This window comes from Bufo bufo, chromosome 4 (genome assembly GCF_905171765.1).
Source record: "Bufo bufo chromosome 4, aBufBuf1.1, whole genome shotgun sequence".
In the NCBI taxonomy this organism is placed as follows: Eukaryota; Metazoa; Chordata; class Amphibia; order Anura; family Bufonidae; genus Bufo; species Bufo bufo.
In genome coordinates, this window is record NC_053392.1 from 293,883,742 (window position 1) to 294,027,920 (window position 144,179).

Below are 144,179 nucleotides of genomic sequence, written 5' to 3' on the forward strand. Positions count from 1 at the left end.
TCTGTGATTACACGTGCATAAGTCACTGTCACATTTAGGACAGAAATACAGCATTTTGGTTAGGGTGAAAAAACCCTCTAATATACTGCACATCTGGGATTACACGTTAATAAGTCACTGTCACATTTAGAACAGAAATACAGCTTTTTGGTTAGGGTGAAAAAACCCTCTAATATACTGCACATCTGGAATTACACGTGCATAAGTCACTGTCACATTTAGGACAGAAATACAGTTTTTTGGTTACTGGGGTGAAAAAACCCTCTAATATACTGCACATCTGGGATTACACGTGCATAAGTCACTGTCACATTTAGGACAGAAATACAGCTTTTTGGTTAGGGTAAAAAAAAAGCCTCTAATATACTGCACATCTGGGATTACACGTGCATAAGTCACTGTCACATTTAGGACAGAAATACAGCTTTTTGGTTACTGGGGTGAAAAAACCCTCTAATATACTGCACATCTGTGATTACACGTGCATAGGTCACTGTCACATTTAGGACAGAAAGACAGCATTTTGGTTAGGGTGAAAAAACCCTCTAATATACTGCACATCTGATATTACACGTGCATAAGTCACTGTCACATTTAGGACAGAAATACGGTTTTTTCGTTAGGGTGAAAAAAGCCTCTAATATACTGCACATCTGTGATTACACGTGCATAAGTCACTGTCTCATTTAGGACAGAAATGCAGCTTTTTGGTTAGAGTGAAAAAAGCCTCTAATATACTGCACATCTGTGATTACACGTGCATAAGTCACTGTTACATTTAGGCCACAAATACGGCTTTGGCATACTGGGGTCAAAAAACCCTCTAATATACTGCATATCTGTGATTACACGTGCATAAGTCACTGTCACATTTAGGCCATAAATACAGCTTTGGCATACTGGGGTGAAAAAAGCCTCTAATATACTGCACATCTGTGATTACACGTACATAAGTCACTGTTACATTTAGGCCACAAATACGGCTTTGGCATACTGGGGTCAAAAAACCCTCTAATATACTGCATATCTGTGATTACACGTGCATAAGTCACTGTCACATTTAGGCCATAAATACAGCTTTGGCATACTGGGGTGAAAAAAGCCTCTAATATACTGCACATCTGTGATTACACGTACATAAGTCACTGTCACATTAAGGACAGAAATACAGCTTTTTGGTTAGAGTGAAAAAAAACCTTTAATATACTGCACATCTGTGATTAAACGTGCATAAGTCACTGTCACATTTAGGACAGAAATACAGCTTTTTGGTTAGGGTGAAAAAAGCCTCTAATATACTGCACATCTTGGATTACTCGTGCATAAGTCACTGTCACATTTAGGACAGAAATACAGCTTTTTGGTTACTGGGGTGAAAAAACCCTCTAATATACTGCACATCTGTGATTACACGTGCATAAGTCACTGTCACATTTAGGACAGAAATACAGCATTTTGGTTAGGGTGAAAAAACCCTCTAATATACTGCACATCTGTTATTACACATGCATAAGTCACTGTCACATTTAGGACAGAAATACAGTTTTTTGGTTACTGGGGTGAAAAAACCCTCAAATATACTGCACATCTGTGATTACACGTGCATAAGTCACTGTCACATTTAGGACAGAAATACAGCTTTTTGGTTAGGGTGAAAAAACCCTCTAATATAATGCACATCTAGGATTACACGTGCATAAGTCACTGTCACATTTAGGACAGAAATACAGCTTTTTGGTTAGGGTGAAAAAACCCTCTAATATACTGCACATCTGGGATTACACGTGCATAAGTCACTGTCACATTTAGGAAAGAAATACAGCTTTTTGGTTATGGTAAAAAAAAGCCTCTAATATACTGCACATCTGTGATTACACGTGCATAAGTCACTGTCACATTTAGGCCACAAATACGGCTTTGGCATACTGGGGTGAAAAAACCCTCTAATATACTGCATATCTGTGATTACACGTGCATAAGTCACTGTCACATTTAGGCCATAAATACAGCTTTGGCATACTGGGGTGAAAAAAGCCTCTAATATACTGCACATCTGTGATTAAACGTGCATAAGTCACTGTCACATTTAGGACAGAAATATAGCTTTTTGGTTAGGGTGAAAAAACCCTCTAATATACTGCACATCTGGGATTACACGTGCATAAGTCACTGTCACATTTAGGACAGAAATACAGCTTTTTGGTTACTGGGGTGAAAAAACCCTCTAATATACTGCACATCTGTGATTACACGTGCATAAGTCACTGTCACATTTAGGACAGAAATACAGCATTTTGGTTAGGGTGAAAAAAACCTCTAATATACTGCACATCTGTTATTACACATGCATAAGTCACTGTCACATTTAGGACAGAAATACAGTTTTTTGGTTACTGGGGTGAAAAAACCCTCAAATATACTGCACATCTGTGATTACACGTGCATAAGTCACTGTCACATTTAGGACAGAAATACAGCATTTTATTTAGGGTGAAAAAACTCTCTAATATACTGCACATCTGTTATTACACGTGCATAAGTCACTGTCACATTTAGGACAGAAATACAGTTTTTTGGTTACTGGGGTGAAAAAAAACTCAAATATACTGCACATCTGTGATTACACGTGCATAAGTCACTGTCACATTTAGGACAAAAATGCAGCTTTATGGTTCGGGTGAAAAAACCCTCTAAAATAGTGCACATCTGTGATTACACGTGCATAAGTCACTGTCACATTTTGGACAGAAATACAGCTTTTTGGTTGCTGAGGTGAAAAAACCCTCTAATATACTGCACATCTGTGATTAAACGTGCATAAGTCACTGTCACATTTAGGACAGAAATACGGCTTTTTGGTTAGGGTGAAAAAACCCTCTAATATACTGCACATGTGGGATAATACATGCATAAGTGAGTGTCACATTTAGGACAGAAATACTGCTGTCATATAGAAAAAGTAACATATACTAATATACAATTGTATTAAGACGTACTATAATAAAAAACTGGAGATATTTAAAATACTAAAAATGCTAAAAAATCTAACAATACATAATTAATATATTCCCAATATCACATATAACAATATAAATATTCTGAGGTATAATAAAATAAGGCTCCGTATGTACCATCCGTTTGAGTGCTACGTTGTAACTTATTAGTATCCTCTGTGGATCCTATACATCGCAGAGTTCGCGTCTCCTCTGAATTACAGTGGTAATACAGTCTTATATAATAAGTCCCAGTGAATGTTTAAGCGGCGTCCCGCTATACTCACTGTTCAGCGGCGTCTCACTGAGTTCTTTCGATCGACAGCTTTCCTCTGCTGGTGTTGCGGTTCAATGTACTGCTGTAGCAAAAACTTTGGTAGATGCCTCTGCCGTCACCCTCGGTCGCTCTAGATGCCGCTCCGTTATCACTAGGAACCGGTGTCTTACGAGCCTCTATTCACCTTCTCCCACGCCAGTGTGAGTTTGCATGTGTAAGATCTCTTGTATCCTCGTGCTGTGCTTTTGGTAATCAGCGTGTCAGGTCTTCGATTTTTGGGGTTTAAATCGGCATCAAATACTTTCAGCAGATATTCATTCAGTCCATCCAGGGAGTCTTGAGCCAAACGCGTTTCGGGGCTTACTGTCGCCCCTTCCTCAGTGGTAATCAATCCCCCAAAGATCTCCCTTTATATAGCAGTTACAAATTTGAATTCTTAGATCCGGATATTATATTGTTATATGTGATATTGGGAATATATTAATTATGTATTACGTTCGATTTTTTTGAATTTTTAGTATTTTAAATATCTCCAGTTTTTGATTATAGTACGTCTTAATACAATTGTATATTAGTATATGTTACTGTTTTTATGTCAATAAATCATATGGTTTCACATAAAGTGAGAGTGCCCAGTACAGACTGTTAACCATTTAGAGGAAGGGCGAATCTTCTTTACTGTGAGCACCTCCACCTGGATTTTATCACTCCTGTGCGTCATATACTACTTTATATTGCTGTCATATAGAGTTAAAAAAAAAAAAATAGAGTGCAATACCCTACATCAGGGTTTATATTGGCGGTTAATTATTTTTAACAAACTTAACCACTTTTTACTTTGCTTTGTGAACGCTAACTATGAGGCAAACATCTAATAAGGGACGCGGTCATGGTCGTGGTGGTGGTGTTGGTGGAGCCTCTGGTGCAGGGAGAGGACGTGGTCGTTCTGCCACAGCTACACGTCCTACTGAACCTACTACCTCAGATCCCAGTAGCCGCCAGAATCTACAGTGATATTTGGTCGGGCCTTATGCCGTTCTAAGGATGGTAATGCCTGAGCAAGTACAGGCGCTAGTCAATTGGGTGGCCGACAGTGGATCTAGCACGTTCACATTATCTCTCACCCAGTCTTCTTCAGAAAGCCCACAGGACGCCTGAAACCCATGCCCATCAGTCTGTCACATCACCCCCATGCATATTGGGGAACTTGTCTGAGCCTCAAGTCATGCAGAAGTCTCTTATGTTGTTTGAAAAGTCTGCTGGCAGGGTTTCCCAAGGGCATCCACCTAGCCCTTCCCCAGGGGTGGAAGACATATAATGCACTGACGCACAACCACTTATGTTTCCTGATGAGGACATGGGAATACCACCTCAGCACGTCTCTGATGATGACGAAACACAGGTGCCAACTGCTGCGTCTTTATGCAGTGTGCAGACCGAAAAGGAGGTCAGGGAGGAAGACTGGGTGGAAGACGATGCAGGGGATGATGAGGTCCTAGACCCCACATGGAATGAAGGTCGTGCCACTGACTTTCAGAGTTCGGAGGAAGAGGCAGTGGTGAGACCGAGCCAACAGCGTAGCAAAAGCGGGAGCAGGATGCAAAAGCAGAGCAGCTGTCGCCAAAACAGTTCACCTGCTACTGGCCACCGTCAACAGGGACCGAGCACACCAAAGGCAGCTTCAAGGAGTTCCCTGGCATGGCATTTCTTCACACAATGTGCTGACGACAAGACGCGAGTGGTTTGCACGCTGTGCCATCAGAGCCTGAAGTGAGGCAATAACGTTCTGAACCTTAGCACAACCTGCATGACCAGGCATCTACATGCGAGACACAGGCTGCAGTGGAGTAAGCACCTTCAAAACCAAGAAAGGGCTCAGGCCCCTCCTGCTCCCTCTTCTGCTGCTGCCTCGGCCTCTTCCTCAGCCTCTGGAGGAACGTTGGCACCTGCCGCCCAGCAAACAGAGGATGTGCCACCAACACCACCTCCGTCACCAAGCATCTCCACCATGTCACACGGAAGCGTTCAGCTCTCCATCTCACAAACCTTTGAGAGAAAGCGTAAATTCCCACCTAGCCACCCTCGATCCCTTGCCCTGAATGCCAGCATTTCAAAAATGCTGGCCTTTGAAATGCTGTCATTCAGGCTGGTGGAGACGGACAGCTTCAAACAGCTCATGTCGCTTGCACGTCATTCCCAGCCAAGTATCTGATAAAATCAAGTGTGCACTGCGCAACGCCATCTGTGGCAGGGTCCACCTAACCACAGATACCTGGACCAGTAAGCACGGACAGGGACGCTATATCTCCCTATCTGCACACTGGGTAAATGTAGTGGCGGCTGGGCCCCAGGCGGAGAGCTGTTTGGCGCACGTCCTTCCATCTCCAAGGATCGCAGGGCATCATTCTTTGCCTCCTGTTGCCTCCTCTTCCTACTCGGCTTCCTCCTGCCTGGTGGTGTGCGATAATGGGCGAAATCTCGTTGCAGCTCTGGGACTAGCCGGTTTGATGCACATCCCTTGCCTGGCGTATGTTCTGAATTTGGTGGTGTAGAAATTCATTCACAACTACCCGGACATGTCTGAGCTGCTGCATAAGGTGCGGGCCGTCTGTGAGCGCTTCCGGCGTTCTCATCCTGCCGCCGCTCGGCTGTCTGCTCTACAGCGTAACTTCGGCCTTCCCGCTCACCGCCTCATATGCGACGTGCCCACCAGGTGGAATTCCACCTTGCACATGCTGGAGAGACTGTGCGAGCAGCAGCAGGCCATAGTGGAGTTTCAGCTGCAGCACGCACAGGTGAGTTGCACTGCGAAACAGCACCACTTCACCACCAATGACTGGGCTTGCATGCGAGACCTGTGTGCTCTGTTGCGCTGTTTCGAGTACTCCACCAACATGGCCAGTGGCGATGACGCCGTTATCAGCGTTACAATACCACTTCTATGTCTCCTTGAGAAAACACTTAGGGCGATGATGGAAGAGGAAGTGGCCCAGGACGAGGAGGAGGAAGAGGGGTCATCTCTAACACTTTCAGGCCAGTCTTTTAGAAGTGGCTCAGAAAGAGGATTTTTGCAACAGCAGAGGCCAGGTACAAACTTGGCCAGCCAGGGCCGACTACTGGAGGACGAGGAGGAGGAGGATGAAGAGTAGGAGGAGGATGGAGATGAAGCATGTTCACAGCGGGGTGGAATCCAATGCAGCTCGGGCCCATCACTGGTGCGTGGCTGGGGGGATATGGAGGATGCAAACGATACGCCTCCCACAGAGGACAGCTTGTCCTTACCTCTGGGCAGCCTGGCACACATGAGCGACTACATGCTGCAGTGCCTGCGCAACGACTGCAGAGTTGCCCACATTTTAACGTGTGCTGACTACTGGGTGGCCACCCTGCTGGATCCACGTTACAAAGACAATGTGCCGTCCTTAATTCCCTCACTGGAGCGTGATCGGAAGATGCGCGACTACAGGCACACGCTGGTAGACGCACTCCTGAGAGCATTCCCGACTGACGCCGGGGGACAAGTGGGAGCACAAGGCGATGGCAGGGGAAGAGGAAGAGGTCGCCAACGCAGCTGTGTCAGCGCCAGCACCTCAGAAGGCAGGGTTAGCATGGCCGACATGTGGAAAAGCTTTGTCACCTCGCCGCAACAACCGGCCCCAACTGCTGATATGGAGCGTGTTAGCAGGAGGCAGCATTTGAACAACATGGTGGAACAGTATCTGTGCACACGACTACACGTACTGACTGATGGTTTTGCCCCATTCAACTACTGGGTCTCCAAATTGTCCACATGGCCAGAGCTTGCTCTGTATGCCTTGGAGGTGCTGGCCTGCCCTGCAGCCAGTGTACTCTCTGAACGTGTATTTAGCACGGCAGGAGGCGTCATTACAGACAGACGCAGCCGCCTGTCCACAGCCAACGTGGACAAGCTCACGTTCATTAAAATGAACCAGGCTTGGATCCCACAAGACTTGTCTGTACCTTGTGCAGAATAGACATTTATACCACCATCAAACATACATTCTTGTACTCAAGTCAAGTGCAATGATTCTTTGTTTTCTTTTTTTTTTTATTTGTCCCAATATTTTGGGGGCTACCTACCCCAATAAAAAATAAAAAAAAACATTGTTGGCTACCTGTTCCTCCTCCATTGCTGCCTCCACCTACAACACCACATTCACCGCCTCCGCAACCTCCAACTCCATATCCACCTCCTTCTCTGAATTGCAGGTTAATAATTTGTAATTTTTAGTTATTTTATTTCATTTTAAGTTATTTCCCTATCCACATTTGTTTGCAGAGCAGTTGCCATGCTCTTAAGCACATTTTACTGCCTTTTACATACCTCTAGCCTTTTCAAGGACTATTTTAGAGCCTTTTTAATTCAATAAAGTGCCAATTTTAGTGCCCTAAATTGAAAAAAATCTTATTTTCAATTGTCGGGTGACATTTTACCATTTTTGGTGTATACAAACCCCTGCTGTGCCTGGGTAACAGGGGCCTAAATCTCTCAAAATCCTCTGTTGTATTGCTGGGTGACATGAACCCCCTTTTGCCGTGAATGAACCCCTGCTCTGCATTGCTTACAGAGGCCTAAATCTCTCAAAATCCTCTGTTCTATTGCTGGGTGACATGAACCCCCTATTGCCGTGAATGAACCCCTGCTCTGCATTGCTGACAGGAGCCTAAATTTCTCAAAATCCTCTGTTATATTGCTGGCTGACATGAACCCCATTTTGCCGTGAATGAACCCCTGCTCTGCATTGCTGACAGGGCCTAAATCTCTCAAAATCCTCTGTTGTATTGCTGGCTGACATGAACCCCCTTTTGCCGTGAATGAACCCCTGCTGTGCCTGGGTGACTGGGGCCTAAATCTCTCAAAATCCTCTGTTGTATTGCTGGGTGACATGAACCCCCTTTTGCCGTGAATAAACCCCTGCTCTGCATTGCTGACTGGGGCCTAAATCTCTCAAAATACTCTGTTCTATTGCTGGGTGACATGAACCTCTTTTTGCCATGAATGAACCCCTGCTGTGCCTGGGTGACTGGGGCCTAAATCTCTCAAAATCCTCTGTTGTATTGCTGGGTGACATGATCCCCTTTTTGCCGTGAATGAACCGCTGCTCTGCATTGCTGACAGGGGCCTAAATCTCTCAAAATCCTCTGTTCTATTGCTGGGTGACATGAACCCCCTTTTGCCGTGAATGAACCCCTGCTCTGCATTGCTGACAGGGGCCTAAATCTCTCAAAATCCTCTGTTCTATTGCTGGGTGACATGAACCCCCTTTTGCCGTGAATGAACCCCTGCTCTGCATTGCTGACAGGGAACTAAATTTAGTGAAAACATCTGTTACTGATCGGAAGATGCGCGACCACAAGCGCACACTGCTGATGGCATTCCCACCTGACAGCGGGGGCACAGTGGAAGCACAAGGCGAAGGCAGAGGAGGGGGAAGAGGTCACCAACGCAGCTGGGGCACCGCCAGCACCTGAGAAGGCAGGGTATCATGGCCAAAATATGGAAAAGCTTTGTCAACCTTAGAGGTGCTGACCTGCCCTGCAGCCAGTGTATAGTGTGAACGTGTGTTTTGTACGGCAGAGAGCATTATCACAGGCCGCAGCCAATGTGGACAAGCTTACGTTTATTAAAATGAACCAGGCATGGATCCCACAGGACTTGTCCATACCATGTGCAGAATAGACATTTATACCAGCCTCATTCATCCATTCTTGTACTCAAGTGCACTTATTCTTAGTGTAATGACCGGCGTCACGCACAGGGAGGGAAAAAGGAAAGCCCTGCCCAAGGGAGAGGGTAAGGTGGTGACCCCTGACTCACCTTGCAGCTGGCACCTGACTGCCCTGACGTCCCTAGACGGGTTCCTCACCCGTGCGGCGATCACGTGCCTAAACCCTGGCTTTCCCTGAAATGAGCCCTAGATAGTGAACGGGCCGGTGGGATCGCTAATCCGCACCACTGAACTAAGAGGGAAACACCAGGGAGAGGACAGACAATACAAACAAACACATACACCCAGGTGGGCGACCACAGCAGTCCACAAAGGTCCAACAGGGATCCGGAGGGTAGCGTTCTGGATCAACAACCAGAGAACGCAGTAACACAGCTCCAGAGTTTCAGAATCGATGTCCAGGCAGGAAGCTCTATATCTGGCAACCAGAGAAGTGTGAGAGGGGAATATAAGGAGGTTTGGGAGTGCTGGACAAGGAACAGCTGAGGAGAAGGAGCTACGGATCCCTGAGTGAGCCAAAAGGGTTTGCAAAGCAAACCCAGAAAGCTACAATAAGGAAACAGCCCTATCTTACATAGAGCGCGCAGCCAACCGCTGCGACCTCCTGACCCCGGGTACAACGGAGTCAGGCGTGGCTCTTGACACCCTCGTGACAGTACCCCCCTCTCTACGAGGGGCCTCCGGACACTCAGGACCAGGTCTCTCAGGATGAGAGGTATAAAAAACCCGAACTAGCCTGTCGGCGTTTACCTCAGACACAGGAACCCACATTCTTTCCTCGGGACCGTAACCTCTCCAATGCACCAGATATTGAAGAGAGCGGCGGACCCGACGAGAATTAATAATTTTGGATATCTGAAATTCTAGATTACCATCCACGACAACAGGAGGGGGTGGCAGCGGTGACGGTTCTAGAGGTGGAACATATTTTTTGAGTAACGACTTATGAAAGACATTATGGATTTTAAAAGTCTGAGGTAACTCCAGGCGAAAAGCCACGGGGTTGATGATGGCTACAATTTTGTAAGGACCAATAAACCTAGGACCCAGTTTCCAAGAGGGAACCTTCAATTTGATATTCCTAGTAGACAACCACACATAGTCATTCACTCCTAGGTCCGGACCTGGCGACCGTATCTTATCAGCCATGCATTTGTATTTACCTCCCATATTTTTCAAGTTAGCTTGCACCTTCTGCCATACCGATGAAAGAGATGACGAAAACCGTTCCTCTTCGGGAACCCCAGAAGACCCCCCCTCTTTGAAAGTACAGAATTAGGGATGAAAACCATATGCACCAAGAAATGGTGACTTGCCAGTGGATTCCTTACGACGATTATTTATGGCAAACTCAGCTAACGGTAAATATGATGACCACAACTCTTGGTTTTCAGACACAAAACATCTTAGATATGTCTCCAGGTTTTGGTTGGTACGCTCATTCTGTCCATTCGACTGAGGATGGAAAGCTGAGGAAAAGGACAAGTGTACCCCCAAACGGGAACAAAAAGCTTTCCAAAATTTAGAAATAAACTGGGTTCCCCGATCCGAAACAACATCGGAGGGGACCCCGTGAAGCTTCACGATCTCCCTGACGAATACCTGAGCAAGAGTTTTAGCATTAGGTAGTGCGGGTAACGCAATGAAGTGTACCATTTTGCTAAACCTGTCCACTACTACCAAAATAACTGTTTTACCCGCAGACAAAGGTAAGTCAGTGATAAAATCCATTGACAGATGTGTCCATGGTCTATTGGGAATGACGAGTGGTAATAGAGACCCTGCAGGACGTGTATGTGAAACTTTTGCGCGCGCACAGGTAGAACAAGAAGACACAAAATCCAATACATCCTGACGCAACCTTGGCCACCAAAAACGACGAGACAATAGCTCCAAGGTTGCTTTACTACCTGGGTGCCCAGCAAGTGCCGAATTATGATGTTCCTTTAATAATTCAAAACGTAGGTTCAACGGTACAAACAATTTCTCTGAGGGGCAAGAGACTGGGGCGTCCCCCTGGGCCTCTAACACCTTCCCCTCCAGAACAGAGTGTACCGCAGAAACAACCACTCCTCTTTGAAGAATGGGCACCGGATCACTCACATTACCCCCTCCAGGGAAACAACGAGATAGTGCATCAGCCTTGGTATTCTTTGCCCCAGGATGATAGGTAATCACAAAGTTACACCTGGTAAAAAATAGCGACCACCTAGCCTGTCTAGGGGTGAGATGCTTAGCTGATTCGAGGTACAGAAGATTTTTGTGGTCCGTAATCACAGTGACGGGGTGGACTGCCCCCTCTAAAAAGTGACGCCACTCCTCAAACGCAAGTTTAATAGCTAACAGTTCCCTATTGCCAATATCGTAGTTCTTTTCTGCTGCAGATAGTTTTTTAGAAAAGAAAGCACAAGGACGCCATTTGCCAGGAGACGGACCCTGAGACAGTACAGCCCCCACTCCCACCTCTGATGCATCGACTTCAACAATAAAAGGCTGAGAGACATCAGGTTGGACTAGTACAGGTGCTGAGGTAAACCTCTCTTTTAGAGAGGAAAAAGCAACTTTAGCGGCGTCAGACCATTTAGAAAAATCAGTCCTCTTCCTAGTCATGTCAGTAAGGGGTTTTACAATAAGTGAATAATTTTTAATGAATTTCCTATAGAAATTTGCAAAGCCCAAGAACCGTTGTAGTGCTTTGAGGTTCTCAGGAAGATCCTAATCCAAAACTGCCTGGACCTTCCTAGGATCCATACGGAAACCTGAAGCAGATAAAAAATAACCTAGGAATTGTATCTCCTGAACGGCGAAGACACATTTTTCAATTTTAGCATATAATTTATTCGTCCGTAGGACCTGCAGTACTTGTCTGACATGCACCTCATGTGTTCTCAGATCAGACGAATAAATTAAAATATCATCTAGGTATATTACCACAAACCTGCCGATTAGATGACTAAAAATGTCATTAACGAAATGTTGAAAGACGGCAGGAGCATTGGTCAGACCGAAAGGCATAACTAGATTTTCATAATGCCCCTCAGGGGTGTTAAACGCTGTCTTCCACTCATCCCCCTCCTTAATACGAATCAGATTGTAGGCCCCCCTAAGATCAAGTTTGGAGAACCACCTAGCACCCGCAATCTGGTTAAACAGGTCAGGAATAAGAGGAAGAGGGTATGGGTCTCGGATGGTTATCCGATTTAATTTGCGAAAATCTAGGCAAGGACGCAGGTCCCCATCTTTCTTTTTAACGAAGAAAAACCCTGCAGCCACGGGTGAAGAAGAGGGTCTGATGTGTCCCTTAGCCAAACTCTCGGAGATATAATCTTTCATGGCTTGTCTCTCTGGACCTGAAAGATTATATAACCTGGTCTTGGGTAATTTTGCGCTGGGAATAAGGTTAACCGGGCAATCATAAGGACGATGAGGTGGTAACTTCTGACAACCCTTTTCAGAAAAAACGTCCTCAAAATCCGAAATAAATGTAGGTAGGGTAGTTATGGAGGCGACTAAGCAATTGCTATTTAAGCAATTTTCTCTGCACTGCTCACTCCACTCCAATATCTCCCTGGCCTGCCAATCCACCACTGGATTGTGCGTTACCAACCACGGAAGACCCAGCACTACCGGAGTGAGGAGCCCCTCCAGAACATAACATGAAAGCATCTCGTTATGGTGGTCCCCTACCCGAAGGTGTAAATTATGAACAATATGGGTGAGGTTTCTCTGAGACAGAGGAGCAGAATCAATAGCAAATATGGGAATAGGTCTCTGTAGCGTACAGAGAGACAAACCCATAGTGCGGGCAAAATGGGCATCTATCAAATTTACCCCTGCTCCACTGTCTAGAAAGAAAGAAATAGTCTCTGTCTTATCACCAAAAACAATAACCGCTGGCAACACAAATTGCGATGTACGTATGGAGGAAACGTATACCCCCCGGCTGACATCCTCCACACAGCCTGGGGTTAGTAGTTTTCCGACGGTCTTTTGTTTCTGAGGAAAGAAGGACAGACATTAATGAAATGACCCCTCTCCCCACAAAAAAAAAAAAAAAACACGCCTACGGCGAGCCACAGGAGGACGGACCTGACGAGTAGTTCCTCCTAGCTGCATAGGCTCGTCTAAGTCCGTACAGACTAACTTCTGCTTGGGAGGGGTTACCAATGGCTCCGGTTTTTTCAACCTGTCCCTAAGGCGTTTATCTATTCGGATAGAAAGGGACATAACCGCATCAAGGGAAAAGGGGGTCTCATATAATGCAAGCGCATCCTTAACCCTTTCGGATAACCCAGAGCAGAACTGACTCCTGAGAGCCGGGTCGTTCCATTGGGTATCTGTAGCCCACCTACGGAAGTCAGAGCAATATTCTTCTACCAGCCGCTCTCCTTGTAGGAGTCTCATTAATCTTGATTCAGCCAGTGCGACTCGGTCAGGGTCATCATATATGAGACTCAAGGCCCCGAAAAACTCATCCACTGACCGAAGAGCCTGGGAATCAGTAGGTAAAGAGAACGCCCAGGACTGCGGGTCCCCCTGCAGCAGGGAAATAACAACCCCCACCCGCTGTTCTTCATTACCAGAGGAGTAAGGGCTCAGTTTAAAGTATAATTTACAGGCCTCACGGAATGTCAAAAACTTGTCCCTTCCCCCAGAAAATCTGTCTGTTGTAATTGCTGCTGTTGCTGGAGGACCGACGCCTTCAATCCTGCCACCTCCAAAGACAGGCCATGAAATTGTTTGGACAGAGCAGCAATTTGATCCATACTGGATTCTAAGTAGGTAAAAAATATATATATTTTTTTTACCTACACAAAAATAAGGGCCAGATATAATGTAATGACCGGCGTCACGCACAGGGAGGGAAAAGGGAAAGCCCTGCCCAAGGGAGAGGGTAAGGTGGTGACCCCTGACTCACCTAGCAGCTGGCACCTGACTGCCCTGACGTCCCTAGACGGGTTCCTCACCCGTGCGGCGATCACGTGCCTAAACCCTGGCTTTCCCTGAAATGAGCCCTAGATAGTGAACGGGCCGGTGGGATCGCTAGTCCGCACCACTGAACTAAGAGGGAAACACCAGGGAGAGGACAGACAATACAAACAAACACATAAACCCAGGTGGGCGACCACAGCAGTCCACAAAGGTCCAACAGGGATCCGGAGGGTAGCGTTCTGGATCAACAACCAGAGAACGCAGTAACACAGCTCCAGAGGGTCAGAATAGATGTCCAGGCAGGAAGCTCTATATCTGGCAACCAGAGAAGTGTGAGAGGGGAATATAAGGAGGTTTGGGAGTGCTGGACAAGGAACAGCTGAGGAGAAGGAGCTACGGATCCCTGAGTGAGCCAAAAGGGTTTGCAAAGCAAACCCAGAAAGCTACAATAAGGAAACAGCCCTATCTTACATAGAGCGCGCAGCCAACCGCTGCGACCTCCTGACCCCGGGTACAACGGAGTCAGGTGTGGCTCTTGACACCCTCGTGACACTTAGTTATATTTTGTTATATGTCCCAATTTAAAAATAATAAATAACACAAATCAGTTTTGGCTACCTATTCCTCCTTCTCCGCCGCTTCCACCTACACCGCCAAGTCAACCTACACCACCACATACACCCATCCACCGCCTCCTTAACCTCCTACTCCTAGATCCAGATTGTTATTTTTAATTTTTCTGTATTTTCTGTTATTTTAAGTCATTTCCCTATCCACATTTGTTTGCAGAACAGTTGTCATGATCTTAAGCACATTTTGATGCCTTTTGCATCCCTCTAGCCCTTTCCAGGACTATTTTAGAGCTATTTTAGTGCCCAAAAGTTCGGGTCCCCATTGACTTCAATGGGGTTCGGGTTCGGGGTCAAGTTCGGGTCCCGAACCCAAACTTTTTTTTCAAGTTCGGCCGAACCTGCCAAACCCGAACATCCCGGTGTCCGCTCAACTCTAATTCTGAGGGCAGAGCTGTGTCTTAGCATCTACATAACATTTACACTATGTACTGTAGCTTCACCACACTGAGATCTGAGACTAAAAATTATATGCAGGTGCAGCTCAGTCCCATTTAAGTGAATAGGGCTGAGTTGTGACACTAAGCACTATCAAATGGATGGCGCTGTCAAATGGACAGCTGTGCTCACAAGAGTGCTACAGCTTCCTCAAACAGCTGATCTGCAGAAGCAGTTGATTTCCCTGAAATATTAGTTATTGAAAACAAAATTTATGACAGATATGGCTTTGAAGTATTATGTTTTGATTTTACAGATAACTCCATCAATTTACACAATTATCGGATGGGCTGGAGACACACAATCTAGCATCAGGGGCATTCACTTTGTTAAAAGGCCCTTTATATGGATTGAGAATCCCGCTGATAATCACTAATGAGCATTCATAAAAACGCTCATTAGCGATTATTAGGCGGTGTAGATGTACCGTCGATTACCCGATGAACAAACAAAATGCTCATTCATCGGGTAATAAATCATTTGTGCAGTCACAAAAATTATTGTTTGCCAGCAGCAGAGCGTGCTGTGTAAACAGCATCTGCTGCCGGCAGACAACTAGTCATTGTAACAGACCGTTTCAGCAGACAAGAGGTTAAAATCCGTTTAGGTGATATGCCCCTTTCTGAGAGACAGGCACAGCTACTGCAGGATACACCAAACTCCCGAACTGGATACAAAGTAGCACTCCAAACTGGAACCTCACAAATAGCTGCTAGCAGACGAACAGGAATCAGCTTACACTCCTGGCAATCAGCCTCTAACAGCATACAGCGGATCCCCCCAATAACGAGACAAGGCTCCGTGTTGAGGGTCAAGCAGTGGTCTGACTGTACTTCACGTACAGCCTCTTTTATTCACAAACCACAAACATAGTACTGCCCACAGGGGTTTGAAATACAACCAATTAGTAATTTGCAACACATACAATGTAACTACAGCAACCAATCGTTCACACCCCCAGAGGACCAGAATAAAGACTGTGACATAGGACAAGATATGCAGCACTGTAGGATACACAGAGACAATACATCCCCACAATGCATCATGGTTCCCTCCTCTCTGTCCCGGAGACAACCGAGGCGTAATCCAATTATCTCTCAAGACAAAGAGAAGTCACCAATACACATGCGCAGACAACAGGACAGACATCACCCTTTTAAACACACAATGGGACAATGGCACAATAGAGACACACCCAGCATTTCCTCCCAAGTTGACAAGTTACACTTATTATAAATTATTACAACTTTGTGAGTTTACATTGGCCATACATATAACTAACATCAATTTAAACAGTATAACTTGGGGACAAACCTATCCAAAATTTACTTGAATAGGTTCAGGGGTTTAAAAGTTAGTATATGGCCCATAATCCAGGGGCAAGAGGCCAGCAGCCAGTCCTCTCCAAAACCCAGTGGCGAGGTTGGTTTCGCCACACATCTCCCCCCCCCCCAGGGAAGACTAACCAGGTACCTGACCTCACGCCGGTCGGTACCTGAGTTAGTCTGGCAGCCCACCCACAACCCAATACTGGACCTGTTGCATTGGGTAGTCTGTCTCTGTCCAGTGAGTCCACCAAGGTTATGCTGGAAGCTGGCACTCCCGGTCTCTGTGTTGCTCCCTGGCTTAGAGTCTGGCTGTTGGAGGGGGAGACCGACTGTCTCTACCCCCTGTGCTGTAAGTGCAGAGACCACGGTCCCATCTGCACTGTTGTGGGGCTTACTGTCTCCCCCTGGTGCGTTAAGCTGCCGCTGGGGAGAGGGGGTAACGAGCTCCTCTCCCATACATACTTCCAGCCGCTGGGAGGGCGACCGACCGTCTCCGCTCCCAATACAGTGTCCTGCTGCTGGGGAAAGGAGACTGGGCTCTCTATTCCCTGCTGGACACTCTGCCGCTGGGGAATGGAGACTGGGCTCCCAATTCCCAAAAAATCACTCTGCTGCTGGGGGGCAGGAACAACTACCTCTGCCCCCTGTAACTCAGCCTGCCGCTGGGGAGGGAGGACGCTGCTCTCCTCTCCCTGCATTTCACACTGCCTTCCCGGCATATCACTCTGCTGCTGGGGGGCAGGAACAACTACCTCTGCCCCCTGTAACTCAGCCTGCCGCTGGGGAGGGAGGACGCTGCTCTCCTCTCCCTGCATTTCACACTGCCTTCCCGGCATATCACTCTGCTGCTGGGGGGCAGGAACAACTACCTCTGCCCCCTGTAACTCAGCCTGCCGCTGGGGAGGGAGGGCGCTTCTCTCCTCTCCCTGCACTTCACACTGCCGCTGGGGAATGGAGACTGGGCTCCCAATTCCCTGCAGGACCGGTGGAGAGACCTCGGTCCCATCTCTACCGGCCACCTGGGGTCCTTCCCAGTAACACTGTACAATATCTGCCCAGCTGAATGGGTCTGGATCTGGGTCTGTCACCTTACCGTCCTGCTGAGCCTTCTCAATGGAGTGGAAGAGATCTCGGTAGTCCTGCTCCAGTTCCCACTCCAGGGTTGCTAGGTGAGCCAGGTCTTGCTCTACCTCATGGGGGTCATCCCACTCATGCCTAGCCTCCCTCTCATAGAAAATGTCCTGAAGTCTGGACTGTACAGGGCTCCCGAAGTCAGGCTCTGCAAAGGACTCCCATAACAAGCCAGGACCATAAAACTCCTCTCCCTCTGGCTTGTCATGTTCGGCTGTCCAGGGTATATACTGTGCCATATACCACCAAAGCGCCTGGTAGGCATCCTCCAGCCATAGCTCCTGCCATACCCGGTGCTCTAGTTCCTTCACCCATTCCTCCAGGGGCTGCTCTCCCAGGAAGGGCATCCGCAGGGCCACTTGCTTCTGCAACCGCTGATCTTCACTGGGGAGACTCTCACCCCGCTGGTATTGTAGATTATCCAGGGCCTGGTACCAGATGCCTTTCCTTAATGCATCCCGGCCATCCAGGTCCTCCTCCTCGTATAACACTGCTGGTTCCATCCTGCTGCTGTCAGGGACGCTGTACTGGGACATGCGTTGTCCTTAAATTGTAGAATCCACAGAAATGGTGTCTCCTGTAGCTGTCCTTCTGGCTGTAGGAACGATCCCGCTGCTTGCCACCAATGTAACGGACCGTTTCAGCAGACAAGGGGTTAAAATCCGTTTAGGCGATAAGCCCCTTTCTGAGAGACAGGCACAGCTACTGCAGGATACACCAAACTCCCGAACTGGATACAAAGTAGCACTCCAAACTGGAACCTCATGAATAGCTGCTAGCAGACGAACAGGAATCAGCTTACACTCCTGGCAATCAGCCTCTAACAGCATACAGCGGATCCCCCCAATAACGAGACAAGGCTCCGTGTTGAGGGTCAAGCAGTGGTCTGACTGTACTTCACGTACAGCCTCTTTTATTCACAAACCACAAACATAGTACTGCCCACAGGGGTTTGAAATACAACCAATCAGTAATTTGCAACACATACAATGTAACTACAGCAACCAATCGTTCACACCCCCAGAGGACCAGAATGAAGACTGTGACATAGGACAAGATATGCAGCACTGTAGGATACACAGAGACAATACATCCCCACAATGCATCATGGTTCCCTCCTCTCTGTCCCGGAGACAACCGAGGTGTAATCCAATTATCTCTCAAGACAAAGAGAAGTCACCAATACACATGCACAGACAACAGGACAGACATCACCCTTTTAAACACACAATGGGACAATGGCACAATAGAAACACACCCAGCATTTCCTCCCAAGCTGACAAGTTACACTTATTATAAATTGTTACAACTTTGTGAGTTTACATTGGCCATACATATAACTAACATCAATTTAAACAGTATAACTTGGGGACAAACCTATCCAAAATTAACTTGAATAGGTTCAGGGGTTTAAAAGTTAGTATATGGCCCATAATCCAGGGGCAAGAGGCCAGCAGCCAGTCCTCTCCAAAACCCAGTGGCGAGGTTGGTTTCGCCACAGTCATCATGGGGACGAACAATGGCATTAGCGATCACCCATACTGTGGAGGAGATTGCTGCATGTAAATGTAGCGGTCTCCTCCGCGGACGAGCAGGCGATTGTTGGGAAAGAACTCTTCCCTCCCGACAATCTGCTGCTGTGTCGTCCCATGTAATGGGACCTTAACACCTCTGTATAAAATGGAAAGCACAGAGAGAGCTCCTATATGTTTTTTGTTTTTTGTATTGTCTGCACTCTAATTTAATTATTGCTCTGAGAGGGGACATCTGTCCAGGGATGTTTGATATGGGCTTGACTCGCATGATTCATTTTAGGCATATCTCATAACAGGAGGTATGGTTTATGTCAATTAAATATTGTGTCCAGAAAGAAATTGATGATCCCTGTTGGGACCTGTTCTTTATGTATGTTCTAGGAAATGTCCCTAGAGCTATTACAGTGAATGACTCTGCATATATGATACTAGATTAAAAAAAAATCCACACCTGCTTTACTTGGCTTTTAGCACTGAAGACAAGTGAAAAAGTGTGAGCAATGGGGCTTTTATTTTTTATTTTTTGAAGATGATTCGCTAGCCATTCATCTGTCTCAACCAGAAATTTGCAACAGATATTTTTGTATCCTGTAAAGGGGTTAAAAAGTTTAAGACAGGCTGTGTTGACTAATATGTGAAAGCCTTATGAGGTATCACGTACACTACTCTGGAAGGAGTTAATCAGATTTCTACACTCACTCTTACCCAAACCTTTCAATTAGACTCAAAATGAGTTACACACAGTAATGGACTTTACCACCACCTAAATCAAGCAAATGGTTGGAGCCCCTGTTTCTCCCAAATGATTGGACGATAAGAAAAACAGAATCAAGAGGTGGATAAAACACCTGTTCAGACAGTTCAGCTGCACAGGGGTCCAGAGATAAGGAGCACCTTCCCAACTGTACTGCAGCAGCAGAAATGCCCAGGCTGTAATGACAAGCTGAAAGTGGAACCAATAGGGTCACAGTTTAGGTTGTGGATGTGCAGAGCTTAGCAGGCCAACAAGGGCAGAGTTTAGCTGCGTGATGGGGGCTCCCCATCTTTGTTTGGGGCTTCAGAAATACCAAAAATGCCCCTGGGGCTCCAGAAATGTCACAATTTTAGAAACATAGAAACATAGAATGTGTCGGCAGATACAGTGGGGGAAATAATTATTTGACCCCTCACTGATTTTGTAAGTTTGTCCAATGACAAAGAAATGAAAAGTCTCAGAACAGTATCATTTCAATGGTAGGTTTATTGTAACAGTGGCAGATAGCACATCAAAAGGAAAATCGAAAAAATAACTTTAAATAAAAGATAGCAACTGATTTGCATTTCATTGAGTGAAATAAGTATTTGAACCCTCTAACAAAAAAAGACTTAATACTTGGTGGAAAAACCCTTGTTTGCAAGCACAGAGGTCAAACGTTTCTTGTAATTGATGACCAAGTTTGCGCACATTTTAGGAGGAATGTTGGTCCACTCCTCTTTGCAGATCATCTCTAAATCCCTAAGGTTTCGAGGCTGTCTCTGTGCAACTCTGAGCTTGAGCTCCCTCCATAGGTTTTCGATTGGATTAAGGTCCGGAGACTGACTAGGCCACTCCATGACCTTAATGTGCTTCTTCTTGAGCCACTCCTTTGTTGCCTTTGCTGTATGTTTTGGGTCATTGTCGTGCTGGAACACCCATCCACGACCCATTTTCAGTTTCCTGGCAGAGGGAAGGAGGTTGTCGCTCAGGATTTCACGATACATGGCTCCGTCCATTTTCCCGTTTATGCGAATAAGTTGTCCTGTGCCCTTAGCAGAAAAACACCCCCAAAGCAAAATGTTTCCACCCCCATGCTTGACGGTGGGGACGGTGTTTTTGGGGGTCATAGGCAGCATTTTTCTTCCTCCAAACACAGCGAGTTGAGTTAATGCCAAAGAGCTCTATTTTGGTCTCATCAGACCACAGCACCTTCTCCCAGTCACTCTCTGAATCATTCAGGTGTTCATTGGCAAACTTCAGACGGGCCTGCACATGTGCCTTCCTGAGCAGGGGGACCTTGCGAGCCCTGCAGGATTTTAATCCATTGCGGTGTAATGTGTTTCCAATGGTTTTCTTGGTGACTGTGGTCCCTGCTAATTTGAGGTCATTAACTAACTCCTCCCGTGTAGTTCTAGGATGCTTTTTCACCTTTCTCAGAACCATTGACACCCCACGAGGTGAGATCTTGCGTGGAGCCCCAGAGCGAGGTCGATTGATGGTCATTTTGTGCTCCTTCCATTTTCGAACAATCGCACCAACAGTTGTCACCTTCTCTCCCAGCTTCTTGCTAATGGTTTTGTAGCCCATTCCAGCCTTGTGCAGGTCTACAATTTTGTCTCTGACATCCTTGGACAGCTCTTTGGTCTTTCCCATGTTGGAGAGTTTGGAGTCTGCTTGATTGATTGATTCTGTGGACAGGTGTCTTTTATACAGGTGACTAGTTAAGACAGGTGTCCTTAATGAGGGTGACTAATTGAGTAGAAGTGTCTAACCACTCTGTGGGAGCCAGAACTCTTAATGGTTGGTAGGGGTTCAAATACTTATTTCACTCAATGAAATGCAAATCAGTTGCTATCTTTTATTTAAAGTTATTTTTCGATTTTCCTTTTGATGTGCTATCTGCCACTGTTACAATAAACCTACCATTGAAATGATACTGTTCTGAGACTTTTCATTTCTTTGTCATTGGACAAACTTACAAAATCAGTGAGGGGTCAAATAATTATTTCCCCCACTGTACATTCTTATATGAAGGATGGCCTTATGCCCATCCCATGCATGCTTAAACTCCTTCACTGTATTTGAAGCTACCACTTCTGCAGGAAGGCTATTCCATGCATCCACTACTCTCTCAGTAAAGTAATACTTCCTGATATTACGTTTAAACCTTTGCCCCTCTAATTTAAAACTATGTCCTCTTGTAGCAGTTTTTCTTCTTTTTAATATTCTCTCCTCTTTTACCTTGTTGATTCCCTTTATGTATTTAAAAGTTTCTATCATATCCCCTCTGTCTCGTCTTTCTTCCAAGCTATACATGTTAAGGTCCTTTAATCTTTCCTGGTAAGTTTTATCCTCTTCTCTGAACTCTCTCCAAAGTATCAATATCCTTCTGGAGATATGGTCTCCAGTACAATACTCCAAATGAGGTCTCACTAGTGCTCTGTACAGCGTCATGAGCACCTACCTCTTTCTACTGGTAATACCTCTCCCTATACACCCAAGCATTCTGCTAGCATTTACTGCTGCTCTATGACATTGTCTGCCTACCTTTAAGTCTTTTGAAATAATGACCCCTAAATCCCTTTCCTCAGATACTGAGGTTAGGACTGTATCACTGATTTTATATTCTGCTCTTGGGTTTTTACATAAAATTTTAGTTGCCAAATTTTTGACCATTCCTCTAGTTTTCTTAAATCCTTTTCCATTTGGTGTATCCCTCCAGGAACATCAACCCTGTTACAAATCTTTGTGTCATCAGCAAAAAGACACACCTTACAATCGAGGCCTTCTGCAATTTCGCTGATAAAGATATTAAACAATATGGGTCCCAGAACAGATCCCTGAGGTACCCCACTGGTCTGAATATACTCCATTGACTACAACCCTCTGTTGTCTGTCCCTCAGCCACTGCCTAATCCAGTGGTGGGCAAACTTTTTTGTCAACTGAGCCAAATATCGCCAAAACCACAATTTAAATTTCTTTCGAGAGCCACATTTTTAAAACCTAAAATATTGCGCCAATAGTACCAGTGAGGACTATTAGGGCTCATGCACACGACCGTGTGCCCACCATTGCCATATTGCAGGCCGCATGCGGCGGGTCGGCAATACACGGGCACTGGCTGTGTGCAGCCCGCATCAAGGACCCATTCACTTCAATGGGTCCAGGATCCGGGATATGAGTGCTACAGAGTGCTTCCGTGGTGCTTCTGGCTGTGCCTCCGCACCGCAAAAAAGTAGCGCATGCCGTGTGCAGCCCGCATCATGGACCCATTCACTTCAGCATGCACTACTTTTTTGCGGTGCGGGCAGTCGGATGCGGATCGCGAACCCCATTCAAGTGAATGGGTCCGCGATCCTCATGCAGCTGCCCCATGGTCTGTGTCCGTGCATTGCGGACCGCTATTTGCGGTCCGCAGCACAGGCACGGCGCCCTTACATTCACGGGCATGAGCCCAGAATGTGTTTTTACATACTTTTATATGTACTTTCTTTTATTTGGATCTTGATTATTATTTCATTTCATCTTTATCATTTTTTACTTTTATTAAACTTGTCTGCAGATGTGGATGTAATGTGGATGACGCACTTATGGGGGATATCTGTGGATGACGCACTTATGGGGGATATCTGTGGATGACGCACTTATGGGGATATCTGTGGATGACACACTTATGGGGGATATCTGTGGATGACGCACTTATGGGGGATATCTGTGGATGATGCACTTATGGGGGATATCTGTGGATGACGCACTTATGGGGGATATCTGTGGATGACACATATATAGCTTAAGATGCTATATATGTGTCATCCACAGATATCCCCCATAAGTGCCCTCCACAGATATCCCCCATAAGTGCCCTCCACAGCTATCCCCCATAAGTGCCCTCCACAGATATCCCCCATAAGTGCCCTCCACAGATATCCCCCATAAGTGCCCTCCACAGATATCCCCCATAAGTGCCCTCCACAGATATCCCCCATAAGTGCCTTCTAGTAAGTAAAGTAATGTATTAGTGGGGGGAAGGAAGGAGGCAGGGACACTTGCGGCGGGGCCGGTGCAGTGCCCAGCGCTGTGCACACATCGGGGGCAGCTCCTACCTTTCTGCTGCAGGACATTTCGCTCCTCCTGAGCGGCGGCCTCTTCACCACTCGTCACATGGCCGGCAGTGGGCACCTGAACTACAGGGAGTGCAGAATTATTAGGCAAGTTGTATTTTTGAGGATTAATTTTATTATTGAACAACAACCATGTTCTCAATGAACCCAAAAAACTCATTAATATCAAAGCTGAATATTTTTGGAAGTAGTTTTTAGTTTGTTTTTAGTTTTAGCTATTTTAGGGGATATCTGTGTGTGCAGGTGACTATTACTGTGCATAATTATTAGGCAACTTAACAAAAAACAAATATATACCCATTTCAATTATTTTTACCAGTGAAACCAATATAACATCTCAACATTCACAAATATACATTTCTGACATTCAAAAACAAAACAAAAACAAATCAGTGACCAATATAGCCACCTTTCTTTGCAAGGACACTCAAAAGCCTGCCATCCATGGATTCTGTCAGTGTTTTGATCTGTTCACCATCAACATTGCGTGCAGCAGCAACCACAGCCTCCCAGACACTGTTCAGAGAGGTGTACTGTTTTCCCTCCTTGTAAATCTCACATTTGATGATGGACCACAGGTTCTCAATGGGGTTCAGATCAGGTGAACAAGGAGGCCATGTCATTAGATTTTCTTCTTTTATACCCTTTCTTGCCAGCCACGCTGTGGAGTACTTGGACGCGTGTGATGGAGCATTGTCCTGCATGAAAATCATGTTTTTCTTGAAGGATGCAGACTTCTTCCTGTACCACTGCTTGAAGAAGGTGTCTTCCAGAAACTGGCAGTAGGACTGGGAGTTGAGCTTGACTCCATCCTCAACCCGAAAAGGCCCCACAAGCTCATCTTTGATGATACCAGCCCAAACCAGTACTCCACCTCCACCTTGCTGGCGTCTGAGTCGGACTGGAGCTCTCTGCCCTTTACCAATCAAGCCATGGGCCCATCCATCTGGCCCATCAAGACTCACTCTCATTTCATCAGTCCATAAAACCTTAGAAAAATCAGTCTTGAGATATTTCTTGGCCCAGTCTTGACGTTTCAGCTTGTGTGTCTTGTTCAGTGGTGGTCGTCTTTCAGCCTTTCTTACCTTGGCCATGTCTCACCTTGTGCTTTTGGGCACTCCAGTGATGTTGCAGCTCTGAAATATGGCCAAACTGGTGGCAAGTGGCATCTTAGCAGCTGCACGCTTGACTTTTCTCAGTTCATGGGCAGTTATTTTGCGCCTTGGTTTTTCCACATGCTTCTTGCGACCCTGTTGACTATTTTGAATGAAACGCTTGATTGTTCGATGATCACGCTTCAGAAGCTTTGCAATTTTAAGAGTGCTGCATCCCTCTGCAAGATATCTCACTATTTTTGACTTTTCTGAGCCTGTCAAGTCCTTCTTTTGACCCATTTTGCCAAAGGAAAGGAAGTTGCCTAATAATTATGCACACCTAATATAGGGTGTTGATGTCATTAGACCACACCCCTTCTCATTACAGAGATGCACATCACCTAATATGCTTAATTGGTAGTAGGCTTTCGAGCCTATACAGCTTGGAGTAAGACAACATGCAGGATGATGTGGTCAAAATACTCATTTGCCTAATAATTCTGCACTCCCTGTAGAGCGCCGCTGCCCGCCCTTCTGCTGCTGTGCGCAGCGTAACATCTCTCCCTCCGTCATGCGCCTCCTGCCCCGCCTGCCTGCTTCATTCATAAAGTGGAAGGAGCAGACAGACGGGGCAAGAGGCGCATGACGGACATTTTGCAAGCAGCTTGAGAGGCGCAATATGGCCGCCCACCCGCCAGCCCACACTAAAGAGCCGCATTGAAGGATCTAAAGAGCCGCTTGTGGCTCGCTAGCCGCACTTTGCCGACCACTGGCCTAATCCATTCAACAATATGGGAGTCCAAGCCCAAAGACTGCAATTTATTGATAAGAGTTCTATGTGGGACAGTATCAAAAGCCTTACTAAAGTCTAGATAAGCGATGTCTACTGCACCTCCGCCATCTATTATTTTAGTCACCCAATCAAAAAAATCAATAAGATTAGTTTGACATGATCTCCCTGAAGTAAACCCATGCTGTTTTTCACCTTTCAATCCATGGGATTTTAGATGTTCCACAATCCTCTCCTTAAGTATGGTTTCCATTAATTTCCCCACTATTGATGTCAGGCTTACTGGCCTATAGTTGCCCAATTCCTCCCTACTACCTTTCTTTTGAATAGGCACAACATTTGCTAATTTCCAATCTTCTGGGATGACTCCTGTTACCAGTGATTGGTTAAATAAATCTGTTAATAGTTTTGCTAGTTCATCGCTAAGCACTTTTAATAGCTTTGGGTGTATCCCATCAGGCCCCTGTGACTTATTTGTATTAATTTTAGACAGCTGACCTCTTCCTCTGTAAAGACACATGCATCAAAAGATTCATTAGTCTTCCTTCCTAACTGAGGTCCTTTTCCTTAATTTTCCTTTGTAAAAACTGAACAGAAGTATTCATTGAGGCAGTCAGCTAGTTCTTTATCTTCTTCCATATACCTTCCTTCTTTTGTTTTTAATTTGTTAATTCCTTGTTTTAGTTTCCTTTTTTCATTTATGTATCTAAAAAATGTCTTATCGCCGTTTTTCACTGACTGAGCTAATTTCTATTCTGCCTGTGCTTTAGAAGCTCTTATAACTTGTTTGGCCTCTCTCTGCCTAATCTTATAAATTTGCCTGTCATCCTCGTTTTTTTTAATTTTTTTATAATTACTAAATGCTATCTTTTTGTTTTTAATGATTTTGGCCACTTCTGCTGAGTACCACAGTGGTCTCTTCCTTTTTTTGCTTTTACTGACAAGCCTAATGCAATTATCTGTTGCCTTCAATAGTGCCACTTTTAAGTAGTCCCATTTCTCCTGGACTCCATTGAAACTGTTCCATAGCCTGGCTAAGAGCTGAGCGCTGCGATTGGCCAGCGCTACAGCATAGGAGAAAGAGACGCCGGCAGGCTCAAGTGGGTGGAGCCTAACTATGACTATACCGGAGGCTATAACCGGAGAATGGAGCGGCGCCCCGGGGATAACAGTAAGTGCAGGGGGATCCCTGGGCGCCGCTCTACACGTCTGTATATTCAGTTTACATACTTGATTATGATGAAAGGCCCTTTTTAAATTATTCTAGTTAGCAGTTGTAAATAAAATGATGGTATATGATTGATGCACAATAGTTTATCCTTATTATTGCCAGTACAATGGTAGTACTAATTATACTGTAATGGTATTGTGACGAGACCAATCTCGCCAGATTGCATTGGAGAAGCCTGGTTGCCCGCCTGCTTCCTTTAGACTATGGCCCCATGTTGAAACGCTTGATATTCCCCTGCAAAGATTATGTGAAAGAATTTGGCTCCATGGCAAATGAACTGTATTCGTGTACTGAGTGCCATTCACTTAATAATATGCACTCAGACCAGAGCTATCTGGGGATATGTTAAATGTCTATGTTTTATGCAATAGCTGCACAGTTAAATATTCTTATGTCTATTATTGTCTTTTGCTACCATGTGGCTAATGGAGTTTTGCCTCTGCCCTTGGAGATAAATTGGATTACTTCCCAATTGTCTCCAGGACAGAAGACATTGTGTAAAACTGTGTATTCTCCTGCCTGTGATAATTACATTAACCCATACCTTTCGAAAGTATGCAGACCGACCTGTGGAGGACAATGAGGTCCTCGACCCCACATGGAATCAAGATCATGCGAGTGACCTGTGTAGTTCAGAGGAAGAGGCGGTGGTCGCACAGAGCCATCAGCACAGCAGACGAGGGAGCAGGGTGCAAAAGCGGAGCTATTGCTACTGCCCACCGCAGCAAGGGACCGAGCACACCAAAGCCAGCTCCAAGGAGTTCCCTTGCGTGGCAGTTCTTCAGACAATGTGCTGACGACAAGACACGAGTGGTTTGCACGCTGTGCAATCAGAGCCTGAAGCGAGGCATAAACGTTCTCAACCTGAGCACAACCTTCATGACCAGGCATCTAAGTTCAAAGCATGAGCTGCAGTGGAGTAGACACCTCAAAAACCAAGAAAGGTCTCTGGCTCCTCCTGCTTCCTCTTCTGCTGCAGTCTCGGCCTCTTCATCCACCTCTGGAGTGACAGTGCCACCTGCCACCGTGAAAACAGAGGATCTGCCAGCAACACCTCCACCTGGGTCACCAAGCATCAACACAATGTCCCACGGAAGCGTTCAGCTCTCCATCTCCCAAACACTGGAGCAGAAGAGGAAGTACCCCCCTACCCAGGGCTGGCTCTACTATAAGGCAGATCAAGCGGCTGCCTTAGGGCGTGCCCTGCGCAGGGCGGAAGAATGAATTACCTTTTTTTTTTTATCACTTACTACTTGCGGCGATTGAATTTGTGCTGCAGCGCCGCCGTCCGCCCGCCCCCAGCCTGCGTGTGCCGGCCGCTCTCAGTCCTCACTCATGACAACAAGGTCACATGGGCTCAGGCCACGGGGGCGTGACTGGTGACAGTGAGCGGTGCCACGGGAGCAGGAACTTGAGGCGAGACGAGCTGACTGTGTCTGTGTTGTGTCTCGTCTGACTAACAGACACAGCCGTCAGCCAGATTGAAGACGCAGCCAGCAGCAGGAGTCAGACAGTCACAGCCCCACTCAGGTGTTAACTTAGTATAGGTGAACCGTGATTCATTGGTAATATGGTGATGTCTAATGACAAAAATGATGAGATGAGCGCTAGGCTAGCGCACTGACTAGCGCCACAGCAGAGGCTGAGCCTGAGCGCACGGCATTCAATGATGTTTTTAAAAAAAGTAATTACTCAACTACATTTATTAATATTTGGGGGGTGGGGGTGGTGTGACGTGACCGTGACATGGAGGAAGGGTGGACAATGTAAATGTCTGTACAGAGTTGTACTCTGAGTATGTGACATGGGAATGGGGCCAGGCCGCCGGGTGGGATGATGGGGGGGGGAGAAATGTGACACAAATTTTTTTTTTTTGCCTTCCTCTGGATCAACTTGCAGGATGACAGGTCGAACTGGATGGACAAATGTCTTTTTTCGGCCTTATGTACTATGTTACTATGTTAATAGGGGGTAATGATGTGATCATGGATGGGGCCAGAGCCGTCCCGGAGGGGGGGATGATGTGCCATGGGGGGGGGGATAAATGTGACACAATAGGGGGTAATGATGTGATCATGATGTGACATAAAGGGGGTGATGTAAACTAAAAAGGAGGGGTGATGTGACATGGTTTGGAGGGGGAGAAAGGTGACATGGCGGGGGAGAAAGGTAACATGGAGGGGGAGAAATGTGACATGGCGGGGGAGAAATGTGACATGGAGGGGGAGAAATGTGACATGGAGGGAGAGAAATGTGACATGGAGGGAGAGAAATGTGACATGGAGGCCTTGAGGGGGAGAAATGTGACATGGAGGGCTGATGTGACATAGGTGATTTGACATGGAGGGGGAGAAATGTGACATGGAGGGAGAGAAATGTGACATGGAGGGGGAGAAATGTGACATGGAGGGGGAGAAATGTGACATGGAGGCCTTGAGGGGGAGAAATGTGACATGGAGGGCTGATGTGACATAGGTGATTTGACATGGAGGGGGAGAAATGTGACATGGAGGGAGAGAAATGTGACATGGAGGGGGAGAAATGTGACATGGAGGCCTTGAGGGGGAGAAATGTGACATGGGGGGCTGATGGCTTACATGGAGGGCTGATGGCTGACATGGGGGGCTGATCTGAGGCATTGGAGGTCTGATCTGAGGTCTGATTAACATTGGGGGTCTGATTGCTGGTCTGACCTGAGGTGTAATGGAATATATTGTTTTCTTATTATCCTCCTCTAAAACCTAGGTGCGTCTTATATGACGAACAATACGGTCCTCAAACCAGCGATTGTCTGAAGCAGAGAGACGATACCAGGACCACACAGAGGAGAAGCCATGCAGACGGGTCCAGGGCCAGGTGAGGTGTGGGGGGGGGGGGGCACCAAAATGTAGCTTCGCTTGTGTTGGCAAAAATCCTTGCACTGGCCCTGCCCCTACCCACCCACGATCCCTGGCCCTAAATGCCAGCATTTCAAAATTATTTGCCTTTGAAATGCTGTCATTCCGTCTGGTGGAGAGAGAGTTTTAAAAGGCTTATGGCGGTGGCTGTCCCACAGTACACCGTGCCCAGCCGCCACTACTTTTCCAGGCGTGCCATTACTTCCCTGCACATAAGTGGGGGACAAAATCAGGTGTGCACTGTGCAAAGCCATCTGTGGCAAGGTCCACCTAACTACGGATACGTGGACCAGTAAGCACGGTCAGGGACGTTATATCTCCATAACAGCACACTGGGTAAATGCAGTGGCGGCTGGGCCTGTGGCGGATAGCAGTTTGGTGCATGTCCTTCCACCACTGAGGATAACAGGGCGCTTCTCTTTGCCTCCTGTTGCTTCCTCCTCCTACTCCGCTTTCTCATCCTCTACCGACTCTTCATCCGGACAGTGTAACACCTTCACCACCAACTTCAGCACAGCTAGGAGTAAACGACAGTAGGCAGTTATTAAAACGTATCTGTTTGGGGGACAAGCCCCACACCGCCCAGGAGCTGGGGAAGGGCCTTGAACAACAGACCGATGAGTGGTTGGTGCCAGAGAGCCTCAAGCCCGGTCTGGTGTTGTGCGATAATGGGCGAAATCTCGTAGCAGCTCTGGGACTAACCGGTTTGACGCACATCCCTTGCCTGGCGCATGTGCTGAATTTGGTGGTACAGAGGTTTCTTAAAAATGACCCCGATATGTTAGAGCTGCTGCATAAAGTGCGGGTCGTCTGTGCACGCTTTCGGAGTTCTCACCCTGCTGCTGCTCACCTGTCAGCACTGCAGTGTAACTTTGGCTTTCCCGCTCACTGCCTCATATGCGACGTGCCCACAAGGTGGAACTCCACCTTGCACATGCTGGCCAGACTGTGCGAGCAGCAGCAGGCGATAGTGGAGTTTCAGCTGCAGCACGCACGGGTGAGTCACTCTGCGGAACAGCACCACTTCACCACCAATGACTGGGCCTCCATGTGAGACCTGTGTTCCTTGTTACGCTGTTTCGAGTACTCCACCAACATGGCCAGTGCCGATAACGCCGTTCTCAGCGTTACTATCCCACTTCTATGCCTCCTTGAAAAAACACTCCTGGCTATGATGGAAGAAGCTGTGGCACAGGAGGAGGAGAAGGAGGAAGAGGGATAATTTTGTAGGGTTTCCGGCCAGTCATTCACAAGTGGCTCTGAGGGTGGGTTCCTGCACCCACAAACGCCAGGTACACAATTGTCCAGCCAGGGCACAGTTCTGGAGGATGATGAGGTGGAGGATGATGAGGAGGATATGGAGGAGGAGGAACCATGTTCACAGCAGGGTGGCACCCAAACCAGCTCATGGCCATCACTGGTGGCATTTCAGCAACATAGTAGAGCAGTATGTGTGCACACGCCTACACGTACTGAATGACGGATCTGCCCCTTCAACTTCTGGGTCTCCAAATTGGGCACATGGCCTGAGCTTGCCCTTTACGCCTTGGAGGTGCTGGCCTGCCCTGCAGCCAGTGTATTGTCTGAACGTGTGTTTAGCATGACTGGAGGGGGGTTATCACAGGTTATATTTCCCAATATTTTGGGGTGTACCCTAATTGAAACAAAAAAATTATAATTATTAAAACGAAAAAACTGTGTAGGCTACCTCCTCCACCGCTGCTTCCACCGCCACATCCAATGCCTCCTCAACCCCCTACTCCACATGGACCTCGTCCTCCTAGATCAAGATTTCTTTTTATTTTATTTTTTACGTATTTTATGTTATTTAAAGTCATTTCCTTATCCACATTTGTTTGCAGAGCGCCTGCCATGCTCTTAACCACATTTTGCTGCCATTTGCCATTTGCAGCCCTCTAGCCCTTTCCTTGACATTTTTAGAGCCATTTTAGTGTTCAAAAGTTCGGGTTAAGTTCGGGTCCCGAACTCGAACTTTTTTGTGAAGTTTGGCCTCACCCGTCGAACCTGAACTTCCAGGTGTCCGCTTAACTCTAGTGATGTCACAGCTACTCCCTTCTGTCCTCTGTACAGGTCAAACTGCATGCCTAGAAAACAATTCCACAGAAGTATCGGTAAGTTATGTTCCCTCCAGTATATTGTGTCATTAGCCTATATTGCTGCTGTCAAACATTTTTTTTAAATATAGATATTTAGCAATTTAATAAATCACCAAAAATATATTTAACCTAAAAACTTGATTTAAACAATAGCTTTTTTTCTGGTGACACATTCACTTAGACACTAAATGGAATATGTTTAAAAGCATCTTACATTTACATTGTGATGTGTACATACAGTCATGTGAAAAAATTAGGACACCCTTTGAAAGCATGTGGTTTTTTGTAACATTTTTAATAAATGGTTATTTCATCTCCGTTTCAACAATACAGAGAGATTAAAGTATCCGACTAAACAAAGAAAACTGAAGAAAAGTCTTTTCAAGATCTTCTGTAAATGTCATTCTACAAAAATGCCTATTCTAACTGAGGAAAAAGATAGGACACCCTTGCCCTAATAGCGAGTGTTACCTCCTTTGGCTGAAATAACTGCAGTGAGACGGTTCTTGTAGCCATCTACCAGTCTTCGACATCGGTCTGAGGAAATTTTACCCCACTCCTCAATGCAGAACTTTTTCAGCTGTGAGATGTTTGAGGGGTTTCTTGCACGTACAGCCCTTTTCAAGTCACCCCACAGCATCTCAATGGGATTCAAATCTGGACTTTGACTTGGCCATTCCAGGACTCTCCATTTCTTCTTTTTCAGCCAATCTTTGGTTGATTTACTAGTATGTTTTGGGTCATTGTCATGTTGCATGGTCCAGTTCCGCTTCAGCTTTAATTTTCTAACTGATGGTCTCACATGTTCTTCAAGCACCTTCTGATACACAGTAGAATTCATCGTGGATTCTATGATGGTGAGCTGACCAGGTCCTGCTGCAGCAAAGCAGCCCCAAACCATGACACTTCCACCTCCATGCTTCACAGTTGGTATGAGGTTCTTTTCTTGGAATGCTGTGTTTGGTTTACGCCAAACATGTCCTCTGCTGTTGTGTCCAAATAATTCAATTTTGGACTCATCTGTCCAAAGAACATTATTCCAGAAGTCCTGGTCTTTGTCACTTTATCGCTGGCAAATGTCAGTCTGGCCTCGATGTTTCTCTTGGAAAGCACAGGTTTCCTCCTTGCACACCTCCCATGCAAGTTAAACTTGTACAGTCTCTTTCTGATTGTAGAGGCATGTACTTCTACATCAACAGTAGCCAGAGCCTGCTGTAGTTCTTGAGATGACACTTTAGGGTTTTTGGATACCTCTTTTAGCATCTTGCGGTCTGCTCTTGGGGTGAACTTGCTGGGGCGACCAGTCCTGGGCATGTTGGCAGTTGTTTTGAAAGCCCTCCACTTGTAGACTATCTTCCGGACAGTGGAATGGCTGATTTCAAAATCTTTTGAGATCTTTTTAAATCCCTTCCCAGACTCATAGGCTGCTACAATCTTTTTCTGAAGTCCTCTGACAGCTCTTTTGCTCTCACCATGGTGCTCACTCTCACTTCAACAGTCAGGAGCACACCAAACTAAATGTCTGAGGTTTAAATAGGGCAAGCCTCATTCAACATGCAGAGTAACGATCTACTAATTATGTGCACCTGGTGTGATATACCTGTGTGAGATCTGAGCCAATTTAAGAGGGAATACATGTGAGGGTGTCCTATCTTTTTCCTCAGTTAGAATAGGCATTTTTGTAGAATGACATTTACAGAAGATCTTGAAAAGACTTTTCTTCAGTTTTCTTTGTTTAGTTGGATTACTTTAATCTCTCTGTATTGTTGAAACGGAGATGAAATAACCATTTATTAAAAATGTTACAAAAAACCACATGCTTTCAAAGGGTGTCCTAATTTTTTCACATGACTGTATATAACAAAAATGAAAGGGCTAGAAAAGGAAAAAGAAAATGTGGATATGTAAAAATACAAGATAAAAAAATAATAAAGAGAAAGCATTTAGTCTACTAAAACTGTAAGGCAGTAAAGAAGCACTATAACTACAAGCAAAAAAATGGATAAAGGCATAAGAGCTTGAAACTGATAGAACTGACTCACTGATTTTGCATCCAGCATTTCATTTTCTGAAGTTCTGCCTGTGCATAATGTTCAGATGATAGGCAGAGGCGCATAAAGGAGTTCAACATATGGCTTGGTAAATGGTGTCAAGAGCAAGGATTTGGCTTTGTTTCTCATGATAGCTCTACTTGGAATAGAAAGGAACTGTACAAAAAAGATGGTTTGCATCTTTCTCTCAAAGGAACAAATGTACTTAGTGAACAACTCCAAGAATTTGCGGAAGAGTATTTAAACTAGGAAGGGGGGGCAAAAGAGTGAAAATAAAAGAGTCCAATTGCCCCCCGAAACAATGCCAGAACAGGTCAGAAGCACAGAGGTTAAGAAATGATAAGCTCAGAGTCCTGTCTACAAATGCTCGCAGTTTAGGTAAAAAAATCAATGAACTTGGGTCAATAATGGCATCTGAGAATGTAGATTTAGTGGCTGTTACGGAGACATGGTTTAATGAAAGAAATGACTGGGACATAACCATACCAGGGTACTCTTTATACAGAAGAGACAGAGAAGGCAAGAAAGGAGGAGGAGTGGCCCTGTATGTGAAAGATAGCATTAAATCTAACCTAATACAAGTTGGTGAGGCCAACATAGAGTCAGTTTGGGTTACGTTGAAGTTTGCTAACCATGCAGTAACTCGTGTAGGTGTGATATATAGACCACCTGGTCAAGTTAAAGAACTAGATGATCTACTAGTTGAAGAAATAGCTAAAATGACAATGAAAGGAGAAGTTATCATTATGGGAGATTTCAATCTCCCAGATATAAACTGGAAACCAAAATAGCAAGTTCTACCAGGAGTACAGATATTCTAAATTCCCTACTGGGGTTATCTCTACAACAAGTGGTTGAGGAGCCAACCCGGAGGGAGGCCATTTTGGATTTGGTATTCACAAACGGGGATTCGGTATATGATGTCATTGTAGGCGAAACCTTGGGATCTAGTGATCACCAGTCAGTGTGGTTTAATATAAGAACTGTAAAAGAGTCCCACCACACAAAAACAAAAGTTTTAGATTTTAGAAAAACAGACTTTTCAAAAATGAAATTAGTCATAAATGAGTCCTTATCAGACTGGAACGGATTACATGGAGTCCAGGAGAAATGGGACTACTTAAAAGGTGCATTATTGAAGGCAACAGAAAATTGCATTAGACTTGTCAGTAAAAACAAAAAAAGGAGGAGACCACTGTGGTACTCAGCAGAAGTGGCCCAAATCATTAAAAATAAAAAGCTAGCATTTTGTAATTATAAAAAAACCCAGAGCAATGAAGATAAGGAAATCTACAAGATTAGGCAGAGAGAGGCCAAGCAAGTTATAAGAACTTCTAAAGCGCAGGCAGAAGAAAAACTAGCTCAGTCTATGAAAAAAGGGGATAAGACATTCTTCAGATATATAAATGAAAAAAGGAAATTAAAACAAGGAATAGCTAAATTAAAAACAAAGGACAGAAGGTATGTAGAAGAGAATAAAGGGCTAGCCGACTGCCTTAATGAATACTTCTGTTCAGTTTTTACAAAAGAAAAAGGAGAAGGACCTCCACTAGAAAGAATGACTAATAAATCGTTTGATGCATGTATCTTTACAGAGGAAGATGTTCTAAGTTTGCTGTCTAAGGTGAAGACAAATAAGTCACAGGGGCCTGATGAGATACACCCAAAATTATTAAAAGAGCTTAGTGGTGAGCTGGCAAAACCGTTAACAGATTTATTTAACCAATCATTAGTAACAGGAGTCGTCCCGGAAGATTGGAAATTGGCTAATGTCGTGCCCATTCACAAGAAAGGTAGTAGGGAGGAATCGAGCAACTATAGACCAGTGAGTCTGACATCAATAGTAGGCAAATTAATGGAAACCCTATTAAAGGATAGGATTGTGGAACATCTAAAATCCCATGGATTGCAAGATGAAAAACAACATGGGTTTACTTCAAGGAGATCATGTCAAACAAATCTTATAGATTTTTTTGACTGGGTGAATAAAATAATAGACGGTGGAGGTGCAGTAGACATCGCATATCTAGATTTTAGTAAGGCTTTTGACACTGTCCCTCATAGAAGACTTATCAATAAACTGCAGTCATTGAGCATGGACTCCCATATTGTTGAGTGGATTAGGCAGTGGCTGAGTGACAGACAACAGAGGGTTGTAGTCAATGGAGAACATTCAAAACAAGGTCATGTTACCAGTGGGGTTCCACAGGGATCTGTACTGGGACCGATTTTGTTTAATATCTTCATAAGTGATATTGCAAAAGGCCTCGCTGGTAAGGTTTGTCTTTTTTGCTGATGACACAAAGATAGGTAACAGGGTTGATGTTCCTGGAGGGAAACGCCAAATGGAAAAGGATTTAGGAAAACTAGAAGAATGGTCAGAACTCTGGCAACTGAAATTTAATGTGGATAAGTGCAAGATAATGCACCTGGGGCGTAAAAACCCAAGGGCAGAATATAGAATATTTGACACAGTCCTGACCTCAGTATCTGAGGAAAGGGATTTAGGAGTAATTATTTCAGAAGACTTAAAGGTGGGAAGACAATGTAATAGAGCAGCACGAAATGCCAGCAGAATGCTTGGATGTATAGGGAGAGGTATAAGCAGTAGAAAGAGTGAAGTGCTTATGCCGCTGTACAGAACACTGGTGAGACCTCACTTGGAGTATTGTGCGCAGTACTGGAGGCCATATCTCCAGAAGGATATAGATACTCTAGAGAGAGTTCAGAGAAGAGCTACTAAACTAGTACATGGATTGCAGGATAAAACTTACCAGGAAAGGTTAAAGGACCTTAATATGTATAGCTTGGAAGAAAGAAGAGACAGAGGGGATATGATAGAAACTTTTAAATACATAAAGGGAATCAACTCGGTAAAGGAAGAGAGCATATTTAAAAGAAGAAAAACTACCACAAGAGGACACAGTTTTAAATTAGAGGGGCAAAGGTTTAAAAGTAATATAAGGAAGTATTACTTTACTGAGAGAGTAGTGGATGCATGGAATAGCCTTCCTGCAGAAGTGGTAGCTGCAAATACAGTGAAGGGGTTTAAGCATGCATGGGATAGGCATAAGGCCATCCTTCATATAAGATAGGGCCGGGGGCTATCCATAGTATTCAGTATATTGGGCAGACTAGATGGGCCAAATGGTTCTTATCTGCCGACACATTCTATGTTTCTATGTTTCTATGTTTCTATATTACCAGAGCAATGAGTAAGGAATTGTGGAGGCTGCAGAGTGTGTGAAATCGTGAATGCATTTAGCATTTTATTCTTTACTGTATTCATAGAAAATGAAATGCTAAATAAGATACAGAGGGATACAATTAAAAAACAAACAAATACAACTTTATATAAGCATGGGTTTCTGATAGATTAATCCTCCCAAACTAATCTCATCAGGTGAGTTCTAGACTGGACCAGGGTGAGTTGTTGGATGCCATTTTGATACTTGATACTGTACTAAATTAACGTTGGGTTATACATGTTGCACAACATAGCAATGCTAAGGTTCTCTACATCGTGACATAATGAAAGTGAATTGGGAAAAGTAGAAACTCACAAGTTGCCACAACCACACACTGACAATTGCATATAATCCAAACCTGCTGGATTTCTTGCAGTTGCAGCATCTTGTCAGTCACACTGTGACTCCATTCACTTTCATTAGAGTTCTATGTACCATAGCATCGCAACGCTAAACTTTTATTTGTCACGCCCAAATACACCATGCAGTCTCAGCCTAAAGGTTGGTGCATGGAATACAAATGCTTAGAGTGTTGGAAATTGCTTGTAAACAGGTGTAGTGTCGGTTGATAAGTGGTACAGAGATAGAAAACTATGAGTGGTGTATATACACGTGGACAAAATTGTTGGTACTTTTTCTGTTAAAGAAAAAAAACAAAAAACAGTAGTCACTGAAATAACTTGATAACTTGAAGCTGACAAAAGAAATAATAAAATTTACTGAAAATCAGACATTGCTTTTGAATTGTGGTTCAACAGAATAATTTCAAAAAAAGAAACCATTGAAACTGGCCTGGAAAAAAATTACAATACCCCCAGAAAATAATTTGACCATAGGGACATGTTAAACCAGTGTAAGTTGTGTCCTGTAAATAGCATCACAGGTGTCCTTATACTTGAAACTGTATCGGTAAGTTATGTTCCCTCCAGTATATTGTGTCATTAGCCTATATTGCTGCTGTCAAACAGGGAGTCTTGATATTTTTTTTAAATATAGATATTTAGCAATTTAATAAATCACCAAAAATATATTTAACCTAAAAACTTGAAAACTTGATTTAAACAATACCACACTGAACATGAACCAAAGAAAGCTAAAAAGAGAGTTGTCACGGTTATAAAAAAAAATTCTATACAAACATTTTAAAGGTCAGGACTATAAGACCATCTCCAAACAGTTGTATGTTCCTCTCATTACAGTTGCACATATTATTAAGGAGTTTAAGGTATACGGGACTGTAGCCAACCTCCTTGGACATGGCTGTAAGAGGAAAATCAATGACAAATTGAAGAGATGAATAATATGAATGGTAACCAAGAACAACTTCCAAAGAGATTAGAGGTGAACTCCAAGGTCAAGGTACATCAGTTTCAGATTGCACCATCTGTCGTTGTCGTAGCCAAAGTGGACTTATTGGAAGACGAGGAGGAGGAAACCACTGTTGAAAGAAAGTCATGAAAAAGCGAGGATGGACTTTGCCAAAATGTATATTTACAAGCCACAAAGCTTCTGGGAGAATGTCCTTCTGACAGATCAGACAAAACTTAAACTTTTTGGCAAGTCACATCAGCTCTGTGTTCACAGATACAAAAATGAATCATACACTGAAGCGAGATCTCATAATAATGTATAAATATATCAGAGGGCAACACAATGATCTCCCCAAAGGATTGTTAGCTATAAAAAGAGGGCATCCTCTATGTCTAGCAGAAAGAAGGTTTCCACACCAACATAGAACAATGTTCTTCACTGTAAGGGGGCGTTCGCATGGCAGCTTTTTTAGTGGAATTTTGGTGTGGTCAGCTATGCCAAAATTTCTCAGAAAACCTGCTGGTGGCCACGTCCTCTCTGCCTCCCATATATCTCAATGGGAGGCAGCGCTGAGAATCGCGGAGTGGCAGCTTAAAACCGCGCCACGCAGAGAAAGGACATGTCCCTACTCGGCGGGGTGTGGATTTAAGCTGCCCACCATGATCCTCAGCGCTGCCTACTCTTGAGATGTATGGGAGGCAGACAGGACGCGGCTACTGGTGGGTTTTCGGTGAACTGTCTGTGCCAAAATACAGCGTGAAAAGCTGTCATTGTAACATCCCCTAAGAACAGTTAGACTACGGAACTTTCTGTCAGAGGAAGCTGTAATGGTTGGTTTACTGAACAATTTTAAAAGGGGTCTGGATGCTATGGAGACAAAGAGAGGATGCTAACCCAGAAATGTAGTCTGACAGCCAGATTTTGAGTCTGATTAGGAAAATTGGCAACTATCTTATGTGGGTTTTGCTTTCCTCTACATCAACATTGCAAGAGAATAGGTTGAACTGCATGGAATTTTTTTATTTTTTTGGGAATTTTTAGCTTTTTTTGCCTCTGCAGGATCTATTTCAAATTTTTCAATTGTCTCTGAGCTGGTGAGTAGAGCTTATATCATGTCTGTCCGTAGAATATACTGTATATGGAGACAGCTGCTTTACAACTTATTCCGAATCACTATATATGCCTTTATAGAGACGCAGGAGCAATACAGATATGAATAAAACACTTGGGGTGAAATACATGACACTACCACCACCATGCTTCACTGATGAGGTGGTATGCTTAGGATCATGAGCAGTTCCTTTCCTTCTCCATACTCTTCTCTTCCTATCACTCTGGTACAAGTTGTTCCCATCACTCTGGTACAAGTTGATCTTGGTCTCATCTGTCCATAGGATGTTGTTCCAGAACTGTGAAGGCTTTTTTAGATGTCGTTTTGCAAACTCTAATCTGGCCTTCCTGTTTTTGAGGCTCACCAATGGTTTACATCTTGTGGTAAACCCTCTGTATTTACTCTGGTGAAGTGTTATCTTGATTGTTGACTTTGACACACATACACCTACCTCCTGGAGAGTGTTCTTGATCTGGCCAATTGTTGTGAAGAGTGTTTTCTTCACCAAGGAAAGAATTCTTTGATCATCCACCACAGTTTTCTGTGGTCTTACGGGTCTTTTGGTGTTGCTAGCTCACCGGTGCGTTCCTTCTTTTTAAGAATGTTCCAAACAGTTGTTTTGGCCACTCCTAATGTTTTTGCTATCTCTCTGATAGTTTGTTTTGTTTTTTTCAGCCTAATGATGGCTTGTTTCACTGATAGTGACAGATCTTTGGATCTCATCTTGAGAGTTGACCGCAACAGATTCCAAATGCAAATAGCGTACTTGAAATGAACTCTGGACCTCTTATCTGCTCCTTGTAATTGGGATAATGAGGGAATAACACACACCTGGCCATAGAACCGCTGAGAAGCCAATTGTCCCATTAATTTTGGTCCCTTAACAAGTGGGAGGCACATATGCAAACTGTTGTAATTCCTACACTGTTCACCTGATTTGGATGTAAATACCCTCAAATTAAAGCTGACAGTCTGCAGTTAAAGTACATCTAGTGTGTTTCATTTCAAATCCATTGTGGTGGTGTATAGAGCCAAAAATGTTAGCATTGTGTTGATGCCCCAATATTTATGGACCTGGCTGTATAGCTTAACAATAATGTTATATACTATTATTATTAGCATTTATTATGGATATCATCATTCATAAACACCTACTATTATCCAGAACATTATTACCTGCCTTTTCTTTAGGGTCCATTCACACGTCAGTTGTTTCTTTCCTGATCTGTTCCGTTTTTTGCTGAACAGATCTGGACCAGATCTGGACCCATTCATTTTCAATGGGTCCTGAAAAAAAACGGACAGCTCAATGTCTGATTTTTTTTCAGGACCCATTGAAAATGAATGAGTCCAGATCTGGTCCAGATCTGTTCAGCAAAAAACGGAACAGATCAGGAAAGAAACAACGGACGTGTGAATGGACCCTTAGGCTTATTTTATTAAGTCTGTCAGGGCAGACATAGAAGTTTCTAAGCCATTTCCTTCATATGTCTTTAGATATCAGCTAGGAGAGCTTTCCAGCATAGGACAGATTTACATGCTGTAAAAGAAATGATGGATCCACTTTACATATTTTCACTAGAGAAGAGCGAATTTTTGGAAAGTCTGATTTGACTGCTTTGCCGAATTTTACAAAAAAATTCACTTTGTGTCGAATTACTTCATCACAAAGCGCTTTTTTTTTTTAGTGGGTGCAATGACAGGGAGCTGAAATAGTGCTGCCCCCGTCATTGTACCCCTCAGATGCCGCGCTCATACATGAGTGTAAAATGAACCTAAAAAAAATTCAATCTAATTTACACCTCCATTTGCTCATGACGGGCCGGCCGCCGCCATCTTGCTTGAAGATCTGGCGCCAAATCTTGCACAGAGTGGTGACGTCATACGTCACCACACACGGGATTTCGGCGGAGATCTTCAATCAAGATGGCGGCCGCAGGCACCTCGTGAGCAAATGGATGAGGTAAGTATGATTTTTTGTTTTTTTTACACTATTTTAAGTTAAATCGATTTGCTAACACGAAGCACAAGGAAATTTGGCTTCGAGTCAAATCAAATTTATCCTGAAATTCTGATTGAATTCCACTTTGTGGGATTCGATTGGCTCATCTCTAATTTTCACATATGAATGATTACATGATAGTTCAAGGTTAACAATATAAAATCTAATGAAACTTGGTATTACTCCATCAGATTCAGGTACTGGCTCATTTCAATGGTAGTGTTAAGTTAATTAGCTAACTAACCAACTAACATACCTTATTCATACAATCTAATATAATGAGGTGGCATAATGTATTCACACAAAAAAACTGGAATAGTATGTGGAGGGCCAAACTTCAGGGGTGGACTGGGAACTTAAAGTGGCCCTAAAAGAACCTAAAAGTAGAACCAAGTTGTAGGCGAGTCCAAGCTGTCAAAAGGCAGGGCAACATAAGTAGGCAGAGGCAACACAAGCCATAAGTAGGCACAGACAACAGAAGTATGAAGGGCCAGCAATACCAAAGTGCAGCACAAAGTACAGCCCCAGCAAAACTATGTACCACAGTGCAGCATAAAATACTGCCCTATCACCATACTGAGGATGGTGATACCGTCAAATTCAGGAGGGTACTTGTGGCTCCTAGCATTACTTAAGGCTGAGAGGATTACCTGGCCCGTGGCTGTGAAGAGGGCTTGGGTGGCCCACCGTGAAATTTCCTATAGGGTTTATGGCCAATTCGCTGGCATGAATTAAACTTCATGAATTGGACTGAAGTACTGAATATTTGCATCACAGATCCGGAAAAGTTGATTTACTATTAAATTTAACAGCTGTTGACTGCTCCTAATTTCTTTTTCCTGAATACTTTATCATCACACTTCTGTATGCCGAGAATGTGGAAACAGTCCTAGCAATGCCTTGGATGCTTCAGATACTTGGATGTACTGTACTAAAAAAATAACTTTACAGCTTTTTGTTTCGATTCAACACTAAGACATTGGCAAACTTTACTTATATGAGGTGAAAACTGTATTTTTATATCATGTAATATATCACAATCACTTACTTAACTTGGTGTGAATATTTTGTTCTGAATACAATAACAATTTTGTGTATGAGTCATGATTGTAAAAGCCATTTACTGTTTAATTCTTTCCATTCACAAAGATAACATTGAAAGTCTATATTTTTGCAGTCATTTGAAAATGCATTACAATGGATATCACTTTTGACTTGTATATCAATTTTTTTTTTAATTGTGCCATTTTTGCAATATCTATCTATCTATCTATCTATCTATCTATCTTTCCTTACCGTCCTTCAGGCAGCACGACACAAAGGGTTAATGTCTTGCTCCTCCCTTCTAGGACAGAAGATAAATCATTAGTAAATCAGACTAATTAACCCCTCTATAAAGGAGCGCACACCCACTAGGTAGATGTGTTTTTTTCTTCTGTCTAGGACAATGAAGCTCACACATACAGAGGCTCCTGCTGCTATGAAGGCCAGTATGGTTGCTAAGCCTGATATTATATAGCTGGAAATGGTTTCCAGAGTATCATATGAAGTGTTGGAAGTGTGTCCAGAGTTATATGCACGTTATAGAGCTGGAGGTGTGCTCCAGAATTAATTGCATGACATTACTGAACTGGAAGTGGTTTCCAGAGTTAGGCCTCTTTCACACGAACGCTCCGTGGCCGTATTGTGGACCGCATTTGTGGATCCGCAATACACAGGCGCAGTTCCGTGGGCATTCCGCATCACGGATGCGGAACCATTCACTTGAATGGGTCCGCAAATCCGGAGATGCGGAACGGAAGCACGGAACGGAACCTTACAGAGGCACTATGGAGTGCTTCCGTGGGGTTTCGTCCCGTACTTCCATTCCGCAAAAAGATAGAACATTTCCTATCTTTTTGCAGAATGGCCGGATCGCGGACCCATTAAAGTGAATGGGTCCGTGATCGGCTGCCCCACTGACGGTGTTTGCGGGCCGCAGCACGACCACGGGGCGTGTTATATGCATGTTATAGAGCTGGAGGTGTAGTCCAGAATTTACTGCATGACATGTCTGAACTGGAAGTGGTTTCCATTGTTATATTTATGTTAGGCTACATGCACACAAACGTTGTTTGTTTCAGTGTCCGTTCCTTTTTGTTTGTTTTTTTGCGCATAGGATGTGGACCCATTCATTTCAATGGGTCCGCAAAAAACGTGGACAGCACACCATGTGCTGTCCTCATCAGTATGTCTGTTCCGTTGCTTCGCAAAAAAAAAGTGCATGTCCTATTTTTTTTCTAGTTTGCGGACAAGGATAGGCATTATTACATTGGATCCGCAAAAAAAACGGATGCCATATGGAACGGCATCTGTTTTTTTTGCGGACCGCAAAACACTTAGTCGTGTGCATGTAGCCTTATAGAGCTGGAGGTGTGCTCCAGAATTAACTGCATGACATTACTGGCCTGGAAGTGGTTTCCAGAGTTATATGCATGTTATAGGGCTGGAGGTGTGCTCCAGAATTAACTGCATGACATTACTGACCTGGAAGTGGTTTCCAGGGTTATATGTACGTTATAGAACTGGAGGTGTGCTCCAGAATTAAAGGGCTTCTTTCACCCCACTAAACTCTTTTTTTTTTTGGGTACTTATAATCCCTATACTGCGATATATCTATACATTATGTTATTAATCATTTTCGTTCTGTAGATAAGGCAAAAAAGTTACTTTTATAATATGCTAATTACCTGTCTACCAGCAAGTAGGGCGTCTACTTGCTGGTAGCAGCCGCAGAAAACCGCCCCCTCCTCTTGTTGATTGACAGGGCCAGCCGCGATCTACTCCTCCGGCTGGCCCTGTCTGCATTTCAAAAATCGCGCGCCTGTCTTGATTCGGCGCAGGCGCTCTGAGAGAAGGAGGCTCGTCTCCTCAGCACTCCCTCAGTGCGCCTGCGCCGATGACATCACCGAAAGAGACAACGTCATCGGCGCAGGCGCACTGAGGGAGTGCTGAGGAGGCGAGCCTTCTTCTCTCAGAGCGCCTGCGCCGAATCAAGACAGGCGCGCGATTTTTGAAATGCAGACAGGGCCAGCAGGAGGAGATAGCGGCTGGCCCTGTCAATCAACAGGAGGAGGGGGCGGTTTTTTGCGGCTGCTACCAGCAAGTAGACGCCCTTCTTGCTGGTAGACGGGTAATTTGCATATTATAAAAGTACGTTTTTTGCCTTATCTACAGAACGAAAATGATTAATAACATAATGTATAGATATATTGCAGTATAGGGATTATAAGTACCCCCCCAAAAAAAAAGAGTTTAATGGGGTGACAGAAGCCCTTTGACTGCATGACATTGCTAACCTGGAAGTGGTTTCCAGAGTTATATGTATGCCATAGAACTGGAGGTGTGCTCCAGAATTAACTGCATGACATTACTGACCTGGAAGTGGTTTCCAGAGTTATATGTATGTCATAGAACTGGAGGTGTGCTCCAGAATTAACTGCATGACATTACTGACCTGGAAGTGGTTTCCAGAGTTATATGCATGTTATAGAGCTGGAGGTGTGCTCCAGAATTAACTGCATGACATTACTGAACTGGAAGTGGTTTCCAGAGTTATATGCATGTTATAGAGCTGGAGGTGTGCTCCAAAATTAGGCTACTTTCACACTCGCGTTTGGTGAGGATCCGTCTTGTATCTGCACAAACGGATCCGGACGATAATGCAACCGCTTGTATCCGTTCATAATTCAATTGCACCATATTGTGTCAGTGAAAAACGGATCCGTGCCCATTGACTTACAGTGTAAGTCAGGACGGATCCGTTTTGCTCCGACTAGTCAGACGGTCACCAAAACGCTGCAAGCTGCGTTTTGGTGACCATCTAAAAAACGTAACTGAGACCAAACGCAGCAAAATTTATGCATTCTGAACGGATCCTTATCCATGCAGAATGCATTAGGGCTTAACTGATTCATTTTGGGCCGCTTGTGAGAGCCCTGAAAGGGATCTCACAAGCGGACCCAGAAACGCCAGTGTGAAAGTAGCCTTAACTGCATGACATTACTGAACTGGAAGTTGTTTCCAGAGTTATATGCACGTTATAGAGTTGGAGGTGAGCTCCAGATTTAACTGCATGACATGCCTGAACTGGAAGTGATTCCAGAGTTTATTTTCCCCATCGGGTGTTCCATGGGATGATTGAGCTGACATTTAGTCTAGAGTGGTCCTGGTGAGTTTCTCATTTGCAGCGGGTGTTCCCTGCATACATCAATGTATGTTTCAGGGTGTGTCCCTGTGAGAAGTGCTGGTTTGGCTGTTACAAGCACTGTTATTACCTTCAGGCCTGCAGGCAGTGTCTCCATCTCAGTAGCCATTTTGGAGTAGAAGTATACAGGTGCAGCTGAGCTAAACTTGATAGTCTGATCCATGGAACAGTCAATACAGTCAAATTATGACTTGAGCAGTGGAATGTCAAACCATAGACAGCTATCCACATTCAAGGTATTCTGACTGTTCAGACGGATCTGTTAAGTAGCTGGTCACAGTTGAAGTTCAGCGACTATATTTCTAACAGATTGTGTGCAGACGTGGTACCCCATTTAGATGCAATGGGGACAGCCTCCAATACAAAGCTCAAAAAGTTCTGCTCCCTGAATCCAGCAGATCCACTAGAAAGAATAGATGGCCTGTCTTTCAGTTGGGAAGGAATTTTTGATCCAAATTTTCCTCCATTTCCTCTCATATCCTTAGTGCTCAGGAAAATGAGACGAGAGTCTGAGCTCATAGTGCTCATCTGGCCAGGAGGGCATGATCCCTCACTGGCTACAGCTTTCCAGAGGAAATTATTGGAGATACAGTCCAGCCAGGTCTTCTCGTTCAAGCAGGCCTACAGCATCCACACCAGAGATGTTTCAGCTTACAGCTTGGAATCTGACGGTTTGGACTGAAGAAGGGCTTGTAAGATGTGGTGGTTGAAACTTTTCTGAATCCTGGCCTGTCTGAAGTCTTTCCAGTTTGGGTTAAAGCCTAACTCTGTAAGAGAGTGCATTTCATGGCTACCACTGCTTGCATAGATGGAGCCTTCATTTTTTTACGCTCTTTATTCAATTTAAATAAATTGTTTAAGCCTCCTATTCCAGCCTGGGATTGGGCTGTTCTCCTTAAGACTCTGGTTGAATCTCGATTTCAGCCTCTTACAGAAGCACCACTAAGGTTTGTATCTTGGAAGGTTTTATTTATGTTGGCAAAAGATCTCATCTGACAAGAATGTAAGTTTAAAAATTCATCTATCAGAATCCACAATCAAATGAACAACATAAGCTTCATCTACTTGTCATTGAAGAACCATGGTCCTTCAGGTCAGCTGAACAGCTGTTATAAATAAGTATAAAAGCTAGCAAGCCTACACTGCTTGGATTAAGAATACTATTAAAGTCTGCTTCTAGATTTTAAGTACTCAAGTTACCAGGTGGAGTTAAAGCACACCCAACTCGGTCCACTTAGTCACTTGGGCAGGGAAAAAGGGGGGGGGGGAGGCATTGGATCAAATATGTAGGGCCGCTACATGGTCTTCTCCATGCACCTTTACAAAACAATATGAGTTGGATGTATCTGGTGCTTGCAATTCAGCCTTTGACAGAACAAGTGATTATTAAGGCTAAGATTTTCGACACCCACCCCCCTTGTTTGATACTGCTTTTCAGATCCCTTTGTGTTGTGCTGCCTGAAGGACGATAAGGAAAGTCTAAATTTGCTTACCAAAATTTACCTTTCCTTGAGTCCAAAGTCAGCACATTTACAGTATCTCTCCCTGAAAGAGACATTGCTTGGAAAAAACACATCTACCTAGTGGGTGTGCACTCCTTTATAGGGGGATTAATTAGTCTGATTTACTACTGATTTATCTTCTGTCCTAGACAGGAGGAGCAAGACATTAACCCCTTGTGTTCTGTTGCCTTAGAACTCAAGAAAAGATACATTTTGGTAAATCTATCTATCTATGTATGTCTTTATTATTACTTCTGTATCATCTATCTTTCTATTATTAATCTATATACCACCTGTCTGCCTTTGTCTAAGCCTGTTTACACAAGTATTGCAAATCACACTATAAATTCATGTTATAATGTAACAGAAATGTATTTGCGATCATAAAGACATGCCTCTATGAAACCCCTAAAAACCACCTAAATTTATAATATCAATCAACTATTGATTTATAATTTGTCTATAAATAAAGTGGAAATCGCAAAATAACCAACTCAGGGTGTGGCACATAGATACTTAAAATGGGCAACAAGAATAGACAAAGACAACACGTGAAACAAACAACATATCAAAGGATGGTGCAATGCAAATGATAGAACAGTTTTCTTCCCTCCAAAGCACAGACCTCTATTAAGGTCACCTATATTGAGACAAATGTGCATATGCTCCTGCATATACTTAAATACAGAAGCTTCACAGCGTACCATGAAAAAAGTGCAAGTGCCAAAGAATAATATATAAAAACATAACTAAATAAATCAATCAATCATCTGCATAAGAAATAATGAGGCATCAAATTCATAAAAGTGCTAAAACTGACTTCCAAGGGAGTCGCTCCAGCCACACAACTATCCCTGTGCTTTGAGCCCCTTTGAAAAAAGCACAATACAAATGTTTGTCATAGTCATTTGTCATAAAACATTCACCTGTAAAGTGCAAAGAAACTGATAAAACCTGTGAAAAAGTTAGAGGAACATTAGTCATCTCAAAGTTTGTGGTACCATGGACTAAATACCCCACTCATATATTCTCCACAAAGCAGTTTCCTAATTTTGTGTGGTAATGTAAAAAATAAATGAATATAAAAATTTTCAAGGCATTAAATATTTTTCAAGGTACAGGGTGGCCACGAAAAAGTAGCCCCCCTCCAATATCTCCAAATCAAACTGCCTAATAGTAAATCTGTCTTAGTTGTCCATAGCAACCAATCAGAGCTCAGCTTTCAGTTCCTACAGGGCTATGAAAAAATTAAAGCTGAGCTCTAGTTGCTGTTTGGAGATATTGGAGGTGGGATACTTTTTTGTGGGCCACCCTGTATGAGTCACTCAAATAAAAAAATTAAGATATGAAAGAAGCTGAAAATGCCTACAGAAAACCATACTTAGCAACTGTCATGCAAGGAAAACAGAAGCTGTATATGGCCAAAGATAAAGTTCATAAAATACATGTAAAATGCTCTAAAATAAAATGGAAAATAGGTTCTATTCTAATTTTACCAAACCTGAGGCTTTTTAGTCATACCTCATATCATGTAAAGGCTCACCAAGTCCTAATCCTCTATTCCCATTGAAAGAAACCACTGGAAAAAGCAATGGTATGATTAAGGGTAATGTTTGCAATAGCAAACACTTGTTCCCGATCATTGGCTCTTGTCATGGTGCCCAGCCATCAATGAGCAAACAATAGTTTGACGGATGATTGCATCTTTTATGTACACATAAAATATCTTTTTGTCATAGGCATATTGCCCAATATATACAGGGGGTCTGCTGCTGATTAGGGCATGATTAAGCCTTGTGGAGGCCCCTTCGAAAAACAAAATGTGCTGGGGGCTCCCATAATTTCAATTTTAGTGTAGCTGGGGGAATAAAAGTGTCTAAGCTGCATGCCTGTCTGCTGATGACACACCTTTAACATTCATCTGGGGTAAACACTGTGGTCAGTTAGTCCATAGTCTAGTGTAAACGCTATGGTTAGTCTATAGTCTTGAGTAAATGCTGCAGTCAGTCAGTACACAACGTAGTGTAAAACACTGCAGTCAGTCAGTCCATATTCTAGTATAAAAGCTGCAGTCATTTGACAGTCTAGTATGAATGCTGCAGTCAGCCCATAGTGTAGTGTAAACACTGTGATCAGTCAGTCCATAGTCTAGTATAAAAACTGCAGTCAGTCCATAGTCTAGTATAAAAACTGCAGTCAGTCCATAGTCTAGTATGAATGCTGCAGTCAGCCCATAGTCTAGTGTAAACGCTGGGATCAGTCCTTAGTGTAGTGTAAACGCTTGGATAGCCCATATTGTAGTGTAAACACTGATCAGTCAGTCCATAGTCTAGTATAAAAACTGCAGTCAGTCCATAGCCCATAGTCTAGTGTAAATGCTGGGATCAGTCCTTAGTGCAGTGTAAACGCTGGGATCAGCCCATAGTGCAGTGTAAACGCTGGGATCAGCCCATAGTGCAGTGTAAACGCTGGGATCAGCCCATAGTGCAGTGTAAACGCTGGGATCAGCCCATAGTGCAGTGTAAATGCTGGGATCAGCCCTTAGTGCAGTGTAAACGCTGGGATCAGCCCTTAGTGCAGTGTAAACGCTGGGATCAGCCCATAGTGCAGTGTAAACGCTGGGATCAGCCCTTAGTGCAGTGTAAACGCTGGGATCAGCCCATAGTGCAGTGTAAACGCTGGGATCAGCCCATAGTGCAGTGTAAACGCTGGGATCAGCCCATAGTGCAGTGTAAACGCTGGGATCAGCCCATAGTGCAGTGTAAACGCTGGGATCAGCCCATAGTGCAGTGTAAACGCTGGGATCAGCCCATAGTGCAGTGTAAACGCTGGGATCAGCCCATAGTGCAGTGTAAACGCTGGGATCAGCCCATAGTGCAGTGTAAACGCTGGGATCAGTCATGATTCTGTGAGGTAGGGGGCATAATGTGGCACAGCTCTGTTGGTCCCTGTGGGTGAGGGGGAGACTTGAAGTGGGCATGCTTTGTGAGAGGTGTTGGGGAACAAAAAGGGTCTGGACTTTATAGGGAGGGGACAAATACAGTATAAGGAGACAAAAGTAACAAAGGGGTATCGCAATACGTACCCTTTCAGAGGCTCTGGAGGGACAAAGGAAAAAAACCAATAGGGGTAAAGAGGGAAGACAGTGGGTGCAACATTCTCTCAGCTTAGCCTAGGCCATGTGATGTCACGTTCATCACTCACATGGCCTAGGCAATACCAGGCAAAGCTGATATACAATGTATGGTGCTACAGCTGATCGGCAGGGGACCCGGGTGTCGGACTCTCACTGATCAGATACGGATTACCTTTTCAGAGGACAGGTCATTAGTATAAAAGTCTTGGAAAACTCCTTTAAGTTGCTATATCTTTGATCAGTGCTCAGAAATGTGACCATATAAAAGTACCTTTTGTGTTAACAGCCTCACTTTAATTTTTTTATTTTATTAATGTATTTAGTGCTAACATACCTCAGCATTGTACATAGACTGTCATCCCTACCTGTCGTCATTGGGGCTCACAATCTAAATTTTGAATAAACCTATCATCATTGTCTTTTCGGAACGTGAGAGAAAAACAGAACACCTGTAGGAAACCAGCAAAAACATGGGGAGAACATACAAACGCCATGCAGATGTTGCCCTTAGTTTCCACATGCAGCATTTGATGACTCTATAGGAATATATTTTGTACCATGGGAAAAAGAAATCCTGGAGAATGGTCATTCAACTCTGATTGTGCACTGTAAACTCATGCTGGGGGTGGTAGAACATACAAAAACTTGGTGAAAGATAGGCCCTCCCTTTGCTCTGAGAAGGGGAGGCCAATAATGCCAGGATACATCAGTAGGGTGATGTAAAGCAGACCATACCAGACCAATATTACTTTTAGTTTTATTATAAAGTGTAATTCCAGTAAATTATGGCCCATTTAGACAGACTGATTACAAACAGCATAGGCATGATTTAAAGGTTAAATCATAAAAAGGGAAAATCAAACACATGGCTAATGTTTAAAGTTAAATTCAGGAATTTTCTTTTTGCAAAGTCACATAGTCTGGAACATTTTATGTTGCGTAATTATTTCCATTTCAATGTTGTCGAAAGGAACCAGTCTAGTCTAAATGGAAATCCTAGTTTCTCCCATTTAGTCAATTCAGAGTTTTGCCAGAAAAAAAAGCTATGTTCATTGAATAAACTAGTGATGCTGCATTGTGGTAATATAAACTTTTCAGGAGTTATTACTGAGTGGGTATATGCATACATGCTGATTACAGCAACTAGTTTTGAGCAAATTGAAGTTAACAAAGTGGACTTCGATCCAAATTTCAGGAAAAATGTAAATCGTCACGAAGCCGAATTTCCTCGTGGTCCGTGGTAACAAGTCAATTTTCCTGAACAGAGAGGCTGTTGCAGCCATCTTCATTAAAGAAAACATACCAAATCTTGGTGGTTTGACGTAATCAGTGACCAAGCTGGCCAGGCGGGGTGACGTCATCAACGTTACCACGCCTGGCCAACATGATGATGTCATCACGTCAGTGTGCACGAGATTTGGCAAAATTTCTTCAATCAAGATGGCTGTGATGGCCTCTCTGCAAGCAAATGGATGAGGGGAGTATGTATTTTTTTGTTTTTTAACCCCTGATTAACCACTGAAAGGCATCAATGTGACTGTCAGATGATCAGCGTTTAACATGGCATCTGAGGGGTTCAATGACGTGGGGATGAACCATAGTTGTTCCTCATCATTGGAATGCGATTCGTGACGTAATTCATAACTAATCAAATTTCTTTGAGAACTTCGGCAAAGCAGCCAAATCAAATTTTTGATAACTTCGCTAGAAAAGCAAAACATAAAACTCAGGTGCCAGAATGCAGGAGATCTGATGACACTGCTTACTCCCCTATACATGTAAATTAGATGGGCAGGTATGCAACCAGAACCAAGAAGAAACACGAAGACAACAAAGCAAGCTGGTGGGCTTGATATCATTGAAAGAAACACAGATGGCTATGGATAGGATCCTGTGACTGGCATCATGCTCTGAAGCCATACTGGTAACATTATATGGGAAAATAAGGGTCTATTCTGGGTCCAATTCTTTTAGGTGTTTATATTTGTAGGTGACATAGGAGAAAGTTTGGTAGGAAACGTAGGCCTGTTTGCTAATGAAGCAAAATGTGTAACAGGGTATTCCTGGAGGGATTAGTAACATGGAAAAAAGATTTAGCTTCTCTGGATAAATGATCCAAACAATGGAAATTGTGGACCCAAATCTAAAATAATACACTTGGGGAGCAGGAAACCTCTATCTATCATATTGGAAGTTCTGTGTTAGCCAAAACTTCAGAAAAGGAGGATCTATTGGTCCTGATATCAGACATCTTCAAAATGAGTGCACAGTGTGGACAGACAGGGAAAGCAAATGCTTGGCTGTATAGGATGCTTGGCTGTATAGCTAGAAGTATAACCAGTAGGAAGAGAGTGCTAGTGAGATCTGTAATACTGTGTCTAGTTCTGTAGATCCACCTACAAAAAGATATAAATAAAATGGAACAGGTGCAAATGGACTACAAAATGGTGGAGGATCTGAAGCATAACACATATTAGGAGAGACTTAAAGAACTTTTATTAAACAGAAATCAGCCTAAATTAGGCTCTTTACTGGCTCAGATCTGTAACTTTTCCCTGGTCATGCCAGGTCTAATAAAGTGGGTGTGGCGCGGGCGGGGAAAAGGACCATTTTGTACACCAGATTTTACTACGGTACTTTTAAACAATAAAAAGAAAATATTTTTACATCACCGCATTTCAAGACCCAAAACCTTTTTTTCATCCTACAGAGCTGTAGGAGGGCTTAAGTTTTTGCAGGATGACTTGTAGTTTTCATTGGTACCATTTTGGAATTTTGCCATTTTTGACAAATTTTTTATTTATTTTTTTCATGGCGAATAAGCAAAAAAAATAAAAAACTCAGCAATTCAGAATTATTTTTTTTACAGCATTCACTGCGACAATACCAGATATGTAGAGGGGATTTTTTGCATTTATTTTCATCGAAGCAAAACTTTATTTACCGGTAACTCTTAATTTTACCACTTACTAGTTCTACAAGGCGACTTTGATCCTTTGATCGCTGCTGCTACTACTTGCATTATGCAGTGTATTAAAAATGCCAGTAGCATGCTGACAAGCACTATCACAGTCTAACTTGAGAGGACCCCGGCTGACATGCGAAGACATCGGCACCCCGCAATCTCACTCACTGGTCACCAATGTCTGACAGAGGGAGCTCCAGCTCTCTAAACCAATTAGATACCATGGTTGCTATTGACCACTGCATCTTAGGTGTTAAAGGGCCCAGATTGGCATTTAGAGCAGGAGCACATCTGTAATATGAGAGCTGAGCTACGGCTATCTGCTGCATGGGAGAAATGTGCAATGTTCATTCTAGGCCACCGTAAAAAGGTCCCTTAAAGATCACAGTAAAAATATATATTGGTGGTCATTAAGGTGTTAACACTGTAATAAAATTTAGGACATTGTTGTATACTGGTCAATTGAATATGCTTCTGTAATGGTTGCTGCAGGCAGCCATAATTTGTCTCTTCAAGCAATAGTTCAAATAGAAAATTTAAAATGCTGTACAAAAAAGTTGTTGCCACTGAAAAGATATTTGGTGCAGCCTCATCTGTAATATGCAGTTTGATTTTGAGGGCTGATTCATAGAGAGGATGTCCTGGAGTTGGAAAAAGTACAAAGAAGAGCAACTAAACTGGTAATAGGCATGGAGTGTCTTAATTATGAGAATAGATTAAAATAATTATATTTATTTAGTCTTGAGAAGAGATGTCTATGGGGTGGACACTGAGTGTTGTTGTAGTGTAGGAATTTTCAAATCGACTCGATCAATTGTGGGTCATGGCTTTACTGAAAATTGGAGTGTGGTACAAAATATCCATACTCCAATAATGTTTAATTTCTGGGGCCCTTATGCAGTACAAACCCCCCAAAAGATTTTCATCTCTGCTGCATTTACTGGGGTCCAACCTAGATGTCTAGAGTATGGCAATGTGGGGTTCTGAGTAATGAATTGTTTGGCGTATAAATTGGTTTGGGCCACCATCAAATTTACAAAATCTTCAGAGAAGAAGATTTAAAAAAAATCTAGTTCAGTGAAGCCTGCACTATCTGCATTCCGGAGCTGCCTACAAAATCTGAAATTTGGGGCTGAAAATCGTCAGGGGATGGGGTCCATAAGATTTCACTCTGGGGGGCTGCCTCTGCTTCGAAATTGGGATGTTTTCTTGAAGGTCCCTCATCACTGTATGGTCAGAATGATGAGGGGGTAGAGGAGCAGAGGAATGTGGCATCTTCTTCTCCTTCACTGGCAGACTCAGTATCAGAGGCAAGGAAGGTGTATGCCTCTCCAGCTCATTATGGCCTCATGCACACGACCGTTGTGTTTTGCGGTCCGCATATTGCAGATCCGCAAAACACGGATGGCGTCTGTGTGCGTTCCGCATTCCACATTTGCGGAACGGCACAGACAGCCATTAATATAACTTTCTATTCTTGTCCGCAAAATGGACAAGAATATGACAGGTTCCATTTTTTTTTTTTTTTGCGGACCAGGGAACTGAGAAACGGATGCGGACAAGACATGGAGTGATGTCTGCATCTTTTGCGGCCCGATTGAAGTGAATGGGTCCACATCCAAGCCGCAAAAACTGTGGCTCAGATGCGGACTAAAACAACGTTCGTGTGCATGAGGCCTATACTTGTTGGGACGGACGGGCCATTTTTATTATATTGGGGTGTGAAATATGAAAACCTGTATTTATTGTCAGTGGTGTGTATGTTGTGAATTCACGCTTGAAGGGGCTGGTAATAAGTTTGAACTAGAATTTAGCAGAAAAAAAGAAGAAAAAAAGTATTTCCTCCAAGAAAATGTTGCTTAAAAAAACAACACAGAAAACTGAGCAGACCGATCAGAAAAATGGATGTTACTAATCAGCGCTCAGCAGTTGCAGGACGCATGCAGATGTTAAGTGCGTGCAAAAATCTAAACTAACACTATCTAAATGTGGTCTCTCCTATATATATATATATATATATATATATAGTGGATGAAAAACGGACAGCACTCCAGGTAAAAGTAGATGGTGTTTATTCACCCATGTGGATGGCTACGTTTCAGCTCATACAAGAGCCTTTGTCAAGCAATGAACACAATACAAAAGGGGGTTTATATAGGCCAACCCCTATGACATCACAATGTGATCAATTATCAGCCAAATACAATAAAGTGCAAATAGTGCATATGTGATACATAAAAGCATAAGTATATCAGTGTACAATATATCAATAAATCAGTGGTATATGTCAAATACATTATAAAATCAATGCGTAAACGCAATAAAGTGCATAAAGGTAAATTGACAAATCAATAAACGTCAGGTGTATCCTGGAATATATAATAAGTGGGAAGGACAAAACGATGCTGCCAAAGGGAGGAGGAGCAATGACATACCCGATGTCGCTCGATGCCACACATGTCGATAGCCGCCACGTCCGGCGTTCAGGTGGATGCAATGCGCAGGCGCCAAGTCGCGTGAGGAATAAGATGTAACTTCCTCAAGTGACGTAACCGGCGCATGCGCATGAGTTTCAAAAGCTGTGTCGGCCATCTTGAAAGTGGTAAAAACCACATATGGGAAGAAACGCAAGCAATAAACCGCAACAAGAACGCGATATAGTGTGATCTCCTCACAAATCACAGTGGGAGCATGCGCAGAATGACACTACTTAAATCAAACAGAAAAAAGGTAACTAATGATGATCACTGTGTGTGCGCATAGCCTGACAATGAACAGAGTAGCGCAAAACGGAAACAGTGCCGTTCACCTAATTGTGTATCCATAAGGGACAGAGAGAAACAAGTGCATGAGAAAATGCAACAGGCTTCCCCAAGTGAGCCATCTGAAGCAATACACCCAGCAGCAATCATGCTGCGGGCATGCCACAAAAAAGCCCACGGTTCCCAATGGACACACATGTCATGTAGGACACATAGTATACAACGCAATATACCAATTTTATAAGAATCTGAAAAAAGTATAACCACAGCAAAAAACAAAAACTCTATAAAAACATGTAGGCAAATACAGAGCATCTCGGGTACGTCTCGCTTCTCCAACCTGTAGCATCATTCTTGTCTGTGTATAAAAGAAGAAAAGAGGAATAGATATAAGAAACTGGCTTAATGGTGTTCAAAATACACTAAATACCCTCAAGAAATAGACACATATCGCATATATAACAATTGTGGGGCAAACTACTCCACTAAACATATAACCCCGGGTTGTAATCCGCATTGAGACCATTAGGTCTCAAGCTGTTGAGGGTATAAATCCAAAAGAGCTCTCTTTTTCTCAGGATCAACACCCTGTTACCCCCACGTCTGGGCATGGGAATGTGGTCAATGACCCAACATTTGAGATCTCTTTCGGAGTGTTGAAGCTCCGAAAAATGTTTGGCAACAGGGAGGTCCTTTCTTTTTTTGCGTATTGACAATCGATGATTGTTCAACCGCGTTCTGAGATCCGTCGACGTTTCACCAACATATAATAATTTACACGGACAGATCAAAACGTAAATTACAAAGTTTGAATTGCATGTTAGGTGAAATCGGATAGGGTAAGCAACTCCAGTGGTAGGATGGACAAAGGTAGAACCCCTACCCATGTATTTGCAATCAATGCAACACAAGCAAGGGAAACTACCCTTGCCATGTGTAGTTAAAGAAGTTTGAACAGACTTGGACCTAGGCCCAATGTCCGCTCTGACAAGTTGATCACGTAGATTCCTAGATCGACAGAAAGAGAAGAGGGGAGGGGATCTAAATTCTACGATCTCACTGTGACACCCACCCAGAATACCCCAATGACGCTTGATAATGCGATTGATGGCCTCACTTTGCTCCGTATATTTGGAGATGAAGGGTATCCGACTGACGGACCTATCGGACACCCTCCTCTCCAAAGTGCTGCTCCTGTCTACACCACGGACCTTTTGTATGTGAGACTCCAGGAGCTGGGTGGGATACCCCCTATTCTGAAATTTCTTGGACATGTTGTCCAAGGCCAGATCAACCTGTTCAGGTTCAGAAACAATGCGTTTAACTCTAAGAAATTGAGAAAAAGGCAAACTTTTAAGCATACTCCGGGGATGCCCACTGTTAAAACAAAGAAGGGTGTTTTTATCTGTGGGCTTGGTGTATAACCGTGTATGTAGCTTGCCCTGATTGAAAATGACCGTGGTATCCAGGAACTGCAATTCAGTCTCAGAATGTACCAAGGTGAATTGAAGGTCCCTATTGACACTGTTGAGAAATAGATGAAAATCATCAAGTTGGGCAACACTACCTGTCCATATGAGGAAGATGTCGTCGATGTATCTCCACCACCGCAGCAAATGGCTGCGGTGGTGTGATACAAGGACGACATCCTCCTCAAAGCACCTCATAAAGATATTCGCATACGTAGGTGCTACGTTAGATCCCATAGCCACGCCCCTTTGTTGTTGAAAAAACGTGTCCTGGAAAAGGAAATAGTTGTATCTTAAGATGATCTGTAGTAGATCAATGATAAACTGTCTAGCCGCCATGGAATAAGATGAAGAACCTAACATACGTTCAATGGCACCAATACCCAAACCATGATCAATCGAGGTATATAATGAGGTGACATCGAAAGATGCCAGGTGGACCTCATGGACACCAGTAAAATCAATATTATCCAGCCTACACAGGAAATCAGTCGTATCCTGTATATACGACTCCGCCCCTGTAGCAAAATCATGCAAGACCTTATCAAGGAAGATGGAAATGCAACTAAAGATGGAGTCCGAACCGGATACAATCGGGCGTCCGGGTGGATCAACAAGCGACTTGTGCACTTTAGGAAGAATATATAAAACAGGTGTGACCGGATGGTCAACAGTAAGAAAAGTGCACAAGTCCTCATCAATAGTGCCAGCCAATCTGGCCTCAGCCAAACATTCCCTGATAAGTCTAGCTATGCCAAATTTGGGGTCAGCCTGAAGGACCGAATAAACATCCTTGTCATCCAGCTGACGTAGAATCTCACTGATATATTTACTGGTGTCCATGACGACGACAGCGCCACCCTTATCCGCAGGTTTAATTGTCAAAGAAGGGTCCTGTCTGAGTTGGTCAAGTGCTTCAATCTCCACCTTAGAGACATTAGGATGTTTAAAAACATGATCCTTACAACTCAATTTATGCACGTTAATGTCAGCAGTGACAGCAGAAATAAATGCATCAACAGAGGCCTCATTGACAATGGGGGAAAAATGGCTCTTAATGGACAGATCGAGGCGTCTCAGGGAGAACTCGCTAGCCTGAGGCGCCGCGATCCGTGCCCTAGTGTTGAACCATACTTTTAACTTGATTCTACGAAAAAATGCAGATAAATCAGAGTCCAGATCAAACCAGTTAGGGGAAGAAATGGGACAGAAAGAAAGTCCTCTATTAAGAACACTCACTTGTGCTGGGGTGAGCATCCTACTGGATAAGTTGATAACAGTCACTTCCTCTTGTTCACCAGAGATTTGCTGGTCTGAGCTCTGGTTTTGTTGATTCTGGACACGGTTGGTTCTACGGTGTCTGCGACCTCCTCTCCTGGTCCTACCACGTTTTTCCTTTGTGTGTCCACATTGTTCCCTAAAAAAAGAGTAGACGCTGCAACAGTAGCTGGTGTATTCCTTTTTCTCTTTCTTGGATCTTTGAAATTGGAATTCATGGTGTCAGCCTGCCAAGTATACACCGCATCCTTTTTGTAGTCATCGGAGTCACGATTCCATTTAGATCTTTTGCCTTCCTCCAATTCGGTTTTAGTACGTGCCACATGAGCCAATACGTTGTCGCTGAATAATACATATTCCTCACTGGACAAGGATGACCGTAATGTGAGGTCAATCTCAGCCGTATCATTGGCAATGGTGGATAATTCCTGTTGCAAATACTGGATATTTAGCAGGATAAAATCAAGTGAATACCGATTGGATAGCATTTCAAACTTCTTGCAAAATGATGCATTATGTGAGAATAAATTAGGTCTCAAGTTGGACCGCATGCCACGTGGAATTCTCTGCATTTTGAAATATTCACCAAGCGTGGTCATGTGTAGCCGTAGTGAAGCCGTCTTTTTGGACAGGAACTCGAACTTCTTTTTGAGCTCATGAATAGAGGGGGTGTTCAAAAAAGCAGCATCTCCCCCAATGTCATGCAATATGCGATCGGTCTCCTCCTGGGAGTACATAGAGCCACATGGGAAATCAATGTCCGTCATAGTGAAATGTCAACGGACAATATTCACAGCATATGAGTAAAAAATCCGTGCTCAGCCACCCAAGCGATATGAAAAAAAGAAAAACAATGGCGGCACCGGAAGAACAATACAGAAAGGGTGCTATGTCCAGGGATGTAGCAGCTTACCCCGTCAATAGTGGATGAAAAACGGACAGCACTCCAGGTAAAAGTAGATGGTGTTTATTCACCCATGTGGATGGCAACGTTTCAGCTCATACAAGAGCCTTTGTCAAGCAATGAACACAATACAAAATACCTGATGTTTATTGATTTGTCAATTTACCTTTATGCACTTTATTGCGTTTACGCATTGATTTTATAATGTATTTGACATATACCACTGATTTATTGATATATTGTACACTGATATACTTATGCTTTTATGTATCACATATGCACTATTTGCACTTTATTGTATTTGGCTGATAATTGATCACATTGTGATGTCATAGGGGTTGGCCTATATAAACCCCCTTTTGTATTGTGTTCATTGCTTGACAAAGGCTCTTGTATGAGCTGAAACGTTGCCATCCACATGGGTGAATAAACACCATCTACTTTTACCTGGAGTGCTGTCTGTTTTTCATCCACTATTGACGGGGTAAGCTGCTACATCCCTGGACATAGCACCCTTTCTGTATTGTTCTTCCGGTGCCGCCATTGTTTTTCTTTTTTTCATATCGCTTGGGTGGCTGAGCACGGATTTTTTACTCATATGCTGTGAATATTGTCCGTTGACATTTCACTATGACGGACATTGATTTCCCATGTGGCTCTATGTACTCCCAGGAGGAGACCGATCGCATATTGCATGACATTGGGGGAGATGCTGCTTTTTTGAACACCCCCTCTATTCATGAGCTCAAAAAGAAGTTCGAGTTCCTGTCCAAAAAGACGGCTTCACTACGGCTACACATGACCACGCTTGGTGAATATTTCAAAATGCAGAGAATTCCACGTGGCATGCGGTCCAACTTGAGACCTAATTTATTCTCACATAATGCATCATTTTGCAAGAAGTTTGAAATGCTATCCAATCGGTATTCACTTGATTTTATCCTGCTAAATATCCAGTATTTGCAACAGGAATTATCCACCATTGCCAATGATACGGCTGAGATTGACCTCACATTACGGTCATCCTTGTCCAGTGAGGAATATGTATTATTCAGCGACAACGTATTGGCTCATGTGGCACGTACTAAAACCGAATTGGAGGAAGGCAAAAGATCTAAATGGAATCGTGACTCCGATGACTACAAAAAGGATGCGGTGTATACTTGGCAGGCTGACACCATGAATTCCAATTTCAAAGATCCAAGAAAGAGAAAAAGGAATACACCAGCTACTGTTGCAGCGTCTACTCTTTTTTTAGGGAACAATGTGGACACACAAAGGAAAAACGTGGTAGGACCAGGAGAGGAGGTCGCAGACACCGTAGAACCAACCGTGTCCAGAATCAACAAAACCAGAGCTCAGACCAGCAAATCTCTGGTGAACAAGAGGAAGTGACTGTTATCAACTTATCCAGTAGGATGCTCACCCCAGCACAAGTGAGTGTTCTTAATAGAGGACTTTCTTTCTGTCCCATTTCTTCCCCTAACTGGTTTGATCTGGACTCTGATTTATCTGCATTTTTTCGTAGAATCAAGTTAAAAGTATGGTTCAACACTAGGGCACGGATCGCGGCGCCTCAGGCTAGCGAGTTCTCCCTGAGACGCCTCGATCTGTCCATTAAGAGCCATTTTTCCCCCATTGTCAATGAGGCCTCTGTTGATGCATTTATTTCTGCTGTCACTGCTGACATTAACGTGCATAAATTGAGTTGTAAGGATCATGTTTTTAAACATCCTAATGTCTCTAAGGTGGAGATTGAAGCACTTGACCAACTCAGACAGGACCCTTCTTTGACAATTAAACCTGCGGATAAGGGTGGCGCTGTCGTCGTCATGGACACCAGTAAATATATCAGTGAGATTCTACGTCAGCTGGATGACAAGGATGTTTATTCGGTCCTTCAGGCTGACCCCAAATTTGGCATAGCTAGACTTATCAGGGAATGTTTGGCTGAGGCCAGATTGGCTGGCACTATTGATGAGGACTTGTGCACTTTTCTTACTGTTGACCATCCGGTCACACCTGTTTTATATATTCTTCCTAAAGTGCACAAGTCGCTTGTTGATCCACCCGGACGCCCGATTGTATCCGGTTCGGACTCCATCTTTAGTTGCATTTCCATCTTCCTTGATAAGGTCTTGCATGATTTTGCTACAGGGGCGGAGTCGTATATACAGGATACGACTGATTTCCTGTGTAGGCTGGATAATATTGATTTTACTGGTGTCCATGAGGTCCACCTGGCATCTTTCGATGTCACCTCATTATATACCTCGATTGATCATGGTTTGGGTATTGGTGCCATTGAACGTATGTTAGGTTCTTCATCTTATTCCATGGCGGCTAGACAGTTTATCATTGATCTACTACAGATCATCTTAAGATACAACTATTTCCTTTTCCAGGACACGTTTTTTCAACAACAAAGGGGCGTGGCTATGGGATCTAACGTAGCACCTACGTATGCGAATATCTTTATGAGGTGCTTTGAGGAGGATGTCGTCCTTGTATCACACCACCGCAGCCATTTGCTGCGGTGGTGGAGATACATCGACGACATCTTCCTCATATGGACAGGTAGTGTTGCCCAACTTGATGATTTTCATCTATTTCTCAACAGTGTCAATAGGGACCTTCAATTCACCTTGGTACATTCTGAGACTGAATTGCAGTTCCTGGATACCACGGTCATTTTCAATCAGGGCAAGCTACATACACGGTTATACACCAAGCCCACAGATAAAAACACCCTTCTTTGTTTTAACAGTGGGCATCCCCGGAGTATGCTTAAAAGTTTGCCTTTTTCTCAATTTCTTAGAGTTAAACGCATTGTTTCTGAACCTGAACAGGTTGATCTGGCCTTGGACAACATGTCCAAGAAATTTCAGAATAGGGGGTATCCCACCCAGCTCCTGGAGTCTCACATACAAAAGGTCCGTGGTGTAGACAGGAGCAGCACTTTGGAGAGGAGGGTGTCCGATAGGTCCGTCAGTCGGATACCCTTCATCTCCAAATATACGGAGCAAAGTGAGGCCATCAATCGCATTATCAAGCGTCATTGGGGTATTCTGGGTGGGTGTCACAGTGAGATCGTAGAATTTAGATCCCCTCCCCTCTTCTCTTTCTGTCGATCTAGGAATCTACGTGATCAACTTGTCAGAGCGGACATTGGGCCTAGGTCCAAGTCTGTTCAAACTTCTTTAACTACACATGGCAAGGGTAGTTTCCCTTGCTTGTGTTGCATTGATTGCAAATACATGGGTAGGGGTTCTACCTTTGTCCATCCTACCACTGGAGTTGCTTACCCTATCCGATTTCACCTAACATGCAATTCAAACTTTGTAATTTACGTTTTGATCTGTCCGTGTAAATTATTATATGTTGGTGAAACGTCGACGGATCTCAGAACGCGGTTGAACAATCATCGATTGTCAATACGCAAAAAAAGAAAGGACCTCCCTGTTGCCAAACATTTTTCGGAGCTTCAACACTCCGAAAGAGATCTCAAATGTTGGGTCATTGACCACATTCCCATGCCCAGACGTGGGGGTAACAGGGTGTTGATCCTGAGAAAAAGAGAGCTCTTTTGGATTTATACCCTCAACAGCTTGAGACCTAATGGTCTCAATGCGGATTACAACCCGGGGTTATATGTTTAGTGGAGTAGTTTGCCCCACAATTGTTATATATGCGATATGTGTCTATTTCTTGAGGGTATTTAGTGTATTTTGAACACCATTAAGCCAGTTTCTTATATCTATTCCTCTTTTCTTCTTTTATACACAGACAAGAATGATGCTACAGGTTGGAGAAGCGAGACGTACCCGAGATGCTCTGTATTTGCCTACATGTTTTTATAGAGTTTTTGTTTTTTGCTGTGGTTATACTTTTTTCAGATTCTTATAAAATTGGTATATTGCGTTGTATACTATGTGTCCTACATGACATGTGTGTCCATGGGGAACCGTGGGCTTTTTTGTGGCATGCCCGCAGCATGATTGCTGCTGGGTGTATTGCTTCAGATGGCTCACTTGGGGAAGCCTGTTGCATTTTCTCATGCACTTGTTTCTCTCTGTCCCTTATGGATACACAATTAGGTGAACGGCACTGTTTCCGTTTTGCGCTACTCTGTTCATTGTCAGGCTATGCGCACACACAGTGATCATCATTAGTTACCTTTTTTCTGTTTGATTTAAGTAGTGTCATTCTGCGCATGCTCCCACTGTGATTTGTGAGGAGATCACACTATATCGCGTTCTTGTTGCGGTTTATTGCTTGCGTTTCTTCCCATATGTGGTTTTTACCACTTTCAAGATGGCCGACACAGCTTTTGAAACTCATGCGCATGCGCCGGTTACGTCACTTGAGGAAGTTACATCTTATTCCTCACGCGACTTGGCGCCTGCGCATTGCATCCACCTGAACGCCGGACGTGGCGGCTATCGACATGTGTGGCATCGAGCGACATCGGGTATGTCATTGCTCCTCCTCCCTTTGGCAGCATCGTTTTGTCCTTCCCACTTATTATATATTCCAGGATACACCTGATGTTTATTGATTTGTCAATTTACCTTTATGCACTTTATTGCGTTTACGCATTGATTTTATAATGTATTTGACATATACCACTGATTTATTGATATATTGTACACTGATATACTTATGCTTTTATGTATCACATATGCACTATTTGCACTTTATTGTATTTGGCTGATAATTGATCACATTGTGATGTCATAGGGGTTGGCCTATATAAACCCCCTTTTGTATTGTGTTCATTGCTTGACAAAGGCTCTTGTATGAGCTGAAACGTTGCCATCCACATGGGTGAATAAACACCATCTACTTTTACCTGGAGTGCTGTCCGTTTTTCATCCACTATTGACGGGGTAAGCTGCTACATCCCTGGACATAGCACCCTTTCTGTATTGTTCTTCCGGTGCCGCCATTGTTTTTCTTTTTTTATATATATATATATATATATAAAAACGAAGAAGTAGGACTGCACTCCAAATATGTGGTAAAAACAGCAGTGATTTATTCACCCATAATATGGCAAGTCTTGCGACGTTTCGGCTCACAAGAGCCTTCCTCAAGCATGGTAACAGTGAAAGTGAGACCATATAAAGGCATTTACAAAGTGTCCAACCCATAAAGGTGTGGTTACAATCAATTGCAATTACATACATCTGATACAAATCAATAAAGTGCATGTGCATAAAGTGACAAGTGCTACACAATGTATAACTTTAGGGATGCCTTCCCTTCAGTGAGAATTAAAATGTGTACAGTACTTTGTATAAGTTAGATTCACAATTATATAAGTGACATACTGAATGTGGATCACAGAAATACGACCTTCGGTGGCGATGGGGCCCACATATACCATCGCGTTCGTTGCGCGTCTCCAACTCTTCATTGCGCATGTTCACACTGACCTCATCATGTGAGTCATAGTGTAAAGATCACGCGCATGCGTTCTATGCGATCGGCGTAACAGCACCATTTTACTTAAGGGAAACCAACCCTATAGTTCCATTCATATTGTATATATGACTGTTGTATAAATAGGATAATTTCATGTACACGCGACCGCTATAGGGATCTCCTACATACGCCAGCATCTGGACCGGGATCCCGACCTTGCGGGCAAGACACCAGACCAGAAAGCCGCGAGTGTCAGAGGAGAACATTTCCATGATCTCCGCCGACAGTCAAAGCCCAATTGCTGGTAATTTAGCAGTCATGGAGGGATGATCACTCTACCATGTCAACAGTCATATCATGTAAATATAAAAGTACAAGTATATATCTGGAGTAACACATAGGTATAAAGATGCTGATGTCCACATTGGGCCGCATTGTCTCCAAAAGGTCAAGGTTCAAGGATCCACATCCAATATAGTGAAATTATACAAAACCTAAAGGCAAAAAGAGAAAAATATATTTTAGTTTCCAAATGAATTGTTACAATTATATATTGGTCTTTCACAGTTATCTTGCACCAATATACTAATATGAGAAGGACAAGAACGCATATATACAACTGGACTAAAAATGACCCGCAGATCCACAAAACTCTCACCTGAACTCGATATTAAGACCCTTAGGGTGCAAGCTGTCCAGGTCATAAATCCAGCGTAACTCTCTTTTTTTCAAGAGTGTTAGGCGGTCACCGCCTCTTCTGGGGAGCCTGACCTGATCTATGATCCAGCATCTTAGATCCCGCTCGGAATGTCCTAGGGATCCAAAATGTCTGGATACTGGTAGATCAGTACGTTTCTTCCTTATTGAATTCCTGTGGTTATTCAACCTAACTTTTAGTTCTGTGGAAGTTTCCCCAACATATAATAGGTTACAGGGGCAGGCCAACACATAAATCACATATGACGAGGAACAGTTCAGATGGAACTTTATGGGATACTCTTTATTTGTGAACGGATGTACGAAAGATCTGGCTTTACAGATATGCCGACAATTAACGCAGCCGAGACACGGGTAACATCCGAGGCCCGGCTGCGTCAATGTCCGCTGCACACTGATTTTCTTCGGACCTGTATCTGCCCTGACCAAATGATCTTTAAGATTTTTTTTTTTTACGGTATGATAGAAGGGGAGGGAGTTTAAATTCTGGTACATCTATAATAGACCTGCTTAAGATACTCCAATTATCTTTAAGGATACGACCTATCTCCAAACTACATTCAGAGTAGGTGGACATAAATGGTATCCTTTGTTTTTTTTGGGGAATAATTGATGTTATTTCGGTGTTCATATCTAAAATTTTATTTTTATGTGCATCTAGCAGTCTACAGGGATAGCCCCGGTCCCTAAATTTGCCTGCCATCGTTTCCAATGTGTTTAACAACTCGGTGTGGTCAGAGACAATACGTTTCGTACGTAGAAATTGTGAATGAGGAAGGTGTATTACTAGGCTGCGCGGGTGATTGCTTTCATACCGCAAGATAGTATTCCTATCAGTCGACTTCACATACAATCCTGTACCAATTGCACCATCAACCAATTTCACATTGGTATCCAAGAATGACAATTGTGTATTGGAGTATGATATGGTATATTGAAGATCAGGATCTATGTTATTGAGGTATGTGTGGAACTCCCTTAATTGTGATTCCGTACCAGACCACAGGAGGAAGACGTCATCTATGTATCGCCACCACCTGATCACATGTTGAAAGTGGTGGGATACATAGATAAAGTCCTCCTCCATGTGTCGCATGTAGACATTTGCATACGTTGGGGCCACATTGGACCCCATCGCCACGCCACGTTTCTGATTATAAAAGGTATCTTGAAACAAGAAGTAGTTGTTTTCAAGAATCAGTCTCAGCAAAATGTTTATAAAACACTTTGCATTCTGTGTTACGGGCGAGTCATCCAGATATTTGTTGACTGCACTAATGCCCTTCTCATGCCCTATTGACGTGTATAAGGACACAACGTCAAAGGACACGAGAGTCACAGTCTGCATATCACTGACATCCACTGCCCTCAGTTGTTGTAGAAAATCGCCTGTATCTTTTATATAGGACTTTCCAGCCATTGAAAATTCTCTGAGTATCCTGTCGAGAAAGATGGATATTCTGCTAAAAACAGAGTCAGAGCCAGATACGATGGGGCGACCGGGGGGGTCCACAAGGCTTTTGTGGACCTTGGGTAATATGTATATAACGGGAGTAATGGGAGTTGTTATCATCAGATACTCCCTTAATCCCTCATCTATAATACCCCCGGCCACCGCATCGGATAGACTCCTATTGATAGTAGCCATAATGCGAAATTTCGGGTCACCTTGCAATACACCATATACATTTGTGTCATTCAGTTGTCGTTCAATTTCTCTGATATAGTTTTGTGTATCAAGAACAACCACCCCACCGCCCTTATCGGCCGGTTTGATAGTTAACTGGGGGTTGTTCTTAAGTTGAGATAGGGCCTCAATTTCGGCAGTAGTCAGATTGGGATTGCTTACTCTCGCTGTGCCCCCGTATAGGGATTTCAGCATACTGACATCTCGTTGAACTGCAGAAATGTAGGCCTCTATCGCAGGTTCATCTATATTTGGAAAAAAGGCACTTTTATTAGATAAACTTAATCCCTTAAGTGAAAATTCGCTGGAGCATGTTTGTGCATTTACAGTACGTCCCTTAAAAAATACTTTAAGTTTAAGAGAACGAAAAAAATCTGTTAAGTCCATCTCTAAGTCAAACCAATTTACCTTGGTGCTCGGGCAAAAGGTGAGACCCTTGGACAGGACACTCAGCTGGGCTTCAGTCAATTCAACTGAGGATAGATTGAAGACTATTGTCTCTTTCTCTGTGATGGCGTCTTTGTTGATTGTAGTCTGGTTCTGTTGTACCGCTGTTTTCCCTTGTCTTCTATACCGGCGGCCTCCTCTCCTGGTTCTTGTTCTTTTCTTTTCTTTATCTCTGGATCCACCCCTAAAAAAAGCTTTATCTTCATCTGTGGGCGATTGTGTGTACTTTCTCCTTTTCCTATTGTCACGGTTGAAGCTCGTGGATGGCTGGTCAGTTTGCCAGGTGTATATATCACCTCGTTTGTAGTCATCTACATCACGTGACCATTTACTCCTTTTCCCTTCCTCCAATTCCATCTGAAACTTATTAAGTTGATTTTTGACTTCCTCTTTATATTGAATAAAATCATCAGCAGGTAATTGTATCTGCAATGTCCGTTCTACCTCTGACAGTTCTTCAGAGAGTGAGGCCACTTCTATTTGCAAAAACTCGATGGTTAATAAAATATAGTCAAGTGAATACCTGTTTGATAACATCTCAAAACGTTTGCAAAATAAATCATTATTTGGAAAAAGATTTGGCCGTAAATTTGAGCGCATTCCTCTCGCAATTTTCTTATCTTTGTAATACTGTCCCAAAGTGGCCATATGTAATTTCATTGCGATGAGACGCCTGGATAAAGCGACATACTTGCGTTTGAGTTCCTTTGCGGTTGGAGCTTGCAGGAATGAGGCATCACTCTCAATTCCCCGCATAATGCGTTCCACCTCCTCAACAGTATAGGTGCCGCCATAGGGTGTTTCCGTATTTGACATGATAAATCCTTCAGGTGTGCTCACCCACGGTGCCGATGAATATGGAAAGAAAAAGTCCAGTGGGACCGGGGCTATCCCCGTAGACTGCTAGATGCACATAAAAATAAAATTTTAGATATGAACACCATTTATGTCCACCTACTCTGAATGTAGTTTGGAGATAGGTCGTATCCTTAAAGATAATTGGAGTATCTTAAGCAGGTCTATTATAGATGTACCAGAATTTAAACTCCCTCCCCTTCTATCATACCGTAAAAACAAAAATCTTAAAGATCATTTGGTCAGGGCAGATACAGGTCCGAAGAAAATCAGTGTGCAGCGGACATTGACGCAGCCGGGCCTCGGATGTTACCCGTGTCTCGGCTGCGTTAATTGTCGGCATATCTGTAAAGCCAGATCTTTCGTACATCCGTTCACAAATAAAGAGTATCCCATAAAGTTCCATCTGAACTGTTCCTCGTCATATGTGATTTATGTGTTGGCCTGCCCCTGTAACCTATTATATGTTGGGGAAACTTCCACAGAACTAAAAGTTAGGTTAAATAACCACAGGAATTCAATAAGGAAGAAACGTACTGATCTACCAGTATCCAGACATTTTGGATCCCTAGGACATTCCGAGCGGGATCTAAGATGCTGGATCATAGATCAGGTCAGGCTCCCCAGAAGAGGCGGTGACCGCCTAACACTCTTGAAAAAAAAGAGAGTTACGCTGGATTTATGACCTGGACAGCTTGCACCCTAAGGCTCTTTTTATCGAGTTCAGGTGAGAGTTTTGTGGATCTGCGGGTCATTTTTAGTCCAGTTGTATATATGCGTTCTTGTCCTTCTCATATTAGTATATTGGTGCAAGATAACTGTGAAAGACCAATATATAATTATAACAATTCATTTGGAAACTAAAATATATTTTTCTCTTTTTGCCTTTAGGTTTTGTATAATTTCACTATATTGGATGTGGATCCTTGAACCTTGACCTTTTGGAGACAATGCGGCCCAATGTGGACATCAGCGTCTTTATACCTATGCGTTACTCCAGATATATACTTGCACTTTTATATTTACATGATATGACTGTTGACATGGTAGAGTGATCATCCCTCCATGACTGCTAAATTACCAGCAATTGGGCTTTGACTGTCGGCGGAGATCATGGAAATGTTCTCCTCTGACACTCGCGGCTTTTTGGTCTGGTGTCTTGCCCGCAAGGTCGGGATCCCGGTCCAGATGCTGGCGTATGTAGGAGATCCCTACAGCGGTCGCGTGTACATTAAATTATCCTATTTATACAACAGTCATATATACAATATGAATGGAACTATAGGGTTGGTTTCCCTTAAGTAAAATGGTGCTGTTACGCCGATCTCATAGAACGCATGCGCGTGATCTTTACACTATGACTCACATGATGAGGTCAGTGTGAACATGCGCAATGAAGAGTTGGAGACGCGCAACGAACGCGATGGTATATGTGGGCCCCATCGCCACCGAAGGTCGTATTTCTGTGATCCACATTCAGTATGTCACTTATATAATTGTGAATCTAACTTAAACAAAGTACTGTACACATTTTAATTCTCACTGAAGGGAAGGCATCCCTAAAGTTATACATTGTGTAGCACTTGTCACTTTATGCACATGCACTTTATTGATTTGTATCAGATGTATGTAATTGCAATTGATTGTAACCACACCTTTATGGGTTGGACACTTTGTAAATGCCTTTATATGGTCTCACTTTCACTGTTACCATGCTTGAGGAAGGCTCTTGTGAGCCAAAACGTCGCAAGACTTGCCATATTATGGGTGAATAAATCACTGCTGTTTTTACCACATATATTTTACCACATACTATTGGGGTTTGCCGCTGCCCTGCGTTGGACCGTGCACCCGCACCCCGGTTGGTGCTCCCACTGGACTTTTTCTTTCCATATATATATATATATATATATATATATATATATATATATATATATATATAAAATCTAGCACAGATCTTTTTTTTTTTTTTTTTTTGATACTTCCCAGCCTGGTGCAGGTCTACAATTTTGTTTCTGGTGTCCTTCTACAGCTCTTTGGTCTTGGCCATAGTAGAGTTTGGAGTGTGACTGTTTGAGGTTGTGGACAGGTGACTTTTATACTGATAACAAGTTCAAGCAGGTGCCATTAATACAGGTAACGAGTGGATGACAGAGGAGCCTCTTAAAGAAGAAGTTACAGGTCTGTGAGAGCCAGAAATCTTGCTTGTTTGTAGGTGACCCAAAAATTATTTTACCGAGGAATTTACCAATTAATTCATTAGAAATCCTACAATGTGATTTCCTGTATTCTTTCCCCCCATTCTGTCTCTCATAGTTGAATTGTACCTATGATGAAAATTACAGGCCTCTCTCATCTTTTTAAGTGGGAGAACTTGCACAATTGGCGGCTGACTAAATACTTTTTTGCCCCACTGTATATTCGTTTTTAGAATATTTGTCATTTTTTCCATCTGAAAATTCCTCCCTGCTTCTTGCTTGTGGGCCAATGAGTCAATGATGAATATTCTAAAAAACGAATGTATAGCACTATATTCAATATAGTTCTAAATATTCGTATTTTTAAATATTCTTAATTTTTTTCCATCTGAAGTGAACACTGAACACTGTTCACTTCAGATGGAAAAAAATGCCGAATATTCTGAAAAACAAATATATAGCAATATATACTATATAGTGCTGTATATTCGACATTCACTCATTGTCCCACAAGCAAGAAGCAGGGAGGAATCATGTGTTCAGATGGAAAAAATGCTGAATATTCGATATATCGAATATATAGCCCTATATTCAAAATATTCGCAAATTCTCGAAGTTGTGATATTCAAGATAAAAATTTACTTTTCGAGTATTCGTGCTCAACACTAGTTATGACGACGAACTGCAGTCAGGTCCAGACCCGGATGAGGACGACTAGCAGGGGCTTTGCTAGGCTAAAACTTTGGGGGCCTGGGACAAGACATCAGGGGCCCAGGCAGATACAACTGTATTGCCGTCCTCAGGACGGCAATACAATTGAATCTAATGCACTGCAAAATCTGAAGGACCTGTAGTGACATCACAGGTCATGTGATCAGTGCAGAAGGCAGGGGTTGAGAAGGACCTGTGATGATGTCACCATTATGTGACTAGTGCAGGAGAGGACGGCAGTGAAGAAGAGATGAAGTTGTGGTGATGTCTGTATATGAGGAGAGGTAAGTGAAGGGAGAGGCAGAGCAATGCTGGAAGTTGTGGTTATTTAACTGGGACTGTATGTTAGGGCTGAATAGGAGGGATGTTATCATGGGACTAAACGTTCAGGAGTGATGTTCTTTACATTGGGCTGTATGTTGATTGCGGCTGTGGGAGGGAGTGATGTTATTTACATGGGACTGTATATTGATGGTGGCTGGGGGAGGGAGTGATGTTATTTACATGGGACTGTATATTAATGGTGGCTGGGGGAGGGAGTAATGTTTACATGGGACTGTATGTTGGTGGTTTTGGGAGGGAGTGATGTTATTTACATGGTACTGCATGTTGAATGCGGCTGTGGGAGGGAGTGATGTTATTTACATGGGACTGTATGTTGGAGTCTGGGGAGGGGATGATGTTATTTACATGGGACTGTATATTGTAGGGGGCTGGAGAGAAGTGTGATGTTATTTACATGGGACTCTATGGCGGAGGGAGGGAAATAGTGTTATTTACATGGGACTGTATGGTGTAGGGGCTGAGGAATTATAATTTGTGAGGACACTAGCAGGAGGAATATAACTACAGGGGGCACTTCAGGGGAGAGCATTATAACAGGAGGGGGCAGTATAAATACTGGGAGCACTGTAGGGGCATTTTAAATCCAGGGGACATTAGGCGTTCTTATTACTACTGGGGGCTCTAAAGGAGAGTCTTATAGATCTGCCTCATTTCTACAAAGAGCACTATGGGGGGCCTTATTAGTACTGAGGGGTCTGTGAGGGTATTATTAATACTGGAGGGCTCTTTAACTCTTCTACTAATGGAGACACTCTTGGGAACCATTATCACTGTTGGGAGCACTGTAGGGGGCAGTATTACTAAGGAGGGCATTCTAGAAGGGAATTACTATTGGTGGGACTACAAGGAGCAGTATTACTATGGGGGGGCTATCTGTACAGCATTCATTTTTCTTCAGGATAGTATTTGGGGGTATTGGGGAGCAGCAGGAGAACACTGTGGGGACTCCAAGTTGGGGGATGATGATGGAAAAGTGAGGAAGCTAAGATGTCTGTGCGTCACACTCTGCAGAGACGAGGTGGCTGAGAGAAGTTGTCTGGACTGAGTGGAGAAGATGATGACAGAGAAGATCTACATCAGAGGAGACGTCACCTGGGAGGCCCTGGATGTGAGAGGTACTGTATGTGCTGCTGTATAGCAAGTATAGCAAAATGCAGTGTGCGCGGGGAGGGTCAACTTCCCGGGGAGTACGGCAAACATGGCGAGAGGTGGGCTGAAAAAAACTAGAGCATGCTGCATTTTTATTCCAGCTGCCTCTCTGCATGTTTGCCGTGCTGTGGCTGGAGCAGACGGTGCACTATCCTGCAGGAGAAAGCTACCGCAAGTGTGAAAGTGGCCTTAGAGAATTAGTCCATATTCATTGGGGTTTGGGCCCCGGATCCTTTGAGAACCTAGCAACCCCCCTGACGACGAGCATGCAGATGAGCTTCTGTGAGACGGTTTCTGATAGTTTGTGCAGAAATTCTTTGGTTATGCAAACTGATTGTTGCTGCAGCTGTCCGGGTGGCTGGTCTCAGATGATCACGGAGGTGAACATGCTGGATGTAGAGGTCCTGGGCTCGTGTAGTTACACGTGGTCTGCAGTTGTGAGGCCGGTTGGATGTACTGCCGAATTCTCTGAAAAGCCTTTGGTGACTGCTTATGGTAGAGAAATGAACATTCATTGCATGGGCAACAGCTCTGGTAGACATTCTACAGTCAGCATGCCAATTGCACGCTCCCTCAAACGTTGTGACATCTGTGGCATTGTGCTGTGTGATCAAACTGTGAACATTTCAGAGTGGTATTTTATTGTGGGCAGTCTAAGGAACACCTGTGCAATTTTCATGCTGTCTAATCAGCACCACACCTGTGAGGTGGAAGGGATTATCTTGGCAAAGGAGAAGTGCTCACTAACACAGATTTAGACACATTTGTGAACAATATTTGAGTAATGGGTCTTTTGTGTATGTAGAAAATGTCTCAGATCTTTGAGTTTAGCTCATGCAAAATGGGAGCAAAACCGAAAAGCATTGCGTTTATATTTTTGTTCAGTGTATATGTATGTGTATATTTATATGTGTATGTATGTATGTGTATGTGTGTATATATATATATATATATATATATATATATATATATATACAGGGCCGGCGTCATAACCCGGCATCCCCGGGCAAGTGCCGGGGCCCAATGCTCCTGGGGGGGCCCACTGAGCTGCTATGAGCACTTCCATCAATACAGATGGGAGCTCTCACTGCTGTCATTTCACATACGCAGTACCCCTCTGGTGGGCCCTCTGAGCTGCAGAGACTCAGGACACGCCCCCTCTACACAGGACACACGCTGCCTGAGGAGACTGGAGAGAGACCGCACGGCTGGAGCTGGAGCAGAGAAGTGTGAACACAGTCTGTGAGTCTGCACTGTGACTGTCTCTTCTCTGTGGGACAGAAGGAAAGGGGGGGACACTGCTGCTTCATTCTATTTAGTTGTGTTACTGTTTTATTAAGCTGATTGTCTCCATGACACCTGCCCCCCCCCCCATATCCTGTCCTATCTCATCCTCATGGAGCCCCTGCTGTCTCCTTTCCTCCCTCATGTATCCAGAGCTCCTGTTTCACCCTCCTGTCTCCTATTGCTGCCCTGCACAGACCTCCTGCCACTACTTGTATGAATCCCCCTCAGAGCCCCTTCAACCTACTTGCTGTGTCCACCCCTCCTGTCCATCCAGGGCCCCGGGCCCCTGTCTCACTCCTCTGCCTCTCATTATGGTGGCATCTGAACCGCATTCACCATAAGGACCTTCTAACATCACAGGGTCATGTGACTGTGCCCCCCACCCCGTACTGTGCCCCTTTATACCCTGCATTGTGCCCTCTTACCACACTCTGTGCAGTGCCCATAGTCATTCCCTGTACTGTGCCCTCTTATACCCTTTTATCCGGTCACTGTATGGTGGTTTTATCCTTGTATGGCGGTGTTATCACTATATGGCGGTGTTATCACTATATGGCGGTGGTATCCAATAACTGGATGGCCATAACTGTATCCCCTTCCCTTCCCACACCACTTTTTTTAGACCTGGCATGAGCGGGAAAAGATACAGATTGCGGTGTTAAGGACCTTTGCGCCACATCTGTGTCAGAAATACGCCTAATATAGACGTATTTCTATATAATAAATGACCCCCTAATCGTATGATTATTCGGGGGGTGGGGCTAATATCTTTATATTATATAGATTCTAGTGTATTATACTGTGCCCTGTATTTTCCAGTAGAAAATGATCCTTGGGAAGCACAGTCCTCATCCCTGACCACTAGGACCAGGCAGCGCTCTGTCAGTACATGGCGTCCTCCCCTCTCCTCCATGCTGCTCCGCTGTGTACTGGGGCTTATTCTGACACTAGGGCTGGGTTCACATCACATTTTTGCCATCCATTTAATGCATACTGAAAATGTATGCATTGACAGATGCCTCAGACTGATGCCGTACAGTGGCGTCCGTTCACCATACAGTTCCATGGTAAAAAAACATATACGTTAACGTATGCATTTTTTACTTGACTCTGCAGGATACAAAAACGTGGAGTGCTGCACATGTGTATACATCAAACCGATAGGAAAAACGTAATGTGAACACACATTGGGGGGGAGGGGGGCGTACTAAATTTCGCTGTGGGGCCCAGTCAGTTCTAGCTCCATCACTGCACATCTCCTTCTCTCCTCCAGGCCTGGCTCACTGCTGCAGCGGGCCGGAGGAGAGAAGGAGCGCAGGGAGCTGCGGTTAGTGAATGACAGGACCACCAGCTCCCCTGCAATGATAGGTATGTGAGGGGGCCACTGGGGGGTCATTCATCACACTGTGAGGGTCCCTTACACAGTATAATGACTCCCAGTGCCCCCCATTTAGTATAATGATCCCCATTGACCCTCCATTTAGCATAATGACCACCAGATCCCCCATTAAATATAATAACCCCTCGTGCCCCCTCCATACAGTATAACCCCCAGTGTGGGGGCGACTGGGGGTCATTATTCTAAATGGAGGGTCACTGTGGGGTCATTATACTGTGAGGGCCCTTTACATAGTATAATGACCCCCAGTGTCCCCCATTTAGTATAATGATCACCAATGACCCTCCATTCAGTATAATGACCCCCAGAGCCCCCTCCATACAGTATTCCCCCCGTGTGGGGGCTACTGGGGGTCATTCAGGGCCGGCTCCAGGTTCATGTGGGGAGCTGGGAGCTGCGGTTAGTGAATGACAGGACCACCAGCTCCCCTGCAATGATAGGTATGTGAGGGGGCCACTGGGGGGTCATTCATCACACTGTGAGGGTCCCTTACACAGTATAATGACTCCCAGTGCCCCCCATTTAGTATAATGACCACCAGAGCCCCCATTAAATATAATAACCCCTCGTGCCCCCTCCATACAGTATAACCCCCAGTGTGGGGGCGACTGGGGGTCATTATTCTGAATGGAGGGCCACTGTGGGGTCATTATACTGTGAGGGCCCTTTACATAGTATAATGACCCCCAGTGTCCCCCATTTAGTAATGATCACCAATGACCCTCCATTCAGTATAAATACCCCCAGAGCCCCCTCCATACAGTATTCCCCCAGTGTGGGGGCTACTGGGGGTCATTATTCTAAATGGGGGCGACTGGGGGTTATTATTCTGAATGCAGGGCCACAGGTGGTCATTATACAGTGGGGGGGAATTGGGGGTTCATTATACTGTGTGAAGGGCCACTAGTAGTCATTATACTGTATAGGGGCCACTGGGGGTCATTATACCGTGTAGGAGCCACAGGGGGACATGTCAATGTAAAAAAATGCCTCATGGGGGCCCACTGGGATTTATCGCCCAAGGGCCCACATGAACCTGGAGCCGGCCCTGTATATATACACACACACAGTACAGACCAAAAGTTTGGACACACCTTCTCATTCAAAGAGTTTTCTTTATTTTCATGACTATGAAGGCATCAAAACTATGAATTAACACGTGGAATTATATACATAACAAACAAGTGTGAAACAACTGAAAATATGTCCTATTCTAGGTTCTTCAAAGTAGCCACCTTTTGCTTTGATTACTGCTTTCCACACTCTTGGCATTCTCTTGATGAGCTTCAAGAGGCAGTCCCCTGAAATGGTCTTCCAACAGTCTTGAAGGAGTTCCCAGAGATGCTTAGCACTTGTTGGCCCTTTTGCCTTCACTCTGCGGTCCAGCTCACCCCAAACCATCTCGATTGGGTTCAGGTCCGGTGACTGTGGAGGCCAGGTCATCTGGTGCAGCACCCCATCACTCTCTTTCATGGTCAAATAGCCCTTACTTTCAAAGTTTTCCCAATTTTTCGGCTGACTGACTGACCTTCATTTCTTAAAGTAATAATGGCCACTCGTTTTTCTTTACTTAGCTGCTTTTTTCTTGCCATAATACAAATTCTAACAGTCTATTCAGTAGGACTATCAGCTGTGTATCCACCTGACTTCTCCTCAACGCAACTGATAGTCCCAACCCCATTTATAAGGCAAGAAATCCCACTTATTAAACCTGACAGGGCACACCTGTGAAGTGAAAACAATTTCAGGGGACTACCTCTTGAAGCTCATTAAGAGAATGCCAAGAGTGTGCAAAGCAGTAATCAAAGCAAAAGGTGGCTACTTTGAAGAACCTAGAATATGACATATTTTCAGTTGTTTCACACTTGTCTGTTATGTATATAATTCCACATGTGTTAATTCATAGTTTTGATGCCTTCAGTGTGAATCTACAATTTTCATAGTCATGAAAATAAAGAAAACTCTTTGAATGAGAAGGTGTGTCCAAACTTTTGGTCTGTACTGTGTGTGTATATATATATATATATATATATATAATGGTCGTGGCTACGGATACTGGAGCTTGAGTGACGGTGACAAGGAATAGACCAATCCGTGTTATTGACTAACTAACAGGCCTGGATTGTGCCCATAGCCGCAAACGTGGGTAGCCTATAAGGGGGCATACCCTGAGGAAACCCTTGAAAAAGGGAAGGGAGGGTGGGGCACTGAGTGACGCCAGCGCTGAGTGTCTGTGGTAGGGGAGCTTATAAAGCCTACGCCCCTCCCACAATAACAGGCTGAAATCAGCCTTGACAATTATGGCCGTGGCTACGGATACTGGAGCTGGCGTGACAGTGCCAAGAAATAGACCTATCCATGCTACTGACTAACTAACAGGCCTGGATTGTGCCCATAGCCGCGAATGTGGGTAGCCTATAAGGGGCCAAAAAGTCAAGCAGGGTAGATTTTAGGATTCTATTGAATAGGTACATGGTTTACAAAACTAGTTTGCGAAAAAACTTCTGAAATTTCCTGGTGTTGATTGGGAATGTACCTGGTGAAGCAAGATGATTCCCAACGACCCATTTTACGGATGATATGACTGGTTACGTTGTGCTTGGATGCCACTGAGGCAGCCCCGATCCGAAAGTAGTGTCCTGATATGATTTTGGGATCAATACCTAGATCAATACCTGACACTAGTAGACGGATGTGGGATACAAACTGTGCTGTCGTGAGGGGCTTGGATTTGAAAGGCAATAGTGGGCTATCTGGGGAGGAACCCAAGGAGCTCATTAATTTATTTAAAACCTGGACTGCGCACCACTTATTGAAGGATTTGAAATATTTGACTTAGACTGGAGGCCCTGATTGATGTTTTGCTGAAAGGTAGTTGCAAGATGAAATGATCGTGATTCCAGGCTAGCTGGCTCTTAGTTAGGCCCTTGGATTTGGGAGAGAAACCTGTGAATTCTCCTGGTCGCAGGAAACCGTAGAAGCCTAAATACATGGCCGCCTGGATAACCGTGCTGGGTTGGAGCCCAAAATGGTTGCTGTCTAGGGAATTGGAGAGCTTGCTAAACAGTTCCCCCTGAAACTGGTTGTCTGCTTGGAGTGCAGGGTTGGCTACTTTTTTGAATCCCCCTAAGAATTGCCTTGATTGCGGGGGATGTGAAGATCGCCCTACTATCAGGATGTTTTAAGGTAGAGTAGTATTGCACCCCTGCCATGTATGATCTGATGGAATTATAGCTGAGTTTGAGGTGTTGGTGACAGTAAGCCAAAAACGCCATTAAATAAGTGATCTTATCTGTGCCGCTCCTTGGGTGGAGAAGTGAAATTTTTTTAAAGCTGTTCCAGTCTTGTAATTTCTAGCTGTGTTGGCAGATCTTTGTACGAGGGATTTGGCGGATGAAATGAATTGTGCTAATCCATGCGTAGGGTGTTGAACTCTGGAGGGAATAGTCCTGCTGGCTCCACCTCCAGCATGACCTGAAAGAAATGTTGGAAATTGAAGCGTGACAGTGCGTCAGTGGCTGAATTCTGGACGCCCTGGATATGTCTACATGATATCTGGAAATTTTACTGTAAAGAGAGCCAAACTAATTTGCGGACAAAAGGCATGATGTGATGTGATTTTGACCTGCCCTTGGTGATGATGTCCACTACTGCCTGATTGTCCGTGATGAATGTCACCAGGGAATTGGCCCATTACCTGCCCCAAAATTGGGCGGCCGCTACAATCGGGTAGATTTCTAATAGAGGGGAGGATCTGAGGTTCTCGCTGAGAGACGAGATTTCAGGTGGCCACTGGCCTGCAAACCACTGGTTATTGTAGATCGCAGCGAAACTTCTGGATGCGGCTGCATCTGAAAATGTGGTAGGAGAAGAGGGACTCCATTGGGGAACAAATAAGGAGATCCCATTCCAGTTGGTCAGGAAGGAATCCCACATGGTCAAGTCGGCCATTGCTTGGGCATCCAGAAATACCGGGGAGTCCTGCTCTGTGGCTGCTGGGAGCAGATCCAATAACCTGGATAAAAAGGCCTTGCCCTGGGGCATGATTCTGGCGGCAAAATTCAGCATACCCAGCAGAGATTGTAATTCCTGCTTCAAGAGAGCCCTGCAACCCACAAATTTGGAAATAAGCTCCTTGATTTTGAACAGTTTCTCCTCTGGCAGTCTTGCTTCCATTTTTTGGGTGTCTAAGACTATGCCGAGGAAGGTTATGGTGGTTGAGGGCCCTTCTATTTTAGTTGGGGCGAAGGGGATGTTGAGGCTTGCAGACCTGGAGGAGACTATCAAGTTTGCAGGGTTTGATGCCGGGCTGCTCTATCAACAGAAAGTCGTCAAGGTAATGAATGACCATTGGGCAATTGCAGTGGTTTACCAGGACCCAGTGCAGGGCCTGGGCGAACTGATCGAATAGCCATTGACTGCTTTGAGCCGAAGGTGAGGCGGCTGGCGAAGTAGTACAGGCCGTCCCACTTTAAGCCGTAAAATTTCCAAAGTTGTGGGTTGATGGGTAACAACTTAAAGGAGTCCACAAGGTCTGCTTTGGACAGCCATGCCCCTGAGCCTGCCAGAAGAATGAGTGAGATGGCCTCACTGAGTGAGGAGTATTTCATAGAGAACTCCTCTGAAGGAACTAGAGAGTTGAGGCTAGGGATGCCTGAGCCATGAGGCGCTGAGAGGTCATAGATTAATAGTTTTTTTATTTGAGAATTTTTTTGGTGACGATGCCGATGGGGTTGATCCTCCAATAGTCGAAAGTAATACTAGAGAAAGGCCCGATGAGAAAACCCTTCTCCAGCTCCGCCCGAATAACAGGACCCACTGAAGCGCCATCTGTAACTGCAGACCTGAGGTTAGGGCCTTCCCAGGAAGACTGAGGAAGGGCCACGAGACTGGTATGAAAACCCTCAGTGAAACACTTGATTAGAAATTGTACCTGGTTGGGGTTGTGATGGTCGTGGAGGAGTGTTGCTAACAGGTCCACGTTGACCCCACCTAGTCACTTGTTTCTGGCAGTTCTATTTGGGCAAACCAACAGGGGGTGGGCTCTGAAGCATGTGGAGCAGACGTGGAGTGCTCTGCACTGGTTATAATTGCAGGTTGCCAAGTTATAATTATTGCAAATCTGGCTGTTGCCTAGGAAGACTCTGGGACAACCCAGTTTGTCAGTACCCGTGTTTTGTCTTGGCTGGGACACCGAAGTGCCTGCCGCAGGCCTAGGTTGGGACACTGGAAGGCTGGAATTTGGGCACCAATCGGAGGAATGCAGGATTGACTGGCATGAAGTGCAAGCAGGGGCTTTGAGCCCGGCGAAATGCTGGCAGAAGAGCTCCATGTCCAGGAATGCCCAATTGGTGACCCGTTGGAACTGGGTGAGGGCCGCTGCGGCTTTGGCAGAGAAGGAGCGGTGGTAGTCGTAAAACGCGTACCTTCCATACTTGTGTCCCAGGTCCGTGACCCTGTACAGGTATAGATCTAGTTCCTCGCGCCACTCTGGGTAGGCAGAACAGATTATATCCCTGAACAGGCTAAATGCAAGGACAAACTCTGGGATTGACAGTTTTCTGTTCAGACGGGCATCCCTGGACCTGAACTATCGACATGTTTTTGCACGCGATGGTTTGATTCTCTACCGTGTCGTCGATGTCTAGATGTCCCGTTTGATGTTATCTGTCATGAAATGGGACAGGGCTACTTTGGGCAAGGTGGTAACCCTACCTGGGGGTGCAGACTGGGACATAGAAGCGACTGGGAGAGGAGGAGTGGGAAGGCTGGGTGGCGGATCTCTTGACTCCACTGCCAACAGCCTGTTCTGAATGTCCGAAATTGATGTAGATAAGTTATTAATGGTGGCGTGGAGCTGTGTCAACGACAACTGGATTGTCAACATCGACACCTGCTCTCTAGAGGAAGAGGAATCTGATACCAGGAGTCGGTATAACTCTGCCTTCCGACCCGAAGCTTTGTAACAGGATCCCTCTTGTTCAGCTCTGCTATGATTTTGGGGACCGTCCAGTTCCTGAGTGACCCCACACTAGCATGGCCGGATGCCAGGGATTCCGGAATGGAAGCGGTCTCGTTGATTTCTGATAGCCGTGACGTGCTGGAAGCTGAAAATAGAAAACGTATTAGTGTTTGGAGTAAACGAAGATGTCACCTCCTGAAACGTTTAGGACCTTAAACCCGTGTAAGCGACTAGCGTTTGCTACCCACATAGAAAACCGCTTGGAGAGAAACTGAGCCCGAGAAGTGAGAAAACGTGACATTGGCTCCGCGAGTGGTTGAACCTGGTAAATAGAGGACCAATACCTGAGCAATAATTAACGAAGGCACCCATGTCCTGTTGACTCGTGGCGGCGCTACCGGAATCGGATCTTAACTGAGACAAATGAAAACATTTAGTAGGGAGCCTAACTGAAATAGCGCTGCTGTGGGAGTGACCAACGAGCAAGATGTGCGAACGAATGAACACGATGCCTGAATAACGTAACCAGGCTGTGAACAAGGACAGAGGAACATGGTGTGCGTAACAAAAACCAGGCTTGTGGTCAGTGAAGGAGGTGGTCTGCTTGATGGAACAGACATACGATGGACGAAGATGGATGAAGGGGCCTGGGTAACGTAAACAGGCGGGAGACGTGGACATGACTAGGAACGGAGCCTGCAACGAAATAGGCTGTGATCGTTGAAATGCATGGCCTGAATAACTTAACCAGGCATGAGACAAGGATATGACAAGGACGTAGCCAGAATAACGAAAACAGGCTGTGTACATTAAACAAGGTGGCCTGAATAACGTAAACAGGCGTGAAACATGGATATGACAAAGACGTGGCCTAAATAAGGAAAAACAGGCTGTGTCACGGGGTAGCGTCACGGGTATAAAGATAGAGCGGAGGTGCACCCCCTGAGCTTCCACCCGGTCCCCTGTCCCTGCCTACTTGCACCACCCACCCTAGGTGACGGGGCGCAACTGGGCGACAGTCCCTGACCTGAGTAAGTGCAAGCAGAGAGATAGAGACAGCAGGGAAGCGGACAGCCAATGAGAGGTAGCACTCGAGCGGACAAAGGTGGAACAAGCAAGGTACCACCAAAAACGGAAGTCCGAGGCGGGTCAACTAGCCGGGATCAGTTCAGGAGGTCACGTCAGTATGAGGGAAGAGGCAAAGACCAGATCCAAAAGCAAGCCGAGGTCAAAATCTAAGAGTTAGCGTCAAGGTTCAGGGAGCAGGCAGAAGAGGTGTCAGGAAGCAGATCAAGGGTCAAATCCAAAGGTAAGCTAAATAACAATAATACACAGCCTAAGGGACCAAAATCACAGGCAACCTGTAGCCAGCAGGTTGCCTGTATTTATAGTGGGGAGTGAGGGTCATGTGACGTGGCCAGTGTCACATGACCGACAGACGGGCAAGTCGAGCACTGAGTGATCAGCTCGGCGCTCAAGGTAGACCTAGGAGCAGGGAGCCTCCCAGATAGCAAAGCCACCCTGGGAACGAGGCCGAACACAGATCCTCGCTCCCGAAGCTAAGCAGCAGGTCTGCGGCTGATGGGAGACCGAGTGTGCCTTCGGCGCCCCGTTACACTGTGTATGTGACGGAAGGTGGCCTGAATAATGTAAGCAGGCGTGAGAAACGGATAAGATATGTCGCCTGAATAACGAAAACAAGCTGTGTACAGGAGAGATGCTGCCTGGATAACGTAAACAGGTGGAAACAAGAATGTGACCGTGAGGCAAGAATGACGTATATCGGAGGTAGACAATAGCAGAGAAACATGGGTTAGTGATGTGTACAGTCGTGGCCAAAAGTTTTGATAATTACATAAATATTGGAAATTGGAAAAGTTGCTGCTTAAGTTTTTATAATAGAAATTTGCATATACTCCAGAATGTTATGAAGAGTGAACAGATGAATTGCATAGTCCTTCTTTGCCATGAAAATTAACTTAATCCCAAAAAAACTTTCCACTGCATTTCATTGCTGTCATTAAAGGGCCTGCTGAGATCATTTCAGTAATCGTCTTGTTAACTCAGGTGAGAATGTTGACGAGCACAAGGCTGGAGATCATTATATCAGGCTGATTGGGTTAAAATGGCAGACTTGACATGTTAAAAGGAGGGTGATGCTTGAAATCATTGTTCTTCCATTGTTAACCATGGTGACCTGCAAAGAAACGCGTGCAGCCATCATTGCGTTGCATAAAAATGGCTTCACAGGCAAGGATATTGTGGCTACTAAGATTGCACCTCAATCAACAATTTATAGGATCATCAAGAACTTCAAGGAAAGAGGTTCAATTCTTGTTAAGAAGGCTTCAGGGCGTCCAAAAAAGTCCAGCAAGTGCCAGGATCGTCTCCTAAAGAGGATTCAGCTGCGGGATCGGAGTGCCACCAGTGCAGGGCTTGCTCAGGAATGGCAGCAGGCAGGTGTGAGCGCATCTGCACGCTGTCACTACCAGAGCTTTGGGACGTTCTCACAGCTCTGTTTCTCCACCCCTGTGATGATGTCACTACTAGAGCTGGGAGGAGTTCTCACTGCTCTGTTTACTTTTGGTTTCCTTCCTCCCAGCTGTTCCTCGTGCGTTTGATTTCCCTCTCTTTATATCACCCCTCCTCCTATTGTAGGGCGTGGATTATAGTTCTCATTTCAGTTGTAGCTCTTGCTTTAGTATCTTCACTTGTAGCTATCAGTTCACTGGACCTGTGTTCTGCTGCAGCAAGCACTCCGGATATTGCCAGCTGTCCTTGGATCCGTCTTCTCTGCGGCTGCAACACCTTCAGCTAAGTGTACAGACATTGTTGTGTACCTGATTATTTTCTGACTGGATCTGAGGTGGCCACGGTTCCCTCCATATACTGAGTAGGGCCTCCCTAGTTTGCGTCCGGTCAGTAGCTCTTTTACTGTGTATACTATTGTTGCTCACATACAGCCGTGACATTATAATCCACCAAAACCGTCCTTTTTTGACATGGATCCGCTTTCTGGCCTGGTTGACCGCATGCAGGGTCTTTCTTTGGAAGTAGCGGATCTCCGTCAATCTATGACTCGGCTTCAAGCATTGGGCTCTGCTCCGGCTCATGGAGTCTGTTGCGAGCCAAAGGTCTCACTTCCGGAAACGTTCTCCGGGGGCAGTGAGAATTTTGTTCGCTTCAGAGAGGCATGCAAACTCCATTTTTGCTTGTGTCCCCACTCCTCTGGTAAGGAGGAGCAGAGGGTGAGGATTGTCATCTCCCTGCTCAGGGGTAATGCTCAGACTTGGGCTTTTTCGCTGCCATCAGGGGATCCCTCCCTTCGATCCGTGGAAAGATTTTTTGTGGCCCTGGGGCAGATTTATGATGACCCGGATCGTGTTGCTCTGGCCGAATCTAACTTACGTGTTTTATGCCAGAACAAACTGTCTGCGGAGCTTTATTGTTCTGAATTTCGGAGATGGGCAGCTGATTCGGGTTGGAATGATGCTGCACTCCGGAGTCAGTTCTGTCATGGTCTCTCAGAGAGATTGAAAGATGCGTTTGCTTTCCATGAGAGACCAACGTCCTTAGAGTCTGCCATGTCATTGGCGGTACGCCTTGACAGGCGTCTAAGAGAAAGAAACGAGACCTCTCTGTCCAGCCATTGTCAGTCTAGGGGCAGTGGTGCGGACTCATTCAGTGTGCAGGGGCCTCATCCTGTCTCGCTCCCCTCTGAGGAGGAGCCCATGCAGCTAGGTCGACTTGCCCCTGATAAAAGAGGATTTAGTCCTCAGAGTATGGTGTGTTTTTGTTGTGGGGGCATAGGTCATTTGGCAAATGTTTGTCCCTCTAGGAGATTCTTGAACTGTACTAAGAGCGATAATAAGAGAAAAACCTCAAAAGATAAATCATCAAATTCTGCTTCATCTGCTACTTTGGGCAAAGTTGATGTAGGAATTGATGCTTTTCCTCTGACCTGCAGTTCCCGTTTTCTCCTGTCTGCCAGGGTGGCGCTAGAGAGCAAAGTCATTTCTTGTGAGATTTTTGTCGATAGTGGAGCGGCCGTCAATCTTATTGACACTCAATTTGTAGCCATGCATGGTTTTCAGGTTTGCACATTAGAAAAGGATATACCTGTTTTTGCTATTGACTCTGCTCCACTCTCACAGAGATCTCTGAAGGGCATTGTTCACAATATCCGGCTAGCTGTAGGTGACACTCATGTGGAGGATATATCTTGTTTTGTCCTTAACGGATTGCCTTCTCCTCTAGTTTTGGGGTTACCCTGGCTCACTAGACATAACCCCACTATTGATTGGCAAGGAAGGCAAATAAATGAGTGGAGTGACTTTTGTAGAGAGAATTGTCTCACAGCGACTTTTGCAGAGGTGTCTACTAAAACTGTGCCATCATTTCTCTCTGATTTCTCGGACGTGTTTTCCGAGAGCGGTGTTCAGGAGCTACCTCCTCACCGGGAGTTTGACTGTCCCATTAACCTCATTCCCGGCGCCAAGCTGCCAAAAGCAAGCCTCTACAATCTCTCACAACCGGAAAGAATCGCAATGCGAACTTATATCTCCGAGTCTCGAGAAGGGGCATATTCGTCCCTCAAAGTCACCTGTGGCCGCGGGTTTTTTTTTGTTAAAAAAAAAGATGGCTCTCTGAGACCTTGCCTAGATTTTAGGGAGCTGAACCGTATCACGATTCGCGATCCCTATCCCCTTCCTCTGATCCCGGACCTCTTCAACCAAATTGTTGGGGCCAAGGTGTTTTCCAAATTGGATTTGAGAGGCGCGTACAACCTGGTCAGGGTCAGAGAGGGGGATGAATGGAAAACGGCCTTTAATACCCCTAACGGGCATTTCGAGAATCTCGTTATGCCTTTCGGCCTGATGAATGCTCCGGCCGTCTTTCAGCATTTTGTTAATAGTATTTTCTACCATTTAATGGGGAAATTTGTATTGGTGTATCTTGATGATATTTTGATTTTTTCCCCTGATGTTCAGACCCATCAGGATCATCTTTTTCAGGTTCTGCAGATTCTGCAGGAAAATAAATTGTACGCCAAGCTGGAGAAATGTCTTTTTATGGTATCGGAGATTCAATTTCTGGGTTTTCTCCTCTCTGCTTCTGGTTTTCGCATGGATCCGGAGAAGGTCCGTGCTGTACTTGAGTGGGAGCTTCCTGAGAATCAGAAGGCATTGATGCGCTTTCTGGGTTTTGCGAACTATTACAGAAAGTTCATTTTGAATTATTCCTCTGTTGTCAAACCCCTTACTGACAAAAAAGGGGGCGGATTTTTCCTCTTGGTCGGAGGAGGCGCTTGCAGCCTTTTCTAAGATTAAAGAGAGTTTTGCGTCTGCTCCCGTCTTGGTGCATCCCGATGTTTCCTTACCTTTTATTGTTGAGGTGGATGCTTCCGAGGTGGGTGTGGGTGCGGTTTTGTCCCAGGGCCCTTCTCCTGCCAAATGGCGACCCTGTGCCTTTTTCTCTAAAAAACTCTCCCCGGCAGAGAGAAACTATGATGTGGGAGATAGGGAGTTGTTGGCCATCAAGTTGGCTTTCGAGGAATGGCGCCATTGGTTGGAGGGGGCCAGGCACCCTATCACCGTTTTTACCGACCATAAGAATCTGGCATACTTGGAGTCGGCCAGGCGTATGAATCCGAGACAGGCCAGATGGTCTCTGTGTCATGGTCTTACCTTCTTGCTGTTCTCCTTCGTTTGACATGTGCTGGCGGCCATCTTGGTTTCTGGGTTTCTTGTAGCCTTCCACCCTGCGGCTCCTCCTTCCCACTGGGAGGAGCTGGATGCCTAGCTCATATATATAGGAGGTCTGTGGCTTCAGTTCCTTGCTTGGTCCTCTTGTGTTCACATGCTTCTAAGACTGCTGCTGCTTCTGGTTCCTGATCCTGGCTTCGTCTGACTACCCTGCTGGTTCCTGATCCTGGCTTCGTCTGACTACCCTGCTGGTTCCTGATCCTGGCTTCGTCTACCTACCCTTCTGGTTCCTGACCTCTGGCTTCGCAAAGACTCTGCTCGGTTCACCATCCGTTTGGACTTTTGCTTTACAGCTTTATTTTCAATAAAGCCTTCTTATTTTCACTTATCTCTTGTTGTACGTCTGGTTCATGGTTCCGTGACATTAGGACCAAGCCATGAATTCTGACGGTACAGGGCCATCCTCGCTACCCACGCTGGTTGCCAGACTTGATCAGCAGGATCACCTGTTGGGTCGGTTCGCTGTGGCGTTGCAAACCCTGCTTGAACGCACGGCTCATTTCGCTCCCGTTGCCGATGGGTCGGTTGTCGCTCCTGGGCTCGCTCCTACTGCCGCTCCGGTTGTTGCGCCAGAGTCTACCCCGACACCTGTTGTTGCGCCTGCGGTGTTTCGGGGTATGACCGGTTCTGCCCCTCTTCCACAGCGCTTTGGGGGAGAGCCAACTCAGTGCCGAGGTTTCCTTAACCAGGTGGGCATTTATTTCGAGTTGCTGCCACATGCCTTTCCCACTGAGAGATCAAAGGTGGGCTTCTTGATCTCGCTGCTCTCGGACAAGGCCTTGGCCTGGGCCAGCCCTTTATGGGAGAACAACAATCCGGTGGTTGCAGAGTTTTCCGGTTTTGTTGCTTCTCTTCGGAAGGTATTCGATGTGCCGGCTCGTGCCGCCTCTGCTGCGAAGCTCCTTATGTCCATCAGACAGGGTTCACGATCCGTAGCTGAATACGCCATTGAGTTTCGTACCCTGGCAGCAGAGGTGGGCAGGAATAATGAGGCTCTGGTCGCTGCTTTCTCTCATGGTCTCTCGGATGCCTTGAAGGATGAGGTTGCAGCTAAGGACCTACCAGTTGAGCTCGAGTCTCTTATTTCTTTCCTGATTTTGATTGACACCAGACTCAGGGAGAGACCTTCCTTTAAGGAGAACCTGCGGAGGTCTTCTAACAGATTGGTGCCTACGTTTGCTGTCCCACCCGTGCCTCCCTCTCCTCCCACGCCTCCTGGGGATGACTTGTCTGGGGGTGAACCCATGCAGCTGGGGTTTGCTCGCCTGTCCGAGGGGGAGAGGGCACTCCGGAGACGCGAGGGCCGATGCATGTACTGTGGTCTCGGTGGGCATTTTCGGTTGGCATGTCCGAACCGTCCGGGAAAACGCTCGTACCTGAGATCCTGTCGGGGGCAGATCTTGGGTGGAGTCTCCTCGTCCCCGGTTTCCCGTGTTGACAAACCACTGATCACTGTTGTCCTCTCCTGGGTCGGGGGCTCGGTGACGACCCAGGCGTTGGTGGACTCTGGTGCTGGTGGTTTGTTCATTGATAGTGTGTTCGCTGCCGCCAATTCCATTCCTCTGCAGGCTCGAGGTTCCCCACTGGCTCTTGAGGCGATAGACGGCAGACCCCTTCTGCCGCCACACGTGACTCATGAGACCCTTCCAGTGGGGATAGCCATTGGTGCCGTTCACAGAGAGTCGGTCTGCCTCCAGGTTATTTCGTCTCCACACTACTCGGTGGTCTTGGGGTACCCCTGGCTCCAGAAGCATAATCCGACTTTCGATTGGAGATCGGTCGAGATCCTCTCGTGGTCACCGCAGTGTGGGGCTAGTTGCATCCATGGGTCTGTCAAGTTGCTGTGTACTTCCTCGGACTCTCTGTTGCCTCCTGAATACGAGGAGTACCGGGATGTATTCGATAAGGTGCGCGCGGTTGCCCTACCTCCGCACCGCCCATACGATTGTGCCATAGAGTTACAATCTGGTGCCGTTCCTCCTCGTGGCAAAGTCTATCCACTGTCGGTAGCGGAGAATGAGGCCATGGAGGAGTACGTGAGGGAGGCGCTTTCACGCGGACACATTCGCAAATCTTCGTCCCCGGCAGGGGCTGGATTTTTCTTTGTGAAAAAGAAGGGCGGTGAGTTGAGGCCTTGCATCGATTACAGGGGTCTCAATCGCATCACGATCAAGAACGCTTACCCGATACCCTTGATTTCCGAGCTGTTCGATCGCCTTAAAGGGGCCACGGTCTTTACCAAACTCGACCTGAGGGCGGCATATAACCTGGTAAGGATCAAGGCGGGCGATGAGTGGAAGACCGCGTTTAACACCAGGACCGGTCATTACGAATCCTTGGTTATGCCCTTTGGGTTGTGCAATGCGCCCGCAGTCTTTCAGGAATTCATCAACGATGTTTTCCGTGACCTGTTGCAGCAGTGTGTGGTGGTCTATTTGGATGACATCTTGGTATATTCTGAATCCATGGAGGCCCACATTCTGGATGTCAGACGAGTGTTGCAACGGTTACGAGAGAACAAGCTGTTCGGTAAGCTTGAGAAATGCGAATTTCACCGATCCCAGGTAACCTTCTTAGGTTACATCATTTCCGCTGAGGGGTTCTCCATGGATCCTGAGAAGGTTTCGGCTGTCTTACAGTGGCCCCAGCCCAGTGTTCTTCGTTCCCTGCAGCGCTTTTTGGGCTTCGCCAATTATTATCGGAAGTTCATCAGGGACTTTTCCATGCTGGCCAAGCCTCTCACGGATCTGACCAGGAAGGGCAGTAATTCCCAGGTCTGGCCGCTCGAGGCCATCCGAGCTTTTGAGGCCCTAAAGTCCGCCTTTGTGTCGGCTCCGATTCTGTCACATCCCAACCCTGGGTTGCCCTTTGTCCTCGAGGTGGACGCGTCTGAGACGGGAGTAGGCGCCCTTCTGTCTCAGCGTAGAACACCAGAGGGTCCTCTGCTTCCTTGTGGGTTTTACTCCCGGAAACTGTCTTCCGCGGAGTGCAACTATCAGATTGGTGACAGGGAGTTATTGGCCATCGTGCAGGCCCTTAAAGAATGGAGGCACTTGCTCGAGGGTTCGGTGGTTCCGGTTCTCATCCTGACGGACCACAAGAATCTGACCTACCTTTCTGAGGCCAAGAGATTGACACCACATCAGGCCAGATGGGCTCTGTTCTTGTCACGTTTTAATTACGTGGTCTCCTACCTACCCGGTTCCAAGAACATCAGGGCGGATGCCTTATCACGGCAGTACTCCGAGCTGTCCAGGGAGGAGTCGATTCCGACTTCGGTCATGCCTCCGAATCAGATCCTGGCCGCCATTCGCACCAGCCTGACCTCTCCCCTGGGTGAGCAGATTTTGGCGGCTCAATCTGGTGCTCCCTCTGGGAGACCCAACGGCAGATGTTTTGTGCCTGAGGAGTTGCGCACTCGGTTGTTGCGAACCTACCATAACTCCAAGACCGCGGGGCATCCTGGAAAGAATCAGCTGTCCTGGGCTGTTTCACGTCTGTTCTGGTGGCCTTCCCTACGTTCCGACATCGCCGCATATGTAGCGGCATGCTCCGTTTGTGCCCAGAGTAAGTCCCCTCGGCACCTTCCGTTGGGCCTTCTGCAACCCATAGCCACCAGGGAGCGCCCGCAACCTCAACCTTCGAGTGCCCACTCCCAAGCTGGCGCCTCGCTTTGTTGGTCCCTTCCGAGTGCTTCGCAGGGTAAACCCGGTAGCCTATGCCCTTGCGCTTCCTCCTGGCATGCGGATCTCCAACGTGTTTCATGTCTCCCTGTTGAAGCCACTGGTGTGTAATCGTTTCACTTCCTCGGTTCCTCGGCCTCGTCCGGTCCAAGTGGGCAATCGTGAGGAATATGAGGTGAGCAATATCCTGGACTCACGCCTGGTCCGCGGTCGGTTGCAGTTTTTGGTCCATTGGCGTGGTTATGGTCCAGAGGAGCGTTCCTGGGTTCCCTCCGCAGATGTCCATGCTCCTGCCTTGCTCCGAGCCTTCCACGCACGCTTCCCTCAGAAACCGTTTTGTGCTCCGCGGAGGAGGGGCCCTTGAGGGGGAGGTACTGTCATGGTCTTACCTTCTTGCTGTTCTCCTTCGTTTGACATGTGCTGGCGGCCATCTTGGTTTCTGGGTTTCTTGTAGCCTTCCACCCTGCGGCTCCTCCTTCCCACTGGGAGGAGCTGGATGCCTAGCTCATATATATAGGAGGTCTGTGGCTTCAGTTCCTTGCTTGTTCCTCTTGTGTTCAAATGCTTCTAAGACTGCTGCTGCTTCTGGTTCCTGATCCTGGCTTCGTCTGACTACCCTGCTGGTTCCTGATCCTGGCTTCGTCTGACTACCCTGCTGGTTCCTGATCCTGGCTTCGTCTGACTACCCTTCTGGTTCCTGACCTCTGGCTTCGCAAAGACTCTGCTCGGTTCACCATCCGTTTGGACTTTTGCTTTACAGCTTTATTTTCAATAAAGCCTTCTTATTTTCACTTATCTCTTGTTGTACGTCTGGTTCATGGTTCCGTGACACTCTGTTCTTCTCCAGATTCAATTTTGTTGTTACATTCCGACCTGGGATAAAAAATGTGAAGGCTGATGCTCTCTCTCGCTGTTTTCCGGGAGGAGGAAACTGCGAGGACCCGGGTCCCATTTTGGCGGAGGGGGTAGTTGTTTCTGCTCTATATTCCGATTTGGAGGCCGAGGTCCAGGCTGCCCAGACTGAGGCACCTGCCCGTTGTCCTTCTGGGAAGTTGTTCGTGCCTCCTGAGCTACGTCACAAACTCTTTAAGGAGCATCATGATACGGTTCTTGCTGGTCACCCCGGGAGTAGAGCCACGGTAGATCTCATTGCTCGGAGATTTTGGTGGCCGGCTCTTCGTAAGTCGGTGGAGGGTTTTGTGGCTGCTTGTGAGACTGCGCTCGCGCTAAGGTCCCTCGTTCACGGCCTTCAGGTTCCCTTCTCCCGTTACCCATACCTTCCCGTCCTTGGACACACCTGTCCATGGACTTTATCACGGATCTTCCTCGTTCCTCGGGGAAGTCGGTGATCCTGGTGGTGGTGGACCGTTTTAGCAAGATGGCTCATTTCGTACCTTTCCCTGGTTTACCCAATGCTAAAATGTTGGCGCAAGCTTTTGTCGACCATATCGTTAAATTGCACGGCATTCCCTCTGATATTGTTTCCGATAGAGGCACGCAGTTTGTGTCCAGGTTCTGGAAGGCTTTCTGTTCTCGCCTGGGGGTTCGGCTGTCCTTCTCTTCTGCTTTTCACCCGCAGTCGAATGGTCAGACTGAGCGCCTCAATCAGAATCTGGAGACATATTTGCGCTGTTTTGTGGCAGAGAACCAGGAGGATTGGTGTTCATTTCTCCCTCTTGCTGAGTTTGCTCTGAACAACCGTCGTCAGGAATCTTCTGATAAGTCACCATTCTTTGGTGCATATGGGTTCCATCCGCAGTTTGGGACATTCTCGGGAGGGGCTCTTTCTGGTTTACCTGAGGAGGAGAGATTTTCCTCGTCTTTGTCTACCATTTGGCAAAAGATTCAGAGTAATCTTAAAAAGATGAGTGAGAGGTATAGGCGTGTGGCTGATAAGAGACGTGTGCCTGGTCCGGACCTGAATGTGGGTGATCTGGTGTGGTTGTCTACAAGAAATATTAAACTGAAGGTTCCCTCCTGGAAATTGGGTCCCAAGTTTATTGGGCCTTATAAAATCTTGTCAGTCATCAATCCTGTTGCCTTCCGTCTTGATCTTCCACGGGTTTGGAAGATACATAATGTATTTCACAGATCTCTCTTAAAACCATATGTCCAGCCCACGGTACCCTCCTCTTTGCCTCCTCCTCCGATTTTGGTTGATGGCAATCTGGAGTTTGAGGTTTCCAGAATGGTAGACTCCCGCATTGTCCGCGGTTCTCTTCAGTACCTCGTTCATTGGAAGGGTTATGGTCCTGAGGAGAGGATGTGGGTTCCGGTGTCGGACATTAAAGCCACTCGCCTCATCAGGGCATTTCATAGGGCTCATCCTGAGAAGGTGGGTCCTGGGTGTCCGGAGTCCACCCGTAGAGGGGGGGGGGTACTGTCACTACCAGAGCTTTGGGACGTTCTTACAGCTCTGTTTCTCCACCCCTGTGATGATGTCACTACTAGAGCTGGGAGGAGTTCTCACTGCTCTGTTTACTTTTGGTTTCCTTCCTCCCAGCTGTTCCTCATGCGTTTGATTTCCCTCTCTTTATATCACCCCTCCTCCTATTGTAGGGCGTGGATTATAGTTCTCATTTCAGTTGTAGCTCTTGCTTTAGTATCTTCACTTGTAGCTATCAGTTCACTGGACCTGTGTTCTGCTGCAGCAAGCACTCCGGATATTGCCAGCTGTCCTTGGATCCGTCTTCTCTGCGGCTGCAACACCTTCAGCTAAGTGTACAGACATTGTTGTGTACCTGATTATTTTCTGACTGGATCTGAGGTGGCCACGGTTCCCTCCATATACTGAGTAGGGCACCGGTGGCCGTGCCCCTTCCACTATTGTAGGGGTTACAGTGGTCATCAGTCTTAGGCACGTGGGCATGCCTCGTTCCGTCATTTGGATCCGGGCATGTGCTTTAGCAGAATAGGGAGAGCTTTGAGGGTCTGACAGGGGTCACCCTTTATCCTCCCTAGTTTGGGTCCGGTCAGTAGCTCTTTTACTGTGTATACTATTGTTGCTCACATACAGCCGTGACACACGCACAGTGAGGCGAAGACTTTTGTAAGATGGCCTGGTGTCAAGAAGGCCACCAAAGAAGCCACTTTTCTCCAAAAAAAACATCAGGGACAGATTGATCTTCTGCAGAAAGTATGGTAAATGGACTGCTGAGGACTGGGGCAAAGTCATATTCTCCGATGAAGCATCTTTCCGATTGTTTGGGGCATCTGGAAAAAGGCTTGTCCGGAGAAGAAAAGGTGAGCGCTACCATCAGTCCTGTGACATGCCAACAGTAAAGCATCCTGAGACCATTCATGTGTGGGATTGCTTCTCATCCAAGGGAGTGGGCTCACTCACAATTTTGCCCAAAAACACAGCCATGAATAAAGAATGGTACAAAAACACCCTCCAACAGCAACTTCTTCCAACAATCCAACAACAGTTTGGTGAAGAACAATGCATTTTCCAGCATGATGGAGCACCGTGCCATAAGGCAAAAGTGATAACTAAGTGTCTCGGGGACCAAAACATCGACATTTTGGGTCCATGGCGTGGAAACTCCCCAGATCTTAATCCCATTGAGAACTTGTGGTCAATCCTCAAGAGGCGGGTGGACAAACAAAAACCCACTAATTCTGACAAACTCCAAGAAGTGATTATGAAAGAATGGGTTGCTATCAGTCAGGAATTGGCCCAGAAGTTGATTGAGAGCATGCCCAGTCGAATTGCAGAGGTCCTGAAAAAGAAGGGCCAACACTGCAAATACTGACTCTTTGCATAAATGTCATGTAATTGTCGATAAAAGCCTTTGAAACGTATGAAGTGCGTGTAATTATATTTCACTACATCACAGAAACAACTGAAACAAAGATCTAAAAGCAGTTTAGCAGCAAACTTTGTGAAAACTAATATTTTTGTCATTCTCAAAACTTTTGGCCACGACTGTAGAGGCGTGAAACATAGATAGGACAAAACATAACTGAATTGAAGCAAACAGGTTGTGCACATGAAATGGAAGCGGTAACAACGGCATGGCACACGTGACATGAATACCGGCACGGGCCTTTTTATTTTTTTTTTATTTTTTTTTATAATTTTTATTTTGGGTTGGTTTGGAAAACATGGTGACTGTAATGCGAGATTACCAACCTTGTGTTATTGAATTTTGACGAACGCAGCAAGCGAAGTTGTTGAAATTTCCGTTATGTTTTGCCTGGAAAGCGTTACAGCCCAGCCGGTGCAAACCAGAAATTCAATTTCTATGAATAAAGTAAAATGTGGGAAAATATGGCAGCCTGGGATGATTCTACCTTGATGGGGGGGCTGATGCCCCTATACGTGGCTGCGTACGGAAGCCCTTGCGTGAGTGAAGATCCCGCAGTAGCATTGAAAATAAATATATACACTCACCTAAAGAATTATTAGGAACACCATACTAATACGGTGTTGGACCCCCTTTTGCCTTCAGAACTGCTTTAATTCTATGTGGCATTGATTCAACAAGGTGCTGATAGCATTCTTTAGAAATGTTGGCCCATATTGATAGGATAGCATCTTGCAGTTGATGGAGATTTGAGGGATGCACATCCAGGGCACGAAGCTCCCGTTCCACCACATCCCAAAGATGCTCTATTGGGTTGAGATCTGGTGACTGTGGGGGCCATTTTAGTACAGTGAACTCATTGTCATGTTCAAGAAACTAATTTGAAATGATTCGAGCTTTGTGACATGGTGCATTATCCTGCTTGAAGTAGCCATCAGAGGATGGATACATGTTCTCATTCTGTTTACGCCAAATTCGGACTCTACCATTTGAATGTCTCAACAGAAATCGAGACTCATCAGACCAGGCAACATTTTTCCAGTCTTCAACAGTCCAATTTTGGTGAGCTCGTGCAAATTGTAGCCTCTTTTTCCTATTTGTAGTGGAGATGAGTGGTACCCGGTGGGGTCTTCTGCTGTTGTAGCCCATCCGCCTCAAGGTTGTGTGTGTTGTGGCTTCACAAATGCTTTGCTGCATACCTCGGTTGTAACGAGTGGTTATTTCAGTCAACGTTGCTCTTCTATCAGCTTAAATCAGTCGGCCCATTCTCCTCTGACCTCTAGCATCCACAAGGCATTTTTGCCCACAGGACTGCCGCATACTGGATGTTTTTCCCTTTTCACACCATTCTTTGTAAACCCTAGAAATGGTTGTGCATGAAAATCCCAGAAACTGAGCAGATTGTGAAATACTCAGACCGGCCCGTCTGGCACCAACAACCATGCCACGCTCAAAATTGCTTAAATCACCTTTCTTTCCCATTCTGACATTCAGTTTGGAGTTCAGGAGATTGTCTTGACCAGGACCACACCCCTAAATGCATTGAAGAAACTGCCATGTGATTGGTTGACTAGATAATTGCATTAATGAGAAATAGAACAGGTGTTCCTAATAATTCTTTAGGTGAGTGTGTATATACACTGCTCAAAAAAATAAAGGGAACACAAAAATAACACATCCTAGATCTGAATTAATTAAATATTCTTCTGAAATACTTTGTTCTTTACATAGTTGAATGTGCTGACAACAAAATCACACAAAAATAAAAAAATGGAAATCAAATTTTTCAACCCATGGAGGTCTGTATTTGGCGTCACCCTCAAAATTAAAGTGGAAAAACACACTACAGGCTGATCCAACTTTGATGTAATGTCCTTAAAACAAGTCAAAATGAGGCTTAGTAGTGTGTGTGGCCTCCACGTGCCTGTATGACCTCCCTACAACGCCTGTGCATGCTCCTGGTGAGGTGGCGGACGGTCTCCTGAGGGATCTCCTCCCAGACCTGGACAAAAGCATCTGCCAACTCCTGGACAGTCTGTGGTGCAACGTGACGTTGGTGGATAGAGCGAGACATGATGTCCCAGATGTGCTCAATTGGATTCAGGTCTGGGGAACGGGCGGGCCAGTCCATAGCATCAATGCCTTCGTCTTGCAGGAACTGCTGACACACTCCAGCCACATGAGGTCTAGCATTGTCTTGCATTAGGAGGAACCCAGGGCCAACCGCACCAGCATATGGTCTCACAAGGGGTCTGAGGATCTCATCTCTGTACCTAATGGCAGTCAGGCTACCTCTGGCGAGCACATGGAGGGCTGTACGGCCCTCCAAAGAAATGCCACCCCACACCATTACTGACCCAAAGCCAAACCGGTCATGCTGGAGGATATTGCAGGCAGCAGAACGTTCTCCATGGCGTCTCAAGACTCTGTCACGTCTGTCACATGTGCTCAGTGTGAACCTGCTTTCATCTGTGAAGAGCACAGGGCGCCAGTGGCGAATTTGCCAATCTTGGTGTTCTCTGGCATCTATGCCCCTTCTGATGCAACCCATTATCTTATTGACCTTGGCAGCAGCTGCCTGACACTGGTTTTTGCAGCTTAGTTTGCTGTTTATTAAAATTCCTAGATCCTTTTCCATGTCAGTGTTACCGAGTGTTTTACCATTTAGTATGTACAGGTGACTTGCCTTATTCCTTCCCATGTGCATAACTTTACATTTGTCAGTGTTAAACCTCATCTGCCACTTATCTGCCCAAGCCTCCAATCTATCCAGATCCCTCTGTAGTAGTATTCTGTTCTCTTCAGTGTTAATTACTTTACACAGTTTAGTGTCATCTGCGAAAATTGATACTTTACTATGCAAGCCTTCTACAAGATCATTAATAAATATATTGAAGAGAATAGGGCCCAATACTGACCCCTGAGGTACCCCACTAGTGACAGTGACCCAATCTGAGGGTTTACCGTTAATAACCACCCCCTGTTTTCTATCATTGAGCCAGTTACTTACCCACATACAGACGTTTTCTCCCAGTCCGAGCATTCTCATTTTATATACTAACCTTTTATGTGGTACAGTGTCAAATGCTTTGGAGAAGTCCAGATATACAACATCCATTGATTCGCCGCTGTCAAGTCTAGAACTTACCTCCTCATAGACACTGATTAAATTAGTTTGGCATGACCGATCCCTCACGAAGCCATGCTGATATGGCATTACTTGCTTATTTCCGTTGAGATGCTCTTAGATAGCATCTCTTAGAAAACCTTCAAACAGTTTACCCACAACAGATGTTAAACTTACCGGCCTATAGTTTCCAGGCTCTGATTTTGGACCCTTTTTGAATATTGGTACCACATTTGCCATGCGCCAATCCTGTGGGACATTCCCTGTCAGTATAGAGTCCGCAAATATCAGAAATAATGGTCTGGCTATGACATTACTTGATTCCCTTAGGATACGGGGGTGTATGCCATCCGGTCCTGTCGATTTGTCTATTTTAATCTTTTTAAGTCGCTGATGTACTTCTTCCTGGGTCAGACAGGACACTTTTAATGGGGAATTTATTTTTACATTCTGCATGTCATCTGACAGTTTATTTTCCTCAGTGAATACATTGAAGAAAAAAATATTTAACAGCTTTGCTTTTTCCTCGTCTCTCTTTGCGACTCCCCCCTCATTACTCTTTTAAGGGCCGACACCTTCAGATTTATACTTTTTAACATTTATATAATTGAAGAACATTTTAGGGTTAGTTTTACTCTTTGGCAATTAATCTCTCGGTCTCTAATTTGGCCGCTTTTATTTGTTTTTTACATGTTCTATTTTTTTCCTTATAATTTTTCAGTGCTTCCGTGCTACGCTCCTGTTTTAGTGATTTATATGCTTTCTTTTTGTCATTTATTACTTTCTTTACAGTTCTATTTATCCACATTGGTTTCTTTTTGTTCCTTAACCTTTTATTCCCATACAGTATGTACCTCTCACAATGAGATTTTAGGATGTTTTTAAAGATATCCCATTTTGTGGCTGTATTTTTATTTTTGAGGACTTTGTCCCAGTTAGTTAGGCCTATGGCCTCTCTTATTTGGCTAAATTTAGCTTTTTTGAAATTTGGTATTTTTGTTCCTCCCTGTAGAAACGCTCTTTTGAATGATAATTGGAAGGTTATTACTTTATGGTCACTATTTCCCAGGTGTCCACCAACCTGCACATCTGTTGTTCTGTCAGGCCTATTGGTTAATACTAAGTCCAGTATGGCCGTCCCTCTAGTCGGGTCCTGAACCAGTTGAAAGTAAGATTGTTCTTTTTGGGTCTAGCGGCTGGAGACAGTTTGTCAATGACCCCCAAACACTGAATTCAAGCTACAGTACACTGTGAAGACAGTTAAGCATGGTGGCACAAGCATCATGATATGGGGATGTTTCTCATACTAAGGTGTTGGGTCTATTTATCGCATACCGGGGATGATAGATCAGTTTGAATACATCAGAATACTTGAAGAGGTCATGCTGCCTTATGCTGAAGAGGAAATGTCCTTGAAATGGGTGTTCCATCAAGACAACGACCCAAAAAACACCATTAAACGTGCAACATCTTGGTTTCAGACCAACAAGATTGACGTTATGGAGTGGTCAGCCCAATTCCCGGATCTTAATCCAATAGAAAATTGTGGGGTGACATCAAAAATGCAGTTTGAGGCAAAACCAAGAAATAGAGAAGAACTGTGGAATGTAGTCCAATCATCCTGGGCTGGAATACCTGTTCACAGGTGCTAGAAGTTGGTTGACTCCATGCAACACAGATGTACAGCAGTTCTCAGAAACAGTGGTTATACAACTAAATATTAGTTAAGTGATTCAAAGGAAAGCAAAATCTTCAAACATTTTTCAGTTTATATAGTGAATTTTTGCGTTTGTAAAGTGGAATACAAACACTAATTTGATATATTTTTCTTCATGTTTTGATTTGGAATAGAATGTGTAGTGTTCCCAATGCATTTGTGTGTATGGAAATAAAAGCTATTAGAAGGATTTTGAGCTTTTATTCACTATTTGAACACAACTGTATATATATATATATATATATATACACAGTACAGACCAAAAGTTTGGACACACCTTCTCATTCAAAGAGTTTTCTTTATTTTCATGACTATGAAGGCATCAAAACTATGAATTAACACATGTGGAATTATATACATAATAAACAAGTGTGAAACAACTGAAAATATGTCATATTCTAGGTTCTTCAAAGTAGCCACCTTTTGCTTGGATTACTACTTTGCACACTCTTGGCATTGTCTTGATGAGCTTCAAGAGGCCTACTACTTTGCACACTCTTGGCATTCTCTTGATGAGCTTCAAGAGGCCGCTTTTCGTTTGTTACCCATTCATCCGGACAGTTTGCATTTGTTGGGGTTTAAGTGGGAAGGCAGTTTTTATGTTGATTGTTGTCTGCCGATGGGTTGTGCAATTTCATGTTCTTTGTTTGAGAAGTTTGCTTCCTTTTTGGAGTGGGTGGTGAAGCAGGAGGCGGGTTGGACTTCTGTTTTACATTATCTTGACGACTTTTTGTTTCTGGGACCTGCTGGGTCGCGAGTTTGCTCGGTGTTACTTCACACGATGGAGAGCATAGCTGGTCGTTTGGGTATCCCGTTGGCACCGGAAAAGACGGAGGGCCCGGCGACGTCTGTTAAATTTTGGGTATAGTGATAGATAGTGTGGCCATGGAGTGTCGGTTGCCGGAGGAGAAGGTGGCGGACTTGCGTGAGGATATTGCCTTTTTAAGGAGGGCGAAAAAGGTGCAGTTGCAGCGTGTGCAGTCGGTTCTAGGGAAGTTGAATTTTGCATGCAGAATTCTGCCAATGGGCCGGGTGTTCTGCAGGCGCTTGGCCATGGCGACGGCTGCGGTGCGGAGACCCTTCCATTTTTTGCGGTTATCATCTGAGGTTCGGGATGACCTGTTGGTGTGGGAGCGTTTTCTGGAGGAATTTAATGGGCGTTCGGTGTGGATGGAGGCGCCTGTGTCCGGTTTTGATTTGGAATTGTGTACGGATGCGTCGGGGTCTTGTGGTTACGGGGCCTTTTGCCGGGGGCAGTGGAGCGCTGGTGCCTGGCCGGAGGTTTGGGTGGAGGCAGGTTTTTTGAGGAATCTGGTTTTGTTGGAATTGTTTTGTCTGTTGAGTTGTGGGGGGACGTGCTCAGGAATAAAAGAGTGAGATTTTGCTGTGACAACATGGGGGTGGTTCAGGCAATTAACAGTCAGTCTGCTAATTCGCCCCCGGTGTTGCGCTTGCTTCGCCATTTAGTGCTTAGTGGCTTGCGGTTGAATGCCTGTTTTGTGGCTGTGCATGTTCCGGGTGTTGATAACGACATTGCTGATTCACTTTCTCGCTTTCAGTGGGATCGTTTTCGCGGGCTGGTGCCAGATGCGGACGAGACGGGTCTATCATGTCCTCAGTGGCTCTGGAACGTGGCCTTGGGGTCTCCTCTGAGTTGATTCGCCGGGCCGTGAGTAGGAGTACGTGGTTGGCGTATTCTTCGGTGTGGTCCCAGTGGGAGCAGTTGTTGGATCAGGTGGGGGGTTGTGAGGTAGTGGAGGATTTTCAGATGTTGTTGGTATATTTTATAGGTTTGTCTTATAGTTCGGGGGTGTCTGTTTCGGTGGTTTCCAAGCGAGTGGCGGCCGTCAATTTTTGGTTGCGGTTGCGGGGTCTCATGGATGTGTCTAACTGCTTTCTGGTTAGGCAAGCTTTGAAGGGTTATAGGCATAGTGCCGCGCGGCCAGACACACGTAGGCCGGTTTCGTGGGCAGTGTTGCAGTCGTTGTGGGAGATGGTTGGTGTGGTGTGTTTGACGCCTTATGAGGTTTGTTTGTTTAGGGCTGCTTTTTCCTTGGCCTTTTTCGGTGCATTCAGGGTGTCGGAACTGGTGTCGGGAAATCGGTTGTGTGGGGGAGGTTTGTTGAGGCAGGATGTGTGTTTTTCTGGGGGAGGTTTGCGTTGCGTATTGCGTAGGTCTAAGACGGATCAGGAGGGCAAAGGGGTGGTTATTATATTGCGCCCTTTGGTTGGGTCGGTCTTGTGCCCGGTCAGGTGTGTGGAGGAGTTGTTGGTGGTTAGGCCGGATGAGGTGGGTTTGTTGTTGATGCATGCAGATGGGTCGGCATTGTCAAGGTATCAGTTTGTTGCAGTTTTTCGGAAGTGTTTGTTCGTACTCACATGTTGTGAGTGCCAAGGGGATCAATGTTCGGTTGTCTATACAGTATTTTATTACGCTGATTGGTGAGTTAGGTTTTAACTTTATGTGTTTACAGGGTCGGCTTGTATGGCTTGGATCTTCGGACACTCTTACGTGTACTGGGGAGCATTGTGGGCGGACGTGCAGAGGAACGGACGGCAGTTGGGGTTCGACCCGGCTGACATGCAAGTGCGCTGGATCGGCATACGGGGCCTGTTGTGGGGTAGGGTGCTCCCGGAATTTCATGCTTCAGTTTCGTTAGATAGGTCCCCTAATATTGTTGTGTTGCACGTTGGGGGGAATGACCTGGGTGTTCGCAGTACTAGGGAGGTGATTCGTGATATGAAGCTGGATCTTTCGCGTTTGTGGTCGGATGTTCCGGGTGTGTTGGTGGTTTGGTCCGAGGTTGTGGCTCGGAGAGCCTGGCGTTTTGCGAGGTCGGTTGACCGGCTTAATAAGGCCCGGGCTAAACTTAATAGGGAGGTTTGACGTTTTGTGAGGCGCCATGGTGGAATTGTGGTGCGGCACCGGGAGCTGGAGGCGGCATCGCCTCAGTTTCTTAGGTCTGATGGTGTTCACCTGAATGAGGTGGGTATTGACATGTGGGCCTTAGGGATTCAGGAGGGTCTGGAGACGGCTTTTCGGGTGTGGCAGGACTCCCATTGGTGAGGTTTCTCCTATGGTCGTTCGTGGCGTGGTAATGGAGGGTCCTGGAAGGCAATGATAGGTTTAAGAGGTGCATGCGAAGGTGGAGTGTGCATCTCAGGAGGTTCGGTAAGCTTGTGCATGGGGCTCCTGTGGGCAGATGGGCCTACAGGGGAGACTAATTACAGTTGGAGTATTCGGTGCTCTCGGGTCGGTGACCGCGGCCGAGGGTAAGGCGATATTACAAGTGGAGGTGAATGGTGGAGAACACAGCTTACCTGTTGCCTTCTAGGATCCTATTCAATGGTTCAGATGTTATAATAATTGTTATGGTAATTGATATGTTATGCGTGTTATTACGTATTTTCTGTGAAGTGATAATTAATGTTGTTGAATAAATTGGCCGAGAAGGCTCTTTTCCCAAGAAGATGTTTCTGTGTGTTAATTGGAAAACAGGAAGGGGCGGTAAGGTAGATGGGTGGTTTATTGCCTGGGTATCTTCCATCCTTTAAGTCACAGTCGTTACCTCTGGCTGTGACCTTCTGTCTATGCTCTCGCTGCAGCTCCGTTCCTGTGTGTTATTTGTGGTTCTTTATGGGTTAACTCCCCTGTGTGTCTATTAGGAGTTAATCCTCTCTGTCTGCTCCTTGGGTGTGGCTTCTCTGCTGCACCCATGGAACCTGTATATAAGGCCTCATGCACACGACCGTTGTGTGCATCCGTGGCCGTTGTGCCGTTTTCCGTTTTTTTTCGCGGACCCATTGACTTTCAATGGGTACGTGGAAAAATCGGAAAATGCACCGTTTTGCAGCCGAGACCGTGATCCGTGTATCCTGTCCGTCAAAAAAATAGGACCTGTCCTATTTTTTTGACGGACAACGGTTCACGGACCCATTCAAGTCAATGGGTCCGTGAAAGAACACGGATGCACACAAGATTGGCATCCGTGTCCGTGATCCGTGGCCGTAGGTTACTTTTATACAGACGGATCCGAAGATCCGTCTGCATAAAAGCTTTTTCAGAGCTGAGTTTTCACTTCGTGAAAACTCAGAACCGACAGTATATTCTAACACAGAGGCGTTCCCATGGTGATGGGGACGCTTCAGGTTAGAATATACTAAAAGAACTGTGTACATGACTGCCCCCTGCTGCCTGGCAGGTGCTGCCAGGCAGCAGTGGCAGCCCCCCCCCTGTAGTTAACACATTGGTGGCCAGTGTGGCCGTCCCCCCCCCCTCCCTCCCCTGTAGTTAACTCATTGGTGGCCAGTGCGGCCGGCCCCCCCCTCCCCTGTAGTTAACTCATTGGTGGCCAGTGGGCCCCCCCCCCTGTAGTTAACTCGTTGGTGGCCAGTGGGCCCCCCCCTCCCTCCCCTGTAGTTAACTCGTTGGTGGCCAGTGGGCCTTCTCCCCTCCCTCCCCCTCCTAATTAAAATCTCCCCCCTATCATTGGTGGCAGCGGAGAGTACCGATCGGAGTCCCAGTTTAATCGCTGGGGCTCCGATCGGTAACCATGGCAACCAGGACGCTACTGCAGTCCCGGTTGCCATGGTTACTTAACAATTTGTAGAACCATTATACTTACCTGCGAGCTGCGATGTCTGCGTCCGGCCGGGAGCTCCTCCTACTGGTAAGTGACAGGTCCAGGCAGCAGGGGGCAGTCATGTACACAGTTCTTTTAGTATATTCTAACCTGAAGCGTCCCCATCACCATGGGAACGCCTCTGTGTTAGAATATACTGTCGGATTTGAGTTTCACGATGTAACTCAAATCCGACTGTATATTCTAACATAGAGGCGTTCCCATGGTGATGGGGACGCTTCAAGTTAAAATATACCATTGGATTGGAGAAAACTCCGATCCGATGGTATATTAACTCCTGACTTTACATTGAAAGTCAATGGGGGACGGATCCGTTTGAAATTGCACCATATTGTGTCAACGTCAAACGGATCCACATTGACTTGCATTGTAATTCAGGACGGATCCGTTTGGCTCCGCACGGCCAGGGTACAGGGTAGGTGAGATAAATATCTCTGTAAAAGACAACTTTCCCATTTTTTTATACAAAGTTGTCATTTTACAGAGATATTTCTCTCACCCAGCATGGATATATGTAAAAATACACCCCAAAACACATTGCCCTACTTCTCCTGAGTATGGCGATACCACATGTGTGACACTTTTTTGCAGCCTAGGTGCGCAAAGGGGCCCAAATTCCAATGAATATCTTTACGATTTCACAGGGCATTTTTTACGCATTTGGATTCCAAATTACTTCTCACGCTTTAGGGCCCCTAAAATGCCAGGGCAGTATAAATACCCCACAAGTGACCCCATTTTGGAAAGAAGACACCCCAAGGTATTCCGTGAGGGGCATGGCGAGTTCCTAGAATATTTTTTTTTTTTGGCACAAGTTATCGGAAAATAATTTATTTTTGTTTATTCTCAAAGTCTCCCTTTCTGCTAACTTGGGACAAAAAGTTCAATCTTTCATGGACTCAATATGCCCCTCAACGAATACCTTGGGGTGTCTTCTTTCCAAAATGGGGTCATTTGTGGGGTGTTTGTACTGCCCTGGCATTTGAGGGTCTCCACAATCATTACATGTATGGCCAGCATTAGGAGTTTCTGCTATTCTCCTTATATTGAGCATACGGGCTGAAAAAAAAAATGAACGGCACAGATTTCTTCATTCGCATCGATCAATGTGGATGAAAAAATCTCTTCCCAAAAATGTGCAAAAAAAAAAGGAGGGGAAAGGCATCTGCCAGGACATAGGAGCTCCGCCCAACATCCAAATCCACTCAGCCCGTATGCCCTGGCAAACCCGATTTCTCCATTCACATCATTCGATGTGGATGAATAAATCATTGCCGGAATTTTTTATTTTATTTTTTATATACAGAGTGTTTGCCAAAGCATATGAACACCGCCCCTCAGCTCATAAGCCTCGGCAAACGTATCTTTTTTACTGCAGAGGAGAAATCTCGTCTTGCAGCGCCGCATACACCGACTTTTGTGTAATCTGACAGCAGCGCAATGCTTCTGTCAGAATGCACATCAGTGCTGCAGCTAGTTCATCGGTTGGTCCACCTAGAAGATAAAAAAATAAAAAAACAGGCCGCAACACAATAAATTTATTAACATTAACTTTATATAACATTTGAAAAAGAACATTAACTTTTATAAACTTTATTGAACTTTTGGAACATTAACTTTTTTGCTTACCTGTGATTTTTTTTGTTGTGTTTTTTTTTTACCTTTTATAGGACAAACCTCTCCTTCCCCATGGGACAATGTGCAAAGATGTGGCAAAGTACATTATGCACTTTGTCCCAGGTGAAAGGAGAGGTTTGCAGCAGCTCTGTGTGAAAGGGTCCTAAGACCCCTGTGTGCCTGTCCTGTGTCACGCAATCCCTATACTAAGTGTACCTGTGTGTGGTACTTCCGGGAAACAGTCCCCTAAGCATAGGGCAGGGTGGTCAGGGCAGTCAGGACAGAAATAGCGGGTGTCACGCCTTATTCCACTCCTGCTACAGACACATCTTTTTTCGGGGTGGTGCTTGGTTTGAGGTACCAGCAACGACATTGGGGAAATGTCGCTCGTGTAGACGGCTCACTACACTGGTGGATGGGGCCACGGAACCTCCTGGATACAGGAGGTTCTCGATGATCTCTTCCTGAAATTTGAGGAAGGATCCTGTTCTCCCAGCCTTACTGTAGAGAACAAAACTATTGTACATAGCCAATTGAATTAGGTATACAGACGCCTACTTATACCAGCGTCTGGTCCTGCGGGAGAGTAAATAAGGAACCAACATCTGGTCATTGAAGTCCACCCCTCCCATGAGCAAATTATAGTTGTGGACACAGAGGGGCTTTTCAATGACTCCAGTTGCTCGTTCAATTTGGATTGTCGTGTCTGCGTGAATGGGGGAGAGCATGTAAACGTCACTACACCCCTTCCTCAGTGCACCCCTTCCTCAGTGGACCACTGAGGAAGGGGTGTAGTATGCCCCGAAACATGTCTGGTGTAAAGGAGAAGCGCCCATCAAACCAACAGGACCTCCACTAAGTACATCACTCCAATATTGTATGGCCATGCAAAAATAATTCAAGCTAAGTTACCGATACATCGGAACCTGCTTAAGGAAATATACGCCGCTGATAAGGTACAACCCCTGACCGCACAATCTTGCGATACTGGGACGCTGCCAGTCCGAGGTGTGCGACGCAAGACGCCGAGTGCTTTCCTTCACCGCTCGCCCCTCGTGTGATAAGACCGCAAATGTCTCAGCAGGAGGCAGGTAGGAACCTGAAAATCATTTCAGTTAACATTGCAACATCTAGTGATAAACAGTCACCACTATATGCGGACATAAGATTACAACAACGTGTCCCAGACAAATTGACTTTCTTGGTGGCTATGGTAGCTGAATAGAGGCTACAACTGTTAACCCTAGACGAGTTGCATCTACCCATTACCATCTATCGTTAACCATTCACGATAGTCACTGGTGAAAGTGACCTGCTGAACAATATATAGAGCGGTGCTCTCTTGCTTTTTGAATATTATCTGGCAGACTGAGACATTTGTACATATAGCCTGACTCATTGATGCGAGTTGGTTATCCCAGGGAGCAAGTTGCTCAGAGTTGTTTAAAGTGACATTTATAGCTATACCAACGACTGTCGCTATCCACTGTGGGGATAGAGTGTGCAACATCAGTGAATTCAGCCTTGGCATCAGTTGAATGTTTTTTTAATCTTATTTTTAATCATTTTCGTGTGATATATTGTATGTATTTTATGCTTAATATTTTATCTTATGTGCAACCCTCCCATTAAATATTTTCATTATGGTACAAATGTTGTGAGTGCTCACTCACCCACTATTCTTTTCTAAGTTTAGGGGGTATTCCCTGAGACTACCTAAGAGAAAAAGCAAGCCTGTCTTACAAATGGGAGGCTAGCGAAGTACAGGAAGCCGCTGCGATTGATAAAAAATATCAAAACAGATTTTTTTTTTATCGCCGCAGTGCTTGTGTAGTGAATGTGCATTGATAAAAAAAAAATATATTTTTGTCACTGCGGCAGGGCGGGCGTGGGTGAACGCATGTGTGGGCGACCGATCATGCCTGATCGGGCAAACACTGCGTTTTGGGTGGAGGGCGAGCTAAGGTGACACTAATACTATTCTAGATCTGACTGTGATCAGTTCTGATCACTTACAGATACTATAAAAGTACCAATGCTGATTAGCGATACGCTAATCAGCGAATCAGTGACTGCGGTGCGGTGGGCTGGGCGCTAACTGAAGCTAACTACCAAAGGGGCCTAAACTAATCTAAACCTAACAGTCAATACTGGTGGGAAAAAAAAGTGACAGTTTACACTGATCACTTTTTTCCCTTTCACTAGTGATTGACAGGGGTGATCAAGGGGTTAATTGGGGTGATGAGGGGGGTGAACTGGAGCTAAATGTGTTGTGCTTGGTGTACTCACAGTGATATGTGCTCTCTGCTGGGACCAACCGACGAAAAGGACCCAGCAGAGAGCACAGAAACCATTTAACACATTATATTTATAAATATAATGTGTTAAATGGCTTGTGATTCGATTTTTTAAAAGTCACCAACCTGCCAGCGATTGTCATTGGCTGGCAGGCTGGTGACGAACTTCTCCTGTAACTTTTCCCGACCCGCACTGCGCATGTGCAGGCCGGCTATGCGCGTAATCTCGCGTCTCGCGAGATGACGCGCCGATGCGTCTAGGAGGAACAAACCGACCGCCCGTAGGACGCATCCCTGCGTTAGGTGGTCAGGAGGAGGTTAATACAGAATGCATAGTACAATAGTGCTGGAGGGGTTAAAAAAAATAATAATAATTTAACTCGCCTTAATCCACTTGCTCGCGCAGCCGGCATCTCTTCTGTCTTCTTCTTTGCTGTGTACAGGAAAAGGACCTGTGGTGACGTCACTCCGGTCATCACATGGTCCATCACATGATCCATCACCATGGTAAAAGATCATGTGATGGACCATGTGATGACCGGAGTGACGTCACCACAGGTACTTTTCCTGTACACAGCAAAGAAGACAGAAGAGATGCCGGCTGCGTGAGCAAGTGGATTAAGGTGAGTTAAATTTTTTTTTTTTTTTTTTTAACCCCTCCAGCCTATTGTACTATGCATTCTGTATTAAGAATGCTACTATTTTCCCTTATGACCATGTTATAAGGGAAAATAATAATGATCGGGTCTCCATCCCGATTGTCTCCTAGCAACCGTGTGTGAAAATCGCACCGCATCTGCACTTGCTTGCGGATGCTTGCGATTTTCACTCAGCCCCATTCACTTCTATGTGGCCTGCGTTGCGTGATAAACGCACAATACAGAGCATGCTGCGATTTTCACGCAACGCACAAGTGATGCGTGAAAATCACAGCTCATGTGCACAGCCCCATAGAAATGAATGGGTCCGGATCCAGTGTGGGTGCAATGCGTTCACCTCCCGCATTGCACCCGCGCGGAAATCTTGCCCGTGTGAACTCAGCCTTATATTCTTTGTGTCAAAGTTTCAAAAGTCACTGTGTAATCCTTGACTAATATTGATAAAAGACAACTGAAAAAATAAAAGGAATACAAAAAATTAAAAGAATACAAAAATTAAAATTTTAAAATAATTTGAGTAATATAGCTTAAGAAATTGCAGCTATTAAACCCATATGTAAGATTTATGGTGGCTGGTCCAGGACCCTAAAGCGTCCTGTAAATGTACTATTGCTCCAGCTTTAGCCAGCAGCCCAAGTGGTTTGGCAGTCGATTGCAGGGTCACCCTCTATCAAAGACTGCAGAAGACCTAAGCCAAATCTTCCAAAGAGCAATTGAATGATAGGTATGCTTCCCTTGCCCTCTGGCCACTGAGTTTTTTTATACCTGGTAAGGCTGTTTCACATGTTAATGGAGGGGAACATCATGGAAACATAATGATGTGAGTACAGTACATCAGTCATATAGGAGCTGACTATATTAGTAAACACTATGGGCCATATTTATCATTAGCTCAAGTCAGAATAATGGAGTGAAAAAGTCGCAAAAAAATGCGCAAACGCTAAAACTGCGCACAAATTTGCGACTTTTTTCTGCTCTGCACTATGCTAGCCAGTTTTCTGAAAGTGGGCGTGTTTTCTTATGTAAATGAATCTCTAGACAGATTTACTATTGGGACTATTTAAAAAGTCGCAAAAAAGTCGCAAAAAAATTCGCAATTTCACTCCAGTGAGGACCATGCTTATCTTATGAGACTTTTTAATAGAACATGCGACTTTTTCGTAAAAACGTGCAACTTTTTCGTAAAGATGTGCGACTTTTGTAAAGCTGCTTACTGACGAATAAACTTCTACCGTCAAACCACATTTATTACAGTCTTAAAGGGCTGATCATAAATCTGACTTGGCTAAAACTGACTTTAGCCATATGTGAAAGTGGAGTGAGCTGTCAGAGTAATGATAAATCTGGCCCTATGATGCAGTTAGTTTGGGTCAGGGGAGCCGCGGTCAGTTTTGGGAGATGTGGCTATCAAAAGGACTGTGTCTCATGGACCAATCACAGTTGTGTCAATCAGCTCAGTTTTTTCCTATACACATATCAGCAGCTGGAGGGTGGGATGCATGTCATTGGACTCATCTCTGGCGGTGCTGGCCATGTGCCGCAGAGTTTCAGATACGTTTTCTAAAGCTACTTCATGCTAACACACAAGTGACTGACTGCCGAAAGCACCATGTCCATCACTTCACTATGCTGCCCAGTTCCCTTCCAACTAATTGTGTGAAAAACCGCTAAACTGTGCCTGACCCTGAAGGCTGGTCCTGACCGGTTTAACGGTGTACTGAAGTGGTTAAATCTAGACAAGAAATATTAATCTCAAAATGTACAGTATATGGAGATGAGTTGGAGAATGGATTATAGTATACTATATCTGATAATCTACGTATCTATGATGAATGACCCTTCTGAACATTATGTAATATAACGTCTTAGAGGGAGATTTAGCAAAACTAGTGTAAAGGAGAACTGGTTTAGTTGCCCACAGCAAACAATCAGATTCCATCCTTTATTTTCCAAAGGGGCTCTGAAAAATGAAATGTGTAATCTGATTGGTTGCTATGGGCAACTAAGCCAGGTTTCCTGCACACCAGTTTTCATAAATCTCCTCCAATGTTCTTCAATTACAGAATTAAATATGTATCGTTTGGAAAAGAATATACATTTTCTAGTTTTCACAAAATTAGCATAGTGATATTGCAGGACCTGTTCATATCATTCAGTTAAATCGTTAGCCAGCATTACTATAAGCATTTGCATTATCAATTCTATTCAAGTTAGCTAACATTCCTTTAACCTCAGTGACGCACTCTTGGCAGCTCGCTCCACAGCTGTAATTTCTCACTGCTCCAGCCAGAACCTAATTGTATGTTTTCCTGTCTGGGAGCCTTAAAGTAAAATAAAGAAGATAAAAGATAACATGATTTGTGCCTGAAACTATCTATTTGTACTTAGAGAGCTTAATTTTATATGCTATAAAACCGGAATAGATTTCAACAAGTAATCACTAGTCTCATTCTCCTCACTGCTCCGTATTATGAACTTGGTAAGGAGGGTTAACATTATTTAAGTGTAAAATAACACATAAGGATAAACATTATTCACAAAAAGGAAGGTCATAGACTGTTAAAATGCCCATTAATCATTTGAATTTAATATTGTAGATTATAGATCTTCTATTAAAAATAACAATACATACATGATTTAATTCAAGTGAAAAGTAATTTTTAACGTGTTGAAAAATAGCATTTTGTATACTGATATTCAGGTAAACATAGCTTAGATACAGTGCTGTGGAAAAGTGTTTGCCACCTTACAGATTTCTTCTGTTTTTGCACATTTATCACACTTAAATGTTTCAGATTATTAAACAAATTTGAATATGAAACAAAGATAAACTGAGAAAATACAGAAATGCATTTTTTAAATGATAATTTCATTTATTAAGGGAAAAAAGCTACCCAAACCAATCTGACCCTACTTAAAAAAGTAATTGCCTCCTAAACCTAATAATTGGTTGCGCCACCCTTGGTAGGAACAACTGCAGTCAAGCATTTGTGATAACTGGCAATGAGTATTTCACATCTCTGTGGAGGAATTTTGGTCCACTCTTCTCTGCAGAATCATTTTAATTCAGCCACATTGGAGGGTTTTCAAGCACGGACGGCCTGTTTAGGGTCATGCCACAACATCTCAATTGGATTTAAGTCTGGACTTTGATTAGGCCACTTCAAAAGCTTCATTTTGTTTCTTTTAGCCACTTTTTTTTTTCAGAGGTGGACTCGCTGGTGTGCTTTGGATTATTGTCCTTCTGCAGCACCCAAGTACGCTTGAGCTTAAGGTCATGAACTGATGGTTGGACATTCTCCTTCAGGATTTTCTGGTATAGAGCAAAAATCATGGTTCTATCAATTACAGCAAGTCGTCCAGGTCCCCAAGAAGCAAAGCAGCCCCAGACCATCACACTAACACCACCATGTTTTACTGTTTGTATGATGATATTTTTCTAAAAAGCTGTGTTAGTTTTACACCATGTGTGACGGGACACACTCCTTCCAAAAAGTTACACTTTAACCTTGTCAGTTCACTGAATATTTTCCCAAAAGGCTTGGGGATTATCAAGATGTCTTTTGGCAAATGTGAGACGGGTCTTTGTGTTTTTTTTTTATTTTTATCAGCAGTGGTTATCGCCTTGGGACTCTCCAATGGATACCACTTTTGCCCAGTCTCTTTCTTATTGTTGAATGAGGAACTCTTACCTTAACTGAGGCAAGTAAGGTCTGCAGTGCTTTAGATGTTCTGGGTTTTTTGTCACCTCCTGGATGAGTCATTGATGCGCTCTTGGAGTAATTCTGGTAGGACAGCCACTCCTGGGAAAGTTCACCATGTTTCATTTTTTTCTCCATTTGTAAAAAGCTCTCACTGTCATTTGCTGGAGTCTCAAAGTCTTAGAAATGGCTCTGTAACCTTTTCCAGAATGATAGATGTCAATGACTTTCTCATCCATTCTTGAATTTCTTCAGATCAGGCCATGATGTATTGCTTTTTTACATCTGTTAGCCTACTTCATCTTGTTAGACAGGTTCAACTTAAATGATTTCTTGATTCTACAGGTCTGGTAGTAATCAGGCCTGTGTGTGGCTAATGAAATTGAACTCTGCTTTAAAAAAAAACTGTGGTTAATTAATTACAGTTAATTCAAGGGGGGTGGCAATTATTTTTTTCTTAATAAATGAAATCATCATTTAAAAAATGCTTTTTATATTTACTCATGTTATCTTTGTCTGATATTCAAATTAGTCTGATAATCTGAGACATTTAAGTATGCCAAATGTGCAAAAAAAAAGCAATCTGTAAAGGGGCAAATACTTTTTCACACCACTGTATATTGTTTTTTAAGATCTGTGTGCCACCTTTTTGGTGACTTTTACAGTGGAAAAAATTCCATAGACAGTGGTTCCTTGCTGCTTGAGTTAAGAAATTTGAGTTAAGAGTTTGAATGTTAACTCTACCACATCCGTAAGTTGTTATTTCTTTTTAATCATTTTTTTTTTTCTTATTTTGGTTTTATATTTTTGCGGCTTTGGAACAAATTACCAGTTTTCAATGCATCATCAGTAACTTATGCTTATACACAGGCTACAAAAATTTAAAAATGTACTAGAGACAGTGCCATGTGATGCAATTGCTCACATCCATTTCTTCCACATAAAAGAACAGCTAATGCAAGCAGCAAGGAAATTGCAAACGTTACTGGAATCCTATCAAGCCATTACTCTGTTTGCTGATTTATATCAAGTAACCCTGCAGGCCAGACGGAAGCTCCTCCCGTCACACAAACCCTTCGCCAGAATAGAATCCTCTACAAGTGGGGTTACCCCACGAAGATTGTAGTTGACAGAAATGGAAATATAGATGCTATCTCATCTCTCGACCAGGGACTTAAAACTCGCTTGTGGGGATTATCGAATCCCTCTTCGCCATCATCGTCTGCCAAATCTTCTAGGTCGCTGAAGGTCTCTCATGATTGGACATCTACATCCAAGACTACGTGAGGTCGCACATTTTCTTTAATTATTCTTACGGGATAGCAGAAAATTCTTCACTAAATTCTGCAAATCTACTCCACGGTTTGCGCAGTCTCAGCCGCTACTCTGCCAATAATGTTACAAATTTTTGTTTCATCTCTTCTTTTTGCAGCTTTAAGTTGTTGGTTGTTTAATGTTATTGAACCTACTAATCTCTGGTGGAAAGTGTCATGTTTAGTATACTCTGGGCTAATTGGGGGTTCTTCGACTGGAATGCCCTTTTTTACAGACCGACCATGGATATCATAATTGCATCTATTAATGTGAAGGGCCTAAACAGCCCTTTTAAAAGGTCACTTTTATAGAAAGAGGCTAAATCTCGTAAAGGGGTTGTCCGGGTTCAGAGCTGAACCCAGACATATGCACATTTTCACCCCGGCAGCCCCCCTGACTTGAGAATCGCTCAGGGCAAAGGCATTTTCTGGAGTTCCGGTGACGAACCTGACTCTCCTTAGGGCTGCCAGGCGGAGGCTTCCTCCCAGCAGTGAGCCCGGTGACATCACCGGCACTTATGAGCGGGTTTAACGCTGCCCTAGCCTGTAAAATGGCTAGGCCAGTGCTAAAGCCCACCCATCAGAGCCGGTGATGTCACTGAACACACTGCTGTGTGGAAGCCTCCGCCCGGCAGTGTGTTATTGTAAATAACAGAGCCCTTGCCCTGTGCAATCCAGCGCAGGGCAAGGGAGAGCATTAGAGCATGAAATGCTCCAATGCTAACATCAGGGGGGCTGCCTGGGTGAAATTATGGGTATGTCCAGGTTAAGCTCTGAACCCGGACAACCCCTTTAAAGCTGACATCCTCTGCATCCAAGAGACTCACTTTAAAATGGCGGTTCCCCCCAAATTCTCCCATAAGTAATATCCCTCCATTTACTGCTCTAAATCAGAGAAAGAAAGGCAGGGAATGCATTGCTATTCCTGATACCATCACTTTACAAGAGAGAGATGTGATAATAGATTGTGCGTGTAGGTTTATTGCCCTTGTTGGGTCTTACAACAACACTATTGTTACTATTGTTAATGTCTTCTATGCGCCTAACTCTTCACAGGTCTCCATCTTGGAGATCCTTGAAGAAAAAGATTGTGCCAAAAATACAAGGTAAACTCCTCATCTGTGGAAACTTCAACATAATTCATGATTGTCAGCTAGACATAACTTTGAGTAGCAGTAAGTCTCCACCTACCCTCAGTGCTTGGTCGCAAAATGCAGAATACTATGACGCTTGGAAATGCTTACAGATTATACTTTGTTCTCCAACCGCCATGGCACATACAACAGAATAGACATGGTTTATTGCAACGAAATGGCTGCTGGCCATTGGCCCACAAGCAACTTAAGCAGGCAGGAATCATGACTTCAGATGGAAAAAATCACGAATATTCTAAAAAACGAATATATAGAACTATATTCTATAGTGCTATATATTAGTTTTTGACCTACGCCTGTATTGTACGCGTAATATTCGCATATTATGCGATCATTACCTTGCCGATTTTCATGTAAAAAAAGAATGTAGAATATAACGAATATACAAATTCGCGAATATATGACGAATATTTTACGAAATAGTCACAAAATTTTACGAATTCGAATATGACCCCTGCCGCTCATCACTATTCTTCATAAGAAGAGAACATTTCAGTAGAACTGCTGGATTTCCAGGTATTGCAACTGTAATATGATAAACTGCATTTTACCCTCTGAAAGCTATAAAAAAGGCAGAGGTACCACATTCAGACTTTTCTGATGCAGTTTTCAAGTTTAATCCAGGAGTGGATTCAGAAAGATGAGAAGAGTCGGAGTCTTTTATGCATTCCCTACATTTATGATTCCTGGTTTTGGCTTTAAAAGCTGCAACAAAAAGCCTAAATACAGAAACCTGACCTTAGAAGTTTCATTTTTTTACTTCCATTGGATAACAATCTGTCTATGGTCATGTCAAAAATACACTGATGCTTGGTTCATTACACAGCTTCCAAGATTTGGGTTGGTTAGTTCCTACAGTGGGTCTGAAAACCCCTTTAACCTCTTATGGACACAGGGCGTACCCGCGGCGGGCAATGATGGGAACTGGGTGCCTGCTGAAATCAATCAGCAGGCACCCTGGGTCAATGCCGAGGGGGGTCCTGTGACCCCCCTGTATTGGCGATTGCAGCAAACCGCAGGTCAATTCAGACCTGCGGTTTGCAGCGCTTTCGGAAGTTTCTGTCCATGACCGCGGGAATCAGAAACTTCAAAATGCCTTTTTTTTTATGTTTAACGATAATCCGCCCACCCTACCTCTTAGCAAGCGACATTTATGACACTCTGCTTGAAACGGCTGACATCATCACACAGATAGTAGAAGAAGGAATGAAAGCAGCACACATGGTCTCATTGGGTCACCAGAATGCAACAGCCGCCAAGAGGACCACGGATCCACAGCGGTCACACCAGAAAGTTGATGTAGAAAAGTCGCAGCAGCATCTCCGTTTTTTTTCTTTTTATTGCAAAAACTTCACAGCATATACACAAATAAAGTGCAACGTTTCGGCTGTTACCAGCCTTTATCAAGCATAATCAGAAAGTGACATATACCAACATTAAATGGGGAAACCACCACCCTCCTGGTGATGGTTTTGAGGAGGGTGGTGGTTACCCTATTTAATGTTGGTATAGAACTAAGTGGGTCTGGGTCAAAAAAATGTAAAACAAAGTGAAAAAAAAGTAAAAATAAAAAAACACTCATCACTGATTAAAAAAAAAATAAAATAAATTCCCTACACATGTTTGATTTCACCGTGTCCGTAACGACCTGATCTAGAAAAGGGTCATGTTACTTTCCCCGCACGGTGAATGCCATAAAAAATAAAATAAAAACTATGATGAAATTGAAATTTTGCCCACCTTACTTCCCATAAAAGGTAATAAAAGTAATCGAAAAAGTCATATGTACGCCAAAATAGCACCAATCAAACCGTCACCTCATCCCGCAAAAAAGTAGCCCCTACATGAGACAATGGCCCAAAAAATTAAGAAACGATGGCTCTCAGACTAAAACATGATTTGTTTGTTTCAAAAATGCTTTGTTAAACGTAAAAAAAAAAAGTAGACCTATTAGGTATCGCCATGTCTGTATGAACCTGTTCTATAAAAATACCACATGAGGTGAACACTGTAAGTAAAAAAGTCGTATGCCCCCCAAAATAGTCCCAATCTAACTATCATCTCATCCCACAAAAATGATCACCCAAAAACTGAAAAAAATATGACTCTCAGACTATGGAGACACTAAAACATGATTATTTTTTTTGTTTCAAAAATATTATTGTGTAAAACTTAAAAATTAAAGAAAGTATACATATTAGGTATCACCACGTTCGTAACGACCGGCTCTATAAAAATATCATATGACATAACCCCTCAGGGGAACACTGTAAAAAATAAAAAATAAACTGTGCTAAAAAAACATTTGTTTTGTCACCTTATGTCACTAAAAGTGCAAAACCAAGCGATCAAAAAGGTGTATGCCCCCCACAATGGTGCCAATCTAACCGTCACCTTATCCCGCAAAAATGATACCCTACATAAGACAATCGCCCAAAAAAAAAAAAAACTATGGCTTTCAGACTATTGAGACACTAAAACATTTTTTTTTTAATGTAAGGTATCGCCACATCTGGTATTGCCACGTCCGTAAGAACCTGGCTTATAAAAATACCATATGACCTAACCCCTCAGGTGAACACTGTAAAAAAAATTTTTCAATAAAAACGGTGTCAAAAAAGCTTTTTTGACACAGTTTTTATAACTTTTTTTTTACAGTGTTCACCTGAGGGGTTAGGTCATGTGGTATTTTTATAGAGCAGGTTCTTACGGACGTGGCGATTACCTTACATCACAAAAAGTGTAATAGCAAGCAATCAAAAAGTCATATGCACCCCAAAATAGTGCCAATCAAACCGTCATCTCATCCCGCAAAAATAATACCCAACCTGAGACAATCGCCTAAAAACTGAAAAAACTATAGCTCTCAGACTATGGAGACACTAAAACATGATTTTATTTTTTAGTTTCAAAAATGATATTATTGTGTAAAACCTAAATAAATAAAAAAAAGTATACATATTAGGTATTGCTGCATCCGTGATAATCTGCTCTATAAAAATAGCACATGATCTAACCTGTCATATGAACGTTGTAAATAATAAAAAATAAAAATGGTGCCAAAACAGCTATTTTTTGGCAACTTTTCCATTTTAATAAAAAAAATTTCCGTAACAAAGCAAGGGTTAACAGCCAAACAAAAATCAATATTTATTGCCCTAATTCTGTAGTTTACAGAAATGCTCCATATGTGGTCGTAAACTGCTGTATGGCCACATGGCAGGGCAAAGAAGGAAAGGAACGCCATATGGTTTTTGGAAGGCAGTTTTTGCTGGACTGGTTTCTTGACACCATGTCCCATTTGAATCCCCTCCTGATGCACCCCTAGAGTAGAAACTCCAAAAAGTGACCCCATTTAAGAAACTACACCCCTTAAGGTATTCAAAAAGTGTTCCACAATAGTTAATGGCAAATAGAGATGAAATTTCAGAATTTCTATTTTTTGTTAATTTGGCTCACAAAAAGTGTAATATAGAGCAACCAAAAATCATATGTACCCTAAAATAGTACCAACAAAACTGCCGCCTTATCCCGTAGTTTCCAAAAAGGGGTCACTTTTTTGGAGTTTCTACTCTAGGGGTGCATCAGGGGGCTTCAAATGGGACATGGTGTCTAAAAACCAATCCAGCAAAATCTGCCTTCCAGAAACCATATGGTGTTCCTTTCCTTCTGCGCCATGCAGTGTGCCCGTACAGTAATTTACGACCACATATGGGATGTTTCTGAAAAACTAAAGAATCAGGGCAATAAATATTGAGTTTTGTTTGGCTGTTTTAAATTATTTTTACCTTTTGACCTCACAGTACAAGTTAACGTTTTAGTATTTAAATTTACTAACTGGTGGTCACTCAGGACCTATTTACGTTTTTGGATCATGTACTGTTTATTAAATTAAAAATTCACTTTTATTTCATATTTTTAATATATATGTAGTTTTTTTACACTTAGAACATAACTACTAAACTATAGACGTTAAAACTCTCAGTGATGCGGTCTTACTCAATTTATTCCTACCTATATGCTCAATGATTCGCTGTTGTAGCTGGCTTGTATCAATGGACTAAACAGCAGAGGGGAAGGTAAGTGGAAACAGGGGGGAGGGGAGGGAGAGGGTGAGGGGTAGGAACATGTGACGGATAGTGAAGATAAGTGAGGTACTTTATGAATAGGTTAGAGGTGGTGTTGCTGTGTAGTAGCTTTATTATACGCTCCTATATACTCTGGAGCGTTAATCTACTGTGTAATAGATTTACTTCACTTTTGTTTGTAATTGTTGCAGCCTCTGCTGCTCTTATTTTTCCTCCTCCTGCTCAGCTGCTACTCATATTTCTCCTCTTCCCTCTCTAACTGTTATATAACTTGTCCTATGTTGATTCTATTGCTGCCGCCTGCTATATGACTCTGTAGATGTGCCCATATATTTGAGCATACTGCCGCTATTTCACTGTCTAAAACCTAAACACTCCTACACTCTGCTTCCCGACATGTTTCGCTGTGTAACCAGCGTCTTCAGGGGATAAAGCATGTTGTTTGGCTGTTAACCCTTGCTTTGTTACTGGAAAAAATGGATTAAAATGGAAAATTTGCCAAAAAATTGAAATTCTGAAATTTCATCTTCATTTGCCAATAACTCTTGTGGAACACCTAAAGGGTTAACAAAGTTTGTAAAATTAGTTTTGAATACCTTGAGAGGTGTAGTTTCCAAAATGGGGTCATTTTTGGGTGGTTTCTATTATGTAAGCCTCACAAAGTGACTTCAGACCTGAACTGGTCCTTAAAAAGTGGGTTTTGGAAAATTTCAGAAAGATTTCAAGATTTTCTTCTAAGCCTTGTAACGTCCCCAAAAAATAAAATGGCATTCCCAAAATGATCCAAACATGAAGTAGACATATAGGGAATGTAAAGTAGTAATTATTTTTGGAGGTATTACTATGTATTATAGAAGTAGAGAAATTGAAACTTGCCATTTTTTCCAAATTTTGGTAAATTTGGTATTTTTTTATAAATAAAAATGTTATTTTTTTTACTCCATTTTACCAGTGTCATGAAGTTCAATATGTGACGAAAAAACAATCTCAGAATGGCCTAGATAAGTAAAAGCGTTTTAAAGTTATTCACACAAAGTGACACTGGTCAGATTTGCAAAAAATGGCCTGGTCCTTAAGGTGAAAATGAGCCCAGTCCATAAGGGGTTAAACGACTTCAAATAGGTTACTAGGGATTGTAACGTATATTTACCATACACACTTTATATACTGTGTCAACATATTGAACTTTTTATATGTTCACTAATAAAAGTGGAGTACTGTAGTTTTTTTATTTACAAAAAAAGAAACAAATAATTTTATTATCATTGCTTCCCTTCTCAGTGTCTCCCTGGAAATATTTCTCCCCCATATGTTACCAAGGAGCACTGGTCTTGCATGAATGCTCTAAAAATCATCTGTATTACACATGTGATCAAAGGGAAATAACATTTGCTAAGCTGTAAAGAATAGTGGACGTGTCATCTAAATAGAAAATGCTTTTAAGATGTGGTGTATCAGAAAAAGGAAAATACAACTGAAATAAAAAAACTTTTAAAAACTATACTAGTTTTTATATTGTGTATATGCAGTTATATAATATGCAATGTTCATTTCCTAGAAAATGATGGTTAAATGAAAATAAATTCTAATTATAGTCTATCTAGCCAGAGGTGAAGCTCACGAGGATGCAGAGGTAACCATCTTACATAGGCATTAAATGTGTTTGAGTGGCCCAATGTTTATTCTGTCAGATAAAAAGGCACAGTATTATGTATCTATCTACCCATCTGTGATTTTCAGACATATTTTTAAATAAAGAGAAAAAAAGTTCTAAAGAGCAGACAAGCTAGATTGTTTTGCAGTTAATATTATATAATTTATTTTGCATGCCCTAATGACTTATTCAAAGGCTTCTCTGAGAAATGGTCGCAGTTCGTCCAGACGGTTTGACTGTCTATTTGCTTCTTTCACTGTAATCCCAAATAGATATGCTAATGTTGAGATCTGTTGGGTCTGTGCCATCCGTTGAAAAAAAATCCATATTTATATTTTTTACTGAGATAGTTCTTTATGGCTTAGACATGGGGTTTGGATCAGTGTACTCTAGTAGAATGAAGTTAAGGCTGATCAGATGCCTACTTGATAGGATTGCATGATGAATTAGAATCTGCTTGTGCCTGTCAAGTTTTAAGGATTCAATACATATTAGCCCATGTCAATTTGCTGCAATATATATCATTATATTAGAGATGAGCAAATCAATTCTATCAATTCAGAATTCATTCCAAATTTCTTGTGATTGTTTTAGGATAGAGACCCACATGCAATAGTCCACTGGAAAAGAGATGTGCAAGCTAATACTCTTTCCAATAGTAAAACAATACTTAGTGTCCCTGTGTATATGTTAAGGGAAATATTAATTATTGATACTTTGGATAATACCAATAATTAATATTCATAAATAGGCGTGAGTCGTCTAGTGATGACTCTGCCTATTTATACAATGAAATGAATTAACCCGCTTAGCTAATTGATTTAACTAACTAACTCTGTTGCCTATACACTCCACTGAACTAAACTATGTGCGACTTACTACTACTACTACTTCTTTACTACGGGGGTCACTAAAATCACTATACACTGTATTATGAATAAAGAAATATTTATTACACAAATACATTATTACGCTATATCTATATACTGTATATCTATATATCAATGGTTATAAATATATATACACACACCGCAATACAATAATAGCACTACAATAAACACAGTATTAAACACAATCCTAACTACACAATACAATTCCCAATTCCACCCCACACACTATCTATACATTACACTTACACACATATAATTACCAGCAACCCACCCAACCTGACTATATACTGTCCCTACGGGGTACAAGGGTTAAAACACAATCCTCAGTGCAGCAGTAAAGGGGTCACTGCTGCAGGGGTAGAAATGGCAGGGCAAGGGTTAACCCAGGAAAGGGTTAACACCTGAGGGGATTACAGGGATGATAGGGTACAGGGGTTGGTAATGCAGCAGCAGGGGTTAAGGCTGGGGATGCAGGGGTACAGGGAGCAAGGTCCAGCAGGGGTTACTACTGGGGTACAGGGTTACACAATGCAGGCCAGGGGTGAATGGGGTAAATCAGGGCAAGGGTAATAGGGGTACCTCATGGGTTACTGCAATGCTGGAGGGAAAGGGTTAATTGCAGACACAGGGTATGTGGCACTGCAATGCAGGAGGGAAAGGGTTACTCAGCCATCTCCAGGGGCATGTGGGGCTCTGCCTCTCTTCATGGCCTCTCTTCCTTCATGGAGCTGCTCAGTTCATCTTTCTCCCCCATGTGTGTCTGTTTAAGGCCAAGTCCCAAGAGAGAGCGCCTTTGTCCTGTCTTGGGATAATATGAGCCCAAAAGCAGCCCCCCTCCCCTCTTCAACAGGAGGGTGATGACATCATCGTGTGCATGTGACAAAATGCATACACTCAGAACAGATAACTGTGAATTGATAGCCCCCCGAGGAAGGTGGGGGCATGTCCAGCCCTGCTGGAGATGTTTTGCCAAAAGGCAAGAAGATCTTAAATGATCCCTTGACTTTTTAAGTGACCCAGAGCTCGACATTATTGTCCAGCCATCTGGTGTCACTCCCCTCACAGGAATGCAGGAGGATTAGGCTGGGAAGGGGGGGGGGGGGGGCACCGTGACTGGGGTCATCTACTCTGGCCGCATTTAGGTCTATATGAGTATCATATATATATACAGTCAGGTCCATAAATATTAGGACATCAACATAATTCTAACATTTTTGTCTCTATACACCACCACAATGGATTTGAAATGAAACAAACTAGATGTGCTTTAACTGCTGACTGTCAGCTTTAATTTGAGGGTATCAAATCCAAATCAGGTGAACAGTGTAGGAATTACAACAGTTTGCATATGTGCCTCCCACTTGTTAAGGGACCAAAAGTAATGGGACAGTTGGCTTCTCAGCTGTTCCATGGCCAGGTGTGTGTTTATTCCCTCATTATCCCAATTACAATGAGCAAATAAAAGGTCCAGAATTTATTTCAAGTGTGCTATTTGCATTTGGAATCTGTTCCTGTCAACTCTCAAGATGCGATCCAAAGAGCTGTCACTATCAGTGAAGCAAGCCATCATTAGGCTGAAAAAACACAACAAACCCATCAGAGAGATAGCAAAAACATTAGGCGTGGCCAAAACAACTGTTTGGAACATTCTTAAAAAGAAGGAACACAACAGTGAGCTCAGCAACACCAAAAGACCCGGAAGACCACGGAAAACAACTGTGGTGGATGACCGAAGAATTCTTTCCTTGGTGAAGAAAACACCCTTCACAACAGTTGGCCAGATCAAGAACACTCTCCAGAAGGTAGGTGTATGTCTGTCAGAGTCAACAATCAAGAGAAGACTTCACCAGAGTGAATACAGAGGGTTCACCACAAGATGTAAACCATTGGTGAGCCTCAAAAACAGGAAGGCCAGATTAGAGTTTGCCAAACAACATCTAAAAAAGCCTTCACAGTTCTGGAACAACATCCTATGGACAGATGAGACCAAGATCAACTTGTACCAGAGTGATGGGAAGAGAAGAGTATGGAGAAGGAAAGGAACTGCTCATTATCCTAAGCATACCACCTCATCAGTGAAGCATGGTGGTGGTAGTGTCATGGCGTGGGCATGTATGGCTGCCAATGGAACTGGTTCTATTGTATGTATTGATGATGTGACTGCTGACAAAAGCAGCAGGAGGAATTCTGAAGTGTTTCGGGCAATATTATCTGCTCATATTCAGTCAAATGCTTCAGAACTCATTGGACGGAGCTTCACAGTGCAGATGGACAATGACCCAAAGCATACTGCAAAAGCAACCGAAGAGTTTTTTAAGGGAAAGAAGTGGAATGTTATGCAATGGCCAAGTCAATCACCTGACCTGAATACGATTGAGCATGCATCTATTTATAACAATATATACCTGGGGGACAGCCATGGACATATATATAGATGCATGTAATAACTGGGGCATACATCCATCCATATAGACATCCCCTAATATAAGCCCATATACACACATGTCCATATATATACATATACACACACACACAGACCTGGGCCCATACTGGCCATGCAGGGCCAATATATATATGTATATATTAAGAGACAAATATACATATATTTGCAATATACCACTTCCCTCTACAGTATGCTTCTCTGAATGAGATGTTCTCCTTTCGAAAAGAAAAACAAGTTGCTCTAGAGAAAATTGCCCTGATTAGCTGAGTGGCCTTTGTTGAGGTCCTGGGGTGCTTTTTCTCATTATGGAGACCACCTAGTACACATAAGTATTATTGTAGTCCAGCCAACGCTGCTCTGCATTTCTGGGAAAAATATATGCAAATTACTTCTGCTAGCATGAGACAGGTTTAGTGGGGGAGATACTTTCTGCACCTGTCTTGATATCCCCTGCACCACCTGAGGATGCATCTAATTTATGATGAGGAGCACGCCTTGTCATAAATTTGGCGCATCCTCCTGCAGTCCATGTGCCTAAACAGAAATCTACGACTGCTCATAGCTGCCGTAGATTTCTGGCTTCATTTTCGCTAGAACATTAGTGTAAATGAAGATAAATGTGTTGGAGCTGCTTTCAATACGCCCTCCACATGCATGCCAAGCCTCCTTTAGGGCTCTTTCACACAAACGGATGCTGTGCTTGGAATCGCTGTGTGAAAGAGAGCCAAGCCCCGTTCCGGACAGCAAAGACACAGAGCATTAACATGATTGATAATGCTCTTTGCCTCTCTCTGATCTTTTTACTTCAAAATCACAGTGAGATAAAATTGTCACTGTGATTTTGTAGTAATAAGGTCACAGAGAGGCAAAGAGCATTATCAATCATGTTAATGCCCCGTGTCTCTGCTGTCCGGAATGGGGCTTGGCTCTCTTTCACGCAACAGATTCCACGCACGGCATCTGCTCGTGTGAAAGAGCCATTAGGGAAAGTGGCAAGGTCGGTGAAAAACTGATCGATGCGAACATTTTTTAACAAGTAACATCTGCAACTTTTAAACACCACTTTTCAGATGAAATGGAGATGATAAATCTCCCCCAGTGGTCTTTTCTTTTTGGAAGTAAAGCTAATTTGAATACCTTTTGGATTTTTGGGAAATATATTCATATTAGCTATTCTTTCTTTTAAAAAAATTTGCTAAATTAAGATGAAACTAATTTCAAGGAATTCACTCATCTCTACCATTGTCGTGCATCACAATTAGTTGCAGATATGTATCCAGGTAAACTCTGATTATCTACACTGCACTTAACTACTCTATTCCAAATATTTAGCCCCCAAATTCCGAGTATGAATAACTTTGATCATATATATTTTTTGGTGTGTAGTGATGGCACACTATAGCATTTGTTTCCTCTGAAAATAATCTGTTTCTCTACACACTGTCTCCACTGTGAATTCTAGAAATAGTCACTAGGCTCAATCATTCCAAAGCTTAACCTCTTCATGATGCAGCAATTTTCCATTTTTGGCATTTGGCACACACTTTCACCACCAACTTCAGCACAGCCCGGTGTAAACGTCAGCAGGCCATTCTGAAACTCATATGTTTGGGGGACAGGCCCCACACCGCGCAGGAGTTGTAGTGGGGTACTGAACAACAGACCGACGAGTGGTTGCTGCCGGTGAACCTCAAGCCCGGCCTGGTGGTGTGCGATAATGGGCGAAATCTTGTTGCAGCTCTGGGACTAGCCGGTTTGACGCACATCCCTTCCTGGCGTATGTGCTGAATTTGGTGGTGCAGAAGTTCATTCACAACTACCCCGACATGTCAGAGCTGCTGCATAAAGTGCGGTCCGTCTGTGCGCGCTTCCGGCGTTCACATCCTGCGGCTGCTCGCCTGTCTGTGCTACAGCGTAACTTTGGCCTTCCCGCTCACCGCCTCATATGCGACGTGCCCACCAGGTGGAACTCCACCTTGCACATGCTGGACAGACTGTGCGAGCAGCAGCAGGCCATAGTGGAGTTTCAGCTGCAGCACGCACGGGTCAGTCGCACTGCGGAACAGCACCACTTCACCACCAATGACTGGGCCTCGTTGCGAGACCTGTGTGCCCTGTTGCGCTGTTTCGAGTACTCCACCAACATGGCCAGTGGCGATGGCGCCGTTATCAGCGTTACAATACCACTTCTATGTCTCCTTGAGAAAACACTTAGGGCGATGATGGAAGAGGAGGTGGCCCAGGAGGAGGAGGAGGAGGAAGAGGGGTCATATTTAGCACTTTCAGGCCAGTCTCTTAGAAGTGACTCAGAGGGAGGTTTTTTGCAACAGCAGAGGCCAGGTACAAATGTGACCAGACAGGGCCCACTACTGGCGGACGAGGAGGACGAGGAGGAGGTGGAGGAGAATGAGGATGAAGCATGTTCACAGCGGGGTGGCACCCAACGCAGCTCGGGCCCATCACTGGTGCGTGGCTGGGGGGAAACGCAGGACGATGACGATACGCCTCCCACAGAGGACAGCGTGTTCTTACCTCTGGGCAGCCTGGCACACATGAGCGACTACATGCTGCAGTGCCTGCGCAATGACAGCAGAGTTGCCCACATTTTAACATGTGCAGACTACTGGGTTGCCACCCTGCTGGATCCCCGGTTCAAAGACAATGTGCTCACCTTACTTCCTGCACTGGAGCGTGATAGGAAGATGCGCGAGTACAAGCACACGTTGGTAGACGTGCTACTGAGAGCATTCCCAAATGTCACAGGGGAACAAGTGGAAGCCCAAGGCGAAGGCAGAGGAGGAGCAAGAGGTCGCCAACGCAGCTGTGTCACGGCCAGCTCCTCTGAGGGCAGGGTTAGCATGGCAGAGATGTGGAAAAGTTTTGTCACCACACCACAGCTAACTGCACCACCACCTGATATGGAACGTGTTAGCAGGAGGCAGCATTTCACTAACATGGTGGAACAGTACGTGTGCACACCCCTCCACGTACTGACTGATGGTTCGGCCCCATTCAACTTCTGGGTCTCCAAATTGTCCACGTGGCCAGAGCTAGCCTTTTATGCCTTGGAGGTGCTGGCCTGCCCGGCGGCCAGCGTTTTGTCTGAACGTGTATTCAGCACGGCAGGGGGCGTCATTACAGACAAACGCAGCCGCCTGTCCACAGCCAATGTGGACAAGCTGACGTTCATAAAAATGAACCAGGCATGGATCCCACAGGACCTGTCCATCCCTTGTGCAGATTAGACATTTATAACTACATCCCCTTAACAATATATTCTTGTACGCCAGGGCACTTCATTCAATCCTTTTTTTTTAATTTTACCATTATATTACGTGGAAACCCAAAGTTGAATAAACCTCTCCTCCGTCTGGGTGCCGGGGCCTAAATATCTGACAGTGGCCTGTTCCAGTGGTGGGTGACATGAAACCTGATTCTCTGCAATGGGATATCTCTCCTCTGTCTGGGTGCCGGGGCCTAAATATCTGACAGTGGCCTGTTCCAGTGGTGGGTGACATGAAGCCTGATTCTCTGCAATGGGATCTCTCTCCTCTGTCTGGGTGCCGGGGCCTAAATATCTGACAGTGGCCTGTTACAGTGGTGGGTGACATGAAGCATGATTCTCTGCTATGACATGAAGCCTGATTCTCTGCAATGGGACCTCTCTCCTCTGTCTGGGTGCCGGGGCCTAAAAATATCTGACAGTAGCCTATTCCAGTGTTGGGTGACATGAAGCATGATTCTCTGCTATGACATGAAGCCTGATTCTCTGCTATGGGACCTCTCTCCTCTGTCTGGGTGCCGGGGCCTAAACATATCTGACAGTGGCCTGTTCCAGTGTTGGGTGACATGAAGTAGGATTCTCTGCTATGACATGAAGCCTGATTCTCTGCTATGGGACCTCTCTCCTCTGTCTGGGTGCCGGGCCCTAAAAATATCTGACAGTGGCCTGTTCCAGTGTTGGGTGACGTGAAACCTGATTCTCTGCTATGACATGAAGCCTGAATCTCTGCTATGGGACCTCTCTCCTCTGTCTGGGTGCCGGGGCCTAAAAATATCTGACAATGGCCTGTTCCAGTGGTGGGTGACATGAAGCCTGATTCTCTGCTATGACATGAAGCCTGATTCTCTGCTATGGGACCTCTCTCCAATTGATATTGGTTAATTTTTATTTATTTTATTTTTATTTTTATTCATTTCCCTATCCACATTAGTTTGCAGGGGATTTACCTACATTTTGCTGCCTTTTACAGCCTCTAGCCCTTTCCTGGGCTGTTTTACAGCCTTTTTAGTGCCGAAAAGTTCGGGTCCCCATTGACTTCAATAGGGTTCGGGTTCGGGGCGAAGTTCGGGTCGAGTTCGGATCCCGAACCCGAACATTTCCGGGAAGTTCGGCCGAACTTCTTGAACCCGAACATCCAGGTGTTCGCTCAACTCTACTGGAAAATGATACTTTTTTAGCATTGGAAAACTACATGGAAAATAAGTGAGGGATTTAACTGAATTTATAATTAGAAGAGTAGAGCAGATTTCTGTGAAAATGTAGCTATAGCATAAAATAAAAAAAATCTGTGTTAAAGGGCCTGTTTTTATTTTTGGCATTTTTTTCTTTCCCCACTCTATTTTCAGCCTATAACGTATGCACAGAGGATCAACAATTTTGGAAACTGTAATCACTTGAGTGGTCTCTTCTACAGAGCTTTCTAGGTGAAACTACTTTTCATAAAGGTATCCTTTATGAGCGGAGATGACATGCCAGTGTCCAACATTCAACTGGCAGAGTACCCACTTCCTTTAATACCCAGCTCTCATAACTTACACTGATCAGTATGCAAGCAGACAAGTAGCCTTTTAAGAGCCTCATATAATAAAATGTTTCACTCAAGTTCATTTAAACAGGGTCATTATGTGACCTATATAAATAATAAATGTATAGATTTAACAGGGAGTATGAAAGCAGAGAGGTCCATTCAAAATCAATATTAGATGGCTTAGAATATTTTTTATAAGGTTTATTAAGTGAACACATTAAAAGGAAACGCATTAAAGAAGTTCTGTGGGATATTAATATTGATATTAGTGTGAGTAGTGTTGATCGAGCACCGTAGTGCTTGGGCCGAACACATCGGGATGTTCGGGTGCTCAACCGAGCACCCGAGTATAATGGAAGTCAATGGGAGAACCCGAGCATTAAACCAGGTACCCCCTGCTCTGAAGAGGGGAGGCTGCCTGGTTCACATGAAAAGGTCAGAAATTTATGGAAACACCACCGAAATGGTTCTGTAACAGCATGGGGAGGATGTCTGGATGCATCCTGGACTTGCAGGTCGCTGCTGGGAACGATATTGTCCGAATAGTACACCACTTTTACAGGAAGAGGCACTCCAATAAAACCTGTATATCACATAAAGGAGGGCCTCATTCACATTTTGGAACAATTGTTCATGTAGTGGGACTTCTACACTCATAAAGCCTATGCACTAAATGAAAGGGCTGCCAAAATGACAAGGAACCGGCACTCCAATACACCCTTTATTACACATAAAGGAAGGCATCATACACGCCCTTGAAAAATTATGATTGATGGCCTGCTGGTGGCCCTCAAAAACATTTGGATCAAGGGCCTGCTAATCTGACCATCTAAAACATTATGGGTGAGGGCCTGCTGCCGCTTTAGTGACTCTAGTTAACCTGGGGCCGATCGCACGTCTCCGTGACGGCGACGATCCATTCGGATGTCTGGCCTATCAACTTTCAATGTTATTGTCAGCGCAGACCATTGAAACTACGGGTAATGGGGAATCAGTGTTTGATTCCAGAGAGGGAGCTTGAGAAACGGCTATAGGTACCACATCCAAGCAAGGCAGCATGCACGCAAATGACCTATTAGGTATAATTAGGTGAGGGCCAGCAGGTGAGCTGACCCAGTAAAAGATTTTAGTTGCAGGCCTGCAGGTGAGCTGACCCTGTAAAAGATTTTAGGTGCGGGCCTGCTGGTGGGATGACCCTGCAAAAAATTATATGCGAGCGCCTGCTGGTTACCTGACTCTGTAAAACATATGCAAGGGCCTGCAAGTGAGCTGACCCTCTAAAAAATTATATGCGAGGGCCTTTAGATGAGCTGACCCTGTAAAAGTTTTTAGTTGCGGGCCTGCTGGTGAGCTGACCCAGTAAAAGATTGCAGGTGAGTGCCTGCAGCTGAGCTGACCCTCTAAAAAATTATATGCGAGGGTCTGCAGCTGAGCTGACCCTCTAAAAAATTATATGCGAGGGCCTGCAGCTGAGCTGACCCTGTAAAAAATTATATGCGAGGGCCTGCAGCTGAGCTGACCCTCTAAAAAATTATATGCGAGGGCCTGCAGCTGAGCTGACCATGTAAAATATTATATTTGAAGGGCATATATGCAAGGGCATTATATGTGACGAATAAGCATGTTGATATGATGGAGGAGGAGGAGGATGAGGAAAGGAAGAATCAACCATATACCCTTGTTGGTGGTGGAAGGGGTGCATGGAAATACAGTGTATTCAGTAAATTATAAACAACACATTTAAAGTGCCTTTATGTTCAGCCACTTTCCTCTGGTGGAGTCAAGAAGTCATGGTCAATCCATGGTCAATTATAAGAGTCAACCTGTCAGCATTTTGAGTTGACAGGCGGATACGCTTATCTGTTATAATGCCACCAGCAGCACAAAATACCTGCTGAGACAAAACGCTGGCCACAAGGCAGGCCAGCACCTCCAAGGCGTAGAGCATCAGTTCGTGCACTGAGGGATCATTGAGGACGCTGACATGGTCTGCTATGTACTTCTTTACCATCTTCCAAAGTTTTTCTCTCCTTGTGACAGTAGGCCGCGCATCAGGGTGAGGGTGGTGGCGGGGTGTCATGAAACTGTCCCAGGCTTTGGAGAGTGTTGCCCTGATTATGTTGGAACTGCTGTGTGTTCCCCATGTCTCCCCTCCTCGGTTTGCCAAGGAACTACGGACTCTGCCGCCAGCGTTGTCTGATGGAAATTTTTGGAGCAAATTTTCAACAAGGATCTTCTGGTATTGCACTGTTTTGCTTGTCCTCTCCACCAGAGGAATGAGAGATGAGAAGTTATCTTTCTAGAGGGGGTCCAGAAGGGTGAACAGCCAGTAATCCGTATTGTCTAAAATGCGTGTAACACGGGAAAAGCAGCCTAACATGAAGTCGGCCATGTGTGCCAGAATACCAACAGGTAAGACTTCGCTGTCGTCATCAGGAGGATCACTCTCAATCTCCTCATCCTCTTCCTCCTCTTCTGCCCACCCACGCTGAACAGATGGAAATAAACTTCCATGGGTACTACCCTCTGTAGCTGAGACAACCGTCTCCTGCTTCTCCTCCTCTTCCTCCTCTTCATCGTCCAATTCGCGCTGAGAAGACGAACTGAGGGTGGTCTGGCTATCACCCTGTGTAATGTCTTCACCCATTTCCACCTTTTCCACATGTAAAGCATCGTCCTTAATTGTGAGCAGCGAGCGTTTGAGTAGACACAGAAGTGGGATGGTTACACTGATAATAACGTTATCGCTTCTCACCATCTGTGTTGATTCCTCAAAGTTTCTTAAAACCTTACAGAATTCAGACATCCATGCCCACTCCTCGCTTGTGAATAGCGGAAGCTGACTGGAAAGGCAACGACCATGTTGCAGCTGGTATTCCACAACTGCCCTCTACTGCTCACAAAGCCTGGCTAACATGTGGAATGTGGAGTTCCAGTGTGTGCTCACGTCGCACAACAGTCGGTGAGCTGACAATTTCAAGTGCTGCTGCAGCGTTGACAGACCGGCTGAAGCTGTTGGTGACTTGCGGAATTGTGCACACACGCGGCGCACCTTCACCAGTAGCTCAGGCAAATTGGGGTAGGTTTTGAGAAACCGCTGAACCACAAGGTTGAAAACGTGGGCAAGGCATGGGATGTGTCTAAGCTTGCCGAGCTCCAAATCCGCCACCAAGTTACGGCCATTATCAGACACAAACATGCCTGGTTCTAGGTTGAGTGGTCTCTTATCCCCTGCCACAGCTCTGCGGCGGTGTGTTGTTTGTCCCCTAAGCATATCAGCTTCAGCGCGGCCTGTTGCCGCTTCCCCACTGCAGTGCTACACTGCTTCCAGCTACCGACTGATGACTGACTGGTGCTGCATGTGGATAATTCGGAGGTGGAAGTGGAGGAGGAGGCGGAGGAGGAGAAGTGGAGGTTGTAGCCACTAAAGTAGGTGCTGGCAGAAACCCTGAACAACGTAGGGCCCGCAATCCTTGGTGTTGGTAGCACCTGTGCCATCCCAGGGTACGACTCGCTCCCAACCTCCACAACATTCACGCAGTGTGCCTGTTTGGTGTGGCCCGCCTTCTCCCTTATGCCACCCCACTGCCACTTCCAGCCTGTTGCGGTGCAGCAGATCCCTCCCCCTCTGTACTACTGCTCTCCTCACTCGGCATGGCACCTTCCCAAGTTGGGTCAGTAACCTCATCGTCCACCACCTCCTCTTCCACTTCCTCACTCTGATCATCCTCCTAATTTGTTGACCTTACCACTCCCTCAGTGATTGCCAACTGTGTCTCATCCTCTTCATCAACCTGTTGAGACAGTAATTGCGGTTGACTCATTAGCAACTGTGTCTCATCATCATCCACCTCATTAAACTCTAATTGCCATTCACCACCGTCATGTTATTGTAACTGTGGATGCTCAAGCGATTGGGAATCAGGGCACAAGATCTCATTTCCGCCTTCAAGCATGCTAGGCGAGAGGGCCAAATCAAGTAATGGCGCTGAAAAGAGGTCCTCGGAATATCTGAGTGTGGGATCACTTGTTTGGACACACTATAAATGGTGGGAGGAAGGAGGATCAGGGTGAGGATTGTGTGGACCAGACTCCTGGCTACTGAGACTGGACTTGGTGGAAGACAAGGTGGTGCTTAACTGACTGGAAGCATTATCTGCTGCAATCCAAGCGACCACATGCTCGCACTAGCCTGACTTCAAGAGTGGTGTCCTGTGCCGCCTTGCAAACTGAGACATGAAGCTAGGTATCTTGGATGATTGTTTTTCTTGTGCTCTGGCAGCAAGCACAGTTAATCCGCGCCCAAGGCCACGGTCTCTGCATGCACCATCAGCATCACGGCCGATTTCCCGTCCCCTACTGCTCACATTCTTCATTTTAAATGTGATATATGTCATACGTACAGTTGCATAGGATTTGGAAGTGTATGTGCAAAAAGATTTACAACAGTATTTGTGATGAGGAAATGTTATACAGGACAGGTACCACAGGAATGTCACAGGAAAAACTGCACTGGATATCACTGATATTTTAGGGATGCGCACACATCAAACAGGAGATGTGGCGCGGATAATTTAACTGTCCACAGTGGCCTATTACACAGTATTTAGCGCAGGATGCGCTAAAAACATATATTGCTGCTGTCACACACAATAGTTTTTGTACACTTCTAATATTCTGTCTGTCCCTTCTTATGCTCATCTCTCCCTGACTTCGAATGAGCCGAACACATGTCATCGGGTGCTATATAGCACCCAATGACGCATTCCTGCCAGCCAATCACTGTAATGCCAGTTGCCAATATTGCTACTGGCATTGCAGTGAGGGCATTACTTACCTGCATGTTTATTGGCTGCTTAGCAGCGGTGAAACATGCGGTGAGGAGACTCGAGCATTGATCTCGAGCACATGCGGTACTCGGCCGAGCATGCTCGCTCAACACTAGTGTTGAGAAAATCTAAGCTGACGAAGTGGAAATCTGAAGTTTAGGAAAAATTTGATTTGCAAGAAATCTGAATTTCCTTGCGCTTCTTGATGACCAATCAATTTTTTTCCTAAAATTGTGGCATGTGTTACAAAGTGAACCCATAATGCAGTGCAGCCAGCCAATTAGCTCCCCCTTGGTTATTAGATATGCAATTCTATAACACCTTGATTCACTAGTTGGGGTGAAAAAGCTGTCTAATACTACTGCTATTATGGTGTCCATATTGTTTTATACATACATAAGTGTATTCTATAACACCTCAATTCTGTAATTGGGGTGAAAAAATGCTCTAATTCTACTGCTTTTGGGGTGTCCACATTGTGTATTAGATAAGTCATTCAATAATGCCTTGATTCTATAATTGGGTTGGAATAGCTCTCTATTTTTTCAGTTATTTGGCTTTACACCTTGTTTTATAGTTAAGTAATTCCATTAGGCATTGATTCTGCAATTGGGGTAAAAAAGCAGTCTAATACTACTGCTATTGGGATGTCCACATTGTTTTATACATAAGTAATTCCATTAGGGCAGTCAAGGCAGTCAGCAGCTACTGCCCAGCCCAGATTCAGAGGAGAGATCAGTTACTTCCTCCTGTAGGCGGGCAAGTAGTGACGATGAGAGTCACGTGGGAGCAGGTGTTGCGAGCGGTCAGGGATGTGGCCATGAAACTGGTAAGTGTGACTTCAATGACGTGTAGACAGTAGTGGATGATGATGTAGCAGTGGACGTGGGAGCCAGGTGAAGAGAGGGCTTCATCATCATCATCATGGGGTGAGGGTGGCAGCTTGCACGTGAGACAATAGCTGAGCCTGCAAAGTACAAGCGTGGCTGTGAGTCAGCAGGGTGGCAACAGTGTGAGATCTGGAGCCAAATGTGCCTGGGGTAGACCATCTTCTAGTCAGGAGCCTACCTGTCCAGAAACAACTAGCCGTGCACGCGTTCTTAGAGGCAGCGGTAGGCAGTCAGCACGCAGTGGTGGTGGAGAAATGCCATAGGACATCAGCATGGTCATGTGTAGAATCTGTGGGCAGAAGGTGTGTCAACACATGGAACATCACCATAAAGTGGCCTGGGAAAACCGTGGTGCTAATGTTGTAGTACAGCCTGAGGCATCTCCTAGCAGCCCGCTACTCTTTTCCAGCAATCAAGGCTCCACCACCTCAGTAGACGCAAGCTGTGTTTCCTTCCCATCCTCTACTGGTCCTCCTCCTACTTCTCGACACTCATTTCGACAGCAATCAATCACCGAGGCCATTGCAAAAAGACAACAGTATGCAGGCACTCATCCATCAGTGCAGAAGCTAAACATGCTAATGGCCAAGTTGCTGTTACTACAGTCCCTCCCTTTCCATGTGGTTGACTCTGCACATTTCAGAGAACTGATGGCTTGTGCTGATCCAAGATGGAGCGTCCCAAGCTGTCATTACTTATCCAAAATGGCTGTCCAGCCCTGCACATGTATGTTAAACAGAAGGTGGGCCAGTCCTTGAGCCTGTCTGTGTCTGGAAGAGTTCATGGCAGTGCCGACATGTGAAGCTGTAACTATAGTCAAGGACAATATATGTCCTTTACGGCCCACTGGGTAAAAGTGGTTCCTTCCCAGCCACACCAGCAACTTGGCCATGTGACGGCAATGCCGCCTTTGCATTCTCAAGCTGTGATTTCTGTGCCAATGTCTTCCTCTGCCTCCTCATCCTCAACCTTGTTCTCAGCCTCTACTGTAATTCAGAGTTGTGCTCCTGCATACCAACTATGCAGAGCACGGCAGTGCCATGATGTTCTGCACCTGGCCTACCTGGGGAACAGAGTCACACTGGGAAGGAACTGCTCCACCTCCTTCAAGAAGAAATCAACTCCTAGCTATCTCCTTGCCAACCGAAGATCAGAACCATGGTGACCAATAACGGGAACAACATTGTGTCACAACTGACTCATGCTCCATTCATGGCACACGTCTGGTTGTAAAGTGGTTCCTTAAGTCATCTACTCAGCTGCAAGACATCTTGAAAATGGCCAGGAAACTCTGCATGCACTTCAGCCACTCATACACTGCAAAATTATGCCCTTCTTGAGCTGCAAAGGCAGAATAGCGTTCCCCAAGACCGTCTCCTATGCAACGCTTCCACCTGTTGGAACTCCATTCTCCACATGTTGGACCGACTATTAGTAATGGCCCGAATAGTTCGCCGGCGAATAGTTCCCGGCGAACATAGCTTGTTCGCGTTCGCCGCGGCGGGCGAACATATGCGATGTTCGGTCCGCCCCCTATACATCATCATTGAGTAAACTTTGACCCTGTACCTCACAGTCAGCAGACACATTCCAGCCAATCAGCAGCAGACCCTCACTCCCAGACCCTCCCACCTCCGGGACAGCATCCATTTTAGATTCATTCGGAATCTGCATTCTCAGTGAGAGGAGGGACAGTGCTGCTGATTCAATAGGGAAAGCGTTAGCTAGGGCAGTGTTCTGTGTCCACAGACTCATCTGCTGTAAGAACAGCGTCCTGACAGCACCCCAAAAAGCCCTTTTCAGGGCTGGTACATCAGTCTGCTTTTTTTTATTTTATATATGTATACACTCACCTAAAGAATTATTAGGAACACCTGTTCTATTTCTCATTAATGCAATTATCTAGTCAACCAATCACATGGCAGTTGCTTCAATGCATTTAGGGGTGTGGTCCTGGTCAAGACAATCTCCTGAACTCCAAACTGAATGTCAGAATGGGAAAGAAAGGTGATCTAAGCAATTTTGAGCGTGGCATGGTTGTTGGTGCCAGACGGGCCGGTCTGAGTATTTCACAATCTGCTCAGTTACTGGGATTTTCACGCACAACCATTTCTAGGGTTTACAAAGAATGGTGTGAAAAGGGAAAAACATCCAGTATGCGGCAGTCCTGTGGGCAAAAATGCCTTGTGGATGCTAGAGGTCAGAGGAGAATGGGCCGACTGATTCAAGCTGATAGAAGAGCAACGTTGACTGAAATAACCACTCGTTACAACCGAGGTATGCAGCAAAGCATTTGTGAAGCCACAACACGCACAACCTTGAGGCGGATGGGCTACAACAGCAGAAGACACCACCGGGTACCACTCATCTCCAATACAAATAAGAAAAAGAGGCTACAATTTGCATGAGCTCACCAAAATTGGACTGTTGAAGACTGGAAAAATGTTGCCTGGTCTGATGAGTCTCGATTTCTGTTGAGACATTCAAATGGTAGAGTCCGAATTTGGCGTCAACAGAATGAGAACATGTATCAATCCTCTAATGGCTACTTCCAGCAGGATAATGCACCATGTCACAAAGCTCGAATCATTTCAAATTGGTTTCTTGAACATGACAATGAGTTCACTGTACTAAAATGGCCCCCACAGTCACCAGATCTCAACCCAATAGAGCATCTTTGGGATGTGGTGGAACAGGAGCTTCGTGCCCTGGATGTGCATCCCTCAAATCTCCATCAACTGCAAGATGCTATCCTATCAATATGGGCCAACATTTCTAAAGAATGCTATCAGCACCTTGTTGAATCAATGCCACGTAGAATTAAAGGGTTTCTATCACTTCATATGACATAATTAGCTGGCAGACACTAGCGATCTGCTAGTGTCTGCTCTGGCCAACCATCCTACTATAATCGCTTGTGGGGCAGCGGTTTTGCTAAAAAACTAACTTTTATAAATATGCTAATGAGCCTCTAGGTGCTATGTGGGCGTCATTAGCACCTAGAGGCTCCGTCTACCTTCATACACAGCGGCCGCCCAGCACGTCCCTCCAGCCCGCCCATGTCCTCCTCCGTGTGACGCAGCGGCCGAATTCTCGCGCATGCGCCGTGCGCGGCTGTATTCGGCGCATTAGAGATGTCTGAGCTCGGAGCGGTCAGACATTCAATGCGCATGCGCGGCTGTTCCGCGCATGCGCATTGAATGTCTGACCGCTCCGAGCTCAGACATCTCTAATGCGCCGAATACAGCCGCGCACGGCGCATGCGCGAGAATTCGGCCGCTGCGTCACACGGAGGAGGACATGGGCGGGCTGGAGGGACGTGCTGGGCGGCCGCTGTGTATGAAGGTAGACGGAGCCTCTAGGTGCTAATGACGCCCACATAGCACCTAGAGGCTCATTAGCATATTTATAAAAGTTAGTTTTTTAGCAAAACCGCTGCCCCACAAGCGATTATAGTAGGATGGTTGGCCAGAGCAGACACTAGCAGATCGCTAGTGTCTGCCAGCTAATTATGTCATATGAAGTGATAGAAACCCTTTAAGGCAGTTCTGAAGGCAAAAGGGGGTCCAACACCGTATTAGTATGGTGTTCCTAATAATTCTTTAGGTGAGTGTATATTGCAGTTGCCTGCCGTGTGTGAGAGGCTGCAGGCTCAGTCACAGACAGTACTGTGTGCACACCATTCCTACAGGGTGTGACAGAAAATACCTCGCAGATAAAAAAAAATTATATTTAATCTTTTTCTGTGATCTAATCACAGTTGCAAGCCAGTGTGTGTCAGGCCCACACAGACTGTATTGTGGCCACTGGCTAGTGGCTAGGCCTCCACTTATACCGTTACCAGGGTGTCACTCACTCACAAATACCTCGCAGATAAAAAAAAATTCTATTTAATATTTTTCTGTGATATAATCACAGTTGCAAGCCCGTGTGTGTCAGGCCCACACAGACTGTATTGTGGCCACTGGCTAGGCCTCCACTTATACCGTTACAGGGTGTCACTCACTCAAATACCTTTCAGATAAAAAAAAATCTATTTAATATTTTTCTGCGATCTAATCACATTTGCAAGCCAGTGTGTGTCAGGCCCACACAGACTGTATTGTGGCCACTGGCTAGGCCTCCACTTATACCGTTACAGGGTGTAACTCACTCACAAATACCTTGCAGATAAAAAAAAATTCAATTTAATATTTTTCTGTGATATAATCCCAGCTGCAAGCCCGTGTGTGTCTGGCCCACAGACTGTACTGTGGCCACTGGCTAGGCCTCCACTTATACCATTACAGGGTGTCACTCACTCACAAATACCTTGCAGATAAATAAAAATTCTATTTAATATTTTTCTGTGATATAATCACAGTTGCAAGCCAGTGTGTGTCAGGCCCACACAGACTGTATTGTGGCCACTGGCTAGTGGCTAGCCCACCACTTATACCGTTATAGGGTGTCACTCACTCACAAATACCTCGCAGATAAATAAAAATTCTATTTAATATTTTTCTGTGATATAATTACAGTTGCAAGCCAGTGTGTGTCAGACCCACACAGACTGTATTGTGGCCACTGGCTAGGCCTCCACTTATACCGTTACAGGGTGTCACTCACTCACAAATACCTTGCAAATAAATAAAAATTCTATTTAATATTTTTCTGTGATATAATCACAGTTGCAAGCCAGTGTGTGTCAGGCCCACACAGACTGTACTGTGCCCACTGCCCACCACTTATATAGGGTGGCACAGTACCTTGCACGCATAGTAACACTTATCTAATAAGAAATGACAGGCAGAGGCAGGCCACGCTGCAGGGGCCGTCGTGTTCGTGGTGCTGTGATTTCCACTGGCCCTGGAATAATGCCCAGTGTTCAGAGGCCACGTACCCTGAACCCTAAAAATTCGGAGAAAATAGTTGACTGGCTTACACAGGACACCCAATCTTCAACAGCTTCCGCTAAGAACCTTGACGCACCATCCTCCTCCAGCTCAGCTTTGGTCACCTGCTCTCAAGTTACCACTCTCCCGCCCGCCGCCACCACCACCACTACCACCACAGCCACTTCACTTGATCCCTCAGAGGAGTTATTTACACATCAGTTGGATGAAATTAGTGATGCACAACCATTATTGCCAGAGGATGGAGATAACAGGGATATGTCTCAGTCAGGCAGCATTACACACATGGACGTACAGTGTGATGATGATGTTGTACCCGCTGCTGCTTCCTTTGCTGAGGTGTCAGATACAAGTGAAGTGGTTGATGATGACGATGTGTCCGTGGATGCCACGTGGGTGCCTGCTTGAAGAGAAGAAGAGGGGGAAAGTTCAGAAGGGGAGACAGAGAGAAGGAGGAGACGAGTTGGAAGCAGGGGGAGGTTGTCGCAAGGAGCTAGTGGCACAGTCACACAGCATGTATCGGCACCCGGGGTCAGTCAAACAGCACACCAATCAACACATGCTGTTGCCACCACCAGAATGCCGTCATTGCAAAGCTCAGCAGTGTGGCATTTTTTTTGTGTGTCTGCCTCTGACAACAGCGATGCCATTTGCAACCTGTGCCAAAAGAAACTGAGTCGTGGGAAATCCAACACCCACCTAGGTACAACTGCTTTGCGAGGCACATGATCGCACATCACAAACGCCTATGGGATCAACACATGATGACGAGTAGAAGCAGCACACAAGCTCAAAGCCACCATCCTCCTCCTGGTCCAGCATCTTCAGCCATGTCAACCACTGCTGTCCTCCTTGCCCCCTCTCAACCACCGACACTCCGCCTCTCATCTTCAGCAGTTCCATCTCATCTGCCCACAGTCAGGTGTCTGTAAAGGAATTGTTTGAGCGTTGGAATCCAATGTCACAGAGTCACCCCCTTGCCCGGCGTCTGACAGCTGGCTTGATGGAACTCTTAGCCCGCCAGCTTTTACCATACCAGCTGGTGGAGTCTGAGGCCTTCAAAAAATTTGTCGCTATTGGGACACCACAGTGGAAGGTACCTGGATGATTTTTTTTTCAAAAAAGGCAATCCCAAACCTCTACTCAGTGATTGAAAAGGAAGTCATGGCATCTCTGGCATACAGTGTTGGGGCAAGGGTCCATTTGACCACTGACACCTGGTCTGCAAAGCACGGTCAGGGCAGGTATATCACCTACACTGCGCATTGGGTCAACCTGCTGACGGCTGACAAGCATGAAATGCGTGGCTCTGCAGCGGAGTTGGTGACACTGCCACGACTTGCAGGCAGGCCTACTGCCACCTCCTCTACTCCTCCTACTCCATCCTCTTCCATAACCTCCTCGGCTGAGTCCTCTTCTGCTGCGGTGTCTGGCTGCACATCAACTGAATCCCCCCAGCTCCCAGGGGCTATTCCACACCCTAGATACGACAGTGTCACGCTGTCTTGGGGTTGACTTGCCTGAGAGCAGAGAGCCACACCGGACCAGCACTCCTGTCCGCCCTGAACACACAGGTGGATCAGTAGTTGACCCCGCACCAACTGAAGATCGGCAAAGTGGTGTGTGGCAATGGAAGCAATTTGTTGGCGGCATTGAATTTGGGCAAGTTGTCACATGTGCCGTGCATGGCACATGTGTTGAATCTCATCGTACAACGCTTTGTGTCTAAGTACCCAGGCTTACAGGATGTCCTCAAGCAGGCCAGGAAGGTGTGTGGCCATTTCAGGCGTTCCTACACGGCCATGGCGCACTTTTCAGACATTCAGCGCCGAAACAACATGCTAGTGAGGCGCTTGATTTGCGACAGCCCGACACGTTGGAATTCAACACTCCTAATGTTCGACCGCCTGCTCCAACAAGAAAAAGCCGTCAACGAGTATTTGTATGACCGGGGTGCTAGGACAGCCTCTGCGGAGCTGGGAATTTTTTTGCCACGTTACTGGACACTCATGCGCAATGCCTGTAGGCTCATGCGTCCTTTTGAGGAGGTGACAAACCTAGTCAGTCGCACCGAAGGCACCATCAGCGACCTCATCCCATTTGTTTTCTTCCTGGAGCGTGCCCTGCGAAGAGTGCTGGATCAGGCTGTAGATGAGCGTGAAGAGGAAGAGGAAGAGTTGTGGTCACCATCACCACCAGAAACAGCCTTGTCATCATCGCTTGCCGGACCTTCGGCAACGCTGCAAGAGGAGTATAAGGAAGAGGAGTCAGAGGAGGAATGTGGCTTTGAGGAGGAGGAAGACCAACCACAGCAGGCATCCCAGGGTGCTCATTGTTGTCACCTATCTGGGACCCGTGGTGTTGTACGTGGCTGGGGTGAAGAACAGACCGTCAATGACATCAGTGAGGACGAGGAACGGGAAATGAGTAGCTCGGCATCCAACCTTGTGCAAATGGGGTCTTTCATGCTGTCATGTCTGTTGAGGGACCCTCGTATAAAAAGGATGAAGGAGAACGATCTGTACTGGGTGGCCACGCTACTAGACCCCCGGTATAAGCAGAAAGTGGCGGAAATGTTACCAACTTACCGAAAGTCAGAAAGGATGCAGCAGTTCAAAACCAAACAAAAAAAATATGCTTTACACAACTTATAAGGGGGATGTCACAGCACAACAGGAATCTAACAGGGGAAGAGGTGAAAGTAATTCTCCTCCTACCACGACCACGGCGGCAAGGACAGGACGCTTTATAGATGTGTTGTTGATGGAGGACATGCAGAGCTTTTTCAGTCCTATACATCGCAACAGCCCTTCGGGATCCAGCCTTAGAGAACTTCTGGCCTGCCCCGCTTCAAGTGACCTGTCAGAAAGGACCTTCAGTGCAGCAGGAGGCATTGTCACTGACAAAAGAAGTCGCCTCGGTTAAAAAAGTGTTGATTACCTCACCTTCATTAAGATGAATGAGGCATGGATCCCGAAGGGACTGACAGTGGGGGATACGTTTGACTAACAAAGGGCCTGATGACATGCCTTGGCCTCAAAATGGTCCCCACGCTGCTGTATTTAATGTCTGCATACCGGATGACTTTCGTGAATTCTCCGCCACCAACTAGGGTTCAAGCCGCAATGTTTTAGTCACCTTTCTGCCTTGAAAACCTCAATTTTTTCCGGCTGCTACTACAACAGCGGCTGCAACAATAACATTATTTTTCAGGCATGTGTACATGCCTAATTTTTCTGGCCTCTGGTGCTGCACTGTGGCTGCAAAAACAAAACAAACAAAAAAGGCACATACAAGTGTCAATTCCCCTTCGTGATCATTACCTTGTTGTGGTGAAGGGGCTTGCATATCACAATGAAGCGATCATCACCTCTATGAGTATGTTGGCAATGTTGCCACACCCCAGATGATAAGGCCGTTGCTTCATTATGATCAGACCAAAAGCGATCGGCTGGATAATTTTTCATAGAAAAAACTTACATTTTATTTTATTTTTTTTAAGTTGTATGGGTGGGTTTTTAATACATAAAATACAAAAATCATAATAAAGTCTCTTAATAGTTTATTAGAAACAATTAAAAAAATCCCCATCAATTCCAATACAAAGCAAGTACAAAGCTCATAATTTTTTCCAGGATGTCATAATGGTTCGTTAATTCGACAATGGTTAATCAATTCGACACACGTCCCCGGATAGGGGACGTAACAGGGATTAAACTGATAGGAATAGTACTAGTTAAGACACCACTCATATAGGGTGTCACAGCACATTGCTCCGTGCACACGCAGTGCCCCAACTTGGGAGTAAGAGAACCGACCAAGCTGCTTTTTCCATCTCCCGGTTCCTAAAATCAATTCAGTTTTGTGTATCAGAGTTTGGTCTTTCACTGTGAAGGCAGTCGAAGGTACCCAGCCTAAAAATTTTTTCACGAAAGGCAATCCCACCCTGATATGGGACGTAACAGGGATTAAACTGATGAGAATAGTACTACAGAAAATAGCACTCATATCGGGTGTGACAGTAA